Source organism: Manis pentadactyla, chromosome 13, assembly GCF_030020395.1.
Source record: "Manis pentadactyla isolate mManPen7 chromosome 13, mManPen7.hap1, whole genome shotgun sequence".
Taxonomy (NCBI): Eukaryota; Metazoa; Chordata; class Mammalia; order Pholidota; family Manidae; genus Manis; species Manis pentadactyla.
In genome coordinates, this window is record NC_080031.1 from 91,033,326 (window position 1) to 91,177,504 (window position 144,179).

Below are 144,179 nucleotides of genomic sequence, written 5' to 3' on the forward strand. Positions count from 1 at the left end.
AACATGTTAAACAGTATGAGATGCATAAATTTCCTCCCCTCACCCCAAGTTGTGGAGCTCAATACATACATATAATATCCAGAACATATAAAGGACTCTCTCAATAATAAGAACCCAACTAAAAGATGGGCAAAAAGCTTACACAGACAACTCACAAAAGAAATATGCAAATGATAAGTACAGGATAAGATGTTTAGCAACCCTTATCATTAGGGAAATGCAAGTTAAAACCACAAGATACTACTGTGTGTCTGTTAAAATGGCTTAAAAATGCTTAACACTATCAAATACCGGTGAGGATGCAGGGAAACAGAATTACTCATAGATCAGTGGGAATACAAAAATGGTAAGGCCTCTATGGAAACTGGTGAGCAGTTTTTAAAGAAGGTATACTCTTACCATATGACCAAACACTAACACTCTTAGGCATTTATATGAGAAAGATGAAAACAATTTATCACAAAAACCTCGACACTAATGTCATAGAAGCTTAACCTATAATCACCAGTAATGTGAAACGGCATAATGCCCTTGTGAATATGTGATACCCTGAACTGTTCTACATCACGAAATGGAATACTCAGCAATAAAAGTAATAGACTATTAATATATGCAATGACTTGGCTGGGTTTTAAGGGAATTATGTTTGAAATAAAAAATGTAAAAATCTCAAAAGTTTATATACTAAATGATACCATTTATATAAAGTTCTTGACATGAAAAGAAAGTAGAGAGAGATGGAGAGTGGTCACCAGGAGTTAGGGAAAGGAAGGATAGATGGGACTGACTAGCAAGAGCCACACGAGGGGTTTGCTTTCAGGAAACAGAACATCTCTGTACCTTGATTGCAGTGATGGGCATATAAATCTACACAAAGGAGAAAATGCCATAGAATTATACTTGAAAACATAAGAGACACCTGCTAACGTAGTGAAATCTGAGGAATGTCTGTAGTCTGGCTTATGGTATTGTTCCAATCAACTTCCTTGTTTGGATAATGCACTGTGATCATGTTGGGGGCGGCGCATGATGGGTAGATGGGACCAACCTAGACTGCTTTTGCAACCTCTTGTGAGTTTATATCAACATTTAAAAGAGTTTGCTTTTTTTTAAAGCTCAGAAAATCTTAATAATAGAAACTAAAAAAAGTAAAAACCCTACCCAGACCCATCATAATCAAACTGCTCATTATCGGAGGTAAGGAAAACAAATCTCAAAAACGAATGAGAAATTATTTTGAACCTCCATTTATGCCAGACAGTGTACTAGGTGCTTGAACCTGTGTCTGTTACCTTCACAATCCCTGTTATTTTAGGTAACACGCTCTCCTCTTTGAAGATGAGGGCACTGACCCAATGTGTGCAAAGCTGCTAAGAGTTGGTAAAGAATTTAAGCCTGGGTCTACTCTACTGAAGTCCAATTATTTTGTATACATATGTAAACCTTCTCAACACAGCTTCCTAATTAATCAAGAACATACTGTACATACTGAGTATAAGTATATGTCCCTTACTGCTTCAGTATAAACTCAGAGGATATTGTGTGCTACTCCTTCCTAGGCTATACCATTTCAGTGATTAAAAAGGAAGAAATTATGTTAAAGCTAATTTGCATATCCATTAAGATATGTTATATTACGAACAACAGTAAATGACTCAGGCTAACTGAGATGAAACAAAGATTTATTGAAGGGCTGGTAAGGATGCTTAGTTAGTTAAAGTAACGGCTGAAACAGCCAAGTCCTTCAAAAGAGAGGAGCTGAAAGTAAGTCCAGTAGTAGTGGCTCATGGACCTTAATTTGAGCTGCAGACAAAAGATAAGCTATTAGTGCAGATTGGCCCAACACAGATATGTATGTAGGGAAGGTGGTGGATACATTTAACCAAAGTGGGTATCATGGCTGCTAAGAGATGAAGGCCCTCAGTAGAGTCTAGACTACTTCCCTTCCACTTTCCTAGGGCCTGAAAGAGTCTATGTACTCGCAGGAGGATGTCTTCCTGCCGAAGTGTTCTTTGTTCTACCATCTAAAGGATCATGCATCGATTCTCCTCCTCCTCCTCCTCCTCCTTGTCGTCGTCGTTGTCGTCGTCGTCGTCATCGTCTTCCTCCTCGTCTTCCTCCTCTTCCTCATCTTTCCTTTCTTATTCTTGTTAATCAGCCATGAAAAGACATGATGGAAGACCCGGCAGCTGAAGCCCTCACGGACCGCACTGTCCACGTGGTCCTGCAGGACCTCCAAGCTGGGGAAAACGCGGCAGCAGGCCAGGCACCTGAAGCCGCTGTCCAGGGCCACCAGCCACTCAGGCGTCTCGGCCCTGGGGCTCTCCTCCTGGGCTGGAGGCTCCCCTGCACTGCCAGCCTGCTCCGTCTCCTCCTGGGCTGGAGGCTGCACCGCACTGCCAGCCTGCTCCCCCTCCTGTGGGGCTTCACTATCGTCGCTGACATCTACGAGTTCCCGTGTAGACAAGCCATTCCATATGTCTGAGGCCTGTTCAGCCTCTTCAGAAAAAGTAAATTGTCTTTTGCTCTTCTTTGAGGCGGGCTCCAAGACTTCCACCTCATCCCATGACACAGCCACACCTCTTTTCATCTGGACACGCCTGTAGTAAATCTTGATGCCTGCCATTCCCAGGTATGGTGAAAAGGGGTCTTCGGTAGACAGGAAGGGAGCTTCCCGTTCCTCCAAGACCTGGGGTTGAGTCACCTCATGAGGCTCAGTACGACGAATATCCTGATGCCACTGAGGGATTCCTCCTCCTCCTCCTCCTGGGAAAGGAAATTTCAGACATGAGAAAACTAGAATAAGTGTGTGAAGTCTGTAGGAGTTGAGATGGTCATGAGAATATTCCTATGTGGGCACATGGCCTGGAAGTACACACATATGTGAAATCACAGAATGCCATGTGACACAGTTTATCTGAGGTATGTGTGTGATGTGATTATGTGGGATTGAGGGTGTGGAGGTCTGTGTGTGTTCTGGGACATACCTGGTCAGTGTTTCTGACATGGGTAAGGGGGTGGTGAATGACGGTGTACATGTGTGTGTGGTGCGACAATACACGTGAACAGGGATGGTACGTATTCTCATTGTGAAACAGTTAAAGACAGAGCGTGTTGGAGGAAGTGTGCTAGAACTTCTCAGAAGTGCAGCTCTCTGAGGGGCTGAAGGCTTTGGGCTGAAGGTTTTGTGGGTGAGGGGTATGCGGAATAGAAAGCCTGTATATGAAAGTGTATTCATTTCAGGGCCTGTGAGTGTTTGAGTCCTTAGACTGGCTCTAATGGGGGAGCTGGAACAAGTTACCTGTGTGAGAGGGTGTACATTATTTACAGGTTAGTGTGTAGACAGCAGAGTCTGAGAATGATTGTGTGAGGAGGGAAGGTGGAAGTGTGTATCTGTGTAACGCTCATAGAGAATGGGAAGGACGCATCTGGAATGAAGGCATGTATGTATGAGAGAAAAAGTGAAAGGAATAGTGGGGCTCTATCTGGTATGAAGGAATATAGGGTGTGTGTGTGAGTGAGTTTGTGCTGATCTGAGGGAAGAGGTCATCGAATTCCCACACTTATCAGCACAGCCCACCATCTCACAGCTGTGCCAGTGTTCACATGGGGTACCGCCCTATCCTTGAAAGCACACCCCCAGTTTGTCCCTCTGCAGAGGCTTCAGTCTTAGTTCCTCTGCCCTGAAGCCCTTTCCTGTGTTTGAAGGGAAAGTGAAGTAAGTAGGCATTGGGCCGAGCCACGCCAGCTCTTCATCCTGTCCAGTCTTTGTGTCTCCCTTACCATCCTCAGCAGCAGCAGGAAGCTTTCCTAGGGCAGACGCTCGGGAGAAACACTCCGGGACAGGGGGCTGTTCTCCCGGTGTCTGATTGTTCTCTCCGACCACCACATGTGCCTCAGGCTCAGGAGGATCCCCTTGAGTCTTCTCAAATTCTGAGGAATGAATACAAGAAAAACCAATGTAGCATTTTCTGGGATCTGTATCCATTCAAAAAAGACATGTTCAGTGGATAATCACGTTAGGCACTGAAACCCCTTCCATGTAATTAAGCATTTGAAACTCACTTGCTCCAAAATATAAGGACACAGCAATTATGAAAATAGTGTGTAGTAGATGTCAGTGATACTGGGTATCTTGTATGTGATATTTCTAAAGATGTGTACAGAATATCAAAAACTAGTGACTAAAATTGGATACTAGCTCCCTTTTCCTCATGAGAAATTATGTAATTAGAGGACATGGGGTACAAGTTTTAAAAGACTTCTGCATGTCTGCCTGCCTGCCTGCCTGCCTGTCTAGATTGGTATCTGTATTGATGTATGGAAAGATAGGGATGTCAATATAAATATAGAGAGGGGTAGAGATACAGCATTTTCACAGAGAGTTCCTGGGCAGCAGCCATGGTGCTGGAGATGTGCTAATGAAGTCTTTACACACTCGCCCCAGACTCCTCTTCTGGGAATGGATTTCTGTATTTCTCCAAGACTCTCAGCCTCCCTATTCAGATCTTTTGAAAACCTCTTTCAAAGGAGGCAGACACACCCACATGATACATTTCTGCCTGGGGATTGGAAACGGACACCACGGGCAGTTCTTGGGCAAGGGGTCACTTATGGCCCTGCTGAGGGAAGGGCTCAGTTCTGAGCCTGGGCCATCGCGTTGCCCCGTCTCCCCGCCTGGCTCCTCCTTGGCCCCTTCTTGCTGTCAGCACACACCACCGTGACTCAGACTGTCTCCAGCAGAGGTGGGGCAGTGGAGTGTGTGCCAGGCTGGGGAGCATGAGCTGCCAGTGACTGCAAGGAAGAAAAGCCTTTCTCCCAACCTGCCCTCTTCCTGGACTTGTCTTGGTTTCACCGGTTCCAGAGGGGGCCGAGGCCCTGGGCCTGGAACGCCTTTCCTCCGGAGCTACAGTCGTTCTGACCATGTGAGTAAGTTTTCTGCAGTTGGAAATGAGTGGCAAGGACAAGTGCCCCAACGAGGCATAGGCATGAAGTCCTCCTCTGTGCCCCGCCGTGCTCTTCCCTTTTCCAGCTAACTGGGATGTTGATAACCTGGGGTCTATTTGAAAGCTGAGTGTTCATGATAAAAAGTTTCTATCAGCAGGTAGACTTGCCCTATTCCTTCACATACACTGATTGTTGCATAAGAAATAGATAGGTTCCTTCATGCATTAGTTACTCAGGCCTAATCTACTCCAACTAATGAATCTTGAGTTGAGTTTTGAGATGTAAATAATTGGACCTGGTACATACTAAGCAAGCCATTATATTAGAAACTACTCTGTGTCTTCCCTTGGCTTACTTACGCTGTATAAACCAGGGGAAGACACACAGTCACCTCACAGTCACTACAACTATTTCAGTTTCCCATTTTTCCAGAAAGAGCCAAACTTTCTCAATTCAGCTATCATGCTTAAATGGTATTTGTGTGTGTGTGTGTGTGTGTGTGTGTGTGTGTGTGTGTGTGTGTGTGTGTGTCCTGCTGGTTTTTCTCTTTCATTAAGGAGCCTCACATTTACATGTCTATACTCTAAGACAATGAAAGAAAGGTCTCAATGTCTGAGACAATCTAAGAAATCAAATAATTTCTGTATGACTTTACACTCATCCCTGCACCTCCAATTTTAGGCACTCAAACTTTTTTCCTAATTTTTCACTTACCTTTTCAAGCCACACTTTCATCATTAACTGGAAAAAGTATTATTGGAAAACTTGTAACATTGTAAAAAATGAAATAAAGGGAAATACATTATATAAGAAAAATCATATTAATCAATCACTATATCTGTGATACAGTAACCCAGAGCGGCATGATGTAGGGAACACAGGTCCTACGCCACAGAGACAAGGACCTAGTCACAGGAACCTCCTCTTGACCGTCAGATGATCTGATCCCTGAGAAAGTTCGGCGCACCCCCACCTTTTCCACCCTCCCGCCTTCCTGCCCTTTCTCTCCCATAGGTAGGAATCTTCCTTCCTTTTTTCTGTATAAGACAGTTTCTAGATCCCCAATGCTCAGAGATTATCACTGACACACACCTCCTGACATCCTGGCAGCTTTGGGAGAATGTGTGGTTTCAAGATGTTTCTTTTTTCGTTTGTGCTTCATGGCTCAGCACTTCAGAGAGTGACTTAAAATCAGATGCCTTCCTCCCTGGAACTCTGCTGCCAGAGGTTCAAGCGATGACAGCCAAGAATCAAGGCAACAATTCAAGAACAACAAGCGACTGAAGAGGCTCTCTCCTCACTCACTCACTCACTCACTCACTCACTCACTGGCCTGGCCGGTGCTTAAGTACAGCAGGAGGGCCATTATGATGTAAGTGAGACAGGGTTCCACAGCATTGTGACACGTGCATCAGAGCAGACCACTGAGGTGGGGGGATGGGGGGATCCCTTTTACCCAGCACAAACTACTCTACCATCAACTTGAATGTTTATCTTGCACTTCATGTCAAAACTTGAGAACCAATGATATGGATTAAACAAAAGACAATTACTGTATGTATCTTGAGTAACCACATTACTAAATCTCCCCAAGGGTGGGGATAAGGCATTACCTGAGAGAAACACTTCAACTAATGAATCTACTCCATTAGTGATATAATGAGTTTTGAGACGCAAATAATTGGACCTAGTACATATTAAGAAGCCATTATATTAGAATTACTCTGTGTCTTCCCCTTGGCTTACTTATGCTGTATATATGTGTACGTGTGAACTGGTGTGAATGTGGTTGGCATGTCCCATAGTTTACACTAAAAATCTCTGAACAGGCACTGTTTGTACTGAAGCTGAATTGCAGACAGACTCCCTTCCCAAGCCTCTCCCCAAGGCCCCACTGGGGTGTGCTGAAATCCAAATGCACGTTCTCTTCATGAGCCACCACTGGGACCCTCGATTTTGGTCCTGATCTGTCCCCTCCCGTTACTGAGCATTGGCTCTTCCTCATAGGACTTGCTTACTTTTTAAACATCACAGTCACCAGAAATTTTAGTTTCCCGTTTTTCCAGAAAGAGCCAAACTTTCTCAATTCAACCATTGCGGTTAAATGGCATTGTGTGTACTTGTGCGTGCATGCGCGTGTGTGTGTATCCTGCCGGTTTTTCCTTTACATTTCATCAAGGAGCCTCACATTTACACCTCTGTGCTCTGAGACAATGAACGAAAGGTCTTTATGTCAGAGACAGTCTAAGGAATCAATCCATTTTCTGTGTGACTTCACACTCTCATCCCTGCACCTCCAATTTTAGGTACTCAAACTTTTTCCTATTTTTTCACTTACCTCTTTGAGCCACACTTTCTTGATTAACTGGAAAAAAATATCATTGGAAAACTTATAACAATATCCATTTACTTAACAAATGGCCTCAGTTTTGTAAAAAAGAGAAATAAAGGGAAATACATTATATAAGAAAAGTCATACTTATCAATCACTACATCTGTGATACAGTAACCCAGAGCGGCATGATGTAGGGAACACAGGTCCTACGCCACAGAGACAAGGACCTGGTCACAGGAACCTCTTCTTGACCCTCAGATCATCTGATCCCTGAGAAAGACCGGTGCACCCCCACCTTTTCCTCCCTCCCGCCTTCCTGCCCTTTCTCTCCCATAGGTAGGAATCTTCATTCCTTTTTTCTGTATAAGACAGTTTCTAGGTCCCCCAATGCTCAGAGAATATCACTGACACACACCTCCTGACATCCTGGCAGCTTTGGGGGAACGTGTGGTTTCAAGATGTTTCCTTTTTCGTTTGTGCTTCATGGCTCAGCACTTCAGAGAGTGACTTAAAATCAGGTGCCTTCCTCCCTGGAACTCTGCTGCCAGAGGTTCAAGCGATGACAGCCAAGAAGCAAGTCAACAATTCAAGAACAGCAAGCGACTGAAGAGGCTCTCTCCTCACTCACTCACTCCCTCACTCCCTCACTCACTCACTCACTGGCCTGGCCGGTGCTTAAGTACAGCAGGAGGGCCATTATGATGCAAGTGAGACAGGGTTCCACAGCATTGTGACACGTGCATCAGAGCAGACCACTGAGGTGGGGGGATGGGGGGATCCCTTTTACCCAGCACAAACTCTACCATCAACTTGAATGTTTATCTTGCACCTCATGTCAAAACTTGAGAACCAATGATATGGATTAAACAAAAGACAATTACTGTATGTATCTTGAGTAACCACATTACTAAATCTCCCCAAGGGTGAGGATAAGGCATTACCTGAGAGAAACACTTCAACTAATGAATCTACTCCATTAGTGATATAATGAGTTTTGAGACGCAAATAATTGGACCTAGTACATATTAAGAAGCCATTATATTAGAATTACTCTGTGGCTTCCCCTTGGCTTATTTATGCTGTATATGTGTGTATGTGTGAACTGGTGTGAATGTGTTTGGCATGTCTTGTAGTTTACACTAAAAATCTCTGAACAGTCACTGTTTGTATTGAAGCTGAACTGAAGACAGACTCCCTTCCCTAGCTTCTCCCCAAGGCCCCACTGGGGTGTGCTGGAATCCAGATGTCACGTTCTCTTCATGAGCCACCACTGGGACCCTCGGTTTTGGTCCTGATCTGTCCCCTCCCGTTACTGAGCATTGGCTCTTCCTCATAGCACTTGTTTACTTTTTAAACATCACAGTCACCAGAAATTTTAGCTTCCCGTTTTTCCAGAAAGAGCCAAACTCTCTCAATTCAAACCATTGCGGTTAAATGGTATTGTGTGTACATGTGTGTGCATGCATGTGTGTGTGTGTGTGTGTGTGTGTGTGTGTGTGTGTGTATCCTGTTGGTTTTTCCCTTAAATTTCATCAAGGAGCCTCACATTTACACCTCTGTGCTCTGAGACAGTGAACGAAAGGTCTTTATGTCAGACACAATCTAAGAAATCAATCCATTTTCTGTGTGACTTCACACTCTCATCCCTGCACCTCCAATTTTAGGTACTCAAACTTTTTCCTATTTTTTCACTTACCTCTTTGAGCCACACTTTCTTGATTAACTGGAAAAAAATATCATTGGAAAACTTATAACAATATCCATTTACTTAACAAATGGCCTGTTTTGTAAAAAAGAGAAATAAAGGGAAATACATTATATAAGAAAAGTCAATATGTCAAAGAAATAATCAATCTTCCCATGTTTTCTTCCGCCTGCTACTTCTATAGCTTTTCTTCTTCCTTCCTAATTACAACCCTTAAATAGAATTCGTGCCTCGTATCAAATTTACCGAGTATCATAACTCCTCCAAGTGGTAAAGATACCTCAAGACAAATGCTGGGCATAGAAGCCACAGGGCATAAATATGCAAAGAAGTAAAAAGCTAACCTTTTCAAACAATAAGGCTTCCCTCTCACTTACCAACTTCACATTTCCCTGTATGGCCCCGGAAGAAGACTGGTTAGCCAGAGACGGGTAAGATTCCTCAAGGGAGGAACAACCTAAGACAGGCACAGTCGCAGGGGGGCCATCAGGTGAGAAATTGGGGATCAACAGAGGTGAGGCTTAGAACCTCACCCCCCCTGTTCTGAGAGAAATCTTCTGCATCCGTGGATGTTTTATTGCCCTGGTCTAGCTTGGATTAACACATAGTCTACAGGCACACACCTGATCATCTACATTTGCTCTCTTACAACACTAAACTATGTTTTCTACCTTTATCTTGTATCTACCTACCACTTCAGCATTTTATTAAAAATAATAATAATAGAGAGAGAAATGTGGTATCCACATATAAATCAAGTATAAAAACCAAATGAGTATTCATATTTGAACTGACTGTTTAGAGTTCATAATGCATGAGCAAAACCGAAGGTTTCTGTGATGACTGCCCTTGTACTGTTCACCATGTAACTTATTCACTATGTAAGAATTTGTTCTACATGTAAGAACTTGTTTGTTATGCCTCAGAAGATTGGAGACTGACGAAAATTAGGCTTGGGGTGGATTAATGATTGTGCATTGAGCATTGACTCCCCTATACAGAATTTTATTGTCGTTAACAACCATTTGATCAATAAATATGAGAGATGCCCTCACAAAAAAAAAAAAAAAAAAAAAAAAAAAGGACAGACTTCCAATGGTAAAATAAATAAGTAACCGGGATGTAATGTATAGCATAAGGAATATAGTCAAGATATTGTAACAGCTTGGTAGGGTGATAGCTGGAACCTAGAATTATGTATATAAATGTTCTACCACTGTGTTGTACACTTGAAACTAATGTAATGTAATACTGTGCGTCAACTACCCTTCAATAAAAAATAATTACTAAAAAAAAAAAAAAAAAAAAAAAAAGAAAAGTCATACTTATCAATCACTACATCTGTGATACAGTAACCCAGAGCGGCATGATGTAGGGAACACAGGTCCTACGCCACAGAGACAAGGACCTGGTCACAGGAACCTCTTCTTGACCCTCAGATCATCTGATCCCTGAGAAAGACCGGTGCACCCCCACCTTTTCCTCCCTCCCGCCTTCCTGCCCTTTCTCTCCCATAGGTAGGAATCTTCATTCCTTTTTTCTGTATAAGACAGTTTCTAGGTCCCCCAATGCTCAGAGAATATCACTGACACACACCTCCTGACATCCTGGCAGCTTTGGGGGAACGTGTGGTTTCAAGATGTTTCCTTTTTCGTTTGTGCTTCATGGCTCAGCACTTCAGAGAGTGACTTAAAATCAGGTGCCTTCCTCCCTGGAACTCTGCTGCCAGAGGTTCAAGCGATGACAGCCAGGAATCAAGGCAACAATTCAAGAACAGCAAGCAACTGAAGAGGCTCTCTCCTCACTCCCTCACTCCCTCACTCACTCACTCACTGGCCTGGCCGGTGCTTAAGTACAGCAGGAGGGCCATTATGATGTAAGTGAGACAGGGTTCCACAGCATTGTGACACGTGCATCAGAGCAGACCACTGAGGTGGGGGGATGGGGGGATCCCTTTTACCCAGCACAAACTCTACCATCAACTTGAATGTTTATCTTGCATTTCATATCAAAACTTCTTTCTTTCTCCTCCAATGATGTGGAGAGGGAGAGGGGGTGGAAGGGGGAGGGGATAGAGGGGGAGGGGGGAGGGAGGAGAAAGAAAGGAAGGAAAACGAAGAAGGAGGAGAAGAGGAGGAGGGAGTGCGAGGAGGAAAGAAACAGGGCGAGGGAAGGGAGAAAGGAAAAGGAAGCTAGAAAAATAAGGCAGTACCTTCAGGACAATAAGACTGACAAGTTAGTTCTTAAGAGATGTGGTGGAGGTCAGAGGCGACGTGATGGTATCACTAAAGTGTCAAAAGAAAATGATTGTCAACCCAGAAACCTATACCTAGTAAACATAGTCTTCAAAGATGAAGAAAAACCAGTAATTCCCAGACATACGGATCATGAGAGAATCTGTCACTAACAGACCTGCACAGAGAAATACTAAATGAAGTTTTCAGGCCAAGGGAAAATTATTTCAGAGAGACACATAGAAATGTATGTGATAACCTTCCTCCGATGCTCTCAACATGGAAACCAGCACCTCCCGAGTGTCCGGCCCACACTGACATCCTGACTCGCTCTGCAGGCCCCCGCGATGCTCTCCTGCAGCCTGCAGGGCTCCCACCATAGCCCTGCTTCCTCTGCACATCCGTGTCCCCAGGAGCTGGCCCCTCACCTGCATTCCAAAGGGTTGCTTCTTGCTCACCCAGTGACTAAAGACCAGTTCCAGCCTGGGAAAACCAGTGAACTTCTCTACCATCAAATGGACTGAACTACACCTTCTCCATGGAGGTCTGAACTCCTTCCATGAGTGTGCCTTCTTGGTACTCTGTCAGCTGTAGGATACTGTATGGGGTTTCATTAGACTCTATAGTCACTCTTATCAGGGTATAATCTTCATTAAGTCTTTTAACTTTATTAAACTTGTACTGTTTAACCCACTGATTGAACTCAGGCTACTACAGAGGACTATGTCAAACTGATAAAAGATCATTTCACCAGGGAGATACAATTCCAAATTTGAATTCAGTTAATAATACAGCTAATCATACAAAGCAAAAATGGACAGAACCAAAAAGAGAGGTGGACTTATCTGTAATCATAGTGGGAAACTTAATATACCTCTCAGTAACTGGTAGAGTAGGCACACAGAAATACCAACAAAGATACAGAAGATCCAAACAGCACAACTCACACACCTGACCTAACTGACAGGTATAGAATACTCTACCTAAAAACGACAGAATACACATTCTTTTTAAGGGCACATGGAACATTTACCAAAACTGGCTATATGATTGGTCATAAAAGACACCTCAACAAATGTTAAGGTATTGAAGTCATTTAGAGTATGTTCTCTGACCACAGTGGAATTAAGTTAGAAATAAGTCATGAAATGGTACTGAGAAAATCTCCAAATATTTTGAAAATCAGCAATACCTTTCCAAATTAGGTGTAACTTATGAGGTTTTGGACTTACTCTAAATAATGATGTCTTTGTTTAAAAAGTGTTGTTTAAAAACTTTTTCTTTATGTTATTTTGGATCAACCATACCAAAATCACAGGCTCATTTACCCATATTTTACAATGTCAAATATTATTCAACTTGATCTATGTCCCCCTGCCTATCCCTTAATCACAAAACTGACAATAGGTGACTTTTGCATAATTCCAAAAAACAAATAAAACACATTTAAAAGACAGTGGCTTGGTCAGATGAAGGACTTTTTTAGTGGCCCACCTTCCACCACTTGGCCTCTGAACACCACAGTGTTCTTACATATAAAACAAGAAGGTTTACATTGGAGGTCTCTAAGGGCTTTCTGAGTCTCTGCACTTTATGATTAGGTGAGCTCTGAATAAATACAAACATTCTATTTTAGGAAGTGTACATTATCAGATTACTAGTAAACACTGTCAGAGACTTTGATCAAACCAGAAGGAAATGTATTGTCTTCATTTACCTTGATTCTTGGTTGAGCAAAGCAATATGAAGAGTCCAAGTCAATATTTCTTCTGGAACAATGTTAATTCTTGAACTTCAGAGTGATCCTGAGATGAAAAAAAAAACAAATTCTACCTATACAGGTATCTGGGAGTTGTTATGGTATTATGAACATACTGATAACAGTGGTGATGAGATGGACAGAGCAGTTCCAGGTGGCACACCTGCACATCATATACAGGTATCTGGGAGTTGTTATGATAATATAAACATACAGATGACAATGTTCAAAATATTCCTGGAATGAATCCAGAACTTGCCTGTGTTTGCTGGCAAGGCAGTGTTAATGTGGGAGGCCTTTCTGGTCATCAGCTGTCAGATTTACCACCTGTCATCTCTCAGAAAATAATGAACATCAGATATATTTCATTACAGTTTTCTTTCTCTATGTTAACATTATTATTATTATTAGGCTAGATGGGTATATTTTTAGTAGGAGTGGGGAGAGCTCTCAATGACATACAGGATGGTAAAACTGGCTCCTTTGTGTGTTTCTTGGAGTTCTTAGTCTCAGTAACTAAAATTTGAATACAGCCTTTACAGTTTTCAAATAACTTTTTCATATTTATTTGATACTTGTGAGGACCATGGTGCATCAGAAAAAGCAGGGACATTTTTAAGCCAGAGAGACCTGACTTTAGATTCTAGTGTGGCTATTTACTTACTCTGGGTCCTTGGAGTAGTTCCTAATGCTTCAGTGGATGCTTTTGGCTATGGGTAGTTGAAATCCAGACCCAAAGTAGCTCAAAGGAAGAGGGAATTTGTAGGCTGTTAATTTAAAAAGTCTAGAGAGAGGGCAGCTGTGAGGGTCATTGCAGTCTGATGGCTCTCTTGCCATGTCCTGTGAAGGCTTTGGCTGTGCTCTCCGCTGTGCGTGAGCATCTTCCTCTCACTGGTGGTGAGATGGACGGAGCAGTTCCAGGTGGCACACCTGCACATCCTTCCACAGCCGTGCCGGTTACTAACATAGTTAATGTATTAACATACTTTGGTACCAGTTGATAAGTAGCCATTGCTCTGAGCCTGCCAAGCACCTCCCATATGCAGCGCCTAATGGGCTGTTTTGTGGCTCCACAGGGTCGCCAGACCCTGCTTCAGTATTATGTCTGCATTCATTCTGTAAGTATGTGTCAATTAAATATTATTTCTATCACACCACTGATACATATCAATGTTTGGAGGAGAAGAGACTATCTTTCCCTATGGCTTCACTTAAGAGCAAAAACCTTTCTTCCCAGAGTCCCCTGTTCTCTGTCCTCCAATTCCTTTTGCCCAAATGGATAATGTGCACATTTCCTGGCCAGTTTCAATGGTCAAGAGAATGTCATGCCTTTATTGGCTTAGAGTAAAGTTACAAAAGTGATCATCTGCAAAGGAAATAGGCTCACCCCTAAAGTTGGAGGAAGGAATGACTTCCTGCTAGGGGAGAGAGGACTGGGTATTGGAACAAAAGTCAGAGTGCAGTGGAGAAGGGGGAGTGGATTCTACAAAGCTAACCAACAATACCTGGTCTGTTCATCCTAGTATCATTATGTATAAAATGGTGTTCACGCCATCCACCCCACAACAGTGTGGTAAGGGTTAAATGCTTAGAACAGACTTAGGCTCATTGATTCCCATGAGGTGATCCATCAGTGATGGTTACCAACAAGAAGAACACTAATAGCAATATTGCTGTTGTTAGGAGCTGTGCAGGGTCAGAGATTCTATCTAATCATTGTCCATGTCCACACTGAAAACTGGGGCAGCTTTTGCTGGAATGTCTTAAATATGACACAGGTTAGTACAAATTCCAGTGTATACATGTGAAACCCAGAACTCTCATCTGTGACAAGATAATGTCTCCTTTCCTTAAGTTAAGTGGACATTTTTGGGCTTGGATGGATATGGTAAAAGGAGGACTAGAGCTGTCTGGAAAAAGACAGAAAGACAAAGAAGGTACAACAGGAGGAAGGCCGTAGCTCTGCAGTCTGATTATTTAACAAAAGACAAAGAGATGGAAGTTTTTCCTAACTGTGCAATAGCACCTGATCTCTGCTCAAAGGTTGTGGCTGAAACTAAAGTTTGTTTCATCAATTCCAGTGTGTAGGGTTCCAGTGGACTTTGGAATCAAACAGATGTTCCAGCCTCTGCTGCTTGCTGGCTGTGTGAGGCACGCACGTTTCACACTAAGAAACATAATTGTTCCTTAACTAGAAAATAGAGATAATAATAGCACCTGCCATATAGGGTCACATGAAGAGTCAATTCTGAAAAGTGCTTGGCATAGTACAACCTAGTACATTGTCAGTAAACGGTAGCTGTCATACTTGTTTAAAAACCTTAAGTGATGATAGTCTTAATGATTTTGGGGAAAACAAATATGTCCTATCCTTCATCCACAGTGCCTATAAACACTGCAGAGTCTTAAGGGAGAAATGGGAATCTTGTCATGTTAATGAAAGACTTTTAGACCCTCCCCTCTCTCTACCAGAGGTAGGGGCTGGAGGCTGAATCAGCCAGTGACCAATAATTTAGTTCATTATGACTATGCAGTGAAGCCCTCACAGTGAGAGGAGCTTATCACCCTGCTCTCTGGGATCCTGCTTCTCAGTTGGGGAGAGCTTCTATGCTTATTTTTTTTTAATTATTATTTTTTTTTTACCCATATTGCACAATAAACATTTTCTTTTCAAAATGAGATCTAAAGCCCTGGCAATCAACCAGTCAGAAAAAGCAGCTCTTCTATTTCCACTCCGGCATCCTTATTTATACTCAGGGCCTGGAGTTGTGCTGCTAATAAGAAGTGAATTTTCCCATTATTAGGAGATGGTCTTGGTTTGAGAGAAGGATAACGGAGGCATGTGAACTTTAAGGGCACAGAAACACATGAAAGAACTAAGTTGTCAAAGAACAATGGAAAGCAAACAGTCAGTAATGTGGCCAGGGAAGATTCAGGTTATCATACAGATAGATTCAGAGGTGGTGTTTATGTTTGTGAGAATGAAAACAGACCCTCAGATTCTAATTATGATCATCTACAATCCCTGTAATTTAGTATCTCTTGTACTTGAGAAGAGAAACATCATAAGCCTATGAAACTGGTAATAAATGGTCCCGCTTCCTCCATGTCAAACAGTGCACATGGAGGTGCCTGATGGGACGTGGCTTTCCCTTCTTCCCTATAGGACAGGCCTCAGGACAAATGGGGTATTGTGGCCTATTCCCAGCTGCCTTTTTCTACGAAATGAAGTATTTCTGTGACAGAGACTCTGTGTTCCTAAAGTAAGTTCCCGATTGATTATTCGAATCCATACATATCCCTGGAACAGGTTCACCAGCAGAAGTTTCCTTTGCTCTAGGATGGGGAGGTTTAAATCGTTTTGTGAGATTGAATACCCAGGTCATCTCATACTATTGAGAACATTGGAATGTAGCTGTGAATCAGGTTTCAAGCTGTTGTACCATTTCTTGGGAAAAAAAGAAAAAAGAAAAAACTTCTTTAGCTATTTCATCCCTCAAAGGTCTAATGAACTTAATTGCTCCTATTTTGAGCCTGGCATCACACACTACACCCAATTCATGTGGTTATATTTAAAGGAGGGGAAAAAAAACATCGAGTCAAAGAAGGAAACACTCAGAAACATAAAACTGAAAATGCTACTCTTTATTGAGTCAGCTTTTGAGAGAAGTGAGCAACGTGGAGGCCTGAGGGGTTAACACGGGCAAGGTGGCATGGAACAAATGACTTCCTTCGCCTGGAGGAGGTCAGAAGAGTCTTTGTGTTGGGCCTCTGAGCAAACAGCATCATGTCCCTACACCTTCCAAGGAGAGAAAAGCCTTCCCCCCACAGCCTTCCCAGATTCCATCACAGAGGGTGGTTGGTGCAAGATGCTAATCCCAAAGCTTTCCTGAGATATTTTTAATGAAACAGAACATGATTTGCCAATCATTTTCAATCCATGAAACAACTGTGACCTTCTACATGTACCCACTTTCTATTGCCCTTACTTAGGTAGATATAGCTGTCTGGCCTTCTGTCCATTTCTTCCCTCCCGCTCAGCCTTGTTATTTAAAGATCACTCTCCCAACCCTTTCCACCTGGTCACTTATGTCTGACTTCCTCTCCCTCCCTCTAAAACTTACCAAAGAAGGGAGAAGGGACCCACAAAGCTGTGAGTGAGTGTAGCTTCAAGATGCACCATGATTTCTCTGTCTGCTTGTGGGTTGCGATAACCAGATAATAACCAGCTGAGAATTTATGAGTGCTTATCCTGGGCCTGGCCTTGTTCTTATGCAGGCCTAAGTTTATTAGATCCATTTTATGAAGAAGTAAATCAAGGAGGAGAAAAGGTAAGTAGCTTGTCCAGCATCATAGTTTGCAAGGCGTGGAGCCGGGACTGGAACCCAGGTAGTATGGCTGAGAGTTCCTGCTGTTCGCTGCCATTCAAACAAGATTCACCAGTGGCGTACACTCAACCCCATTCTCTTGGCCAGATCTTAAGTGGCCACGTGACTTGAATAAAAGCCGGGAAGAAGACAACGCTGCTGCTGCCACTCAGAGTCAAGAGGCGTGGCCTGGCTCCCACCGGAGAACCCTGAGAAGCAGCTGACGATGTGTGAGTGCCATCTGATCTGGGATCCGGAAATTATTTCGCTGAGCAAGAACTGCCTCTAAGAAGAAGTTCCATTTCCTGCTAGAGTGTCAAGACCCCTGTCCCATGTGGTCACTCTCTTCTGTCCTGCCTCTGTGGCCTTGCACCTGCTCAGGTTCATCTCCCGAAGCAGATGCACCAGAACCCCAGCTCCAGCAGCCCTCTGGCTGGGCAGTAGTGCCCGGGGTGGAGGGGAGTTGGGGCAGACGGAGGGAGTTTCCTCAAGCGTCCAGATGTGGCGGGGGGAGGGGCTCCCCGAGAGAAGAGGGATGCTTCTGCGAGGGCCTGGTCTGTGTGGCTCTTGGACTCTCACACAGTGACACTCATGGTCGCCTTTCCTGCAGCCCACTCCCCGGGCACCTGCTGCCCCACCAGTTCCCTTCTTTATTCCATCCCAGGGTCAGATTCCAGGTGCAGAGGAGTGTGATAGACTCTGAGTTACAGCTGTTTCAATGACTTCATATACACATAAACTCCCAGAAATATCACTAATTCTTGCTGCTTTCCTTTCTCGTTTTCCTTTCCCATCTCTGCCTTTTTCTCTCCCACACAGTGGAAGCTCAGGCTGTCTTCTGCTATTTGCTTGTCTCCCCTGTACGGTGTGTTCGTAACAGTGCTTCCAATAATTTCTCAACCAAAACGATGCAAAGCTTGCTTATCTTTGACAAGCAGAAAGTCATTTTTTGCAAAACCAAACCAAACAAAAAAGGTCCATTTGTTTTAGTATGTTGGCATTAACATGGAAAAAATAGGTGACAAGAATACGCACCCCAGGTTGTAAACATTGGTAATCTCAGAAGGGTGGATGGTAACAGGGAGGTGGCGGAGGTGGAATCTATAGTATTAAAGTTTTCTTTTTGCATCTTTTTATTGTTTCATTCGTCGGGGTAAACATACACTATTTTGTATACCGATCAAAATGAGAACATTTTAAAAGTAAGAAGTGGACTTCCACTTCTAGGAAGATGGAGCTGACATACGTCCCTATTCTTCCTGCTAAGTACAATGAAAAACCCTAGATAGTACATATAAAACAAAAATAAAGACTCTGAAAGGTGTAGAGAGAAGGCTGACCTTCAGGGACAGCAGGAAACCATGGAGCAACTTGGCATTTTATTCCCTGGCTCCTATATCTACCTAAAATGTCTGCCTCCTATGCCCCAGCTGTGCCATCCAGGCTAGTTACAGGACCTCTCTGTGCCACAGATCCCTCATCTGTAAATTATGGGGAACAATAACAATCAAGGTATTTTGAGGATCAAATGAGTTAATACACATAAGGCATGTAGACCAGGAGTCACCAAGCTATGTCCTGTGGGTCACATCCAGCCTGCTGCCTGTTTCGGGAAATAAAGTTTTACTGAAACACAGCCACGCTTATTCCTGATGTATTATCTATGGCTGTTTCCTAAATACAACAGCAAAACCGAGCACTTACGACAGAGATCAGATGGCCCACAAAGTGCAAAACATTTACTAACTGGTCCTTTACGGAAAAAGCGTGCCAACACCTGGTGCGGGTGAGTGCTTGGCAAAAACTTAAGTGTTCAGTGTTGGTACAGCTGATACTTCACATGGCTTATCCTTCAATTATAATTCTCAAGTCTCTCACTTTGAAAGCCCATACAACTGGCTGTGTGTCATGAGGGCAGTAACCTAGCAGAACAGGTTTCTACCTTCAGAGAAAACCACAGAGTCACTTTAATTCATCAAATACAGCTGACCAGTCAAAACAATCTTGGCTTTTGGTATAGCTGCAACGTGGCTTTCCCAGGTCAGACAAAAAAATGCTTTTGGCAAGGAAAGCCTGAGACGACGGACTGATTTTCTCCCTATCCTAGGCCATTATGGTCATGTTTTCTGGGGGTAGAAAAAGTTAAAACCTGAAAGGCCCTGCTATTTCTGGGGGTCAAGACAAAAGCTGAGGAAGAATAAGGGGAGGGATCATAAACTAATCTGGATTAGCAAAAAATAAAAACAAAATGAAAATAATGACCCTTTCCCTGGCCGGGGTAGACCTCCTGCAGCAGTTGGGGGCAGCCCAAATAGGCTAAAATAGATCCATTCTTCACATGGCCTGCAGAGTGATCTTTGAAAACATAGCTCAGATTATGTTCCTCCCTTGACTGAAATCTTCCACCAACTTCTCATTTTAGCATAAAATCTGAATTCCACAATCCTGCTCTGCCTACTCCTCTGAGCTCAGTTGGCCGCCATGCGCCCTTGCACACATGGACCGGCCGCATGAGCCTTCGTCCTTCCCGGGGCTCCCCCAGCCGCTCCTGCCCTCCGTGTTTGCACCTGCTGTCCCCCCGCTTCTCTGCCTGGGACTCTGTTTCCCCACAACTTCACAGGCCTGGTTCCGGCCCTTGTGTCGGGTCTCAGCTTAAACGGCACATCCCCAACCAACTTTCACTAAAGATCACCGCTCACATTCTCCAGCTCTTTTCCCTACTTTGTATCATTCATCGCCCTCATCACTAGCCGAAATCATTTGATTCGTTTGCTTCCTTGATCACTGTCTGTCTTCTTCCACTAATGCACAAGCTCAGTGAGAGTCTGGAAGCCCTTCTACACGATAGGTAGTTAATGAGGAATTGTTCAGTGACAGAATGAAGCAGCAAGATTTTTTACCCCATAACTTAAAAAAAAAAAATCTGAGGCAGAAAATTAATTTAGGTCAAGGATCAGTAAGTAGTTGAAGTGCAATAAGGTGACAGAAAAACCATGCCACATAGAATTATTCAGAATGTGCTTTCAAAATGAATTCTTCTGGTACCTGCGTCTTGTCTCCTGCAATTTATAGGCAACTGACGAAGCTACAGCGATGTGTTAACTAGCAGTGACATTTCTCCTGTTCATCTTCACCAAACTTGTCTGTAAGATCAGCAAACAAATGCGACTCCCAAGCACTGCTTTCACCTAAATGCCTGCAGGTACTTTTCCCCTTCAGTCTCTGGGATCATGGTCAAAAGATCAATTTATCTGATCCTCAAAAGGCCCCTCTTTCAGAAGAGAACAACATCACTTATAAACACTCTTTGAACTTTTTGTGTATAGTTTCATTTCCATTTTTTCTAAAAACATATAAAACTCTACTAAAGAAAATAACTTGCCCCTGAGAGTACTTCTCAAATAATTTCACCAAAAGGTAAACTAGACTTGTCATATGGAAGAAGTGATGTCATTAGCCTTTGGGAAGACCTCTAATAGAGGTCTTTTTGTACTAGTACTAAAATTAGACAACAGTGCACATAGACTGAGCAATCTAAACAGCCCCTTCAATTCCCTACACTGGCAAAATGAGGCTTCCATGAAAGCAAGCATCAGGCCATTCAGGGTTCTCTGCGAGGACCATGTGCATCTAGTTCATTGTATTGAAATTATATATGTTATATTGAAAATGTAGACATTATATTGAAAATGTATTTAAATTTGCATACAACATAAATGTACAGTTCATACATGTGAAAGGTCCTAGACTAATTTTAGAAAGGAAAAAGAGAATTAAATATAATTAATTGAATTTAGGAAAAAACTCATTGCTTTTAGATAAAAGAAGCACCGCTGAAGTACAAACCTTAATTTCTAGCTCAGCCATTATTTTTTTGGTTTTGGTGGTAAAAACTTTGCTGGCTTGTTCATTCATTCATTCAACAAAGACTTATTACCTACCGATCATGTAGGTGCCAGGTGAAATCCCAGAACGTAAGTACTAGTAAAGGAAGACAGTAATAAGATAAGCAAATAAATTTAACTCCAGATTTAAGTCTGGAAATTCTGAATCTCCAGCAAAATATCTGAAGACTTAGTCTCGACCAATCTTTAATATTCTTCATTATGTGACATCAATCCAGACAGACCCAGGGGATATTAACTCTAGCAAGAATTCAAAATTTCACATAGGCACATGGATCAGAGGGAGGATTTCGAAGTGGGGCAGACGAGAAGCATGTCTTCCAGTAGGATTATATCCTTATTGAACTGAAAGAGGATTGAGCCCAGATTATATGGAAGCAAATTAAATATGGAACATTTGTTCTAATCTTGTAATAAAATGCATTTTCAAAATGGAGTTTGTAAGATAAAATAAGTGGTTAAATAGGTTAGCCTATTATGGAGTGACTTGCTTCTTTACTCTTTCCAGAGAGCACACCATGACGTGGATCAGGGCTGTGTTTACTGACTGCCTTGGTCTCCACAGTATTTCTGTATATGAGTAAACTAAAGTTGTTCTTTTCCATTTTTCCCCAGGGTGAACAGTGCTGCAGTTGGTATTCATGCATACGTTCCTGTGTGTGAGAGTTTTCTACGGTAGGTATCTATATGAGTGAACAGGTTTAAGAGATAAACCCTGAAATCTCAATAACTTAACATAATGACAGTTTATTTCTTACTTATGTAAAATTCAAGTAGGTGGGGATGAGGAAGAGGGGAGACAGTTCTGGTTCCACAGAACCATTCAGAGACCCAGGCTGAAGGTGGTTCTGCCTCCTTTCAAGGCCAGCCTGTTTGCCAACATCCAGGAGGAAGACGGAGAACAGGAAAGAGGGGAGAAGGTACACTAATTTCCTAACCTCTTTGCCCCAGAGAGTACACACATTACTTCCGCTCCAGTTCCGCTGGTGAGAACCAGTGCACCTAAATGCCAGCCAGCTAGAAACTATCGACCCACTGCCCCCTGAGAATTGTGTTTCAAATTAAGGATTAAAATCTAGACAAAGTAAACTTAGTTATTGTCGTTTGAAATGAAGGGAAAGGGAAGCAGGATATTACAAAGACTGCCCTCTATTTTTTCTGAGCTAATGCTTCTGTGGGTAAAATTGTAACATTTCCAGAATATCTGGCCTGGCTTTAGTACATCTGCATATCAATAGCTGTTGAGAGGTGGAAAGAAGGATGGCTTTAGCGCATTTGCATCATTCCTCAGGGGTAGAGAGAAGTTCATCTCCATATCAATGGGTAATTTCCTGGGCAAGGAGGGCTTCTCTAGAGCAGAGAGGTGAGGGGAGGGCTGATTTTGCTTCTGCTGGAGCAGGAAAAAGAGACAGCTGGGGACTGCAGCTTGTGAGCAATAACAGATTTTAAACTTTATTTCTCCCTTTGACTGATTTCGATTTTTAGAGGTATTCTGCCCCGGGATTTCCTCTCCCTGGACTTATAGCTTCTCACTCTGGTTTTGGCCCAGCACAGTGAGGACAGGACCCAGCCACCAAAAAACAGCTCTCCTCCTGAAAGTGATTCTCATTTGGGACCCACATACCATGTAGGATCAGGACAAGTAGCCTTGAACTTGGGCCATGGGCAGACAGAAATGGGGGAGCAGAATATCACCAGAAATGTGATCACAGAATGGTTTACTTTAGACACACACATCCTTGCAAAACAAACATGCTATTGCAAGAATGATTGGTTTGTGTCCCCTTTTGGGACCAGTTACTGTTTTCTCCCCAAAATATTTCTGTGTGTTCTGTTTGGGGCAGACTTCTCTGGACTGTGTAGGATCATTTTGCCAGACAGTGCATTTTGTCTGAAAATATTTCTGATCAGCCTGACCTACCTCTAGTACAGAGCTCTTTCTTTGCTGCCCTAACCTAATGGGCAGTGTACGAGAACCATGGGGGAGCAGAGCGGTGACAGCCTCTTTTAGTTATTCCAATACCCACCCCAATCCACACTTATTCACTCCCTGAGCCACCCTTGGGGAATAAAAAAGTCTAAATCAAAGATCACACTGTTGGCCAGTGGCCACAGTAACCTCCCACTCAAGAGGGAAACTAAACCAAATCAAGTGAGAGTTGCACCAGATGCATCTTAATGTGCTGAAAAGAAGAAAATTGCCAAAAACAGTTCTAATGATTTGTGATCCTCGTACATTACAGCTGTGACATCCATGGGACAAAAGTGGTCACTTATAGAGGGACAATTCCCAGAGATTTCCTGTGGATTTTGCCTAAAAATTTTTGGTTTTCTTACAATTTATTAATCAACCTTATGAAAAGGAAATTCGTGACATAGCTCAATGCTATGAGACCAGGGGAAAAAGCTAGGGCTGGAAATCATGACCTGGTTTCACTAGATATTGCAGGAAAATTACTGGTTTATAGGTCACTTTTTTTTTCCTACCAGAAGTGTCTGACTAAATTAGATTACAGCCTGCAAGGCCTTTACCTGTCTCTCACTTAAATAGAATTTCCCTAGTGCCCTCCTGCCCTCAGTTGGATGACTGACACAAAGACATTTTGGCCAGTATAATTACCTTGTTTGTTTCAGGAGAAACTCAGTTCCCTCAAATGACTGTGACATGAAAATTTGCTCAAAGCCAAAGGTGAGTGATAACAAAAAATTGTTTCTAAAAGGATCCTTCTATCGCTAAGATTCCAGAATTCCATGACAGTAGGATATGGAAGAGGAATGCTTGCGCTTTGCTGCACAAAAACAAGCAGATCTAGGATTAGGGTACGTCAGAACTTGAAGACGACCCAAAATTTATTTTTAGGCTTTATGAATCTTTCAAGACTCTTGATTTCAGAAACAAAACCCACTCTAGTTAGTTTAAGCAGAAAAAGAGTTTTAGGAAATATTTAAAGTAGTTCTCAGACTCTCATGAGGGCCTGAAAAGCCGCCGTGGGAGCTCGGAGGGCAGGAGCCACCCACGAGGCGTATAGCAGTAGGTGCCCGGGCCCCCCACTGCCCCCAGGCCCGGCAGCCCAGCTCTCTCTGCAGGGGCGCGCACGGGAGGCGATGTGGACACCTCTGGCACTGGCCTCGGGAAGATGCTGCCTCTCCTGTCACCTGCCACCCCTGAGGGGCCTCACTCACTTCCACATGGGTGTCTCAGCCAGGCAGGTCTCATTGGCAGAACCTGGACCCCAAATCCGCAAATCTAACACATCAAGAGAGTTTCTGACTTCCCTGGAGAGCAAACCCTTTGAAATTAGGACACCCTCCAAATATAACGGGGGCGCAGAGGAAATGGGTGGCCAACATCATGACCCACACCCACTTTGGGGAAGTACTGTTGTGACCTCAGCTTCCTCCTAGGTGCCTGGAGAGGACGCCACACCTTTCCAGGTGAATTAATGACGCATGGACAGACTCCTGACCAGCAGGAGATGGGGAATGGGAAAGAGCTGGCAACCTGTTCGCGTCCCTTACCTTCTCCTGTGCTGCCTTGAGATGCGGCCGTTTATTTGGTCTTAATGAACACTCCCCAGGCGGTGGAGCATCAGCTATCTGTGCTACCGCTGAGCAGGCCGGCTCCAGCCTCCCTCCCACCTGCCCCTGCTTCTCTCCATTCCCTTCCTCATGCCTCATGGGATCGCACCTCTCTAAAGAATGGCAGTTCATAAGCTTTTCCATAGGGCTCCAATCTCTAAGGAAACCCATGTTACAAGAGCATCTTATTGCAGATGAAACATTCTCACTGGCGTCTTTCCCTGGACTTGACTAGCTTCAGTTACTGTATCTAGAAAACTAGCAATAGGAGCTCATGCTGATTTGTAAGCCTACATTTGCTATAACTGTCACTCATGCTGAAAACTACTTTTCTACCACTTCCAACTTATCTTTGCCCTATGTGCAAAGAAAGAACTATTCACTGGGGGATTGGGCTGTGAGCAGGGATGGAGGAACTACCTTGCTGACTCTCTTGGATTCACTGTGAGCCCCTAGCTTCTAGGAGCTTCGTGCCTTCTTAGAGACATGATGACTTTGTTTAGGTCCCTAAGCAAGGCATGGGGCCTCCTGCTCTGTGCCCTCCCTGGGGTTATTTTCTCTTCAAAGGAACTGTTTGCCCTTCCCTTATCACTACAGATAAATGCTTCTTGTCCTTGGAAACTAATCTTGGGTGTCTCCTCCTTAAGGAAGCTCTCCTGAGGGACCCTGTCACCACTCTAATTTATGTGGAGCTGTGCATACCCATAATACCCTCTACATCTATTTTTGTAGGCTGCACTGGACTTTGGCTATTTGTCTATTGTTCTGTCTTACCTAAATGACGGTAAGCTTCTTGAGGCAAGGAGCACATTATTTGGCTTGGGGCCCTAGCATCCAGCAGTGTAACCGGCACATAATGAGTACTCAGTCTAAAGCTGTCAAATGAATGAATAATGTCTGTGGAAGTTCCTGTCAGGGTCCCTGTGCCACAGTGCAGCAGTACCTGGAAATTCACCTGTCCCTGCCTTCCTCTGGGTGGGAGAGCTGCTAGCTACCCGTGAGAAGTCACACTGCACTGCACTGTCCTGGTTGAAAAATCCCTGTAGTGTCCCTAGGAAGGAAGAAAACCCTATGAAGAGGTTTGGTGTCATGCCTGGTTGGTTCCTGAGGGAGTGAATGAGGATGATCAGAAACTAAATTTCAACTAAAAAAAACCCAAAAACAAGTAAACTGTAATTTCACCTAGATAACCAGACGTCACCTAGATGCCTCGTAGGTGGCTGGTGTTTTTGTCATCCACTTACCATTTCACCAATGGACAAAAATAGTTGTTAAGAAAGGACATTTAACTGTGCACATATTTGGTAACCCTCTGTCCCATGTGTCTACAGTTCATCCTAATGTCAAATACCCAAATGTTTCCTAATTTTTAGTTCAGAAAATACATATTCATTGATTCGTGAGTCAATTTAACAAATATTTATTGATGTCTACAGTGTTTCAGGCATAGACATGCAGCAATGAACAGAACAAAATTCATCCTTCATGGGGCATGCATTCCAGTAGGGGAGGTGTGCAAACATTGTGACCTATATTCAGTAATTCTTTCTTTCAACAAATATTTACCAAGCACTATTTATTAAGCACCACTATGGACTAGATGGCAGAGGTGCAGGAGTGCCCCTTGAAGGTTACTCAGTAGATCACATCATCACACAGACAGATAATAATAAATGGCTGTAAAACCATTATGAACGAAAAAACAGATCAGAAGAGAACGAAATCTAGATGGGCTGGAGGTGGCCGGGGAAGGCTTCCTGGGAAACTGACATTCAAACTGTCTGGAAGGACCATGACTAATAAGATACAGGAAGGGTTAGAGGGCTCATTCCAGACTGAGCCACTGACATATGCTAAGGGATACTGGCACGTTCAGGTACCTGAAAAAGTCCAGGGTAGCTGGAACAAGCAGAGGAAAGAGAGGCCAGCAGGAAAGGGGTTCAGAGCCAGATCGTGCAGGGTTTTGTAGGTCATTCAAGACATCCGGTCTCACGCATTAGAGAATAATAGATTGCAGAAGACTGAATGAGGTCGTTGGCAACAATTAATTCATGATATTCAAAGTTACTCGTTTCTAGTCTTTTGGTTACATTATGATATAAGAAATGGAGTTTTGTTTTTGTTTTTTTATCACTTGTTTATATCATAAAGAACTTGGTAGTATTGAAAACTATTCTAACAACTTCCACTAAAGAGTTTATACTAAACTATTAGATTTAGCATAAAATTTGGTCAGTCTTTTTAAGGGACTAAATGTCAATTGACTTATATTTGAGAACCTGCTCTAAGAGTAAATGTTTTTATTTATCTGCCTGGATTTCAAAGGTATGCATCATCCTGCCCCTGCTGCTGATATATCCTAACAAGAATATTCTAATGTTCATGTATCAAAGATAAAAATATTTTTCTTTTGCAAAGAATCAAGTATGTTTACTGTTTCTCGGGTGACATCTGGTGGTTAAAAACTGAAATGCAGTTTTATTACTTTAAGAAAGGTGAGGGTCTCAAATTCAATTGGTAGAAAATGATTGGAGAATTTTTGCTGAATTGGTTAAAGATTAATTTTGTTTATTTTCTGGTATTATATTATCCACAGCAAGTAGGCATTATGGTATGTGATGTGACAGAGAGGACACTTACTCTCCTGGATTTGGCAGGCTTTCAGTTCTGCTCAGACCTCTGACAGCAAATAGCCAATAATTTGATTTTGGCTCTGCTTTTCGAAGAGCTTCCAAATTAAAGAAACAGATTAGCTACAAATGGACAAAAATCAGGCTGATATTGGGCTTCTCAGTGGCAATAGTAGGTAAGAGAGATGACAGAACACTATCTCCATCATTCTGAGGGAAAATTTCTTTCTATCTAGAGTTTTCTACTGAGACAAACTCTTCTTCAGGTTTGAGCAAAATAAAAGCATTTTCAGACATGCATGAGCATGAAAGTTAACCTTCTGAGAGTCATCTGTGAAAGAGTTACTAATTTAAAATGTCTTTATCAAACATTTTGTTTCAGTTTATTTTTAGGTGTTTTCTTTTTTGCTATTGCAGTTGGGTCTTTATTGACATTATTTTTTTCTCTTTTTTTATTTGAGTATAATTTTCATAGCTATTGTGTTTTCTAACTGGTTCTTGCTTGTGTAGATGAAGTCAATTGATTTTTACACATTAATTTTGTACCCATCCATCTAAATTCCCATATCATTTATAATAGATGTATAATTGAATTTATTGGGTTTTCTAGGGAGACAATCATCTGTAAATAGTAATAAATGCACCTCTCTTCCAGTGTCTGTACCTCATATCTTTCTCTTGTCTAATTGCATTAGTTAAACCTCCAGAACTATGCTAATAATGGTGACAGTAGACATAATCATCTTGTTGATTTTAATAGGTTCTCATTAAACATAATGCTGGCTTTTAAGAAATATCTGTCCGTCCTATTTTATGAAGAGTTTTAAAAGTAATTAAGTATGGATGTTGAAATTTATCAAATGCCTTTCCAGCATATTTGGAGAAAATTATACAATATTTTTTTCTTTAAATCTATTTTGTCAGCCAGAGCTTGGTTGCAGAAAACAGACAGGGACTTAAAACAGGGAATCAGGGTGTTCTAAATGAGTGGAGAGCTGAATGAACAGGCTCTGGGACCACACTGCAGAGCTGGCGCACCAAGAGACCTGCTCCCTCTGCCACTGTCAGGAAGTGGAGCTCCCCTCCATTAGCTCCAGGAGCACACCGCCTACTATGCACTGGGAAGTGCAGGCTGCCACCAGACTCTTACCTCCAGATCACAGAACTGGTGCTGGGACTGTCAGCTCCAGAGTTTCACCGTGTCTGCTGCAACCTCCCCCAACAAAACGGAGGCCTCTATCACCAGCTCTTTCTCCATTGAATTGAGTTCTGAAGTCAAGTTTCACACAAGTGCATCTGGTTGGCTTTTGCTTAATTTACACTGAGGACCTAGCTGCAAGGGAGCCTAGGAAAGGACGATTCTGAGGTCTCCAGCCTCCGCAGTATAGGATGGCACGTTAAAAAGAGATTAGAGTAGATGCTGAGTGAGCCAACCAATTGGACCCAACAACTTCCTAACATAGTGAATAATGCTGAATCATTCTGACAAATGGGGAAAAGTTCCTTTTAATTCTTCCAAGGTACTGCTGGATTCAATTTGCTAAAACTTTCATGAACATTTTTTGCATAAGTGTTTTCATAACTGGTTTTTGCCAGTTTTCTGTTTTGTGTTCTTGTTGCCAGTCTGGGTAATAAACCTATGCTACTTTTACTGTTAGAATTTGGAAGCTTTCCTCTTTTGTCTCTGCTCTGGAACAATTTAAAAAGCAATAAGAGCCTATTTTTTCCATAAGATTTGGTATGATTAGCCTATAAAGTCCTCTGAGCCTGGTGTTCTTTGGGGTCCTACCATTTTGACAATTTTTTCCTTTTTTCTTAGTTTTAATAATGTTTGTATTTTTAATTATGAATATTAGTAAATTGTATTTTTTTAGAAAAATGATTCATTTTATCTGGATTTTCAAATTTATCTGCAGACACTTGAACAAATTAGTATTCTGTGATTCTTTTATTTTCCTTTGTATTTTTTATTATGAGTACTTGTGCTTTATTAATTTTAATTTTTGATCAGGTTAGCTAATGATTTATCTTAATTTGTTAAATTTATTCATTGGGATCATTATTTTCTTTTTTTGATTTCATTTTTTCTGCTTTCACGTATCTTAATTCATTTTTCTTTCTTTTATTTTTTGGTTGCTTTTCCCTTGTCTACTTGTACTAGGTGGTTAATTCATTTCTCTTTATTCTTCCTTATATAATGAAACTGCTATTTCTTTTGAGGATTGCTTTAGCTGTATTCCACAGATAATGGTGTGTAATATTACCTCTGTTTTCCAATTAAACTGCAATTTTAGTTTTGATATCCTCTTAGGCTCTAGAGTTTTAAGAGAGTTTTACATTGTCAGGTAATGGAGTCTTTTTGTTTAGCTTTGGTAATAGAGAATACTATCTCATTATTTCTGCCTTTTTGCATTCATTGAGGTTTCTGTGGCCTAAATATATGGGGTTGATTTTTGTGAATGTTTCATAGGTGTTTAAAAAAAAGAAGGTATAGTCCCTGTCCTCAGTGAATAGAGTTCAGTATACCCCAGTTATATCTACCTTGTGAAATACATCATTTAGTCCACTCTTTATTGAAAGCCCCCACTCAGTGTCCTTCTCCAAATGGCCTCCCCATGGCTTGGCAGCCTCAAATGAGAAAAGCACTTCTGTTATAGGTGTCTGACAGCTACAATCCCAAATTCTGCCTTGAAAGTGAACATCTCTGCCTCCCAAACTAAGACCAGTCCTGGCAGAAATGTTGATTAGGCAGAGGAAGCAACACAAGAGGCCGTCATCATCTCTCATTCATTTCCAATGACCAGCAGCTAGTCAAGCACACGCTTGGATTTACATTATTTAAACAAAGCTGAAACCTTTCCTTTTTAGTTTCTTTCTTTTCCTTTTGACTCCACCAAGGCTTCTACCAGGTTCTTCCTGCCCTGATCTGTAACCCTCTCGGGGAGCCTCTCAGTACTGCCTGCTTCCATGCCCCAGTCGGGATGAGTGTCCACTGCCTTGTATTTCCCCATACTCTGCACTCTGATTTGGTATCCACAGTCATTCCTTGATGATGGCCCTGACACTTGTTAATTTTCCTTCCACTATGAACAAGCCATAAAATTTTTCTGTTTTCCAAACTATGCCCATCACTAGATGTTGACTCTGTTATATTTTATAGGCACCAGTTAATGTTAAACTGACAGTATCATTTAGGGTAATCACAGCCTACATCTAAGAGGAATCCAAAAAGCAGTAGTTTTAACAATAGTTACTGTTTTTCTCACATAAAAAGAAGCTTAGAGGTAGCTAGTGTAGCTGCTAAAATTAATACATGACCATTGTAAAAAAATTTCCAACATTACGTAAGTCCCAAACATTAGTTGATGTTTTATAATTTTCTTGATGTAAAATTTCTTAATTTTCACATTAATGAATAGGGATCTGTTTTTGGTTTAAAATTCTCAAGCAAGAGTAAATATTTCACTGAAAAGTCACTTTGTTCTATGAGGTACAAGTTTCTGAAAATTTTCTTATAAATCCAAGGGAATATATCTAGATGATAGGTGAGTTTAATTTTCTATCTAACTGTAGAAGAATGATAGCATAAATTTTCTCGAAACGATTTTTTTTCTGAAATGACAGGTTCCTGTTCATCAACTGGTTTGGAATTATCAGGGAAAAGGGCTCTATCAGGATCAGTGGTGTGGTCATAGGCCTTTCAGCCACGTTGCAGATTTTTCACTTCCCCAAGGTTGACCCAAAAGGAATATAAACCTGGGACTACCTGCAAAAAAACAATCAACATCTATCCAAACACAATTGAGCATCTCTTTTATTTTCTACTGGCCTCCAGGAAAAGTAATTTTTCAAAAGAAGAATAATAGACTTGGAGGGTTTTATGGTTTTGGGAAAACATTAACTATAATGTCAGATCCAGGCTTGATGCTTCGCTCTGCCATATTCTAGCTATATTCTCTTTAAAAGTTTATTAGCTAAGGTTCTCCAACTTAATTTATTTATGCCAAAGGATAGTTGTGCATGTTAATAAGAGTGTTTGGCACACAACAGGCAAAAAGAAGGGGTTGTTAATTTACAAATAAATATTTGCACTTTCTTCCTTTCATCTAGAACTGCCCTCAAACTGCCTTAGTGGCTACACTTGAAGTAGAGGTTCAATATTGTTGTGTAGCTGCTGTTGTTATTGTTCAATAATAAACTTTTTGGCACGTCTCACAGAACTGACAGTTCATTAGAGAGTGTCTGGTTAAGGAACTCTGCCTTACCAAGGAACTGTAAAATAAATGCTGAAAGTCTAGGAAACTCTTTAACCACATTCTCATTTTAGTTTCCAGAAAAAGTTGCGTTTAAACAATTGGACATTATGTATGGAAATAGTCATTTTAAGATTGATAAAAGGAGTTCAACTGTTTTTATTTGAAAATGAAAATTGTGGAAGAAGTTATCACCCTATTTATCAGTAATACTGGTTAGCTCCTATTCTGATCTCAGAAGTCATTATGAAACAACTTTATTCCAGCACCATCAATTTGTAGATAACTGGTATAGAGCACCATACTATTATCCATTTGTTAGTGTATTTGAGAGTAATATAAATGTTTTATTAATAATTAAGCCTTATTTACACCCTACAGTATGGGAGAATATATTCATAAACAATTTATCCAATAAGGGGTTAACATCCAAAATATATAAAGAACTCATGCCTCAACACCCACAAAACAGATAACACAATTAAAAAATTGGCAGAGGATCAGAATAGACACTTCTCCAAAGAAGGAATATGGATAGCCAACAAGCACATGATAAGATGCTCCACATCCCTAGTTATCAGGGAAACACAAATTAAAACCACAGTGAGATATCACCTCAAACCAGTTAGGATGGCCAATATCCAAAAGACAAGATCAGATGCTGGCGAAGATGCAGTGAAATGGGAACCCTCTTACACTGTTGGTGGGAACGTCAATTGGTGCAACCATTGTGGAAAGCAGTGTGGAGTTTCCTCAAAAAAAAAACCTGAAAATAGAAATACCATTTGACCCAGGAATTCCACTCCTAGGAATTTACCCAAAGAAAACAAGATCTCTGATTTGAAAACACAAATACCAAATGATTTCACTCATTTGTGAAGTGTAAAAACAAAGCAAAACTGAAGGAATGAAATAGCAGACTCATAGACGCCGAGAAGGGACTAGTGGTTACCAAAGGGGAAGGTTTGGGGAAGGTGGTTGGGGAGGAAAAAGGGGATTAAGGGGCACTATAATTTGGAATCACAATAAAGGTAGGTCATGCAGAAGGCAGTACAGCAAGAAGACCATTAATGGCTCTATAACATCTTACTGCACTGATAGACAGTGACTGCGATAGAGGGGCTGAGGACTTGATAATATGGGTGACTGTTGAAACCACTGTGTTATTTATGTGAAACCATCATAAGATTGTATATCAATGAGACTTTAATTTAAAAAATAAAAAAATAATAAATTTAAGAGACTAAATTATTTAAGAGAATAAATCCAGTACCCAGCCATAGGAATACTTGATTTTGCTTAACTCCTTGGAACCATTCCACCCATTGTCAGCATATTTTTATCACAAAATTATATTACAATCACCTAATTGATAAAGAGCTCTTAAAAACTGGCTCTAAAGCTCAGTGTTTGGCCAGTGAGTACACAAGAGATTTCAGCTTGCTTATAGAGAAGTGTTATTTCTGTTCTGGGCCCATCTACCCCAGCCAAGGCATGATGTTTGTCTGCAGCAATTGCAAGGTGTGCAGATTCTGTAAATCCAAATATCATAAAACTTAACAAAGAAGCACAAGCATCACGAGGTCAAGTGCACTAAAGCATTCCGTAAAGCAGTTGGTAAAGAGCTTACAGTGGATAATTCATTTGAATTTGAAAAGCGTAGAAACAAACCTCTCAGATATCAGTGAGAGCTTGGAATAAAACTGTTGATGCAATGAAGAGAGTTGAAGAGATCAGACAGAAACACCAAGCTAAATTTATAATGAACAGATTGAAAAAAAATAAACAACTACAAAAAGTTCATGACATCAAAAAGTCAAGTAAAACATTCACCTCACCCAGGCTCATCCTGTAGGCAAAGGAAAGCAGATGGAAGAAAAAAATGGTATGGAAATTACAACAGGATGTGGACATGGAAGATATTTCTTAAAAATCTCACTTTCTGTAACCATTTATATAAGAGTATTATAATATCTCCTTTGGAGGCTTAGAACTTCTAAATTATAAACTTATGTTTTACATAAGGTCATTCAAATGAAAGATAGTTAGAAGTATTTATTAGAAAATAAAATAAACTGGAAAGAGAGAGACTGAATACCAACGGAGAAAAAATGGGAACAGAGTTCAAAGAATAAGAAAGCAGACGTCCTTCAACTTATGAAAAAAAGGCTGATTGACCTTCACTCATACTAAGAAAAAGGCATATTAAAATTACTGGGATATACCATTTTTTCATTCATTCAGATTGTGGAAAATATCCAAAACTTGGAGAAATATTGATGGCAAGTAATAAAAAAGTCACCCCTTACTCATTGCTAGTGGGACTGCAAAATGAATGGTTCAGCTCCTTGGGAGAGGAATGCAGCAATATCTAACTATGTAGTGTTTGTATTTATCCCTTGACTCAATAGTTCCACTGAAGATACACTTCCCCATATATGAAATACTAATGATTCATTACTTGTAACAGCAAAAGATTGGAAATAACCCAGACATCTATCAGTAATGGCTGGTGGAATTTAACAATGGATTATTATATAACAATTTTTTTAAATGAGGAAGATTTTTATTCATTCTGGCTTGTCTTTTCTGTTTATTTTTGTAAAAGTGAATGTGTGTGTAAATGTATATGCTACATGCTTTTGTAAGAAAGAAGGAAAAATAAGAGTATATATATATATAGGCATATATATATATATTTACACATATCATATATATAAGAATGCATTTGTATGTATGTGTATAAACATATATATATATATACACACATTCACTTTTACAAAAATAAACAGAAAAGACAAGCCAGAAATGAATAAAAATGATTACACATAGAGAATCAATTGAAATGGCATAGAGAGGATGTGTTAGGAGCAAGATTTCTTTAAATATACTTTGTCATATCATTTGATTTTACATATGTTAACACATTCCACATATTTTTTTAAAGAGTAAACCAAGAAAAGGAAACACTGCAGTTGAACACAAATGCCATCAAAAGAACCCAACTATATCCAAATTGATTCCATAACCACAGAGAGAAAAAGCAGATTTCAGAACTTTTGAACACAATACTCTGACTGGCTATCCTGTGCAGGACATATTCTAAGGACAAAAAGAACTGTAAAATGATCTTGAACATCACTGAGTTAGTTTACTGTTAGTGATACTATTAGGGAATTGTGATTTGAAAGCACATAAATGTCAAGGAAAAGCAAATAAGTAACATGTTGATATTCTAAGGAACCAAAATTTTCAGTGTAAGAGAAGAAGATATGCAAACGTAGTAGAAGTTAAGGAAAGACAAACCTCTGAAGTTAAATTGGAATTGGTAAGAAATGTAAGAAATGAAACTATATATAAAAACATATTCTGTTGCTCTGACCAGTAAAAGAGCCTAGAAGTAAGGACCCACACAGCTGCCTAATCCACACTTTGCAAATGCCTGCTCTGTGTTCTGTTTATGAGCTTCTTGATCCTTTTTGGAGTTTTCATCCTAATAAACCATTAGAAATCTGAAACATAGCGTGCAACTTACTTGTGCCTATATTCCTTTTTTAGTATCCAGTCCGGTGTTGCCACTTGCAGAGACCACTCAGTTCAAGTTGTTGACTGACTGCTTTTCCCTGAGGCGGCAGGATTATTCTAGAGCAACAGATACAGGAGCTCAGACAGTGCTGTAGCAACGGACCTCATCTGGGATGAAAGAAGTACATAAACTAGAGAGGTTTTGCCTTCTCAAAGCACCCCAAGTACCTACTCCCTCTGACTTCCTGAGGAAAGGTGAGCCGCCATCCTCTCTGCAAACCTACCGTCCACCTCGTGCTGCAGCCCCCCAGGCGGGAAGAGCCCATGCCCCCACCAGAGACAGAAGTTTCCCCTTGTGTCCTGAGACCCAGGGCTCGCCCTCCACTAGTCTTCACCTTGAAACAAAACAGCAAGAAAGAAAACATGTCTTCTTTTATCCACCACGTAATTTCTCTGATAACCTGCATCACAAAATCATCTCAATAATGGTCTGAAGGCGCCACTCTACTCCTCACCTTCATCATCTCATCAGGCCTCTCAGCCAGACTTTGGTACTCACCACCCCCACTGGCTCTGCCCTGGTCGGGGTGGCCCATGGGCCCTACTGACAAATCCAGCCACCGTTCTCTGTTTCATCTTGCTCAGCCTCTGGGAAGCAGACCACACAGTTGATCATTTTCTCCTTGAAACACTTTCTCCGGAACAGACTTCCGGTTTTCCTCCTGTAGGGAAAATATAAGTTTCCATGGCAAGGATCCTCACCTGATCCTGACCTACTCGCCCACTGTGTATGGGAGATGATGTAACACTTAGCATACCAAGCAGGCACATGCTTGCACACCCACCGGCGATAAGCCGTTATCCCCTGTGTTACTCCCACTGTGCTAAGAGCAGAGGCTGGAGGCCAGGGCAGAGCCTGGAGAGGAGGCAGCGCCTGAGAGGGACTTGCTGCCTGCACACTGCCGGGTGCAGACGGGATTCTAGCTCTTGACCTGCCACGGAAAGAATAAAAGCTTGGTCTAAGCCCCTTTTTAGCCCCAACATTCTGTTGTCATTTTTCGATCTCACCAAATCCAGAGTGAACTTTCCCACTGCTGAAACCCCCTTCTGCCTGGGGTACACCTCCCTTCTCATGGCATCTCCTGAGTCTCCCCCCTTCCGCTCCTGTCTGTGATCACGATGTTAAAGGGTCCTGGGACTCTGTCCTCAGACTTCAGTTGATACTCTCCCGAGGGAGCTCGCTCAGTCTTATTTTAAATATTTTCTACATGCAGATGAACACCAGATTTACATCTTCAGCTCCAGTCTCTCTCCTGGGCTCCACAAGTATTTACCCAGTTCAACATCTCTACCAGGATGGTCTCCGGGCCAGGCTGCCCAGGTTGGTATCCCAGCCCCTACCTGTGTGGCCTGGTGTCACTTTATCTGTGAAATAGGGATGATAATAGTGCCTACTTCAATAGTTATTTAGAACAGGGCTGGCGCAAAGTAAGTACATTTTTTTTACTTGTTTAAATTCCTTACTAACAGTTATGAGGGAAGGAACCTTGTGAGTGTATCTAACTCAACAGTGAACTCTAAAGGCTTAGAACAGTGCCTGGCATCCAGTAAGAACTCAATATTGATTGAATGAATTGGTTCCTTTAGAGGAGGAGAAGGCAGTGCACCTAGAAACCAGACGAATTGTCACTGGCTGCCTGTGCCTAAACTGGAGGAGTCATCTACGGCTTTGTTCCAGAATCCCAACACAGTATCTTTAGAATCTCTCTCCTCAGTGCCCAGGTCCTAGGACTGCAATGTGGCGTTCCTGCCCCTGGTGTCTGATAGTGCGGGGCGTGTCCTGTTAAACGTCTTTGAAAATGTGAACTGTAGTTTATTGTTCAAGACCATCAATAAATGCTTTTTCATTTATACTCAGTTTCACCAGCACTTAGTTCCATTATGTAAAATATGTCTATATCCCTAGATAGATGTAGATATAGATATATCTATATTTGTCATGAATAAAAAAGTATGACAATGAAAGACTATTCATTTTCTTGGCGAATAGGGGAAGAGCGGTAGGAGAGGCGGGTAGAAAGATTTTGCCCAGTGATAGTAGATAAGTGCACGGAAAAAGGTTACACAAACCTTTCGGTGACTCTCGGCAGAGTCGAGCCCAGGCCCGCTGCCCACCTCGCTCTCCCGCCCCGCCCACGGGCCTCGCCCAGCCTGACCTCCGCCCCTTGGCCCCGCCCCTCCGCCCTGCCTCGAGCCTAGGCCCCGCCCCACGCTCCGGCCCCGCCCCGCATCCCGGCCGTGCGCTGCATCCCCGCCGAGCTCAGCTGCTTCGGGAACCGTTCCCAGAGCTCCTGAGGCCCGAAATCCCAGGCCTGGGTGGCCGCTGCAGCCGGGCGGCTCGGAGGGGAAAGATGGCCGCCCTGACGACGGTCGTGGTGGCGGCGGCTGCCACCGCAGTAGCCGGGGCTGTGGCGGGGGCGGGCGCGGCCACCGGGACCAGCGTGGGAGCAGCGCCGGTGCTGCAACAGGTAAATAGAGGAGGCCCCGGAAGCCTCGCGGGTGGCGGGCATGGGCCCGAGGGAGCTGCAGGCTCTGGAGGCGGGACCGGGTTCCCGGGCCTCGCTGAACAGGTGTCCTCTGCCGTGCAGTCCCAGAGGCGGGAGACGCGGGGCTTGCCTCCCTGTGCTCCAGGCCTGGCAAACGCCGGGTGTTGAGCTTTGTTGGCCTGCACAGACGTTTAACTGCTTTTACAGAGCCAGCTCCATGTGGTTTCGGAGTCGAGAAGAGCGGGGTGGAAACCCTGGCTCTGCCGCCACCTAGCCGTGCGATAGGAACGTAGCCTCTTTGCGACTCGGTTTCTTCTCTAACAATTGGAACTGGTAACGTGCACCTTCTCCAGCGGTAGATTGTGTGTCTGGGAAGCCTCTGGCATAGTGCTTGGTTGGAGAGAGATTCGGTGCCCAGTAATTGGTGGCTGCTCTATTATTGTACCTACGCTGGGAACACAAAGAAAAATAAATATGGGGTGGTTCCGAGGCAGATGTGTTTCCAAAGATCCGCTTAGGACCCCGTTCTCTGCAGTGAGGACCGTAGGATTCTCAAGGAGAATTGTTGGTCCAGTTGCTTAAGCCAAAGACTCGGAGTCCTCCCGTTATCTCAAGCCTGCACCCAAAGCATGAAATTTGCTGTGTATTCTACTTGAGTAGCTTTGCAGTTGCTATTCCCTCTGCTCGGAATGCCCTTCTCTGATGGTCCCATGGCCAGCACTGTCACCTGCTTCAGGTAAATGTTCAAATGCCTTCAGCTCAGTGATCTTTCCGTAACCTCCCCAAACTGAATCCCCTTACCCAGCACACCGTGTCCCCTTTTCTGGTTTTATTTTTCTCCATAGCACTTAAAACCATCTGATGTATTACATATTTTCTATGTATTTTTTTAAATTGTCTTTCTCCACCCCCCACCGACACCCCCATGGGAATGTAAGCTCTAGGAGGGCAGAAACTTTTGGAAGTTTACTTCACCATTGTAATCCCAGCTGTAAGAACTGTACCTCTTTAGTTGTGGAACATAGTAGGGACTCACTAAATATTTGTAGATCAGTCCAAACCTGAAGGAAGGCTGTTTTGAGCTGAGGACAGGTTCCATCTTTTTATTCATTTAAGGAAATATAGTGGTCTTGTGTCCTTATTTGTATAAGTTCAGGAAATTTCACCTCAGGCAAATGTTCTCACATCCTCTATAATTCTCTTTATTATTCTAACTCTGGCCTACATGTCTCAGGAAAAATATATTAAAAAGTATTATGTATCAAGTATTTGTTTAATAATTTTAAAATATTTTAAATGTATGATCCATCTTGATGTATTAATGTATTACTACATTAATGATGTATCAGCCATCTTGCTGGCTTTCTCCATGAAACCTTTCTGGCTTACTCTAGTTCAAAGTGATTTCTTCTCTAAATTCTTGTAACTATGTTTTACCTCCTGACTTGCATTTTCACAGGTTGCCTAACACTCCACCAAAGTGATTCTCAGAAGTTTGCCTTTCCAGGGGTTGGATCAGAATCACCTGTGGAGCTCTTTCAACTATTTTCTAATGTTCCCAACATTTAGCATGTCTGGACACATTTTTGGTTGTCCTGACGCAGGGGAGGATTGTGTGCGCTACTAGCATCTAGTGGGTAGGGGCCAAAGGACAGCTCCCCCAACAAACGTTATCTGGTCCAAAATGTTAGTGGTTAGCGCTGATATTGAAACACCCCGCCGCATGCTTTCTCACCACTGCAGGGAAGGCGGTGCCTCACAGTTAATCACAGCAGTAATGGGGCTGAATTCCTCAAGGGTGTTTGGGTTTTAAAAGAATAATTGGAAAAGAGCTGTTCCATATTGTGAGGCTTCTGAGGCATTTAACTGTGTTATCTATCTCCTCTGTATTTTGGTCAGCATACCACTTAACGTGCCTATACACTCAAATTCTATGGCCTAACATTGAACTTGAGTATTTGTAGTAGGATTAAATGAATGAATGTTCCTACTGACTCTGACAGTGAAACTAATGTTTTCTTGAGAAGAAATAAATGATACGAAAGATGTCCACCAAAATATCTGAAATTCCTGTATTAGTCTGTTAGGGCTTCCATAACCAAATACCACAGATTGGGAGCTTAAACAACAGCAATCTATTTTTTCACAGTTCTGGAACTGGAAGGCCAAGATCAGTGCCATCAGGGTTGGTGTTTGCTGTGACCTCTCTTCCTAGCTTGTAGAAGCCACCTTCCTATGGGCTCTCATAGCCCTTTCTCTGCACACAGGCAGAGCGAGCGAGCGAGTGAGCAAGAACTCTGGTGTCTTTCTCTTCTGAGGATGGGTTCTATTGGATTAGAAACTCACCCTTATGACTTCTGACTTCATTGAACCTTAATTACCTCCTTAAAGGCCCAGTCACCAAAGGGAGCTAGAGCTTCAACATGTGAATTTTTGGAGGACATAATTTAGTCCATACAATTCCCTTAAGTTATTTTGGAGTTACTATCTTTGAAATTTTAGAGGCATTTTATATTGTTTTATTCTACAGTTCTCCTTAGAGCGTGGGATCCCACACATTTCTTAACCCATTATGAAAAGTAATAGTGTACCCCATCTGTTCTGTAATATTTGTATATTTGTTCATAAGCCCCCTCACCATTACCTTCTAAAACTGAAGTCCGCAAATCTCTTTATCTTCCTCTCAAATGCCATTTCCCTGTTGATCATTTTAATTGTTGAATTATGACTTTCTTGAAATATCTCTAACTAATGTCTGTCCCAGATTTGTACCAGGAATAGGGCTCTGTCACCTGTCTTGTGACCTAGTCTAGTGAGCCTCGCTCTGATGGCCTAAATTTTAAGGCCCTTGGCTGCCTGCAAGAGTCCTTTAGTAATAACTAAATTCTTTCGCTGACTCTAAATGATTTGTCAAAATGGATTTCCTCTAGATCATACACCTGCATCAGGTTGTAATTCTGTCCAGATGTGGTAGGTTGAATGATGGCCCCCAAGGATATTCACATTCTGATCCCCAGTACCTTTGACTATGTGACCTTACTTGGTATAAGGGACTTTGCAGGTGTGATTTAATTAAGCATCTTGAGATGGGGAGATTATCCTGGATTATCTGGGTGGGCCCACTGTATTCACAAAGGTCATTCTAAGAGGACGGCAGAAAGATCAGAGCCAACAGTAGGTAAGAGATGTGATGGTGGAAGCCAGGAGGATCGAGTGATGTGAGGAAAGGCCCATAAGCCAAGGAATGAAGGTGAGTGACTTCTAAAAACTTGAGAAAAGGAAGGAAGTAGATTCTCCCCTCAAGCCTCCAGAAGGAACACAAAACTGCATTCCTTCTCTGACTCTAAACGATTTCATTTAGAGTCAGAGAAGGAATGTAGTTACTACTGAAGGATACTTGCAGGCAGCCAAGGGCTTTAAAATTTAGGCCATCAGAGCAAGGCTCACTAGACTAGGTCACAAGACAGATGACAGAGCCCTATTCCTGGTACAAATCTGGGACAAATCAATACCTTAATTTTAGGGAAAAAACATAGAATAAATTTATGTCATTTAAGCCAGTGAAGTTGTGGTCGCCTTGTGATCCAGAAATTCCCCCACCAGGTGTACAAGGACAATTGAAAACACATATTCACACCAAAACTTGCACACAAATGCTCATACTAGCATTATTCATATTGGCCGATAGTGGAAATAAACCTATTGTCCATCAACTGATGATGGATAAACAAAATGTAGTATGTGAATTAGATATCCATTTGAAAAGTATTTCCTAAATTCACTATATTCTTGCTTGCTCCTAGAAATGCAAAGCCTCGTTTTCCTTTTCCCTCATCCCCGACATCAGTCTGTCAACAGTACCTCTTGGTTATACCTCCGAAGTGCAATTAGTCCCTTTACTTCTTTTAATCTGCACATTACCCCCGTAGTCCTAGACAGCATCATGCCTTGTCTGATGGCTGCACCAGCTACTTCATCAGTCCTTCTGCTTCCAGTCTTGCTTCGCCTCCTCCCACACCTCCCATCAATTTATTCTTCAAGAAATAGCATGGAAAAGTTTCTTTAACAATTTAATGTGTCACGGCATTCCCCTGCTCAAAAACATCTAGTAAAATCCCAACTCCCTAAGTGACTTAAAATGCCAGTATGATAGGCCTCTCTGCTTTTGTCTTCTACCAAGCGCCCCTCCTTTACTAACTTCATGTGACAGTTGTCTTTTCTCTGCTTGAACTACCAGGGTCTTCTCTGCTTTTGCACATTCTGGTTCCTCTGCCTGGGATGCTCTTCCCCACTGCTTTTGGCTTGGATGGCTGCGTTCTTCCTTGAATGTGGAGAAGAACTGTAGAGATGACTGAGAGATCTCTGAAATAAAAGGGTTTATTGAGACTTCTCAGGTGCAGCCAGAAAATGGACTGTGTCCTGGAACAGGAAGTTTCTGCTTCACCAGCAGCAAGGCCAGTTAACAGAAACAACTTGTCTGCCAGACTCAAGAAACGGGCACATTTATGAAGGGTCTCAAGGCTAGAAAGTTCTCTAAATTCACACTGCTTACAGATAAAGAAGGTGGGCTAGTGGGAAGCAGGGAAAGCCCGGGGATAGGTGGTCAGTCCATAAAAAAGGCCCCTGGATTGAGTGTTGATGATGGTCAGACACTGGTCACACACAAGGGGATGCCGTGTTCAGGGGACCTTCTAGATAATTGTTTAAATGACTTCATTAACTGTAGGAATGGCAGTTGCTGGTTACCTACAGCCTTTGGCTGTAGTGATTACTTTCCCTTGAGTCACTCATTCTCCAACCTTATGTCACTTAATTTTAGGACATTTCAGAACTTTTCCTGATCAATGTCATCCCCTCAAATAGAACTTCTGCAGCCCTTCTAAGAAACACAACCCTTTGCCCCATTATCTCCATCTCAGCATGTTTGCTTAATAGTGCTTATCGCAGTTGCGTTTTTGTTGTTACTTGTTTACTCTTTTTAAATCTCTTACCCTCCCTCCCTTGAAGGCCGGGACCATATTTTTTGTGGCTCATCATTGTTGAGAGGCTGACTGAGTGAATTAGATCTTTTTGTAAAAATCCTGGAGACTTAACATTTCTTGCTCAATAATTTAGCATTTCAAGATAGATATTCCTTGTTCCACATAAGGTATTTTTAAAAATTAGGTAAGGTTGGCCACAAAATCGTCTTCCAAGAAACTCCATTATTGACATTTTATCTCTGAAAACATTTCCACCTTTATCTCTTACAATACTTATTATCGATGGTAAATTAATTTTTGTTCTCTATGCAGAACAATGGCTGCTGTGGTGCTTCAGGGGGTATTCGTCCTTTTCACCTTCAAAACTGGAAGCAGAAAGCTAGTCAGACTAAGAAAGCAGAATTCATACGCACAGCAGAAAAATTAAAAAATCAGTAAGTATAAGAACATTATCTTCAAATAACATTATTAGTCATTTTATTATAGACAGTAGACGTCAATTCTACTCCACCCTACCCAGTCCCACATTAAGCTACAAAATTCTAGTTGTTAGTCTTTCAAATATAAAGAGAAGAAATGTGGGAGGTACGAAACTGACAAACAATAATAGACTTTAATATAAAGGTAATTTTAAGTAGAGTTATTTCAATTTATATTTATTTATTTTGGCCATTTTGAATCAGCATATTTCAAAGGAAATAAACAGTTGTCTCCTTAGGTCTCATGTATCAAGTAACAGATTGGATGTGTTTTCATTTATCAGGGTAAGCACTTGGTAAATAATTTTTGAGTGAGTGAATAGTTAGCGAAAAGTCTGTACCCTCAAGTTATTTTTTTTGAAATGGCTTTTAATTGGTCTCCCTCCTTTGGTCTTTGCCCCTTTCATATCCATCCTGCACATGATGGCTGAACTAATTGAGAAATTGCCATTTATTTTCATTTTTACTGTTTGTGTATTTTTTTTCTTTCAATAACCAGTGGTACTTTCTGAGTGTTCAGCATTGTCGGCAGCACCATGTGATAAATACAATGAAGAATGATAACAAGAATTAGAACTCATAGCACCCAACCCTATCCTGCAGTTGAGAGCTTTCTAACAACTGCGTTGGATCGCACAGTCTAGTTTGCTCTAGAATCCAAGAGAAAAGAAGCCTATTGTGAGGAACGGTCTCGACCAGAATCAGTGGCAGTTCTCTGTTTAGAAATCCTGCAATATTGAAAAGTTATACCATACTGTAGCTTTGGAGATTTATATAATACTTTTATTTATATAATAAATATATTTTATAATCACTGCATTTATATAATACTTATATTTTTAATACTCAGAATTTGAGAATTACAATTTTGCTTTCTTTGACTTCCAAAGTACATTACCTTAGATAGAATTGGAGTTTATGTTAGAGGCTCTGGTTTGTGTTTCTCTCTAGATAGGGTAATCTACCAAGTGGTCAGTGTCTCTATATATTTATCAAACCAGTCAGTTATGCCAGTATAGATGCTTTGTCGCCAAGGATGTGTTTACAGCTTTGGTTAGGCTTTCTGCACCTGTTACAAGGCTTTGAAAAAACTAATTGAAAGAGTATTAGAAAAATCCAGTGGAAGAATGTGTCTGTCCAACAATTTTCATTGACTACAAAGAACAAACACAATTTGTAGTATAATTCTGTTTTATTTCCAGAATAGGTAATATATTCACATGGTCAAAATCAATATATATCAAAGGGTACACAGTGAAAGGTCTCTGTTTCACCCCTGACTCCAGCCACTCGCTTCCTCTCCTCTAACACAACCACTATCTTTAGTTTCTTAAGTATCCTTCCACAGATATTTTATGTGCTTATAAGGAAGTAAAAATACATATTCAGATTTTTCCTTTTTATATAAATGATAGCATACTGTACACACCATTCTGCATCTTGTTTTAACTTAAGAATATATCGTAGATACCAAGAAATTGTTGATTTTGTCAGGCATGATACGGCATTATGGTTAAAGCCAAGTATCCATAATCTCTAGAGATGAAAAATTACATAATGTAGTGGATTTATGTCAGAATACTTAAGCAAAAAGAAAAAAAGAGAGGGAGGGAGGAAGGAAAGAGAGAGAGAGTAAGGAAGAATGAAAGAAAAAGGAAAGGAAAGAAGAGGGAAGGAAGGGAAGAAAGAAGGAAGGTTGGCTGGTCAATTTACTATTCTCTACTTTTGGTTGTATCTTAATACTTTCACATAAAATCTCTATTAGAAAAACAGTGTTCTTGGAGATCTTCCTATATCAGAAGAGAACACATACTGCTACATTGTATTTCAGGGTGTGAATGTGTCATAATTAACCTGCCCCATAGCTGTGGTTATATAGGTTATATTCAGTCTTTTGTTTGAACAAAGAATGCTGAAATTAATTGCAGTATCTATGTAAGTCCACATCACTTTGCATATGTGTAAGTTTGTCTTCAGGAAAAATTCCTACAGGGAGAAATGCTTGGTCTAAGGCATATCAATTTGCAGGTGTGATAAATATTGCTAAGTTGTCCTCCACAGGCAATTTGCAGTTCCACCAACAATGTATGAGACGACCTACTTCCCGACAGTTTCATCAACAGAATGTACTATGTAAACTTGTGACTTTCTGCCTATCTGATAGGTGTGTAAATGTTATTGTGGTATAGTGTTAGTGTGCATTTCTGCTGTTATGGTAATGTTGAGCATCTTTGTATAGGTTTGGTAATTTGTCTCCATTAGTACATTCTGGATGCTTTATAGGTTAATATTTCTAATCCAGGAATGGCAAAATAATTTACTGTCATAGAATATCCTTTCCATGGCAGACATTTCTATTTGAAGCCTATATGGGCTTCTGAGTCCTCAGCACAGGACTCCAGCCATCCTCAATCCATTAGAACTGACTTGTACACTGAAATCTATTTGACATCTCTTATTCCATCCATTGCTTCCTCTCCCAAACCCACCTACAAGGTTATGATCTCCTCAGCCTTTGGGGCAGCCAAGTAGGGCCTACGGCATTCTCATCTTTTTACCCCACTGCATCTTATAAATACTAAAGTGTTCCCTATGTGTGGCAAAGTAAAGAATATTGGAAAACTGTACCTTAGATAGTTACGCTTCAGGTTGTATGAAATTATGTCAATGGTCAGAGATTGTCCACCACTCATTTAATCCAGGATTAGTGGTGAAGAATCCATATTAATTTCTACCTTCTGGGAGAAAGAAAACAGATGTTGAGAAAATAAATTTCTTTTGTCTAACCTTAAAAGTTTCTTGATGGTATTTGTTTTCTTTGACCCCAGGGTTCAAACTAACATTAGAACTCGGTACTGGTATATGGACTAAATCCAAGAAGCAAAGATGAGAAAAAAAAAGGCTTTGAAGCAAATATACTAAAATCATCCCAGTCTCTGTAGATGGTGTTTGCCTCTTGAAGTTTTAGTTTTATTAATAATATTAATCACTTGCATTTCCATAGTACCGTTTTACTGTATAAAGAACTCTCACATACACTATTTCATGTAATGTTGATCACAGCCCTGTTAATATTCACATTTTGGTAATGAGGAAGGTCCTACCAGGGGAGCTTAAGTGTTGTAGCCCAGGTTACAATGTGAACAGTATCTCCTATTGAAACAGCCTAAGCAGTGGGGCCATTTTCAGGCTACAGGGAGACTGAGTTGGAGTTAATAGCCAAATGGCTATTGTGTTTTCAAAACAAGTCCAGGACTGCAGTTTCTAAAACTGGTGTGCTATGATTTAAATAACAATTCACATTTTTGTGATTTTAGTTGAATCTTTTCTATTTTGATTCATTCTCTTATTAATCCAAGTAATTGAATTTTGACCCCTTAAATGAATTCATCCAAATATAAATTACTAATTATAATGAATGACTTTATATTTTAAACCATTAAAAATATATTTAAATGATATTTACACAATTTGTTTCTTTTCCTAAAGAGTTACTAACATAGAAAAAGATAAACACAGTCACTTCTACAACCAAAAAAGTGACTTCAGAATGGAGCATAGTATGCTGGAAGAATTGGAAAATAAACTGATTAACAGCAGGAAAACAGAAAGTAAGTTGAGTTCATGACAAACTAAAAACTGTTGAGTAATATAAAATTGTGGTTTCACCTCGTGCTTTGTGTTTGTACATTGTGTTATATTCACTGTCAAAATACTTTCTAGTTGGTAATAAGTTTGTTTTTTAGGAATGTGTATTTTTTCAGGTCACTAGTCATTCTAACTAGATTGTTTTTTAAGTATATTTCTTTCAGTTTAATAGGAAAAAGAGGGGTTTATTTTTTGATTGACAAACCAGTTAATGTGATTAAAATTTCTTTAAAAAAATGGAAATTGATTCCTGGGCTCTCTGATCTTAGCTCATCCCAGACCTGGGATTGTTGGCTGAGCGGTGGACATAAATATCAACAGATTCAGAACCTGTACTTAGTAGTGGGATGAAGTGGCGAAGTCAAATAATTGTTTAACTTGTCTGTGATGTAAAACTTACCATTTCTGCCTCAGGAGAGTGGTCTGTGCAGCCAGTACAATAACATACAAGAAAATATATAAATTGTACTGCTGTTGCCAGCCAGCCCTACCTGGAGTGAAACCTCAAACTGGACGTGGAGATGGGACAGTGCAGTTCTTGCAAACAGGTCAGACAAGTGCAAGGAAGAAAGGAATTCATTAAAGCAAAAGTAGTAGCAAGTGTCAGAGTTGCGTAGTGCCAGGAAAAGAGGCTCTTTTATGTGTGCAGCCATGCAGGCAGTAGAGAGTAGAGAAGAACAGAGGAAGAAAAGGAAAGTTCATTGAACTCCTAAGTGTACGGTAAATCCCTTGCCGCCTCCTAAAGCCAGATCACCTGGCATTCAGTGTCCACTTGAACCTGTAGAGTGTGGGAACAATGTCCCTATCACCCCAGAATTTGGGGGAGCTGCAGAACATTGGATGGAGTGATTTTATGTTCTGAGAACTTCCCAAAACAAAGGAGAGAAGACTTCTGGGCAAGCTGCTAAGGAGTGTGGTCTAATGGCTGCAGGCTGCAGTCCATTGGGGTCACCCAGGCAGTGGGAATGTGCAAGGCCCCACCCTACTCCAAAGTTCCCTCAGCCCCTTTCTTACCTATCTGGAAGGAGAAAACAATTGCATTTAAGACTAGAAAGCCTAAAGAAATAGCAAAGTGACAGAAACACCACCAGTGGTGGATGCCAGTGAGATCTTGTGGCACCAATGGATGCCACATTCTTGTGTATGTTGCAAAAAATTTAGAGACAAAGCTCAGTGAATTTAAGCAGCAAAGTTTATTTAAATGAACAGTACACACTCAGGTGGGAATGTGGGCAGTCTCAGAGAGGAATTCTGCTTAAGGGTTTAGGGTTTAGTGTGTTATGAGACCCTTTAGGTAAGGGTCAGTATGAGGCATTATGTATACAGGTGACTAATAATTCCGTAGAAGCTTTGTCTTAAGAATAGGGTCATTTAGAGTGGGGAGAAAAAGATGGTGGAGTAGGAAGGCATGGCAGAAACCATAAAAGAAGAAAATACAGTAAATACAACTAAACCTGAAAACAACCTGAAGACAGCAGAACAGACCCCCTGCACCTGGGGAAGAAGAGAGCCCACAGAGAAAAGGATAAAGTGGCAGAGATGAGGTCAGGCAGGACCCAAGCCCTCTTCCCACCCCAGCCTACAGACCGGAGAAAGAGGAACAGAGCTGGGAGTGGGTAGAAGCCTAGGAGTGCTGCACACTTGGCCCTGGAGATCTGCTCTGGGAGCATAAGCCCACAGTACATTGGGTTGTGGTGATTAGCAAGGCTGGACTCCAGGGACAGGTAACACTCTGGGAGGCTGGGACTCCAGCCACTTGTGGAGGACAGACACACTCCACCAATCCTCAGACCCAAAGCAGAGGTAGCAGTTGGAAAGACCTTCCAGCAGTGGGAGGGTTGGACAGAACTCTCTCCTTAGGAGAAAGGGCAGGTGGAGGCTACCTCTCCAGCCCTTCCTCAGCCCAACAGATCAGGAACTCTCAGGAGCCCCAGACACTCCACCCCCCTTACTGGCAATCCAGCCCCAAGTCTCCTCCCTGTGCATGCTGCCGGGAGCCAACCCACTCAGCTCAGCAGAGCATCAGGTTTATTGCCTGGCAGGCAGAGGGAGACTCCCCAGCTTTCTTGCCCCATTACAGCCTAATGGGGGAGATGCCTGCAGGAGCCAGTCCCCAGAGCTCCTTCCTTCCTGCTGGTGTCCAAGACTGGTGTTGTACATCCTGCCCTGCCCCAGAGCCATACAATAGCCCCACCCACCCCATTACCCCTGCAGCCCCACCATCACTATAGGACAGGCAGTAGGCAGTGGGCAGACCCTCCCACAGCGATCTCAGCAGAGGCTTCTTTTCAGATCACAAAGGCAGGTTTGCCTCAGAAAGGATCACGAGAACTGTTTACAGTCCTTCATGACTCACAGCAAATTCTAAGACGCAGCACCTCTTGTTCTTTTCTCTTAGATTGGTTTTGGCTATAGATTAAGCTTAAGCAGGAACTAAGTTACAGCGAGGTTAACTGCTGGGGTATCTACAGGTAACCACAAAACTAAACCCTACAATAGATACACACACAAAAAAAAGATCAAAGAAAGAAAAATCCAATCAAAACACTAAAGAAATCCATCATATAACAAGAGAAGTATATAAGAGAGGGAAAAAGGAACAGAGAGGAGATATAAAAAGAACCAGAAAAAAATCAAATAATAAAATGGCAATAAGTACATATCTATCAATAATCACCTTAAATGTAAATGGCCTGAGCACCATAAAAAGACATAGAATGTCAGAATGGATAAATAAAAACAAGACCCATCTCTATGCTGTCTATAAGAGACTCACTTCAGACACAAAGACATACACAGACTAAAAGTGAAGGGATAAAAAAAGATATTTCATGCAAATTATAGGGAGAATAAAGCAGGAGTAGCAATACATATATCAAACAAAATAGACTTCAAAACAAAGAAATTAACAAAGAAGGACATTATGTAATGATACGGAGGTTAGTCCAACAAGACTATATAACCATTATAAATATCTATGCACCCAACATAGTAGCACCTAAATATGTAAAACAAATAGTAACAATTAAAGGGGGTAAATAAGCTGCAACTCATTCATTTTAGGAAACTTTAATACACCACTCATATCAATAGACAGATTAACCAGACAGAAAATAAGTAAGGAAACAGACACTGAGCAATACATTAGATCAGATGGATTTAACATCTACACAAGGATAGAGGCTTAAAGATGGTGGCATGAGAGGTGAGACAGAAACCTCCTCCCAAAACCACATATAATATGAAAATACAGTAAATACAACTAATTCTGAAAGAGCAACAAGAAAGAAGGCTGTGGCAGACTGCCTACACATGGGGAACACAGCAGACCTCATGGAAAAGGGTAAAGTACCAGAGCTGTGATCTGGAGGGACCCAAGCCCTTCCCCCAATCCAGCTCACCAATGGGAGGAAGAGAAATGGAGCAGAGAGGGGCTGAAGGCCTAGGACTGCTGAACACCCAGCCCTGGAGATCAGCTTTGAGAGCACGAACCTACATTACATGGTGCTCTGGAGATTAGTGGGGTTGGAAGGCTGAGACAGGCAGAATACTTGGAGAGACTGAGATTCCAGCCACTTGTGGAGAATAGGTACCCATAACCGGCCACTCCAGGACAAAAGAAAGGCGGGCAGTCTGAGAGACTTCCTAACAGCAAGAGGGCTCCTAAAGGGGCAAGGATTGCACAGAGCTTGCTGCTCAGGAGAAAGAATAGGTGGACAAAATTGTCCAGGCACACTCTGCCCAGCAGGTTGGGAACTTTCAGGAGCTTCAGGCGCTCCATCCCCCTGGCTGGCTACGCTTATCTGAGGCCCCCCACTATGATACGCAGCCTGCTGCTCCTTCCTCCCAGCTGGCACAGGCTTACAAACTGGCTGCCACTGCCATTGCTCCAGGCTGGCCAGAGGGCGGCCCCGCCTATGGCAGGTGAAAGTGCATAGTACAGAGGCTCCTCCCTGCATACTTGGTCTACAGGCCCTGGCAGTGGACACAGGCACTGCAGCTGGGAAGCAGGAAAGCTATTTCCTCCCAGAGGGCACCAGCGCTGCTCACCTGTGACACCTGCCTTCACTCAGAGGCTAAGCATATCCAGAGAGTAGAGCTTCTGGGCACTAGAGGGCACCGCCTACAAATATGAAATGTCAAAGACACCTGGTTCAAACCAAAATCCCACCAACACCAGAAATAGGGTCATGTGAAACTGAACTTACCAAACTTCCTGAAAGAGATTTCAATAAAAATCACAAACATGCTCACTGAGCTACAGAAAAATATTCAAGACCTCAGGGACGAATTCAAGAATGAGATACAAACTTTGAAAAATACAGTATCCAAAGTGAAACATACAATGGATAGATTTAAAAGCAGATTAGATGAAGTAGAGGAGACAGTAAACGAAAAAGAAATTAGAGAACAGGAATACAAAGAAGCTGAGGCACAAAGAGAAAAAAGGATCTCTAGAAATGAAAGAATATTGAGAGAACTGTGTGACCTATCCAAACAGAATAATGTTTGCATTATAGGAGTACCAAAAGAACAAGAGAGAGAAAAAGGGATAGAAAGTGTCTTTGAAGCAGTAATTGTTAAAAACTGCCCCAATCTGGGGACGGAGATAGCATCTCAGGCCATAGAGATGCACAGATCTGCCAACACAAGGGTCCCAAGGAAGACAACACCAAAACATATAATCATTAAAATGGCAAAGATCAAGGATAAGGACTGAATATTAAAAGCATCCAGAGATAGAAAGAAGATCACGTACAAAGGAAAACCCATCAGGCTATCATCAGACTTCTCAACAGAAACCTTACAGGCCAGAAGGGAGTGGCATGATATATTTAATGCAATGAAACAGAAGGGCCTCAAACCAAGAACACTCTGCCTGTCAAGATTATCATTTAAATTTGAAGGAGAGATTAAACAATTTCCAGATGAGTGAAACCTGAGAGAATTTACCTCCCACATACCATCTCTACAGTGTATTCTGGAGAGACTGCTATAGATGGTAATGCTCCTGAGGCTAGCTGTCACCAGAGGAAATAAAACCACATTAAAGAAAGTAGACCAATCTGATAAAGGGTTAACATCCAAAATATATAAAAAACTCATGCACCTCAACAAACAAAAAGCAAATAATCTAATTAAAAAATGGGCAGAGGATCTGAACAGACACTTCTCCAAAGAAGAAATTCAGGTGGCAAACAGACACATGAAAAAATGCTCCTCATTGCTAAGCATCAGAGAAATGCAAATTAAAACCACAATGAGATATCACCTCATACCAGTAAGGATGGCCACCATCCAAAAGACAAACAACAACAAATGTTGGTGAGGATGTGGAGAAAGGAGAAACCTCCTACACTGCTGGTGGGAATGTAAATTAGTTCAAGCATTGTGGAAAGCAGTATGGAGGTTCCTCAAAAAACTCAAAATAGAAATACCGTTTGACCCAGGAATTCCACTCCTAGGAATTTACCCTAAGAATGCAGCAGCCCAGTTTGAAAAAGACATATGCATCCCTATGTTTATCGCAGCACTATTTACAATAGCCAAGAAATGGAAGCAACCTAAGTGTCCATCAGTAGATGAATGGATAAAGAAAATGTGGTACATATACACAATGGATATTATTCAGCCATAAGAAGAAAACAAATCCTACCATTTGCAACCACATGGTTGGAGCTAGAGGGTATTAATGCTCAGTGAAATAAACCAGGCAGAGAAAGACAAGTATCAAATGATTTCACTCATCTGTGGAGTATAAGAACAAAGAAAAAACTGCAGGAACAAAACAGCAGCAGACTCACAGAACCTAAGAATGGACTAATGGTTACCAAAGGGAAAGGGACTGGGGAGGATGGGTGGGAAGGGAGGGATAAGGGGGAAAAGGGGCATTACTATTAGCAGACATAATGTAGGAAGGGGGCACAGGGAGGGCTGTACAACACAGAGAAGACAAGTAGTGATTCTACAGCATCTTTGTATATTTTGGATGTCAACCCGTTATCAGATCTGTCATTTATGTACATATTCTCCCATACTGTAGGATGCCTTTTTGTTCTAGTGATGGTGTCCTTTGCTGTACAGAAGCTTTTTAGATTGATATAATCCCACTTGTTCATTTTTGCTTTGTTTCCCTTGCCTGTGGAGATATGTTCATGAAGAAAAATTGCTCATGTTTATATTCAAGAGAGTTTTGCCTATGTTTTCTTCTAAGAGTTTTATGGTTTCATGATGTACATTCAGGTCTTTGATCCATTTTGAGTTTACTTTTGTGTATGGAGTAAGACAGTAATCCAGTTTCATTCTCTTACATGTAGCTGTTCAGTTTTGCCAACACCAGCTGTTGAAGAGGCTCTCATTTCCCCCATTGTATATCCACGGCTCCTTTATCATATATTAATTGACCATGTATGCTTGGGTTAATATCTAGACTCTCTATTCTGTTCCGCTAGTCTGTGGGTCTGTTCTTTTGCCAGTACCAAATTGTCTTGATTACTGTGGCTTTGTAGTAGAGCTTGAAGTTGGGAAGCAAGATTCCCCCATGCTTTATTCTTCCTTCTCAGGATTCCTTTAGCTATTCGGGGTCTTTTGTGGTTCCATATGAATTTTAGAACTATTTGTTCCAGTTCATTGAAGAATGCTATTGGTATTTTGATAGGGAATGCATTGAATCTGTAGATTGCTTTAGTCAGGATGGCCATTTTGCCAATATTAGTTCTTTCTACACAAGAGCATGGGATGAATTTCCACTTATTATATTCCATCCTCTTTAATTTCTCTTAAGAGTATCTTTAGTTTTCAGGGTATAGGTCTTTCACTTCCTTGGTTAGGTTTATTCCTAGGTATTTTATTCTTTTTGATGCAATTAGAGAAGTTTCTTGATGTCAAGTTCCAGTAGGGAATGATACCCTATAAAATACGCTGGATAGATTTCTGCCTTTATGGGACTCATGAATTTTAATAAAAAATAGAACAAACCAAAGTCACATAGCTATATTGGCATTGGTTCGAGGCCTTTAGGTCAACTTTTTTTTTTTTTTTTTAAGTAATTGCTTTTAAGGACTTCGGACAGAGCACTTTGGTGCTTTATGATCATTTGTGGAAAAGTTACAAAAAAGGAGGCTAAATAATGTTACTATTATTTGAATATATATGTATGAATGAGAACATAGGACTTTAACCTAATTAAAATTAACATTAAAGGAAGGTTATTACTTCAGAAAGGGTATGTGAAAGGAGAATGCAGCCTTTGTCCTGCTGATTGAGAACATCTGCACATGTCTTTGAGCGCCTCATCTGTGGCCCAGGCTCTGCCGTGGGCCTAGCATTCCACTTCAGGTGGTCCTTTGGCTGAGCTTGGTAGTTGGTAGCACACGTATCCCCAGCTGGCACCTGTGCACCCCCTCAAGGCTGTGGCAGTGACCCAGTGGGTATCCTGGCCCCTGTCTTAGAGGATTTGGTTAGATGAAATTAATTCTCTTTAGGAGGTTTTTCAGTATTCATGGAATTAATATTGGTTAGATAGTTTTGATATTCCAGTAATAGAGTTGAGATCAGATTCTATTTCTGTAAAGTATAATAAATTAAAAAGAAAAGGAAAAGACTTTAAAAGAACAAATCAGGACTAAACCCAAGCCACTGTTACATATATTTAAAACAGTATCCAGTAACTCGGTGTCCACAGAGTTAAAGAAAAAAAAAGACATTTCCTTGCCTAATAAGATTTAACCCATTGTGTTTTTAAATACTGGAGGAAATTAGAGATGCTTTATTTAAAGCAAGGATGCTTAAAGTTTGTGGGTTACTTACAAGTAAGCATAGTTCGTTCATTATTTAATTGCTCCTGTCTATCTTTTGCTACATGATTGTGATCAGTCTTGTGTTTAGAACAGTGAATTGTAATCGTGTTTTGTCAGTTATTTTAAAGTACATACTTTGTCCTTATAGGAGCAAAAATCCAACAACAATTGGCCAAAATACATAACAATGTAAAGAAACTTCAGCATCAGTTGAAAGATGTAAAGCCTACACCTGATTGTAAGTAAATTTAATTTTATATTCTTCTTTATAAATTAGTATTTTCCATTTTTCATTAAAAAAACTTATACTCTCCTAATAAGAAATTTTTCTGCTTGGCATTGATGGAGCTAAACCCTTCTTTATTGGTTAGGCATTAATAAAGATACACTGAAGAACTGTAATATTTGGTGTTTATGTAGTTGCTTAACTTTTTTTTGTTTGTTTTCATTAATCTACAATTACATGAAGAACATTATGTTTACTAGGCTCCCCCCTTCACCTAGTCCCCCCCACACCCCATTACAGTCACTGTCCATCAGCGTAATAAGATGCTGTAGAATCACTACTTGTCTTCTCTGTGTTGCACAGCCCTCCCCATGCCCTCCCCTACATTATACATGCTAATCGTAAGGCCCCCTTTCTTTTTTCCCGCCCTTATCCCAGGGCCCTTCACACCCCTCCTCCCCAGTCCCTTTCCCTTTGGTAACTGTTAGTCCATTCTTGGGTTCTGTGAGTCTGCTGCTGTTTTGGTCCTTCAGTTTTCCTTTGTTCTTATACTCCACATATGAGTGAAATCATTTGGTACTTATCTTTCTCCGCCTGGCTTATTTCACTGAGCATAATACCCTCTAGCTCCATCCATGTTGTTGCAAATGGTAGGATTTGTTTTCTTCTTAAGGCTGAGTAACATTCCACTGTGTATATGTACCACATTTTCTTTATCCATTTATCTACTGATGGACACTTCGGTTGCTTCTATTTCTTGGCATTTGTAAATAGTGCTGCGATAAACATAGGAGTGCATCTGTCTTTTTCAAACTGGGCTGCTGCTTTTAAAATGCTATCAAATCCTTACAAACTGTGAAGCAGGCCAAGCAGGTAATAGTGTCACTTACAAAGATGTGGAATCTGTGGTTTAGAGGGGTGCAGATTCAGCTAATGAAGAGGGAGAAAAATTGATTTCCTGATTCCTAGGCTGGTGTTTTTCCCTCATTTACTTTTCGGAATAATTGTCTTTCAGGGACAGGAAAAGGTAAAATAATATTGGGACAAATGCTAGTCATTTGGAAAAAGCAAAATTGTATCCTTCCCTCCCTGCTTACACCAACGTCCATTTCTGAAGGATCTAAGCAGTGTCATTAAGTGCTCAAGACACATGGACTGAAGACTCCGGAAGATGTTGGGTCAAATCTTTGGTCTTTAACTTATTGATTATGTGATTTTAGGTAAATTACTTGATGTCCCTGAGCTGTCGTTCCTGCAGCTGTAGGATGGAGAAAATCCAGGGACCTAACTCATGCATTGCTGAGGAGATGAAGTGAGGCACTGCACGTGAAGGACTTGTGCACTGCTGATAACATAGGAAGCACTCACAAATGGTTAATGTGAATACCGTAATTATTGTTCACCAAATTAATACGTGAAACCATAAAAGTGCTAGATGACAACATGGGTTAACATTTTTATAATGGTAGTTTATAAGGAAGATAAAGATTAGAAATCAAGACAAAAGTGGACATAACTGACTACTTAAAAAAAAACTTCAACCCATAAGCAAAGTTGAAAGACAAATTAGGAAATATTAGCTATATATATATAACTTAGAAAACTAATACCCATAATATATAAAGAGTGCTTATACTTTAGAGCAATAAAGGTAAATAACCTAATAGAAAAATAGGCAGGTAGAGATTATAAGGTGCATGATATGACAAAAGAAATACGAAACACATAGAAAAATGCTCAGGCTTATTAGTGATTATGAAGATGTCAATTAAATCATTGATGATAAATTTTTGCCTCTCATTTCAGAAATGGTTCAAAGTACATGGGAAGGGGTATTCTCAGGAACTGTTAAATTGGCAGAACCTCTTTGAAGGATAGTTGTTGTAGTATCTGGCATTTTGTAAAGTGGGAAGCATGCTTTTTTAGTTTGTTTTTCATATTTCAAGTTTTATCAGTCAGCCTCTAAAAATATGTACTTGAGCATGCAAAATATATATGCAAAGATACTACAGCATTACATCTCTTTAAAGGTTAATTAATTGGAGAATTAATTAGATGAATTAGGGTAGATTTAGACAATGAAATGCTGTATAGCCATAAAAAGAATGAGTTAGCTGTATGTATATTGAAATGGAAAGTTGATCACAATTTTTTAAACCACATTTTCTTAAATAAAAACTGCTCGTCACAAAACAGTATGTGTACTATGACATTTTTTTTTGAAAGACATAATAATATTTAATAGTATGTTTACATAGGAACATATCCATAATCAGAGAAAAATATATTCCTAAAAATTAACTTTATAAGAGCATAGATTTCTTATCCATTAGGTAGAAATGTCTTCAAATTAACATTCTACTTTTTCCTAATATTTTAATTCTTAGTTATGCTGAAATATGACAATATTTTTCCATGGTCTTTTTTTTTTTTTTTTTGCAGTTGTTGAAAAGCTCAGAGAAATGATGGAAGAAATTGAAAATGCAATTAACACTTTCAAGGAAGAGCAGAGGTTGATGTATGTTTTAAACTCATTTTAATATAGAATTATTGACCTTTATTTTTCAGTAATTCTCCAGTAGGTTGTTGTATACAAACCATTTTATTGTTATGTATTTAATATTAGTCTTACATAAAAGAAATATAATGCCTCTCTTGTTTTGTTTCAGGTTTAAGAGTGAATTGTCATTTATATTTGAACAATATAAAATCCCAAGTAGAACTTGGAAGATTGTGTTTTTCTCTTAGAAGACTCAAAATTTTAAGTCTTAGATTTATAAATGTTGATAATTTTAAGTGGAGAAGGTGACATGAAAAGAGTCAGGAGCAATTACATTTGAGGAAGAAATGAAGGGTTCATATGGATTGGTTTCTATCTTATTATTCAAACTTTTATTTAAAAATTTTTAGATATGAAGAGCTCATTAAAGAAGAGAAAACAACGACTCATGAGTTGAGTGCCATATCAAAAAAAATTGATTCATGGGCATTGGGTAATTCAGAAACAGAGAAAACTTTCAGAGCAAAGTCAAGCAAATTTCCTGCTGGCAAAGTAACATCAGGTTCTCTTCCCGAAGAAGTGGTAGATTTTGAAAAATTCCTTCAGCAAACAGGAGGGCGACAAGGGGGCTGGGATGATTATGATCACCAGAATTTTGTAAAAGTGAGGAACAAACATAAAGGGAAGCCAACATTTATGGGAGAAGTTCTAGAACACCTTCCTGGAAGGACACAGAATGAAGTTCAGCAGCATGCAAAGTGGTATCAAAAATTCCTGGCCCTAGAAGAAAAGAAAAAAGAGGTAATAATTGTTACAGTGGCTGTTACTTATGTATTTGTGTGTTCTAGGCACTGTGCTATACCCTTTAATGTGTGTCGTTAACTTGACAACCCCATGAGGTATGTTTATGGTCTTCCCCCCTTCTTACAAAGGGGAAAGTAAGGCATTGAGAAGGTGAGTAATTTTACGCCTAGTAAAACTACACTTGGACATCCTCAAGGCCAAACATTTTTACCCCAAGAAACAATACAGTGTGTGCCAGAAAACTTCTGATCGTGGGCAGAACCCTCTGTGTCCACCAGAAATGTGGGAAATCCAGATCTACTCAGGCTTTTGATAAAAGTTGTCTTACCAGCAAAGGCCACATTGTTTATAATAGAAAATAAAGAGGCAGTGGAAAAAATCTCTTTGACTCTTAAAAAGTTTCTGTGAGGCATGGAACTTCAGCCTCATTGCTTTGTTTAAAGGACTCAAAATCGTGGCCTCTCCTGAGAAGAGAAACTGTAGATTCTAAGCAAATACCTAAAAAACTCCATTTTCACAAAATATTATTCTAGCTTTGGTTTAGATCAGGGTTTCTCAGCCTTGGCACTGTTGACTGTTTGGGCTGGGAAATTATTTGCCATGGGGGCTGTCCTGCACCTTAGAGGCATTTAGCAGTATCCCTGGCTTCCACCCACTTAGATGCCAGTAACACCCTCATAATTGTGATTATAAAAAATGGCTTCAGCCATTGTCATGTGGCCCCTGGAGGGCAAAAAATTCCCCTGGTTGAGAACCATGGGTTTAGATTGGCTAAGTCGGAGTCATTTTTTTGTAGACTTCTAGAAAAAGATAGTTGGTTTTTAATTTTTAATAAGTAATAAAGTTTTAGAGGAAATAGCTGGGGTGCACTGTTGTTTCCCTCCAAAGTAAGTGAATGTAGGAAAATTGACATTTGAAACTTAAAAAGAACATTTGAAAATATATCTCATTTTTAAAAACTCAAAATAACAAACCACTAAGAATTATTTGAACTTTTTTTCCAGGACCGTGGGGTCCCTGGACCTGCAGAGTGGTCTGTGGACCAGCAAAGTCAGCATCACCTGGGAACCCGTTAGAATGTACAGGCCGCAACCCAGGCCTAATCCTAACGCCAGGGCCCACCAATCTGCATTTTAACAAACCCTCTAGGTTATTCTATCACTGGCTGCCATTTAGGGGCCACCTCTAGGGAAAGGGGACACACGGTACTGCTTCTTGTCAAGTGAACCGCTTAGCTTACAGCTCACTCTTGTCCCCCGCCACCCACTTTCCTGATACTTGACGTCTGGTTGGGTGTAGCGGGGAGGCTGGTGGGGTGTGAAAATGGAGGTGCCACCTAAGGAGAACATGTTGGAGGAGAAGAGGAATGTTTGGGGGGAAACATCAGAAGTCTAGTTTAACTCTACTGAGTTTAAGATGTTGAGGAGGAAATTTACCATTTTTATCTCAAATCCTGTAATATGTCCTGTTTTGCCTAAATGAAGATACTGCTTTTCAGACCTACCCTGAGCTTTCTGGCCTGAGTACCCTTGCTGGTCTTATTCTGACTTTCTGGAACCTCTATTCTTCCTTTCCCCCTCCACTGCCAGCCTGTCCGAACCAGCCCAGATCAGAGGCTGCTTCCTGCTCCCCTTTAGAATTTCAGGAGCACTTTGTGCCTCTCCGAGGAGGTGCTATGGCACGCTCTGTACTGTGGTCTTCAGGCACACATCTTACCTCACCTGGAACGGTGCTTAGACTTGGTCCCTGGGCTGGAGGGTAGTTTGCAGACTGTTGGTGGTCTCCAGGGAGATGAAGCAATCGCACCAGGATCAGCTGCCCAGCAAGCACACTGTGTAGTTCAGTGGACTTTTTTTCATAGAAAACTTGCTCCTTGAAGGAAGCAGTGTGCTGTGTACATTCTGGCAGGAATTCCTGGTATTGCTGTCAGGCTGGCTCTTTGAGCAGCCCTGTGCAAGTGGCATGTGGTGGTGGTGTTTGAATCATCTGTGGTTCCTAACACATTGCCTTGTATATAGTAACACTTACCATAAGGATTTATTTAACAAATGAATGATAATACTCTGAAGAGAGATGGAGAAACAGTTTTCTGACTTCAGAGGAAAGTAATTCAGTGGCTGTATTCTTTATGGCATAGAGAAGGCTGCTAGAATTTCAAATAATCTTGACATATCCATATATAAAGCAATGGAACTATTTTCCCTTTTTTAAGAACGCTTATGAAGCACTACGTGCCAACACTGACTCAGTTAGTCTTCACAACAGTCCTAGTCGAGAGGCGTTGCCTACCACTTTACAGATGAGCAAAAGGAGGACAGAGCAGTTCAGTGACTGATCCGAGGTCACGTCTACTAAATGGCAAAGCTAAAATTTGGTCTCAAATAGCATTGCTTCAGAGCCCATGCTCTCACCACCTCACTTTCAGTTCCTCTTCTGAATTTTGACCACAGAGGCTCTCTCGGAGGCATTCTAAACCTAAAAAGAGGATTTAGAAGAAGTGAGGTGATGGAGGAAGGGGCTATTTTCCAAAAACATAAATGAAGGAGGTAATGGGAAGAGGATACTTCATGAACTACCATCCTTGTGAACCTGGGGATTGAGGGAGGAAGAGGAAGGCCAAAAGAATAAGCCATTATTTGGTGTCTTTAAAAATACATTAATTTTTTTTAAAAACAGAAGTAAAAAAAAAGAAATTGCATTTGTTAAAAAAAAATCCCACTTTAAAACCTAAGCAGTCAGCATCCTGCAATCAATACTCTTTCTAGACAGATGGATTTAAGGTTGTACTTTAAAGTGCCTTTGGTTATATTAAAAACAGTTTTGTCTTACTGTCTTTTCAAATCATTTAGTCTATTCGGAATTGGAAAACCCAAAAACAGCAAAAAAAGGAGGAGATTTTCAAGTCAAAGGAAAAGGCTGAAAACACACCTACACTTTTTCATAATAAACAAGAAGATAATCAAAAGCAAAAGGAAGAACAAAGAAAGAAGCAGAAATTAGCAGTTGAAGCTTGGAAAAAACAGAGAAGTCTAGAAATGTCAATGAAATATGCTTCCCAGTTAAAAGAAGAAGAAGAGAAAGAGAAAAAACAGCAGAAAGAGCGCCAATGCCAGTTTAAACTAAAATTGCTGCTAGAAAGTTACACCCAGCAGAAGAAAGAACAGGAAGAATTTTTGAGACTTGAAAAGGAGGTCAAGGAAAAGGCAGAAAAGGCAGAAAAAAGGAAAACTGCTGCTGATGAAATTTCCAGGTTTCAAGCAAGAGTGAGTAAATATGCTGCCTGAATAATGTTCCAGTGCTACACGTGGAGATGTGGCTTCCAGAGCCAGTTCAGCAAAAATTGACTGCCTCTTGTATCGGGCTGTACCCAGTGTTAGTAATACCGGAGTGAGCAAGCCACACTGCCTAGTTTCTAGTAGGTTATAGTCTAGTGGCAGAGGTGGGGTGCGAGTGGGAGACTTCAGTACGGGAGTGTGGCAACCGAGGTGTGGACAGAGCTTTAGAAGTGGATATTCTTGGGTATGGAAGGAGGCTTACCAAAGCTATGTGTGTCAGACAGAAGGTGATCCTGGATTTGAGTCTTGAAGGAGAAGAAAGGAGGAAGAGGGAGATCTTCCTGGCAAGGGAACAGCATGAATGGAAGCTTGGAGGAGTGGAACAGTGTATTTGTGGGAGAAACTGTAAACACTTCCATATTCTTACGGCATCAAGTGGGAGATGGGAACCAGCAGGCAGCGAGGCTGGAAAGGTAGCCACAGGCCAGGCCATGCCTGTCTTGTCTTCTCTGTCGGAGTGGCTGGCCCTGCTTTCCTGTTCACGGTCTGTCTCCTCACTGTAATGTGAGCTCCAGGAGGGCAGAGATTTGTCCTTTTTGTTCACTCTGGTGCCCAAAGGTCGTACCTTGTAAATACTCAATATATATATGTAAGGGAATCAAGGCTACTGCTAGAAGGTAGAATTATAGGTGATTTTAAACATACATACAAGAAAAATGCTAATCAAAGACATTTCAGTCTTTTCAGACAGAGTGGAGTTCAATCCAAAATTAGTTATAAAGACAAGGGAACTTTAAATTGAGAAAGGGTGCAAATGAGATATAGCTGTTACGAATATAATTGTTATATGCATCAGAATTCATAGCAACATTCATAAAGCAAAAACTAAGCAAAGTACACAGAAAAATAAGAGATAGAAGCACACTGATGGAATTTCTCTTAGTCCACATGTAAAAATCCCCCTAAACAACAAAAGATCCTATGCCTCCCCACCTTGAAAAAAGGACAAGCAGGCCACATAATTAAAGACTTAGAAAAAAAAGAAACTTGTAAAGCAGAAAATATAAGAGATTTAAAACAGTCATATCTATGTTGGTAAGTGAAATGGACTTAGGTCAACCATTAAAAGAAAAGTTTAGACTGAGCCATAAAATTAAACAAGGAACACCCAAAAGAAAGTGATACAGAAAGGATTGCGTGTATGACATGTATTCAGAGAAATGAAACTCTTAGTCCTTGTTGGAAAAGGAGTTGAAGGAGTGTTGTTTGATACTTAAGGTAGTTTAATTTTATTTGTGAGCAACTAAACTTTGAAACAAGTGTTCTTTTTTGTTGTTGGCATATTTTCCTTAGGATTTACATAAACTTGAACTGAAAATTCTGGACAGACAGTCCAAGGAAGATGAAAAGGCAGAAAAACAAAGGAGACTGGCAAAATTAAAAGAAGAGGTACTCTGGACTGAGATTAATTAATTTTTTTTATTATTATTATCCTAAGTCCTTGATTGGTAAGGATACAAATATAAAATCCATTTTCGTTATGAAATCCAGCTCCATTTCTGTATCCTCTCCTTCCAATTTCATACTTAAACATATTTACATATTATGAAGCACAGCTTAGTAAAATTTAAGTAACTATCGTCTGATTCTACCATTTCACATTATGAGCATCTCGCTTTTTTATCCTAAATTAATTCTCCCTTCTTACTCTTCATTCTGTTCTTCGTGCTTTCTATGTGTGCCTTTATTTTAAAATTACGGCAGCTATAAGCAATGTTTACTGCTTCCTCTCACTGATAATACTCTTCAGAATGAAAGGTGTTGATGACTCTCATGGACAAAACAAGGGACTTACTGGTGGTAATCTACCCTAAATTTATTGTCTGACTATATCACTATCATACTTTGCAGCATTACATTTCCCTCATAATGGAAATAGAAAAAATAAAAAAATAAGAGAAATAGAATAAAATAAACTAAATTAATAGTTTATTCATAAATGATGTAGTCTAATTTTATTTTAGTTATAGGAGTATAATTAGAAATTTACTGAAAAGGTCATTAACAGTTATATTTCTGCTTAGCTGCTCTAGAACGTATGTTTCTTAAAACTGCTTTCTGTTAGTATCTTACTAGTACAAACTTATTAGTTCATTTAAATTAACTGGAATTTATTTCTGATTACAGGTTGAAAACAATGTTAGTAGAGATCCCTCTAGGCTTCACAAACCTACCAAAGGTTGGAAAGAACGAACCAAAAAGATAGGACCAACAGGTTCTGGGCCACTTCTGCATATCCCACATAGGTAAAAAGGACTTAGAATGGGCATCCACTTTATAATAATTTAGTAATAGCATGTTTTATATACTATGCCATTCCTGAATGTATATGATATTTTATGGTAAAAAATTGAAGCAAATCTACACACATTTTTAAAAGTGAACATTTAATCAGGATTTTTTTTTCTTTTACATTTTTCATTGATCTTCTCTTCTTCTTAGGGCTATTCCAACCTGGAGACAACAAGTTCAGAAAAGAATATGAGATCATGAAATTGGTATTCACCTGATGAGAATGTTGGCATATTCAGTTATACAAGGAGAGAGTGACTAACCATATTCTTTAAATATTATACTAGTGAGATTGGTTATTGTGTTGTATGTGAATTGACAGGTATTGATTTCCATGTGGCATTGGTACTAGTATTTCCTGTTTATACTAAGAGGGAATTTGATATGTATGTTGGCCTATTATTGATGTAAAAGTTTTTTAAATAAGTTTATGCTACACACATTATTTCATTTAAGTACCTGGAACACTTCAAAGATATCTTGCTTTTGTCATTGCATAGCAAAATAAATTGAAAAAAGCAGAGAGTAACATTTTTTAACCCAAAATTTTGTAACATTTATAACTTGGAAGTAATTAGCTTGAATAATAAAAAAGTTTTGGTTTTTTTTTGAGTTATGAAATGAGTTAGTACTTTTTCTAAGTTTAACAAGTTAGTGGTTTGTCAGTTATTACTTTTTTGTGTAATAAATATTTTGTATTTGTTTGAAGCATGCTTTGTTTTATAAAGAGAATATTTATTTTAAAAATATGCCTTTCACCTCATATATACCCTCTTATTTGTATTACCGATACCATCTTTTTGGTTTCCTTTAGCTGTGCCAACTTTGCCTTCAGCCTTTCTGGACTTCACAGATGTATAAAATCTTTGCGTCTTTCACACCTTCCTAGCTGATACGGTTCTCTTTTTTTTTTTTTTGCTTCTGTTTCCTCAAAATATTTGGTCAAAAGTGTTAATTTGAAAATGTCTACACTTTTGTACATGAAAACACAATTTAACTCAATTTTTGATATTATAGAATCTCAGTTCCTTACTTTAAGTAGTTCCCATGTTATAGGAAAGGTACCATATGAATAAGAAATATAGGAAACCTGTTTCTTATAACTTTCAGAGTATCTTTAATTGTAATTTGACACTTTAGTTCAGATGCCTCAGAAATGGATTATGACTAGTGGTCAAAATCTTTTCTTATTTCACAGTTAAAATTCAAAGTAGATAGCTTCCAAATTTTGGAAACTGGATTCTAGTCATGCAACTAATGGTGCAAAATGAGTTAATTAACATAAAACAGCCTAATCGGGAATGCCCATTTATTTGTAGTACTTGTTCTCCGTAACTTTTTAAAAATGACTGGAGGCAGTTTAGAAATAAGTATGAAACAGGATAAGGGAATTTAAAAACAGAACTGAACTGCTACAAGGTATAGAAAGTAAAGGTTTCTTAAGTGTTGCTTTCTACCTTGTTACTTTTTGTTGCACACAAACTCAGCTTTCTATTTCCTGCATCAAAGGTAAGAATAATGTGATTCTTAAGGCTTTGTTTATATTTTGTTTTGTTTTCTTAATAAAAGAAAGTATGGAACTTTCTTTGCGGAAAGCCAGCCCAACAGAGTCTAAAATAAATGAATTTATTATATGGATCCTTTATTTATAGGATGTAGAGTAAACTTATAGTGTCTTCAGTTACAGGCTCGTATAAGAGATGTCACATAAACATTTCTTATACTAGTTTCAAAAGCATATGACTAAGAAATTATGAAGAAACGCCAAAGGGAAAAATGTTATGAAGCACTCATATTCCCCAATCAGCGTAACTTTTTCCAAAAATAAGCCTATTTTAAAATAGCTATAGTTGTAGGGTACATTTTAGTAACTATATTAAATCACTTAGTACATTAGACATAAAGTGAGCATAGTTCATTTTAAGTTAAATGTGCATGATGTGACTTGACTTTGAACATCTCCAGACATTTCATGGTGCATATGTGTAAATATAAGAGAGATCTTACTTGTATAATGGAGTGAAAACTCCTCTAGACTGGGCATAGGTGAGGGGCAAGAACTATGGCCTGTGCATTTGTAAGGAAGCACCAAGGATACTGTCTGTCCATATCTGGATTTTTTTAACGCAGTGTTTGTCAAACATACAGGACTATATGTGAGTAAGTAATTACTAGTACAAAAAAACAGGTACTTGAACTGCTGAGTTAAGTGTAGGAAAACTGTCACCCACACAATACCCTTTTTAAGAAATACATTTTCTGAGAAAGCTAACAAAAGTATACTCAAAATACTGTTAGCTCAAAGAACCTAGTTCAGGCCTGATCCTTGAGTGGATTCCCCCCCAAACCCCCAAGACTGCCTCATGAACTTTTAAAGGGAATAGTATGTGGCTGAAGCAACTTGTTGAAAAAATAACCAGAAGCATGTTATTTCAGTTTTGAGCGTACGGGTAGTTGGAGAACATTTGAGTTTGCGGTTGCAAACATGCAAAATCGAAGCGGAATGCCACACTGACTCAAGCGGAGAGTAAAATCTTTTCAAGACTTGTGAAAGAAAATGATGCAAGTAGTCCCACATGAATACATGTGTATGTGTGTATATCGCGTTTATGTATATTTTAAAGTGATTCCAGAGAGGACTAGGAAAGTCTGAACTTGTGAAGTGTTAAAAATTGCTCAATAAACATTTTTTTAATCTCTAGTTTGATTTGTAGGTTTAGTTCCTGTGTGCATTCAGCCTAAAACTGTTGGCTTTCAAAATTGAGCCTGTTGGCAATTTCACTATTTTAGGATATGCCATCCTTACGGGCTGTGATTCTCTCAAAGGAACTCGTAGCTATTGACCTTGCATTTCCTCCCAAGTATCCAACGAGGATAAAAGTTCTGGAGGGACTTGTGCATCTGGGGGCTGAATTTTGCAGGGTTTGCGAGGTGCTTCTAGCCCTCTGGAGCTAAAGAGTAGAAAAGGCGGGTCCCACGCAGTCTAAGGGGAAACCGGAGGGACGCAGAACCGCGCAAGCCCCGCACTTAAGAGTGCGCTGCCGCTACCCGCTGGGTCCGCGGCGCGCGCACGTCCCTTCCCCCGCCGTCGCCCGCTCGCAGGTCCCGTGCGCCGCGCGCCAGTTGCTTCCGGGTCGTAGCTGACGTCGCTTCCGCAGCAGTATGGCGGCCACGGAGGACGAGGGGCCGGCTGGGAGCGGCGAGGGTGAGCGGCTGGATTTCCTACGGGACCGGCACGTACGGTTCTTCCAGCGCTGCCTCCACGTCTTGCCCGAGCGTTATTCTTCGCTGGAGACCAGCAGGTAACTCGTGGGCCCCGTCAGCGCTGCTGCACGGGCCCGGCCGCGGCGGAAGGGCACCGCGGAGCCGGCGGCTAATTGGGCGCCCGAAGGAGCTGCGCCACCGCCCACCCGGCTGTGCCCGGGGCCTCCCTCTCGGGCGGGCCTGCGGCCACCCGCATCCTCCCGAGCTCGGGCGGGACGCTTCGCGGGGGCTGTCAGTCGAGGGCTTTGGGACTTGACGGCCATTTTTCCTGCCAACTCCTAGCTTCCTTTACTTCTTCGAGCCTGTAAGTCACTTGGCCTCATTACTTCCGAGTATTAAAGGCAAAAAATCGTTTATCTTCGTATTTTAGATAAATAGTCTCTCCTATGCTGTCCATATACCGTTATTGTTAATTGAATGCCTGTGTGGTGTTTGCTGTGTAACAGCGGTACAGCGCCTATAAGGTTTGAGGAGAAACTAATTTACCAGCAATTACAAATCTAATGGTAGGAGATTGGCGAAAGAGGTGCAGTGTTGGTGAAGCAGCCTGCTAGAAAATGTATTAGCGGAAGCCTTGTAAGTTGTAATTGGCTGAGGAGTGTGATCTGGCAGAGACTAAGAAACTATGAATTAGTCATTCAGAGTAAAAGTCTGGGGATGAGAGAAGGAAAGGAGGAGGCGATCCTTGCACTGCTGTATTTTGAAGTGAGCCTCCAAGGCTGCATGTGACTGGATGGAAAGAGAGAGCACGTTGTTTTTACTCTGATCTCTCCACATTTTCTGAACTCGGAGTCGTTGGTCTATTTTGAGCACTGCATGACTGGCTCAGTATTGGAAATTTTGTATTTTGCTTTTGCCGAGATGGCCAAGAAATCCGTATTATACTTATTATGGTAGGTCCTGGAGCACAGGTGAACAAGACAAGCAAGCAGTTTCAATAAAGTTCTATGCTGTGTTAGTATAGGGTTCGTGGGAGCATATAGGAAGGGCAGGTACCTAATCCAGATTTCTTTAGGGAGGCTGTGATATAATGAGTCATAAGAAATACATGTTTGGTCACTCATATGACCAAATTCATATTTCCCAGGTACATATGGTCTTCATCTACAGTTCCGGAAAACAGTGCAGTCTTAGAGGTGAAATGAGTGTTTGTCATGTTAATGAAGACTTTTGGACCCACCCAAAGGCAGGGACTGGAGGTTGAATCAGCCAACGGCCAATAATTTAGTCAGTCATGACTGTGCAATGAAGCCCTCACAAAACCCCCTGAGAAGAGCTTATCACTGTCTTGGATTCTGCTTCTGCATCAGAGAGAGCTGCTATGATTGGGGGACCAGAACACCTCCATGTGCTACCGAGCGAGGCCCAAATTCCAAGATAGAAGCTCCTTTATTTGGGACCTTGTATCTCTTCATCTGGCTGTTAATGTGTATTCTTTATGGCATCTTTTATTAAACTGATAAACGTGTGTTTTCCTTGTTGTGCCCAAAGTCGCGAATCCCAGAAAACCATCCTGTGTGCTTGCTCATGGATAGGAAGAGTTAAGATTGTCAAAATGGCCATCCTGCCTAAAGCAATTTACAGATTCAATGCAATCCCTATCAAATTACCAACAGCATTCTTCAATGAACTAGAACAAATAGTTCTGAGATTCATATGGAACCACAAAAGACCCCAAATAGCCAAAGCAATCCTGAGAAAGAAGAACAAAGCTGGGGGGATTATGTTCCCTGACTTCAAGCTCTACTACAAAGCCACAGTTATCAAAACAATTTGATACTAGCAAAAGAACAGACCCATGGATCAATGGAAAAGAACAGAAAGCCCAGATATAAATTCATGCACATATGGTCAGTTAATATATGATAAAGGAGCTATGAATATACAATGGGAAAAAGACAGCCTCTTCAACAACTGGTATTGGAAAAACTGGACATCTACATGTAAGAGAATGAAACTGGATTATTGTCTAACTCCATACACAAAAGTAAACTCAAAATGGATCAAAGACCTAAATGTAAGTCATGAAACCATAAAACTCTTAGAAGAAGAAAACCCAGGCAAAAATCTCTTAAATGTAAGAATGAGCAACATTTTCCTGGATGCATTTCCTTTGGCTAAGAAAACAAAATAAAAATGAACAAGTGGGACTACATCAGCAGAACAAAAAGGCACCCTACAGATTGGTGTCTTTAATTTCCCTCATGAGTTTCTTATAGTTTTTAGGTCTTTCACTTCCTTGTTTAGGTTTATTCCTATGTATTTTATTCTTTTTGATGCAATTGTAAATTGAATTGTTTTCCTGATATCTCTTTCTGCTCATCCATTGTTAATATATAGGAATGCAACAAATCTCCCTGCATTAATTATTTTTCATGCAACTTTGCTGAATTCAGTTAGTAGTTCTGATAGTTTTTTGGTGGAATCTTTAGGGTTTTCTATGTATAATATCATGTTGTCTGCTAATAGTGACAGTGTAATTTCTTCTTTACTAATTGGGATGCCTTTATCTCTTTGTGTTGTCTGATTGCTGTGGCTAGAACCACCAGTACTATGTTGAGTAAAAGCGGTGAGAGTGGGTGTCCTTATCTTGTTCCCAATCTTAGAGGAAAAGCTTTCAGCTTTTTGTTTTTGAGTATGGTGTTGGCTGTGGGTTTGTCGTATATGGCCTTTATTATGTTGAGGTGCTTACCCTGTATACCCATTCCATTAAGAGTTTTTATCATGAATGGATATTGAATTTTGTGAAATGCTTTTTCATCATCTATTGAGACGATCATGTGATTTTTGTCTTTCTGTTTGTTAATGTGATATATGATGTTGATTGATTTATGAATATTGTATCACCCTTGCATACCTGGAATAAATCCCACCTGGTCATGATGGATGATCTTTTTGATGTATTTTTGAATTCAGTTTGCTAATGTGTTGAGGATTTTTGCATTGATGTTCATCAGGGATCTTAGTCTGTAATTTTCCTTTTTGTATTGTGTCTTTGTCTACTTTGGGTATTAGAGTGATGCTGGCTTCATAGAATGAGTTTGGAAGTATCTAAATGCCTGATAAAATTCAGCAGTGAATCCATCTTGCCTGGAGTTTTGTTCTTTGTAGTTTTGTTGCTGGTAATTGGTCTGTTTAGATTTTCTGCTACTTCCTGGGTCAGTCTTGGAAGGTTGTATTTTTCTAGAAAGTTGTCCATTTCTTCTGGGTTATCCAGTTTGTTAGCATATAGATTTTCATAGTATTCTCTAATAATTCTTTGTATTTCTGTGGTGTCTGTCGTGATTTTTCCTTTCTCATTTCTGATTCTGTTTATGTGTGTAGATTCTCTTTTTTTCTTAATAAGTCTGGATAGGGGTTTATCTATTTTGTATATTTTCTCAAAGAACCAGCTCTTGGTTTCATTAATTTTTTCTTCTCAATTTTTTTATACTTCTCAATTTTATTTATTCTTTCTCAATTTTTTAATTCTCAATTTATTCAATTGTTTTATTCTTCTCAATTTTATTTATTCTCTGATCTTTATTATATCCCTTCTTTTGCTGATTTTGGGCTTCATTTGTTCTTCTTTTTCCAGTTTCAATAATTGTGAATTTAGACTATTCATTTAGGATTGTTCTTTCTTTAAATAGGCTTGGATTGCTATATTCTTCCCTCTTAGAACTGCCTTTGCTGCGTCCCACAGAAGTTCGGACGTTGTGCTGTTGTTTTCATTTGTCTCCATATATTGCTTGATCTCTGTTTTTATTTGGTCATTGATCCATTGATTCTTTAGGAGCGTGTTGTTAAGCCTCCATGTGTTTGTGAGCCTTTTAATTTTCTTTGTGCAATTTATTTCTAGTTTTAAACCCTTGTGATCTGAGAGGTTGGTTGGTAGAATATCAATCTTTTTGAATTGACTAAGGCTCTTTTTGTGGCCTAGTATGTTGTCTATTCTGAAAAATGTTCTGTATGCACTTGAAAAGAATGTGTATCCTGCTGCTTTTGGGTGTAGAGTTCTGTTGATGTCTGTTAGGTCCATCTATTCGAATGTGTTGTTCAATGCCTCTGTCTCCTTACTTATTTTCTGTCTGATTAATCTGTCCTTTGGAGTGAGTGGATTGTTGAAGTCTCCTAGAATGAATGTATTACATTCTATTTCCCCTTTTAATTCTATTAGTATTTGTTTCACATATGCTGGTGCTCCTGTGTTGGGTGCATAGATATTTATAATGGTCATATCCCTTTGACCCCTTTATCATTATGTAATGTCCTTCTTTGTCTCTTGTGACTTTCTTTGGTTTGAAGCCTATTTTGTCTGATACAAGTACTGCAACAACTGCTTTTTTCTCCCTATCAGTTGCATGAAATATCTTTTTCCATGCCTTGACTTTAAGTCTGTGTATGTCTTTGGGTTTGAAGTAAGTCTCTTGTGGGCAGCTATAGTTGGGTCTTATTTTTTATCCATTCAGTGACTCTTAATCTTTTGGTTGGTGCATTCAGACCATTTACATTTAGGGTGATAATTGATATGTATGTTCTTATTGCCATTGCAGGCTTTAGATTCATGATTACCAAAGGTTGAAGGGTAACTTTCTTACTATCTAAGAGTCTAACTTAACTCACTTAGTATACTATTACAAACACAATCTAAAGGTTCTTTTTTTTTCCCTCCTTCCTCCTCCATTCTTTATATATTAGGTATCATATTCTGTACTCTTTGTCTATCCTTTTGTATTACCTCTGGTGACAGCTATTTAACCTTAGGAACACTTCTAACTATAGCAGTCCCTTCAAAATACACTGTTGAGATGGTTTGTGGGAGCTAAATTCTCTCAGCTTTTGCTTATCTGGAAATTGTTTAATCCCTCCTTCAATTTAAATGATAATCTTCCCAGATAAAGTATTCTTGGTTCGAGGCTCTTCTGCTTCCTTGCATCAAATACATCATGCCACCCCCTTCTAGCCTGTAAGGTAGCTGCTGAGAAGTCTGATGATAGCCTCATGGGTTTTCCTTTGTATGTGATCTTATTTTTCTCTCTGGCTGCTTTTAATAGTCTGTCCTTATCCTTGATCTTTGCCATTTTAATTACTATATGTCTTGGTGTTGTCTTCCTTGGGTCCATTGTGTTGGGAGATCTGTGTACCTCCGTGGCCTGAGAGACTATCTCCTTCCCCAGATTGAGGAAGTTTTCAGCAATTACTTCCTCAAAGACACTTTCTATCTCTTTTTCTCTCTTCTTCTTCTGGTACCCCTATAATACAACTATTGTTCCGTTTGAATTGGTCACATATTTCTCTCAGTATTCTTTCATTCATAGAGATCCTTTTTTCTCTCTGTGCCTCAGCTTCTTTGTATTCCTCTTCCCTAATTTCTATTTCATTTATCGTCTCCTCCACCGTATCTAATCTGCTTTTAATATTCTCCATTGTATTCTTCAACGACTGGATCTCCGTCCTAAATTCATTCCTCAGTTCTTGAATATTTTTTCTGTACTTCCATGAACATTTTAATGATTTTTATTTTGAAATCTCTTTCAGGAAGATTCATGAGGTCGATTTCATTTGAATCTTTCTTAGGTGTATTCATAATTTTGCTTTGAACCAGGTTCCTTTGATGTTTCATAATTTGTCTGTGATGCCCTCTAGTGCCCAGAAGCTCTACTCTCTGGAGCTGCTCAGCCCCTAGGGCAATGTCGGGTGTTGCAGGCCAGCGGTGTTGGTGCTTAGGGGGAGGAAAGAGCTGTTTCCTGCCTCCCGGCTGCTATCACTGTCTCTACTGCCAGAACCAGTGGGCTGAACACACAGGTGTAAGCCTCTATGCTTTGTGTTTGTAGCTGCCATAGGCGGGCTTCCCTCTCGCTGGCCTGACACCCACAGCAAGGGTTGCTGGTTTGCGAGCCTGAGCCAAATGCAGGCTAGTCGGGAGGAAGACACAGCAGGCTATGTACCACGGTGGTGAGCCTTGGAGCTGCATAGCCAGCCAGGAGGATGGAGCTCCTGAAGATTGTTTAAGCTCCCAATCTGCTGGGCAGAGTGCACCCACACAGTTTTGTCTACCTGTCCTTTCTCCTGAACAGTAAGCTCTCTGCAATCCTTGCCCCTTTAGCAGCCCTCTCGCTGTTAGGAAGTCTCTCAGACTGCCCACCCATATCAGCCGGATATGAATCCCTGTTTTCCACGAGCAGCTGGAATCTCTGTCTCTCCAGGTATTCCACCTGTCTTAGCTTTCCAGCCACACTAAATCACAAGAGCACCATGCAATGTAGGTTCGTGTTCCCAGAGCAGATCTCCAGGGCTAGGTATCCAGCAGTCCCAGGACTCTACTCCCTCCCCGCTGTGTTTCTCTTCCTCCCGCAGGCGAACTGGGGTGGGGGAAAGGTTTGGGCCCCGCTGGGTCACAGCTTTGGTACATTACCCTGTTCCATGAGGCCTGCTCTTTTCTCCAGATGTATGTAGTCTGGTGCAGCCTTCTTTCCTGATGCTCTTTCAGGATTAGTTGTATTAAATTATATTTTCATATTATATGTGGTTTTAGGAGGAGGTCTCTGTCTCACCTCTTACACCACCATCTTTAATCCGAAATCTAAGGCACTAGTTTTTATACAAAAGCACAAGGTTTTGATTTCTGATTAAGGCAGGGTCATGGTGAGGGAGGGTGTTGCTTACAATTTTTCATTCCAACAGAGAATCCTCTCTGGGAAAATGGAGTTGAAACATTTGTTCATTTTTTAAAGTGTTCCTTATTTGCCAAAATTTATTATGTTTTTTCCAAGGGGTCACATTATTTGTAAACAAATTTGAATAAAGGTGGATTTATTCTAATAATCCTTAAGCACCAGCTATAAGCATAATTGCTCTTGGCAAATTAGTAAAAACTGAAGTTTTCATATATTTTTCAGCCTTTTGGACTGGTACTAATTAGGTATAGGGAATTCTCTTTTTTTTAAATCTGCTTTAACCTTCGGTTTGCTGATAAACTGACTTCAGTGAATAGATTGGTTTTTTTTATCCCCTAAATGTCCCTTTTTAGAAATGAAACAAAAGGTTTGATTGATATTATTAAATTGTACAAATAAAGTGGGTTTGTTGGCTTTCGAAAGATGAGAGTATTGTTTAAACTATTGTAAAATTAGAATGACTTTGTTATTTTCCTGAACCAGAAAGACTTTAGTGGTTTGACAGTTAAGACAGAATTTAAATTTTTTTTTCTTCTAGGTTGACAATTGCATTTTTTGCACTCTCCGGACTGGATATGTTGGATTCCTTAGATGTGGTGAACAAGGATGATATAATAGAATGGATTTACTCCCTGCAGGTCCTTCCCACAGAAGACAGTGAGTGAGTTTTTAACATTTTATTTTTAATAAAATATTTTAATGGCTAGTACCTGGAATAACATATGTTGGATTAGCAAATCTTAGTATTTATTTGTAAACTATTAACATAGTTTATTCATCTATGTTTTCCTTATAATGCAACACTCCCATTCTGTCTCAGTGGAGTGTTTTTAAGTCTACTAATCTCTTGAGAGAATACTTTAGAATTGTCTGGAATTAAATAGAGGTTCACATGTTATTTGTAGGCATCTACATTGTTATTTAATTGTTATATTATCTACTGTGTTATTTGTAGGCATCTACATTGGTGACTGCTTATTAATTCTTGGTACTTGAAAGTTTTTTGTTTGATTAGTGGTATAGCATTTTTCATTCCCAACGTCTTTGTTGTCTCTTCAGTGGAAAATGCTTTGCCATCAGAAAGTTTTGTTTCATTCTGCTGATCCTTTTCCCTCTAATGTCTCACTAGCATTTCTCTCGTGTTTTCTTACAATTCTTAACTGACACTTCAGTCATTTTTATACTTCTTATACTTTATTTTGATCACTCAAGGAAATCCTCAAAATCCATAAATTACCTGATCAACTAAGTACACACAAGTTTTTCAGCTCTTTTGTGTACTCTACCAAGTGTAAAATACCTAACATGGATTTAACTTATAAATGTTAGAAGTTTAACTTTGACAGATAAGCAAATAATAAACACCCAGAAAAATCACTCCATTTTCATCATGGTCACTACTTACCTGTCTTTTAAGAGTTAGCATTTGTGAATTCCCTTTGTTTTTCATTGGTTGGAGTAAACGTGTAAATCTCATCCAGATGAACTTTGTGAAAATAATAAGGTAAAACCATTTAGAAGGAAGTGGTTTGATTTGTTAGCAGATGCTGTTGGATATAATTTGTGGCTTTTTACTTGTTCTTGAAATTCATAGTGTGTATTTTTACATAATTTAAAAAATTTGTGCCTGTTGACAAATTCTTATTAAAAAATGATTAAGCATTAATCACTTTTCTCTAGCTACATGAAAAAATAAATATGACATAGTAGTAGTTACGGATTGTAACGTGTTGGTGAGTAATACATATTAAATGTTCTGTGCTAAGCAGAGTGGAGGAGGGCTTTGATAAATTATAAGATAAGCTCCTCATTCTGTAGAAGCTTGTGGCTGAGGTAAGGTCACAATTCTAGTTACCTGCAAAATAGAAGTAATTGTGTTTTCTTCTACCAGGATTTTTTTAAGTGAGGATTTTTTTTTAAGTAGTATAATTACAGATTCTCATTTTTAGTTGTTTACTAAAAATATGTGTCCTGATCAAACTATACACTCAGTTTCTTAAGAAGGTAATCATCTCAAATAGTACAGGTTGGAAATTGTATACTGTGGTACATACAAAAGCTATCTGTATGTTTTTGCTTAGATATATTTTATTTTTCAGAAAAAGTTTACTGATGCTCATTCCCCTGAAATAAAATAGCCATTGTCTCTGAAAAGTATGGACCATAACGTGTTACTGAGAAAACTCATTCTATAGGTTACAGTTCACATACTGTGTTTCCTACTTTGTTTTTTCTTTTATTTTCCCCTATTTTTAAGCACTGTTTGCTGGCCCCATGATTGAGTTGTGTTTTATTCTGCTTTAATATGTGTTTACTTTCCCCTACCATTTTATTAGTGAAATGGGTTTTTACAACACCTTAATACCCATATTCTGATAAAGGCTGGTTGCTTTTCTCATTATTCAAACTTTTGTTGTGAGAGATTTGCTGTTACCTGAACTTTCACATTATCCATAGTAATTGTGTTTGATAAATACTCATTAGAATGGCTAAAATGAAAAGGTGGAAAATAATAGCTGACAAGAATATAGCACAACTGGAACTTTCATACAATGCTGAGGGAGTTTTACTACTTTGGAAGACTATTTGGCAGTGTTTACCAAAGCTGAACATATGTGCAGTCTATGATCCAACAGTTTTAGTCCCTCATACATACCCAACAGAAATGAAAATGTGTTCACCAAAAGATACATACTAGAATATTTATAGCACTGTATTTCACAAGAGCCCCAAAGCAGGAACTATACACTACCCATTATCAGTGTAACTACCAAATGATGTATTAGAATATCACACAGTGGAATACTATCCAGTAGTGGGAAAGAACAATCTACAACTACCAAGATTTGGGGTAAATGTCACAAACGTGTTTTGAAAGAGAAAACTACCTGGTGTATTATTCTATTTATACAAAGTACAAAAATAGGAAAAACTGATCTGAGCTTTTGGGAAGTGAATAGAAGGAAGAAGAAGGGGTTTCTGGGGTGCGGTCTTGTATTCTTTTTTTTTTAAAGTTTAAAACCCGTTTATTGCTCACAAACTGCAGTCCCAGGCCATCTTTCTTCTCTGCTCCAGCAGCAACCACCGGCCTGCAGTCTTTTATTCTTTCCTGAGCTGAATGCTGGTTATATGGGTGAGGTTATGTTGCAAAAGTTCATTTAGCTGTTTCATTAATGATTGATGTGCTATCTCATATTAATTGTACTTAGATGAAAATATAAAACTTTGTTGAATTAGGGTTGGTAGTCACCATCTGTTTTTGAGACCCATCAAAGTTGTCTTTCCCATTGTACTTGTCAACTCCATGGACTTCATTAGTTTGAAGCCCATTACTAGTTTTTCTTCTATTTTTTTTTTAGTCATTGCAACTTAATTGTTGTGTAAAATATTTTTGCTCACATACGATTTGTAAACTTCTGGAGGGCAGAGAATGTTTCTGTCTTAGTTTCCTTTTCCCTTTCATGCCTAAAGCATGTTTATGTATCCACAGTTGTTGGACTATTATATCACTCGTACCTTCTCCAGCTTTACTGTTACTGTTTCTTTTGTCTGTATTTTCACATTTAGCATAGAACATTACAATATTGTGACTTAAAAGAAATAATACATTTTGTCATTCATATATATGTTTGGTCTCGGTTCTCACTTCCTTTGGTCTCTTCTGTTGTATTAATGAGGTGACTTTTGAAAAGTGCTCAGGATGGTTGAAGTGGTTGACAGTGGAGCCAACGGTGTCATTCAAGGGTTGGAACTTTTCAGTCCCATCCCATGACCTCTGGTGAAGGGAGAGGGGCTAGGTTGAATCAGTCACTGATGGCCTGTGATTTAATCAAACTTGTACAGCAGTATTTTGTTTTAATAATCAAATATAAATGCATAGGGAAGATTCAAAAGGATACATAGAAAATCTATGGAGAGAATAGATGAAAATGGAGGTGGCAGATAGCAGGATAAGATACTTTAATTTTATCCTGTATATCTGCATTGTTTGAATGTTTACAATGTTACTGTATTTAAGAATTCAAGACAAAAAGCCTTCGCTTAACCACTCTTCAGAGCACAACAAAAATAAACAATTAAAAACTTTAAGTTACTGGTTATTCACAAATATTGATACTTTGCTAATGCAGAAATAATGTACATTTTAAAATATTTTGTAATTTTCAAAGTGCTGTCTTGGTTTGTTCTTCCCTCAATCTGCCTTTCCCTTAAGAGGAACATGAGAGGCAGAGCTGCTATTCAGAGACCTGCCCAGGCCACGCACACATTAAGTCGCAGAGTCAACTGAAATCCCCAGTGGCTGACTACAAGTCCCAGTGCGGCTTTACCATTGAAGTGTGAGTCCCTGGTGGAGACTGTCATGGGTGGCACTTACCTACATTGTGAATATTTAATCAGAATTATCCCTGGCCTTCCACTTACCTCCAGCATTGTGAAGACCCAAATGGGACCCTAGGAATAAGAGTGCTCAGACTGCTGGAGGGCTAAGGCCCTCCCCATCCACCTCAGGAAGTGTCTAGGAAACACAGGGATCGGGCTGGAAGTGGTGTATTCCCTTCTCTGGTCAAGGCCACGACCAGAGATTTTTGGAGCTAGAATAGAGCAAGGAATGTTATAGTCCATTATTTTATAAATGAGGATATTAAAGTCCAGAGAGATTAATAATTTTCCACAGTAATACAACCAGTTAATGCTAGAGGCAAAATTAGAATATTTTCTGTTTTCCAGTCCTTTGATATTTCCATTATTTCCAAATTCCAATAATAGAAATATCAGAGGACTAGAAATATCATTACTGAATATTTCCAATACTAAGTCAGTGCAGTAAGTGCTGTTTATCATGTAATGTTTTTTTCTGTGAGGTTTTTTTTTTTAGTAGATTTTTCGGTCACATTACTGTCTTTTTTTAATAACATGCTCAAAAATGTAAGTATAGTTTCATGTGGCTAAATTGATAGTGTTGCAAATTTTTTAAATTACAGAGCACCTGTTTTGGAAGTGTTGTAGATCAAGAATTTTTTGCAGAGATGGTTCTGCAGTAGTTGGCTTATGTCCCCAGCAGCCTGATGGTGTGTCTGGTAGGCCACACCACAGGTCTTTCCACAGTCCAACTGCAATTCTAAATTCTCAATTTACTATTTTGTTGGATGAAACACTATTAAATCTCTGGTTTCTAAGAAAGGAAGTCTCTCACCTGCCTTTTCTTTAATTGGTCTAGGTTCAGTTCTAAAGCTAATCTGTGAAATTTAGAGAATAGATATAAAAAGTTCTTTTTTAAGTTACAGAATTTTTTACTTGTCTGGGTCTCTTAACATCCTGAAATAAGAAACACAAGGTTTCTTGAGACCTTTAAGGAATTATCTTTACAGTCATAAAATATAAATGTTCATTTTTGCATAAAAAATCGCCACATTCTTCACTTGAATTGTTTGCTTGGGGCAAAAACCTAATTTTTAAAATGGGAATCAGAAAGTTGAGAACATGACCAAATCAGGTTTTGAATATCATTTAAGCATCATCACCACCATTAATAGTGTGGTGGTATTTTAGCCCACAAGTTGTCCTTTATTATGTAACTATAAATGGTAATATATTTTTATTTTATTTTAAAAGAGGGAGATGTGCTATTTTCATCTTTAATTGGTGGAAGCATATAGTTGGTGTTTATTATGAGCTTAATAGGTAAACCCTTAATTTAAAGTGAAATATGACCCAGTCATCAGGCAGGAGTTGGCTGTGTAGCTTAATAATTTCTCTTATGTGCAGGCACACAAATAGAGGGATTGATATAGCTAAACATATTCTCTGATAACATATCCCTCTACACGCTCAGATATAAACACACACACACATATCCCATGTATGTATACATTCCCATTTGTGCTGCTTCTCCATTTCTTCCAATTTACCCAATTTCATTTTTCTGAAGTAATCTTTATTTTTGTGATACATTGTTACCTAAATTACTTCCATGTAGCAATATAAACTAGTTGGACTTCATGGCTCTATGCTAGTGAAGGATGCATTCACCCAATCAGAGGTTCTCAAATCTGTGTATCACAGAAAAACTTCTTTTTTATATATGATTGTCTAGTTCCCCCTCAAGGTTTTGGTGTGGGCCTGGGTTTTAGGACCCAGGAGGCATCTATTTTTCAAACTGTACGTTATTCTGTTGAACAGCCAGGCCATACTTTTAGTTTGTTTTGCTAATACTGAAATGAAACAGTAGATGGTGCTATCTAAGAACATCCAGGCAAGTTTGAACTTTACCCTGAGTATGTATCCAGTTGTAATTTGGAATAAATTGCATGTTTATATATTTATTAGCATGAATAGGTTAGCTTACTAGAATTTTAAAAGAAAGTACAATAACGGACAAATCTTGACAGGAGCCAGAATAGATTGCCTAATGAATTTTTAAGATGACAGTATGTATTCTCCTTTTGAAAAGGCAGAAGAAAGGCATTTTTACTCTAAGGAAACTTTTCTTGATAAATTGCAACAGACGCTGTTCATTTCCTCCTGTTTCACTTTTGATAAAAATCTGATTAACTGATTCTCAACAGTTGCTGTTAATTGAGCTTTCGTTACTGTGCTGAGCACAATCTGAACATGTCCTTTAACCCTGACAAGAACCCTGCAAGATATTGCTTGTGATATAGTACTGTTCCTAGTTCAAAAATGGAGGGAACTAGCACGGAGAGGGTGTTAACTTACCTACAGATCACAGAGCTAGTAGCTAGTGTGAATAGGATCTTCAGTTTGATTCCAAATGTTCATGCCACAGTGGCCTAACCTTTTGGAGTATTTTTGAGCATCACTGTTTTTGCTGCTTTTTAGAAAAGTTACTGATTTAAGTAGCTAAAAACATAGAAATGAGCAAATAGAAATATTATTCATTCATTTACCTCTAAGAAATGATATTTCATTCAGAAACAAGTATTTATTAAACCCTGACTGTATGTCAGCCTCTGTGTAAAATACCCAGCAGAATTATCTAACTTATCAGGGGGCTCAAGATAGACTTCCTAAGTAAAGTATAAACTCAGACCTGAAACATGAAATCAGTTTTTCTTCCATCAAAAGTAGAAATGGGATCAGATTTTCATAGACAACCATCAGTAAGTCAGTAGCTTGAAAGGATAATCTTTAAAAAGGCAATCCTAAGGTGGGGGGTGGGAGAAGAAACTGATTTCAGAAATTTCAGTCATAATAGGAAAACAATTTTGGCATCAGATAAGATACAGTACCTAGGAAAATATATCTTTTGACACTGCTGCTTCCCCAATTCAGGAGGGACTAAAACACGTGACGAGAAAATGAGCAAGGCATCCATGTCTTGATAAGGAAAGGATAATCTGTGTTTAGATTTTAAAAGTATAACATTAAATCCAATGTGGAATATGGAAGCAATGTTAGGCAGAATTCACAGGTTCTCTGCCATCCCTCCAAGTTCTTGTTACTGGCTATTCACTGAAACACTAATCTAGGTTCTGTGGACTTTGCAGATGAAGTTATGGTTACTAATCAGCTGACCTTAAAATAATGGAGATTATCTATAGGTGTGATATGTACAAATGGGCCCAGTATAATCAGATGGGCTCTTAAAAGGAGGAGAAGGCAGAAGAGTCAGAGAAATGCAGTGAAGCAGCAAAAGAGGGACACTGCAGAAGGGGAAGTCAGAGATTCTAAGCACCAGAAGGATCAGAGCTTATAGGGCCTAGGGACAAGCAATGGCAAGAGTGGCCCCTGGCTGCTAAGGGGTCCCCAGCTGACAGCTAGCAAAGAACTGGAGACCGCAGTCCCACAACTGTAAGGAACTTGATTCTGCCAAACAACCTGAAGGAACTTGGAGGCAGATCGCTCCCCTGGGTCTTCAGTAATAAACATAGCCCTGCCAACACCATGATTTTAGCCTGGTGAGCCACACCTTTCACTTCAGACCGTACAGAACAGTGAGGTGAAACATGGGGTTGTTTTAGTCAATAAATTTGTGCTGATTTATTATGGCAACAGTGACTAATGCAGAGAACAAAATTCACTCTTCTATCATTCCACACAATATTATTTTGTTTCTTCCCTTCCAGGCTCTGTAGAAAATTACTCTTTGCTTAATTATAAGCATAGTAATGCACATATATGTTTGTATCTTTTTCTTTTAATTTGATCATTTTATGATGTTGCTACACAGTTTCCCCTAAATATTACTTTTAATAGCAGTATGGTGTGCCTTTAAGTAGATATAGTGTGTTATACTCAGCCTGTTGGACTTGTGTCACTTCTGAATTTTCACCATTATAATACTGCAGCAAGTGTTTCTGTGCATATGATTTTTGAAGTTATTGGAGTAAATTCTCAGATGTGTCATTATCAGGTCAAAGGTGTGAGCCTGTTTATGACTCATGTATATTGGTAAGTCTTTAATGGCTTCCCAATTTAAGAATCTTTAGCAAAGATGAGAGAACTATGCTCATCAATATCATTATCACCAATAGATAGTATCCCTTTTTAAAATAATTTTTGTTAACAGAGGGAAGATGCTTAAGGGGAAGTTTTAAATTTAGTGGGTATAGTTTCCTAAACTGTTCAAAGAATTAATAAATAAGCTACTATTCTAAGTATTTGGGGGATATAAAGCTGAGTAGAGTATAGTACCTGATTAGAAGAAATAGAAGAGTAAAAACCAGTAATTATGAGTTAGTCGTGTACCAGTCATAAGAGATATGAAGCTAACGCCACATACCAGAACCAGTTTTAAGTCACCTGGATTTTGTTATTAAAAATGCATGGATAGTGTTCTAATAGTCCATTTCTATCATCTACAGCTATCATGCTGATTTTCTGATCGCTCTCAATACCATAATTATTTTCTTATCGTGGGTATGACTATTTATATTTATAAATTTTTTCCAGTTTTATTGAGATATTATTGACAACATATGTAAGGTTAGAACATGATGACTTGATACGTATGTATGCTGCAAGATGATTACCACAAAAAGGTTAGTTAACACCTCCATAATTACTGTGTGTGTGGTGAGAATATTTAAGATTGTCGACCTTCAGTGTAAAACAGCCAGTTATTTTGCCTGTAAAATGGGGTTGTTCGGGCATAGCAGAGGAGTTGCAGTTAGGGGCTAGCAAACCAGAGGCAAGTCCAGGGATCAAAGGAGAGGAACAAGGAACGGTACTTTACAAAGGAAACGAGGAAGTTGGGAGAGGCTGCCTTGAATGAAAGTCCACAGGAGGAAAGTGAGAGTTCAGGGTGGTGACGGTGGTGTTTTTCTGTTGGCAGAGCTTATTGCCTAGCAAGGAGACGTTCTTCCTTCCTCCCGCTGGAGTAGTAGAGCAGCAGGCTTCTTTCTGTTGGGAATGCAGAGTGGGTCTCCTCTTTTTGAGGTCTGCAATTTAGAGTGGTACAGCATAGGAGCACCCCTTTCTGATTCCATTTTAAACAAGGTTTCCTTTATTCGGTTTCATAAGATCTCTCTTAACTACTTTCAAGTATATGATAAAGTATTGTTAATTGTAGTCACCATACTGTACATTAGATCCCCAGGACTTACTCATCTTATAGCTAGAAGTTTGTGCCCTTTGACCAACATTTCCCCATTTCACACACACACAAGCACACCCCACCCCTGGCAACCACGATTCTACTCTGTTTCTGTAAGTTCAGCATTTTTAGATTCCACCCGTAAGTGAGATACAGCATTTACCTTTCTGTGTATGATTTATTTCACATAGCATAATGCCTTCAGGTTCCATCCAGATGGTCACAAAATGCAGGACTTCCTTCTTTTTTTATGGCTGAGTAATATTTCTTTGTGTATGTGTACGTTGCTTTACTCATTTGTTGATTGATGGACACTTGAGTTGTCTCCAAGTCTTGTCTATTGTAAGTAATGCTGCAGTGAACATGGGAATGCAGATGTCTCTTCATGATAGTGATTATGTATCCTTTTGATATATATTCCCCGAAGTGGGATTGCTGGATCATGTGGTAGTTCTGTTTTTAGTTTACTGAGGAACCTCCGTAACTGTTTTCCATAATGGCTGCACCAGTCTACACTCCTACCAACAGTGCACAAGAGTTCCCTTTTCATGAGTGTGACTTAAGTTTCCAGTTTATTCTCTTTCTTAAGTTTGTAGTTTATGTTCCATTGATACCTTAAAAAGTGAAAATTTTAGATAGTGTGAATAAATATACTTCCAATAGACTAGATTGAGTGCTAATTTATATTGTTCTGTCTACTTGAAACCAAAGTGGGTTATTGGACTCAGAATAAAGGTCTGTCTAATAATAAAATACAAAGTACGTATATTTTGTGTGACTCTACAGCAGCTTATGCCTTTAGGTTGCTCACATGTAAAATGTAAAGAAGCAATGAGTTAAAGTAATAAGACACTAGATGGGAAGTGAGGGTTCTAGAGTCTGTTGTGTTGTGATTGTTACCCTGAGCATATCACTTAACATCTGAGCTCCAACTTCCTGTTCTGTAGTTTGGGGATTGAATATATTATCACATGAAAAATGGTCATACAAGAAAACTACAAAAATATTTGGTATGCAGTGAGCTGGGCTGTAAACTAAAGGTATATTGTAGGAAATCATTATTTTGTCTTTGACTGGCTTGGAAATTAAATGAAGAAGTTGCATAAAGCACCTAGAATAGATCTGGCACACAGTAAGCATTCAACATGAGCTACAATGAAAATGGAGCAGTGACAAAGCTTTGGTATTTTCAGATTTCAGATTTGGTATTTTCAGAAATACTCTATTTCTGAAAGACTGTAAAATTGAACTGCTTTAGAATATAGACAACAAAATAAGATATTCTTAAAATTACATAAGTATATATTTTTATTTTCTAGGATCAAATCTAAATCGCTGTGGTTTCCGAGGCTCTTCATACCTGGGTATCCCATTCAATCCATCAAAGGTTAGTTCTGTTTAGGTCAGGAGGAAGAAGGGAGGTGGGGAGAGTTTAGTGAGGAAAAAAACTAAGAAATTACACAGAAAGAACCAAAATTCCAGGTTTCAGTATAGCTCAATACTGTCTAATAATGTATATTATGAAGTGCAACTCCTGAGGGAAAGCTATACCACCTTACTTCCTGGATGAATGCACAGTACCTAGACAGAAATTCCTGTGTGTGTACTTATGTAAATTACTTGTGATTTTTCTGGAGAAAATGGAAATGAAGCACACAGGTGCTTGATCCTTGCTCTCTAGGAAGCCAGGGAACTTTGATGCCAGAGAGGGACTTTACATTTGGCTTACATTTCTTAGGAATAAAAGAAAAGGCTCTTTCCACGGCAGTGATTGAAGACCTGAGTGATGGATTAATAATAAGTAATTTGATGATCTTCATGGCAATAGGCAGACATTTAGGATTCTAGGCCTTGGTACCAGCACCTGCAGGTGTAGAAAGCAGAGAGTTTTCTCTGTCTTGTATGGTGAGAAACTTCTGTCTTCTTCAAGGAAGCAGACCCAAAACAAGCTTTGTAGGTATTTTCATGTTTGTACAAAATACTGATATTTTTTTATAGTAGAAGCAGAGAAAAGCTTTATCATTTTGTCCAAAGAGGCAACATAGAATAGAACTTTTCTCTTGATGGGGTCGTTCACTTACATAGTGGTTACAAGCCAGGATGTAGCTACACTGAATGCATCAATATTTATATCCAGTTGCATTCTGAAGGTAAATCATAGTGTGCTGCCAGTTTTTCCATAATTTTGGGGAGGAATAGCAATGATTTTGAAGATGGTGACATGATAGAGGCATTGCTTCAGCTTTCTTCTTCTGTCTTAAACTATAGACCAGCTTGCCTTTGTTCAATTATGTGTGCCCATTGCTTTTAGCAGGAAATCCAAAAACAAAGGATTCATGAAATGTGCCCCTTTTTACCCCATACATACTAAATTTTCCAGCTTATGTCAGTCCTGAATAAAAATAGCTCTCCACTTAGTCACAATGAACAGGCTATCTGGATGTCATGGTATTAGTAATGATAGCCATTCTGTAATGCCATACCATAGACAGATGTATGCCTACATTTGTTGGAGTTAAAACAGTGCTTTGGTAATATTACTTTTAAAAAACAATTCTGTCTTCATGCCCTCCCAAGATGTTTTTGAAATAACAAGAATAAAATAGAGAAAGAAACCTTTTTTAAAAATTGATTCACAAAGTCTCCTGAAGCCTCTTTTTGGCCCTTATTTAATGTAGACCCCTGGTACCTTCTGAGGAAGCTAGGTCCCACTCTGTGCTGCACTGCATTCTTCTGAATTTGGTGGGAAGAGGTAGAGACTACAGGTGGAATCATGCAGACCCACAAGGATTTGTCACTAAGACTTGTTGGCAAGAGTCCAAGAGACAGATGAAGTCAAGGGAATATGAGGAGGATTGTCCAATATAGTGTATAAATTGTGTCATTGATTTTTCTTCTGTCACCACTTCTGAGCCGTTGACTTACTGATAAATGCCCAGGGCCTTCAGTGGTCGTAGGTGACTTTTTGAGATCGTCCTGATGGATCCTCCCAAGCAACTTTCTCACCGTTTTCCTTCACAAATCCCAAGTTCTCTATTAAATTATGTATTCCCCTTATATATCCAATATACCCCAGAATTTTCCTTCTCTGCTTTGCTTTTACTTTTTCTTTTACTTCTAAAGCCTGCTCTGTACCTCTGCTTCGGTGGAAAAGAATGCTTTATTTAAATCCATGTATTACTATCTCCCTCATGACACTTCCTATGTTCTACTTTGTATTGTAATTGTTTGATTAGATCTCTTCTTCTACCCTTAAATTTAAGGTCCATGTTTGATTTTGTTTTAATTGAAGTATAGTTGATATATGATATTATAGGGATTTCAAGTATACAACAGTGATTTGACAGTTACCTACATTATTAAATGCTCATCCCAGTAAGTGTAGTTACTGTCTGTCAAGGTCCAAGTTTGATTTGTTTGGATTCCCCACAGTGCTTTTAACATAGCTAATGTTTAGTTTCAGTACCAAAAATGAAATATGCTTAGAAGTTCTAAGAAGGCTATTGTAAATGTGGAATAGAATAAATAGCCAGCAGTATTAGAGTTTGAGTTCTAGGAAGAACTCAGAAGCAAAGAGTTAATTAACAAGATGAAAATTTGTTTGGCATGTTTATGAGACCGTATAAAGAATTGTATATGTCAGGCTAGATGGGTGGGGCAGGTACTGATTATAGAGGGTATTGAACACCATGCAAACTTAACTCTGTGAGGAACCACAGAAGGTCATGAGCAGGAAAATAATGTAAGTAAGTCACTGGTGGTTCCAGGACCCTTGGACCATGACTCTAAAGTAGTGGCCCTCTTTATAGTCACCTTGCACTTAACATCATCATCAAGACAACTAGCAGTTTTAAAGACAGTAACTTTATTTAATCCCCACACTATCCCCATGAGGTGGGTACTAATATCTCCATTTTCCAAAATGAGGAAATGAAGCAAGCCAAATGAGTCATAGAGCCAGGACTTGATGCCCTTCTGAAGTTACAGAAGTTAACATTTGTTACAGAAAGTAGAGAAGTCTCCTTTACCAAAACCTTTGTACAAGTTTCATTTTAAATTTCTCATATTGTGAGCAGTTATTCTAACATTTCAAGTAATTATTGATGAACTCCAACTACAATAGAAGAGACACTTGGCAGAATGATGAATTAAAAATATGCTCTTATTCTATCAAAATTAAAATGTTCTTAAACTGAGAAATAATATGTGAAAATTTACATTTTTCAAGCGAAATGATCTTTTTAACATAACTGATTAATAGGATCGGCTGATTATTTGAAATTAATTATAAAAATCTATAAAAATTATATTTGTTTGTATTATACGCTTTGTATATTGTGGAATGTAGTTACTTGGCCTAATAAGCACATTTTCAATTCAAATTTTATCGATGCCCATGCCAATTCCTAGAGTCTTTACAAGATTTCCTATAAGGAGTCACATATTTTGTGGAGCTTGAAAGATCTTTGATAACTATTTGTAGTTACCTTTTGTTGAAACAAAACTCTTTGCAGGCAGTACCCCTTTTGGGCTCTAAATGTTAAAAGGTAAACTGTTGTGTTTCTAGAGAATTTTGCAATTGTAGCAATAGAGCTCTTTGCATTTGTAGTTTTTGTTTTTTGTTATTCTAAGTACTGATGTAGAGACTCAAACTGTGTCAGAGCAGAATCAAGTTTTCAACTGTATTGTAATAATTTTATATAGTGATTACTACTGTCATAATTAATTTGGATTTGTACAGTATAAGAATTTTTACTTTTAGAAATCTTTTTGTTGGAAAAGCTGTACACTTTTCTAACTTTATAAGACTTAAGTTAAAAGTGATATGGTTGATAAAGTATGGCGTTCAAATGATCTAGTTTATTTGAATATCTGAATTATTTCTATAAAGCTTGAGGTCTTAGGATAAATTATTAAATTATGTAGCCTGGAAAATATGCAATCATACTTATATTGAGGCATATATAAAATGGAGGTTTGTTTTTCTCAGATGTCTATACAAATCAGTATAAACAACTTTAAATTTTACTGGTTACTAAAACTTCTGTGTCAAATTACTTAATGAAATAAGTTTTCATTTCAGTTTACTAATTAAAATTAACATCATACTAATTTTGAATTTAGAATCCTGGAACAGCTCATCCTTATGATAGTGGCCACATAGCAATGACCTACACTGGCCTTTCATGCTTGGTTATTCTTGGAGATGACCTAAGCCGAGTAAATAAAGAAGCTTGCTTAGCAGGCTTGAGAGCCCTTCAGCTGGAAGATGGAAGGTATGAGTCAGTTTTTTTATTAAAGAAAAATTGTAACTAAAAAGTGGTTATAATACTAGAGCAGAACTTTAGAGTTTATCATAAACTCTTACTAGAACCACCTAAAAGTTCACTGTATACATATAGTTAAATGCCTAACCCAAAAAGTGATCCCAAGATGTTTAACATGAGTGAAGAGAAATTAAGAATCGCATAACTGCTCTCTTTCTCTTTTTTTAACTGAGACAATAAGTAGATTCACAAGTAAATGGTTGAATAGTTTCAGTATTTGGATGAACTTTAATTTACCCACCGGGTGAAAAAATGGATATTTTGAAGTAAACATACATTTAGTCTAAACTTTTATTCCTGAAGACATAATGATTAGGGTAGAAAGGGATGACCATTGAGTATTTTATTATAGTGTAGGTAGTTTCAATGACATTTTTAAAGGATAGCAAAAGAAGTTAGTGAGTTCCTTAGTATTTGATAGTTCCTGTGGTATGTCTAACTAAAGAAGAATCTTCTCACACTTTGAAGAGGAGACTTTTATTTTAATCTAAGAAGTGATAAAGCATTAGTGATGCTAAGGAGAGGCTTTGCAAACAAATCCTGCTATGTTGTTACATTGGGGCTCCATTTATTAAAATCTCTGTTTCTGTCAGTGTTTTAAAGATACTGAAAGAGAAGTTCATGTAGACATGTAAGATAAATTGACATTAATTAGAAATATACTATAAAACTAAATACCTCAGCCGGTAATTGTGACTGATATCTCAGTGTCTCAAGGTAGTCTTTGATTACTGCTATCCTATCCTTGCTCATAAATAAAGGAAAAGATAGGAGTCACAGACTATTATTACCTCTCTAAAACTAATTAGGTAAAATCTAATCTAAAACACAATATGATTAATTAATAGCTATCTCTATATGCATTTAGAAGAATTTTCATTTAGCAAAACTTGGGCTTGGGGATTTCTTACTACCCAGTAGGTCCCAAGAGGGACCTGTACTACCCAATAAGTTAACCTGCCACTTTTTCTGCCATTAATGCTCAGCCAGTGGGCCACATATGTCCCTAGCTGGGAGCAAATAAAACTGGTGGCATCCAGGGGAAGGAGTAACTAAACTACCCAGAAATCAGAGCTGAGTGACAACTTAGAGATAGTTTCATATTATTCAAGTTAATGGTCCTAATCTTTACTGAATAATACAAAGTAGTATATGGTTTTTAAATCTATATTCAGTGAGATATTTTTCTGTGAGTTAAGACATGAAAAAGGTGTTTCTAACCTCTCTACAAAAAAAATTATGGTCCACTGTTAATAGTGAATCATACTATTATTTCCAGTTTTTGTGCAGTACCTGAAGGCAGTGAAAATGACATGAGATTTGTGTACTGTGCCTCCTGTATTTGCTACATGCTCAACAACTGGTCTGGCATGGATATGAAAAAAGCCATCAACTATATTAGAAGAAGTATGGTGAGTTATGTTGACAAATAGACTTTTTATTTTCAGTTATTATTGCTGGTGTATGGGGACTTCAGGTTAACACAGTCCTCATCTCCAAGAATTTGAAAATGAGGGCAGTAAGATTGCTTTCTGGGTACATTGTATATCAGAACAGCCACATAGAAATAATCTTAAGGGTCACATCAATTCATTGACATTAGAATTTAAATGTTATCTGATTGTATCTACAGATGCACTGTCTTTATGAGAAAGAGATTGGTCATCCTTACAAGTGAAAAAAGAAGTAAAATCTCAAAGGCAAATGAAGAAGTAAAATCTCAAAGGCAGATGTTGATAGCCTGTCCTTCCAAGGGCAGTGGGGAGCCCTAGCCAAGCATAATGGGAAATTATGGTGTCCCTGGTGAGACTGTTCCCATACTGGCTGTAAGGAGGGAAGTGAGTTTGTTGGACCATGTTGACTAGCAAGACCCAAGTGCAACAAGATTTACTGGTCTAATGGTAGATTTTTGGATTACTTTTGTTAATAATGTTATGTGTATTTTTTTTAATTCAAGATTTACTTAAGAAGAGTATCAAGTAGAAATGTTATTCTTTCACACAATGCAATTTAATCTTTTTATCAGCAATAGTAAGGAAATCTCAGTCTCAGCTAGAATTATCCTTTGCTCTACTTTTTAATTGCTTCTGTGAAACTGGAGAGAGAGAAGTGCTGATTCACAGGTTTCATATTTCCCAAATGTGAATATTTTAGTTTTTATAGAGTATTTTAGGTTGTTAATTCAACTTATACTAGTCAGTATTTCAAAATAGAAATTAAATTCTTAGAGAAATAGAATTGTTTTTAACTGAATGTGTGAATGTGGATTGGATTTTTGTGGAATCTACAATAGCACAGCTTTTGAAAAGCCTGTGGAGGCAGAAAAGAACAGACTCTGAAAGGAATTTTAAGAGGAAAGATTTATGCTATGTAGAAGGGTAGGTGCTATGCATCTTGGCATGAATACTGCAGAAGTAATACTGTGTTCTCAGTGTCTTGTGTTTGGAAGGACAGCACGTTGATTTGCCTGGTTACTGGAGATAATAACTTCTGATCACTTGGCTAAGGTGGTATGTGCTGTATTTTCCTCTGTAAAGTTAGCTTTTTTTCCCCTTGTAGTATTCATAATCTTGTGGTGAGATATTTGGAGACTGTTTGTTACATATCCTGTCCCTCATCAAGCTCTTACCCACTGGTGTCAGTATGGAACTGATGATTCTCCAGCTTTATATTCCTTCTGTAATTATCATTTGAAATTATACTGTTAGAAAAAGCCTTCCCTTTGCCTCCTTTCATTTGTTTATGTCACTGTGGACTCTGGATTCTTGTTTTCTTTAGTCATTTATTTTGATGCTCAGATTGTCCCATATTCAGCCAGTGAGAACCCCTTTGGGTAGGCCCTTGTGCCCTTTTAACTTTCCCTCTTCATTCTTTGAGTACTTCTTTGCTTTCTGGCACAAGGTATTGCAGGTTGTTTTTTCACTTTCCTAGCCTCTTCCCTGGTATCAGTCATTTCTTCAAGGAGCTTTGGTTCTCCTTATTGGAGGGTAAGGTTTGGAAACCAGGCTTTAGGCACTGGCTGTACTCATTCGTATTGGGACATCATTGCTTCTAGCCCCTCTCCTCAGCAGGAAGAGCTAGGAAATATGTATGTGTATGCATGTCTCCCAGACACCCCACAACACGCTTGCACACGTCTGTGTCTGTTTCTGTATCTACCAAAAGCCATGGGTCCATAGTTATTTCAGTCCACCAGAGTTCACCTTAGCCTCCGTCCTTTCATCTGTAACTCCCTTCTCTGGCAGTGACAACTGACTCCCGTTATCCAGAATACCATGGTTCCTTTGTTTTAACCTAAGGGTATATAGTCAAAATGCTATACTTAGGAAATACTTGGGTTACCTCTTTTATCCGCCCCCCCCCCCCGCTTTAGTAAGGTTATGTTATTTATTTGAATAACAGTAATGTTTATGTGTTTCTCTTTGGATTCCATTTTAGGGTTTTCTCCTAGTTTTGTTGAAATTACATATATACTTGGTTAAATATTGATTTGGTTCTGAAAGTCAGAGCTATACAAGAAAGGTGTATCCAGAGATGTGTGATGCCCTCCTCCTGTCCCTTCTCTCTGCCACCCCCATATTTACCACCTTCTTCCCGTTTACTCTGTACATAACCAATCTCATTAGTTTTGGGTTGTCTTTTCCTGTATTTCTTCTTGATGAGCAGGTATGTATATTTTTATTTCTCCTTTCTTACTCAAAAGGTAGCACACTTTATAGGTACTTTGTTGGCAGTTTGCTTTTTTCATGTAACAATATAGCTTAAAAATCACTCCCTATCAGGTTGTAGATTTTCCTCATTCTTTTTTTTTATAGTTTCATAGTACTCCATTGTGTGCACATGCCCTAGTCATTTCACTTACTCTATGTGTAAAGTACCCATTTTCAAATGCAAACAATGTTGAAATCAACAACCTTCTGCATGTACATTTATATATTGGAGATACAGCTTCAGAGTAAGTTGCTAGTAGTAGGAATTTTGCTTGATCAAAAGTTAAATGCATATGTAATTCTATTAGATATTGCCTGTTTTCTCAAAAGATCATATAATTCCCAAAAATATAAGTACCTGTTTCCACACAATCTTGCCAGAGGAATGGATTGTCATCCTTTTAATTTTTACCAATGTGGTAGGTAAAATATGGTATCTCAATGTATGCTTAATTTGCATTTCTTTTATTTTGAGTGAGATTGGCCATTTTCTTAACTCCAGAACTATACAAAACCAGGCCACGGGCCAGATTTAACTTTCAATCCATAGTTTGCTGACCCCTAGTTGTCTCTCATTTTGCTTTTTTCTTGAGGTATTCCAATTTTGTGTTCGTTCTTTGGTTGTCTTTCAACTACTTTCTCTCTGACCTTTTTTTTTTTTTACTTTAACTCATTTTTATTCTCTTGACTGTTTCCTGCCTTTCTTCAATGTTCTTTATTGTTTTCTCATTCAAGACTGTTTTTCCTGAGGTATCCAGAGATTTAGTCTTCATTTCTCAGTTTATTTTGTCTTTTTCTTCCATTTCTTTCCTGAAGTAATTTGGTTCTGTTTCTTCCTACTGTTCAGCCTTTTCTGTTTTTAATGTTTTTAATTTTTAGTTTCGTTTCATATGCCCATGCTTATTTGAAGACATGTAACTGAATTTGAGGTGCTGTATTACATGCAGTTCTCTTCTGCTTTATGGCTTTTGGGGGCGGTAGGGCAGATTTTCATATACTGAGATGTTTACATTCCGTTTGCTGTTTTTGCCTGAGTTGCTTTGTATAGATTTGTCTCTTTGTTTAGTCACTTTGAGCATATACTTTTTTCTTACAAGAATTCCTGTTAAGGGTGCCCTCTTTTTAATGCAGCAAAGTATGTTTTCTTTAAGGTGTTTGCCTTTTATGTCTTTTTAGTGATAGCGAGCTGTGTTCTATGGTAATTCTGGTAGGAGAGAGGTTCTCTTGTCTGGTCTCTAAGTGTTGCTCTTTGAGTTTCCTTTATTACGTGATCTTCAAAGGGCCCTTCTCCCTTCCTTTTAAACTTGAGTGCCCTTTGAACACTGCCACTTGGACGTGTACACTCCTTTCAGGCTCTTTTCTATGTCAGTGCTGTGTTGTGGCAGAGCTGCGCCTGTCTGGGCGGGCCTTGCTCTGCAGGTGGGCTGGGCGGGCCTTGCTCTGCCTGGTAGGGCCTGGCCCACCTGCAGTGATGGCGGCGCAGGCAGAAGTGTTGTGGAGTGATCGGAATCATCCGTGGGGAAAATTACCATTGTCCTGTGACCTTCACAGCTTTCTGTCAAAACGTTAAAAACTTGTGCTCGCAGTTATAAATGTACATAGAATGTTTTAAATGGTAAAACCAGTATTTATTTAATACACTGTAATTTTAAAAATTAGCAATATTGAGAATTAAAGTGCTTTCTTTGTAGTAAAGAAAAAAACTATCAAGAGTAGTTTGAACAGTGTTTTGCCTTCTTCTTGTTATGTAATTTTTATGATAGATCTGGAGCAAGCACTGTTTAGTCTGATAAATGATCTCCTTTTTTAAGTTGGTGTCAGCTTCCAAGTTTTATCATTTGTGTTTTCATTGTGAAATATCTCCAGGAGTTCCTTATATGTGAAGTTTTTGCCAGCATCACTTTTCTAACGCCTTGATCCTTTTCCCCACGACCATTGTCGTCACTCATGCAGATACCCCTCCTACACCTAGTTCCTCTGGCCGCAAGCCTGGTCTCAGCAGTGCTGTCAGCGTTGCTGGGAGTAGCTCTTCCTTCCATGATCTGTGTTTGATCTCAGTTTCACGTCCAGTGGTGTTGCTTTCATTTCTTTACTGCACGCCATCTTTGGTGGCCAATCTCCTCTTTCAGTTATGCCTTTTTTGTAAAACATGAGTTTTTCATTAAGACCCAGAGACAGCGTCATCACAGGCTTTGCTCTCTGCATGATCCAAGTAACATGTGCAGCGTCCACTTACAGACTTTGACAAAGGTGATGTGATTGGTCACTGATCATGATACATATCTGTTATGTATGTAGTGATTTGTGGACTGAGAGGGTAGAAGAAAATATGTACTTTGAGCAGTTGCTCACAGTTACTGAAATTTGAACCATGTTGTGTTACTAAGTAAGTTATGGTAGGAATTTGAGCATGCTGGGACTGTGTCAAGCAACAATGCCCGACACACTTAAGGTGGACTTTCTCTTTTAAAGGCAGTGATTTTAGGTCAATTTCAGACCTGCCATTAGCTCTCCTCCCTTCTCTTCCACATAATTTTCCACAAATTGTCCTTGGTCTCTGCAAAAGTGTGTCAGGAGCATAATAGACAGCTTGCTGGGATTTGAAGTTCCCATGGCTATGGACAGGTAATTTGAAGCTTGAACATGTCTCTCAACTTTGCAAAGTTTTCAGTTTATATAGTTGTATTGTTCTTTTTCTGTCTTGATTTTGTAGGACATGTGAGGAGATCAAATTTAGACAGCCATTGTTATCCTCAGCTACCCAAAAGCCTCAAAATAGATTTGATTTGTATTTATGATGTTTTTATGAGTATAAAATCCTTGTATTTTCCTTAAATTCGTATGTTCTTGCAAGGAGGAAAGGAATAAGGATTGGGGCTTTTTGCTGGGAAAAAGCTGAATATGTAGGTGCCATCTCTGAACAGTTTGTTCTCACAGTATGCCTAGTGATTTGGCTCAGAGAATGAGACAAGATCAGGTACTTGGAAATGCCTAAACCTACTGTGGGAAAGAGTGTATATTTTAGAAGATATAGGGAGAAATAAAATTAGATCAAGAGACAAAAATTAGCATAACAACTAATTTATTTATTATTATTTCCCTGTTAAACTGAGCACTATTTTTCTTTTTCAGTCCTATGACAATGGACTGGCACAGGGAGCTGGACTTGAATCTCATGGTAAGACATCTTAAATGAACGTATAGTTTCTTTTGCTCCTTTAAGTAACATATCTTCAACTTGGAGGACCTCAGAAGTTTGTCTCAACCCTTGATGTAGCCTGATTATCTTCTTCCCTACGTCTCTCTTTGGACAGTGTTGTGCCAGATGGAACCTCTTCTAGGTCTGTAATCATTCAGAGATTATTCAGACTGGAGTGTTCATTTAATATTTTCCAGTAATCTACTCAAGTGTCAGCTGCATAAAGATATCTTGGGATGATTTATTCAGATATGTTAGAAAACAGCAAGTTTTCTTCTTGAACATAACACTAAAAGGCTAGATGTAGAGTATTGAACATGAATCAGTGAATTCTGAAGAAGTGAAATGTGTTATTTACTTTGCTCACTAAAATTATCGTGAGTCATAGTCATAGGTCATTTTGCTGCATGGCATATGTTCAGTACATACATGAATACAATCTCCTTTCACTTGCTTCCCCACTTTGGCAGAACCAGAATAGTGAGGTGAGAATTTGTGAGCACATCAATAGCCTGAAGTCTTTCGAATTGAATATTTCCATGTAGAAGTAAATAAACGTCCACACTCCTGTTTTAAAAAGAAAGAGCCCGTATCAAGGAGGTTCTCTGAGCAAGCTCCTTCGGTCCTGCCCCTTGTGCCCCTCCCTCCGCCAGCATAAGAGGGTGGAAGGAACAGGTCAGTATTCAGGTCTCGGCCCTGGTATTAGTTGTGCGGCATTTCCTTATCAACAGAGTGGAAGTATCCATATTTTTTTTAAGGTTGTTGTTAGGATCATAAAAGATACAGGGAAAAGTGGTTTGTAAACTATAAAATATATATAAAAAGATATTTTTAACATACATTCCTTGGTGCCCTGTCCTTGTCCTTCCCCTGGGTCCTTGTCTACCCTCCCCCTCGCACATCTACTCCTTGCTGTAGATATTTATAGAGTAGGTGTCCCTTGGGTATGGAGAAGCTGTCTTGGATTTTTCCCTGTAGCCACACTGTAAGTAAGTAGGACGCCGTGCTCCTTGTGTGTGCCTCAGTCTCTCTGAGATGGGGCTTGCGGCCGGCTGGCAGTGGCGGTTATGGCACCACGCATCCCCACTTGGTGAGGAGGGATGTGCTTGTAGTTGCATGAAGGATCTGGTGTCTGTAAGAATTTCTGAGAAGACAGCGTCTGGTGCTCACTATTGGAGAGAGTGTTGATGGTGCTTGGCTGAGGAGACGCCTTCCCAGTGCAGGAGGCGTGTAGGACAGGCGCTGTTGCTCCCAAGAAATTGGGATATGTTCTCTGGGATATGAAACAGAGAGGGCTGCTCACCCATGATATGCTCTTGTGGATCCTGTCAGGAAAAACTTCTGCTGACGCCCACGGGTGGTGATTTTGAATCAGTGTGACTTGAGGAGGATTGCACCCCTCAAGATCATTAGTGATGGACTGCGGTTCATGCCAAAGAGGTGCATCTTACTTCTATCTATCCAGTAGGGGCGGTAGGTTTGAGACCTAAAGTCCTAGAGGAAAGCATCCTAATCAGAGTGCCACAGTGTGGTGCAGCGCATTCGGGCCTTAGGTGTGCCGAGACATTGCTCCTGCAGCCTTTGGGGCAGCTGAGCAGGACCTGGGGGTCTGGAGCCCCTGGTGAGGTGGCCTCTGGTCAGGAGCACCCTCCTCAGAGTGCCACTGTGTGGCCTGCAAACAGCAGACACTCCCTTGTTCTCTGTGCACTTACGTCAGACAGGTTAAGAAGCCTCCTTTGGGGGACGTGCTAGAGCTTTCCTCCCACTCTCACCGCTGTGCCCACTGGCCCGTGTACTTCTTCCCATGAAGGAGTCCTGCAGTTTGGCCTCCCTGTGAAGTCATTGTGTTCTTCCTTTTTCTGCTTTCTGTTGTTAATTTTCTTAGGGGAGTGGTCCAAATACACTATTCACCCTTTTATACAAATAGCTTGTTCTTCAATTTTCTATGTAAGCCTTCAGCAACTTAGGAATTTTCTTCTTTAAAGTCATGAGTGATCTACTTTTCAAATCCAAAGTCACCTTCTCATTCCTCATCTTCTGTTCTTTTAAGCATTTGAAGCTGTTCCTCTCTCCCCTTTCCTTCTGGAAGCATCACATTCCTCGTCTTACTTCCTGAGTTCAACTCCTGGCTCCTTTACAATTTTTGTTTCTTCCTTTCATCTCTTTACCTCAGCCCAATACTTTTCTTTCCTTTGGATCTTTCTAAATATTTTCTTTTTTCTTTCTAAATCTCAGGGCTTTTGTGTTTGTTCTTTGTATGTGGAATCCTCCACCCCTAACCCAATCAAACAACTGGCTTTATTTCACATCCTTCAGGTCTTGGCTCAAATGCTTATTTTTAATAGGCCCCCTATTTAAAATTGTGAACTACCCACATTACACACCCGCGTTTAGAATCAAAGACTAACCACATACACACCTGTTCTCTGTCCCCCTTGTGCCTTTATTTTCTCTGTATCACTTAACACCTTATTCGTTTGTTTATTGTCTGTCTCTCCCCATGTACTGTAGAACAGTGTCTACAGAACAGAGATGTTTGCCTGTTTTATTTATTGTTGTGTCCCCTGCACCTGTAACATGTGGTACATATTATCAGTGACCCCTGAGCTGGTGGCACCCAGAACTGTTTCAACATCTATAGTTGCTTCTCATCTGCAGAGCCCCCTTCCTATATGCCCACCAGGCAGATCTGCCTTCATGTCACTGCAGCATCTTAAGTTGCACGTTTTTTTAAATTAAAGTATCATTGTTACACAATCTTATACAAGATTTCACTTGAACAACGTTGTGGTTTCAACAGTCACCCATATTATTAAGTCCTCACCCCCCATTGCAGTCCCTGCCGAAAGATGCTATGGAGTTATTATGTTTTCTCTGTGCTGTACTTCAAGCTGAAAATTTTTAAAGTTATCATTCTCCTCTTTCCTTCTTCCCAAGCCTATTTTTGCTTTTCAGGAATGTGGAACAATTGCTAGCAGACCTACTGATTTTTTTTAAGGGAAACCAGAAATCCAGAATTTGGAATGCTTAATCTTCTTCTGTTTTTTGTTGTTGGTGGTGATAAGGATGATTTTGGTGGGATTTTTTTGGGGGGGGTAAAAGTTTTTGCCAGTCACACCAATTGTCTCCTTTATGTCACTAGTTTTTAACCCTTGATCTGCAGACTAAAAGGAAAAGTATTTGATAAGTGCTGCTCTGCCAGCTACCACTTAATCTCAGTGCTCACACCAGCCCTCTGCAAAAAGGCATCTTTGTCTTAGTTTCAGTCAGAGAAACAAAACCACTATGAATATTAAAGAATAAGAATTTATTTTAGGAATAAGACTTTACACAGTTGTGGAAGCATATGGTGAAGTAAGGGCCTCAAAGGGGTAAGTTGGTAGTTGGGGAAAACTCACTGGCGAGGCTGCAAGCAAGGGCACAGCTGGACACATGAGGCCTCTCAGGGAACCTGGAGAGCCCATCCGGCTGCCAGAGTGGCGCAGTGCACCTGCATCCGTCTGGGTGCGGTGGTGCCACCGGGGCAAGAAGCGAAAGGAGCCTGGCTCCTGACTGTGTGGGATACGCTAAGGGCAGGCTGCAGTGCACCAGCATGTGGCCTTGGCCTCTTACCTCCGCCATCCACAGCCGGGGTGATCGCTGCTGCTTCCCTCCCACCTTTCTGATCCCACACAGGTTCCTCTAACTTCAGACCACGTAGGGAAGGAGGTTCTGGAAAACAATTCTAGCTTATCCACATTACCAGAGTACAAAACCACCACAGTAATTATTATCATCTACTCAGAGAAGGATCAGGTAAGTGCCATAGCCTGCTTGAAACCCTGTGCCTGCTCAGCACTTCCGTTCTGCCACACTGACTCCCTTCGTTCAGTTCTCTGTGCCTGAGATCTGGCTTAGCTTGGGAGACACACATGCGAGTGAGGCCCCCCATGTACACTAGGCTGTCAAGAAAATGTGTTCTCCACATGCTCTTCCATGCATGCCTTTTCACCTGTGGGCTTCCCTTTCACTAACCTTCAAAGTTTGACCCAGCACTCCTCTGCCTGGTTCCATTCTCTGTAAGCCTGTTCATCGGCTCTTGTTCCTCAAGCCTTTTCCTGTTCCTAAGCAGTTTCTCCCTTTTCAATATTTCCCTAAGATTGGGTCATACCATTGTCCTGCTGCCTGCCTCTGTTTACCTGCTGTGCTAGGTTGTAAGCTGATATGTCTTATTCATGTCTTACTACTTCTGCCCTTATACGCTGTGTTGTTCAGTAAGTACCTGATGCATTGGTCGTCCTGTATCCCACTGTGCATCCCAGAACCTGGAAGACAGAATTTGGAATGTGTGCTTCTGTTGCGTCTGTCTTCCTCTGAGTCGGTGGTAAATGTTACTTAACACACTTCTGGTTCTTTTTAATTCATCTGCTTTTCTCCAACTACTGCTTAGCCTGGAGTCCATTTGTCATGAAAAATAAACAGGCACATTATACTCCTCCTCCAGGCCATGAGCTTCTAATGGGATTATTACTTTTATCCTAGCGATTCTCTTAATGATAATATAGTTTAGGATAAAATGTTCATGTGTTTTGGAAGAATTGGATTTTCCTATTTGGTTTAAAACTATTTCCTTTCAGAATTCATAGTTATAATATTTCAGACAAATTAATTTGATTCTATGAATCTTTTAAAAATCTCTATTCCTTAATTCAGAAAAGAAATATTAAACGGTCTATGGCCTAATTTCATCTAAGCATTCAGCTCCTTTGAATTTACCTCACTGTACCTTTTCCATGTAGTGTTTAAGTGTTAAATTGTGTACTTATTTATGTACGAACTTAAATAGCTCTCCTTCATCTCTAGCTATGATTATTAACCATCTTCAATTATGTACTTCCATGCACATGGATTCTTTTTGATAATTTGTTATATACAAATAAGTACTAAGAGAATGCTTAAAATTGAGCTGTAGAATCTTTTGGGAGCAGTAAGTTAACCTGCAGCCATTTTACTGTTAAAAATATGCACACAGTACCAGAGGTGGGAATGCCTCCGCTACCCTGCACTGCAAGGGCCACGGTAGGTTATTACCAGAGAACCTCTGGTCCCTTCCAGACATGACGTCCTATGACTGATGTATTCTGCGTACATTAATTATCCCTGTGACTGATGTGTATCACTTGAGGCAGTAATCTTTTAGTTGTATGAGCCTTAATATTCTCTCACTGTTACAAGCCTCTGATAAAGAAGAGTTATTTTTATACTTACTTAAACCAAAGTATAATGAACACAACATAACCTTTTCTTGATGAATTCAGAGCATTATTATTAGAAGCAATTCTTATACTTAATATACTAATGTAATATTCTTGAAGGTTTTTAAAGCTTGTAGGAATCATTGACCTAACCCTGTTTAGCCCCGAAAGGATATTCTATTTGCGTTCTTGAGCCTGCTTTTTTTTTGTATTTCTTTTTTATTAAGGTGTCATTGATACACAATCTTATGAAGGTACAACACTCACCGAGCTTGCTTTTTTATAGAATTTATTTACTTAGGGTCAAAGTGTTATACCTTTCTTCTCTTGCTGTGTTTATATCTGCCTGTAACACTCTTCTCACATAATACAGTTGACCCTTGAACAATGCAGAGGTTAAGGGTGCCAACCCCTGTGCATTTGAAAATAGCATTTAACTACTAACTCCCCAAAAACTTTACCAAGAGCCTACTGTTTTCCCAAAGCCTTACCAATAACCTAAACAGCCAGTTCACACATATCTTGTATATGTTTTTTAAGTACTGTATTCTACAGTAAAGCTAGAGAAGAGAAAATGTTTTTCCAACTTGTTTCAAATCTCCAAAAAATTTTCCAGTATATTCATTGAAAAAAATATGCCTAAAAGTAAACCCATGCAGTTCAAGTCCATGTTCTTAAGGGCCAGCTGTGCTTTTCATCCAAGTTTTTAGAACTCATTTTTTAGAAATTTGTGTAAAACAGTAATCTCTCAGGGTTTAATGTTGGTAAATGAATTTTAACTTAATGCACTGGCTCTATAATAACTGTTTTTGGCTTTGCAGAGCCCAAACTTACTTCAAAAGGTACAATTTTAAGAATCTGGTGATTTGGGCATAGTAAAGAGTATTTTCACTTTGATTTACACCAGTTTGCTTTTAAAGAATCCTAACAAGTGGCAAAACTGGACAGCTACATGCGAGAGAATGAAACTGGATTATTGTTTAACCCCATACACAAAAGTAAACTCGAAATAGATTAAAGACTTGAATGTAAGTCATGAAATCATAAAACTCTTAGAAGACAACATAGGCAAACATCTCCTGAATATAAGCATGAGCAACTTCTTCCTGAACCCATCTCCTCGAGAAAGGGAAACAAAAGCAAAAATGAACTCATGGGACTACGTCAAACTAAAAAGTTTTTGTAGGGCAAAGGACATCATCAACAAAACAAAAAGGCATCCTACAGTATGGGAGAATATATTTGTAAATGACATATCCAACAAGGGGTTAACATCCAAAGTATACAAAGAACTTACACACCTCAACACCCGATTAACAAATAACCGATTAACAATGGGCAGAGGATGTGAAGAGATGGTTCTCCAAAGAAGAAATCCAGATGGCCAACAGACACATGAAAAGATGCTCCACATCACTAATCATGAGGGAAATGCAAATTAAAACCACAATAAGATATCATCTCACACCAGTAAGGATGGCCAGCATCGAAAAGACTAAGAACAACAAATGTTGGCGAGGATGCAGAGAAAGGGGAACCCCCCTACACTGTTGGTGGAATGTAAGCTAGTTCAACCATTATGGAAAGCAATATAGAGGTTCCTCAAAAAACTAAAAATAGAAATACCATTTGACCCTGGAGTCCCACACCTTGGAATATACCCAAAGAATACAACTTCTCAGATTCAAAAAGACATATGCACCCCTATGTTCATCGCAGCACTTTTTACAATAGCCAAGATATGGAAGCAACCTAAGTGTCCATCTGTAGATGAATGGATAAAGAAGATGTGGTACATATACACAATGGAATACTGTTCAGCCATAAGAAAGAAACAAATCCTACCATTTGCAACAACGTGGATGGAGCTGGAGAACATTATGCTCAGTGAAATAAGCCAGGCAGAGAAAGACAAATGCAAAATGATTTCCCTCATTTGTGGAGTATAACAATGAAGCAAAAGTGAAGGAAGAAAATGGCAGCAGACTCAGACTCCAAGAAGGAACTAGTGGTTACCAAAGGGGAGGGCGGGTGGGGAGGGAGAGAGAAGGGTACTGAGGGGTATTATGTTTAGTACACATGGTGTGGGGGATCATGGGGAGAACAGTGTATCACAGAGAAGGGACATAGTAGATCTCTGGCAACTTGCTGCACTGGTGGACAGTGACTGCATTGGTGTATGGGTGGGGACTTGATAGTGTGGGTAAATGTAGTAACCATGTTGTTTTTTCATGTGAAACCTTCATAAGAGTGTATATCAATCATACCTTAATAAAAAATTAAAAAAAAAAGAATCCTAACAAGTAATTTTAGAGAACAACAATTAGATACTTATTTTTACTTTTTGAGTTTTAAAGATTACATACTACTGTCTATCAGAGGCTCTATGTTTAATGATGTAATAGTATCTGGAGTCACGGCGAGGTTATCATGAAAGAGAAATTGAAGCTAGTGCGTCACTGAAAAGGAAATAAGATTACTAGCGGCTTCATCGACATTATTCTAAAAGGTTATGATAAATTTTTACTTTTCTATTTTAATTTACTCATGACTAAGATCTCCCAACTAATTAGGAAAAAATCTGATTAGATAGTTCTTACAACAGTAGCCCTTTTAATGTAATAGCTGCCTTGAGTTTTCTAGAGGGAATGCTCACTTTTCCTTTGCCAAAGAACGCATCCAAAATTTGTAACTCCAAAAGGAAAGCTATGGGATAAGGCATTTTAGGAACAATCCATTTAAATAACTGATTTAAATAAAAATTCACTAAGTGAAATAATAAATTGGAAATGCAAGTATGTTCAGGTTGTTTGGAATTGACAGCAGATAGTCTCCATGGAAAGTGTTCATCTTTTTCCTTTATGGAAAAATGCTGACTTTTTATTTCCTAAGGAAACTGATCACTTTGTGAGTATATTGGTTTCCTAATGCTGCAGTGACATTTTGCTGCAAGTTTAGGGCTTTAAAACAGCACAGATTTATTCTGATACAGTTCTGGAAGACAGTCCGAACTGCATTTTACAGACCTAAAGACAAAGCGTCAACAGGGCTGGTTTCTTCTGGAGGCCCTAAGGGGGAAATCTGTCCCTTTGCTTCTGCCAGCTTCTGGTGGGTGCCAGCATTACTTGACCTGTTGCCCTGGAATCTCTGCTGCCAGAGTCCCATTGCTTCCTCTTTCTGTCTTTTACTTTCTCTCTGGTCCCTTCTTTTAGGACATTGGTTACATTTAGGGCTCACCCAGGTAAACCAGGACAATCTCCCCATCTCAAGATCCTTAGCATAGTCACATGTGCAGTGTCCCTCTGGCCAGAGAAGGTAGCATTCACATGTTCTAGGGGTTGGGACCTGGATATCTCTGCAGGGACAATACTCGGACTCCCACAGCGAGTTTTTGCACCTCTTCCTCTACATCTACTTCCAGATACCGTTTTCCTCTTTCCCCACCCCACATTCTCCCTTACCCCTTGCTCAGACTTCTCTTCCTTGTATTTCTGATGCTGAGTCAGTATCATATCTGCATATCAGTTTCCAGCTTGTTGATGTTATATGTGAAAATTAGTCTGTAGCCTCGGGCAGGTGGAACCTCAGTTCATAAGCAATATGCTGTCTTTAAGGATTAAAATCAGACTCAGGTGGTAGAGTCCTGGACAGGGAGGAGTGGTAGTTCTAGATTTTCATTTCAGCTCTGCCATTAAACTGTAATTTTGAACAAGTTCCTTAATCTCCCTGGTTTACTTTTTTTTCATAATTAAAAATTTTTTAATAACTTTAAATTAAATGATTTTGTTTCATCAAATTAATATTGATGACTTCAGTGCTTAGTGGTTATTTTTAAATTATAATTGTCTTTTTAATTTAAGTGACTTTTATTTCACCGTTTTCTAGAATTATATAACCCTTTTTTCCTCCAATCATTTTATACTATTTTCCTAGGCATCTAATTTGAAGTTTAAGTATTGTGTGGTTTTGATTAACAGGAGGATCAACTTTTTGTGGCATTGCCTCACTGTGTCTAATGGGTAAACTAGAAGAAGTGTTTTCAGAGAAAGAATTGAACAGGATAAAGAGGTGGTGTATAATGAGACAACAGAATGGTTATCATGGAAGACCGAATAAGCCTGTAGACACCTGTTACTCTTTCTGGGTGGGAGCAACTCTGAAGGTAAGAAAAAAATAAAAATGAGAAACCTATGCTCTGTTAATATAAACTGTGATTAAAGGGTTTGCTTCAAAGGTCTTTGTATTATCATTAAATACTGTTAGAGTTAGGCTATTAAGTTGTTTCTGTTGCTCTGGCAGAGCTAGTCTTTGTTGTTTTTCCGTAGAATTCAGTTATCTGTTGTGCTACTTGAAAATATCCATTCTTATAAAACTTAAGTGACCCAGAACCTAGGTAAGAAAGTAGGTATAGGTTGTAAAAAACTTGTTACCAAAACTGATCGGTAGTCTATCTAGAACAGCGGTCTGTCTTAACGTGATACCAGTGAAGGTTCTGTGGGAAGATACTGATCTTAAAAAGATAAGCCATGGGTTGTTCCTTTAAAACCCATGTAAGGTTTTCTATTTTTTATTAATTTATTTGTCTTCAACTTCTGTAACTTACTGATATGTTCACACATTTTTTCCCCATCTCTTACCTTTTTATGTACCTAATCCCTTAAAGTTGTTAGCCGCTAAATATCCATTAGGTTTCTCTATGTTAAAATTATCTTTTCACTTTTAAAGAGTATCAACTACTTTTTGATACTCTGGAATCTAGCAAAAGTCTATGTTTTCTACATAATATCCTAATTTTTTCCTTTTAAACAAATTTATACATGTGGTTAAAATAAATTCTGAAAACAGAATAACTTAAAATGAAGGCAGTAGCCTATCTCTGTCTCCTCACTTCTAATGCCATTCCTCAAGTATACCAGTTGTCTTTTTTTTAATTATGGAAAATTTCAAACATATTCTAAAGTAAAGAGAATAGTGTAATGAACTCCTATATGTTCATCAACTGATCTCAACAGCGTTCATCCCAAAGCCAGCCTTTATCCATATGCACTCACTTCCCTCCCTCACACTGTATTATTTTAAAGCAAATCCCAGATACCAATATTTATAGTATTTGGAAATTCTTCAGTATAATCACTAAATGAAAATAACTTTCTAAAAAACAGAACTGTAGTATTGTTACCACATTTTTTTTAAAGCCATAATTCCTTGTTATCACTAAACATCCAGTCATTGATGATGTGTATTTCCTATGAATCGCATTAGGAGGCACATCAAAGGACTTCAGAGTTGTCATGCCTGGTTTATCCACGTAAGCTTCCCCATCAGCTTTTTTTTTTAGTGGTGGTAAAATAAACGTAATATTATGTTTATCCTAATACTGTAAGTGCCACGATTCAGTGGCATTGATCACATTCATGGTGTTCTGTGACTCACCATGGTCTACACCCAAAACCTTTTCATGACCTTCAACATGAAGTCTGTACTGATTAAACAGTTAGCTCCTCATTCTCCCCTCCCTCCTGGTTACCTCTACTCTACTCTCTTTCTCTATGAATTTGCCTATTCTTGGTGCAGCATATAAGTGGAATCATATGATATGTGTCCTTCTGTGTCTGGCTTATTTCACTAAAAAGCAGTGTTCTGAAGGTCCATCCATGTTGTAGTGTATATCAGACTTTCATTTGTTTTTATAGCTGAGTAATATTCTGCTGTATGTACATACCACATTGTGTTTGTGAACACTTAGGTAGTTTCCACCTTTTGGTTGTGAATAAGGTGACTGAACATTGTGTCTGTTTGAGTCCCTGCTTTCATTTCTTTTGCATATTTACTTGGAGTAGAACTGCTGGTCATATGGTAGTTCCATGTCTAACTTTTTGAAGAACCACCACTGTTTTCCACAGTGAATATCATTTTACCACCCCACCAGCAATGTCTGAGGGTTCCAGTTTCTCTACATCTTCACCAACACTTGTTTTTTCCTGTTTTTGTTTGTTTGTTTGTTTGAGCCATCCTAATGTATGTGAAGTGGTATCTCATTGTGGTTTTAATTTACATTTCCCTAATAATTAGTGATATTGAGCATCTTTTGATATGCTTATTGGCCATCTGCACATCTTCTTTGGAGAAACATTCAAGTCCTTTGCCCATTTTTTAAATCATGTTAGGTTTTTTGTTGTTTGCTTGCGGGAGTTCTTGATGTATTTGGATGTTAATCTCCATCCAGATACATGATTTGCAAGTTATATTCCATAGTTGCCTTTTCAGTCTGTTGGTGGTATCCTTTGACGAACAAAAGTTTTTAATTTTGATGAAGTCCAATTTTTTTTTTTTTTTACTTCCTAAGTGGTTTAGTATGTTTCTTAAAAGCCAGAATATCCTCTTACAGGCTGCAGTGTAATGGTCAAATCAGGAAATTAACATTATACAATATTGTTATCTGATCTATAAAGATTATTCAGATTTCATGCCTCAGTTTCTTTATAGCAAATGAAAAAACTGTCGTCCAGGATACACAGTGTCACATGTGGCCTTTTTACTCTCCTTTATTGGTGGGGTTGTGGTGGGGGAATAGTTTCTTTCTTTCTCTTTTTTTTTTTTGGTATCATTAATCTACAATTATATGAAGAACATTATGTTTACTAGGCTCCCCCCTTCACCAAGTCCCCCCCACATACCCTTTCACAGTCACTGTCCATCAGCATAGTAAGATGCTGTAAAATCACTACTTGTCTTCTCTGTGTTGCACAGCCCTCCCCGTGCCCCCCACGCACTATACATTCTAATCATAATGCCCCCTTTCTTTTTCCCCGCCCTTATCCCTCCCTTCCCACCCATCCTCCCCAGTCCCTTTCCCTTTGGTAACGGTTAGTCCATTCTTGGGTTCTGTGATTCTGCTGCTGTTTTGTTCCTTCAGTTTTCTTTTGTTCTTATACTCCACATATGAGTGAAATCATTTGGTACTTGTCTTTCTCTGCCTGACTAATTTCACTGAGCATAATATCCTCTAGCTCCATCCATGTTGTTGCAAATGGTAGAATCTGTTTTTTTCTTATGGCTGAGTAATATTCCATTGTGTATATTACCACATTGGTGAAGTCCAATTTATCTATTTTTCTTTTGTTACCTGTGCTTTTTGGTTGTCATATCCATGAAATCATTGCCAAACCCAGTGTCATAAAGATTTTCCCCAGTAATTTCTTTGAACAGTTGTACATCTTTAGTTATTTAGTTTAGGTCTTTAATCCATGTAACGGTCTTAACTTCATTCTTTTGCATGTGGATATCTAGCTTGCCCAGTACTATTTATTGAAGAGACTGTCCTTACCCCTTGTCAGAAATCAGCTGGCCACAGATGTGTGGGTTTATTTGGGGTCTCTCTGTTTTATTCCATTTGTCCATATGTCTGTCCCTATGCCACTTCAATACTGTTTTAGTTACTGAAGATTTGTAGTAAATTTTGAAGTTAGCAAGAAGAATGAGTCCTTCAACTTGATTCTTTTTCAAGATTGCATTGGCTATTTGGGGCTCCTTGCAATTTCATAAGAGTTTGAAGATTGACATTCCCATTTCTTACCAAAAAGGCTTTGAAATTGAGAGAGATTGTGTTGAACCTGTGATCTCTTTGGGAAATATTGACTTCTTAACAGTGTCAAGTTTTCCTATTTGTGAGCATGGGATGTCTTTCCATTTATTTAGAGCTTTAATTTCTTTCAGCAGTGTTTTAGTCTTCAGGATACAATGTTTCATCTCCTTGGTTAGATTTATTGCTGAATATTTAATTCTTTTAGATACCACTGTAAATGAAATTGCTTTCTTAATTTCCTTTGGGATTTGTTTGTTGCTGGTACATAAAAACCTCACCAACTTGTTATGAATGGTTTAGCAGCCACTGAAGATCATTGCTTAAATCCATTATGTCATTAAGGGTTGGAAAATGGTGATATTCTATCATTCCTTTTAAATTTATTAACTAGTTCTTTTTTTTTTTGGTATCATTAATCTACAATTACATGAAGAACATTATGTTTACTAGGCTCCCCCCTTCACCAAGTTCCCCTCACAAACCCCATTACAGTCACTGTCCATCAGCGTAGTAAGATGCTGTAGACTCACTACTTGTCTTCTCTGTGTTGTACGGCACCCCCCCGTCCCCACCACACACACATTATACATGCTAATCTATTAACTAGTTCTTTTGTAAAGAAGAATTTTACTTTACCCTGAGGTATAGTTGGTACAAAGAAAGCAAACAAATAAACTTAATTCTTTCTCTTAAAAATGTTCATTCGGTATAGTGAGTTGGTTCCCAGCATCCCCTAAAGTTTTCCAATAAAATGATTGGGTTTTAGGGTTTTATTTCCCTTTGAGTATCATTGTGAACTCATAGAATTTAATATATTTTTATGTTTTAATCCATTACATTGTTCTTTATAAAGTGCAAATTATCTGATCTTTACCTAGTAGGAGCCCCTTCAGGTTGGTTCTTGGTATTACTTCGGTAGTGTTTGACAGCTTTCTAAAGGCAACCATTTTCAACATTAAAAAAAATTTTTTTTCCTATGGATATCACCATAACTTTAAATAACATGCTGATTTTTTTACCTTTCACCTTTCAACATCATCTTTGATTCCCGGCTATGAAAAATGAAGATTTGGCCTCCCAGCAAATTGTTACTGGTTGTGTATTTTTTAGTTTTGAACCTTTCTCCTCCTCTTCTACCTTCTAATTCTGTCAGATTAGTTTTTATAATAACAGGTTGGGTAATATTCATATTTTGTTAAGTAACAATAATCAAGTATTTTATGTTTTGCCTGTAGGTTGATTCTAAAATTTGAAAACCAGTAATCAGCACTTACTATGATCATGTAAATATTGTTTATTGCTGAACCAAGTACAGTGTTAAAATTATAGTTTCTTTTTATGTAATGACTCAAGTGCCACTTGATGGAAAATGTGTCTAGCATTCAGGATTCTAAAGAGTCTCTTTCCTTATACTGTATTAATTAATCAAAATGAATTCATGAAAAAGTTTATTTGTACCATAACATTCTTACAGGTTGTTTTTCGTTTTGAGAAGTAATGCTTTATCAGTCACTAGTATCTTCTATGGCTCTCTGATTAATTAACAATTTTAGCTACTTTATGTCTTACAGAAATCTCTAAAACTATCTTGTCTACTGCTAAAGCCCCCCAACCCCCTGATCTCTTCACAGTTTGATTCATCCTTTATTTTTTTCTATTTTTCAGTGGAATCTTGAGAGAGAAGACAGATACATGTCCTAAATCTTTAAGCTACATAATACCCTTAATGCTTGAATCATATTTGTCTCACCTTTTATATTTCCTAATTGAAGAGCTATAATTTTTTTGCTGTTCTCAAACAAAATTCTCTAGCATCTAGTTAATTTTTGTTTCTCCTTTTAAAAATATTTTTGGTTCTAGTTACTACCAGTTTGTAACTAAAAGCTCAAAAGCTTATCATAAGGGTTAAAATATGGGTAGATAAAATTGCACTTTTTAAAAAGTTGAGCAAATTGGGGGAGTTGTTTTGAACCTGCTAATTGCGACATTGAGAGGCTAGTTGAGCATGATTCTGAAGAAAAAAAGTGGGAGTGGATTCAGAGAAGGAAAGCAGATATGATAAGATGGTAAAGCATGTAATAATGTGGTTGACTACTTTTAAGTGCTTCAAGTCCCCAGAGGCCTGCCGTGAGAGCAAGAGCTAGAGGAAAGCATGTTTAAACAGTATATATCTGAAAATTGAGCCAAATGGCAATATGAAAGTTTTATGTTAGTAAATTTATATTTGTCATGTCATTGCAGCTTCTGAAAATTTTCCAATACACTAACTTTGAGAAAAATAGAAATTACATCTTATCAACTCAAGATCGCCTCGTAGGGGGATTTGCCAAGTGGCCAGATAGTCATCCAGGTAATTTATTTTTTGTGTGAATCCCATACAGCTTTACTTTTGTTTATTTCATGAGAAGGTCTTCAAGCATCTTTGTCAGAAAGGGCATATGATAAAAAATTGAGCCACAATTATAAATGTAAAGTAGATAATGTTTTTAAAAAGGTGAATTATTTAGCCGAGGGGAGATTTAGGATGTTGGTGGAGGAGTGAGGGAAGAGTATAAAGGCCTTAAGGATTGAAGTATCAAGATGTTGGTATTGTTTGCATTTTTTTCCCCGAGTATTTCACTTAGCAATTTCTTATTTCATTTGACGCAGTAACGCAATGGTCTGAATGGGTCCTGTCCCCATTCAAAATAGAGAATCACTTAGTCACTTCAAAATCTATAGAGTCCTCTTGATTCAGTAATCATCAGCTATCTGTTGAGCTAAGTAGAGTAAATTACTGAATGCAACAGGTAATCAGGTTTTACTCTTCAGAAGCCATTAAATGAGAAATCTCAAGTCTTGAATATAGGTGTCCCTCACTGTACATACTCTGTTCTCTGAATTCAGCAGATTCAGTTTATTTTTTAGGTGAATACTTTGCTATCTCAACCCTTACCATTTACTGGCTGAAACTCAAGAGCCAAACATGTTTATACAACATGATATTCCATGTTTTCCAAACTCAGGCATGGCATAGATCCCTGTGAAGAGCGAAGTGTTCTTGTATTTCATAAGTACTTTCAAATGGGTTCTTTAGAAATAATGAAAAATCTATATTAATGATGACATATCTCCAAAATATATGAATAATTCTGCTGTTTCCCAAACCTAGACAGAACTCACTTCCAGCTGCCTATTCTAATATAAAACTGCCTGCTCAGCATCTGCAGGTGCCTTCTGCAGGCCCCCAGACCTAGCATGCCAGCCAAACTCATCACATCCTTGCCCCACCCTTCCCTCACACTTCCATTGGCACTAGGCCCAAGTTTAGGACTAGCATTCTGCAACAGTCTTATCTTTAGTCTTCCGGCTTCTGGTCTAGTCCTCCCCCTCGCCCACATTGACACTTCAATAAGAGAAGAACCAAAGCTACTTTCAGGCTCTAGGGGGATCTCTGATGCAAAAATGATTGAGAACCTCTAATCTAAATTCTACATTAAAGTCATGCAAAGACTTCGTCAGCACTCAGTTCTTTGGCAAAGCAGGTAAGGCCCTCCCGGGGTTTGGCTCCTCTCCTGTTTCTATTGTCCCCCAGGCTACCTGCCTCTCCGCCTATGTTTTCACCTCCAGCAAAATGAACCTATTTACAGCTTCCCAAAATGTTGGTTTAAGAGTTTGATAAAAATAATTCAAAACACTGAGATTTTTTATAAATAGGTTGACAAAATGTTAGCTGTAAATATATGACACTAGATGCAAAGGATGATTGCTTTTGCAGCACTGCAGTAGAATCATGGTTTTTATTATTAGTCTAGGACCTCTAAATATTCTTATCATACAGTTGCTATGAGTATGTACTTGAATCAAAATATAAACAAGGGGCTCATGAAATCATATTTTTGTACCTGAAGGAGCAGGAATACTTCCTCATATCCATACTTAATTATATTTTCAAGCAAAATGTTTCTTTAGAAAAAATGTACAATGCTTTTAATTTCTAAAGCGAAATTATGTATTTTTTTCCCAGTTTCATTGAGAAAAGGTTGACATACATCACTGCAAGTTTAAGGTGATTAGCATGATGGCTTGATTTACAATATATTGTGAAGTGATTACCATAATAGTTTCAGCTAACATCCATCTCCCCATGTAGATAGAAAAAGAAAATAGAGAAGAAAAGAATAAGGGGAAAAAATGTTCTTCTTGTGATGAGAAATCTTAGATTTACTCTTAACAACTTCCCTGTGTATCCTAGAGCCCTGTGAGGCAGAGTTGTCACGCCGTGCATTACATCCCTAGGACTTAATTATCTGACATTTGGAAGTTTGTACCTTTTGACCACTGTCCTCCAACTCCACCTCCTTCTGCCGCTCGTAGCCCCAAGTCTGATCTCTTTTTCTATACATTTGGGTTTTTTGTTTCTGTTTTTGTTTTTTAAGATCCACAATAAGTGATATCATACAGTCTTTGTCTTTCTCTGGACTTACTTCACTTAGCTTGATGCCTTCAGGGTCCACCCATGTCATAAATGGCAGAATTTCCTCATGCTTTTTGGCTGAATAATATCCACTATATATTTTTACTGCAGCTTCTTTATCCATTCATCCATCAGTGTACACACTTAGCTTGTTTCCATGTATTAGCTGTTGTAAATAATGCTGCAGTGAATGGGGTGCAGATATCTTTTCAAGTTAGTGTTTTCATTACCTTTGGATATGTTCCCAGAAGTGGAATTGCTGCATCATATGGTATTTCTATTTTTAATTTTTGGAGGATCCTCCATACAGTTTTCCATCGTGGCTGCACCAATTTTCAATCCCACCAGCCATGCACAAGGGTTCCCCTTTCTCCACATCCATGCCAGCATCTGTTATCTCTCATCTTTTTCATAGTGGCCATTCTTACAGGCATGAGATGGTATCTCATTGTGCTTTTTATCTGCATTTCCCTGATGACTAGTGCTGTGGAGCATCTTTTTATATACCTGTTGGCTTTTCATATATTTTCTTTGGAGAAATGTCTATTCGTTTTGCCCATTTTTAAAATTGGGTTATTTAGGCTGTTTGCTGTTGAACTGTATGAAGTCTTTATATGTTTTATATATCTTAATTTCTAAAGCAAAATAATATTTCTATATTTTGGTATCTATAACCATAGCTGTAAATATGTTAGAAAAGTGTCTTAAGAAAATTGAGAATTACTTTGGTCTTGATGCTACTGTTTTCAGTCTGTGCATGTACTGTTTTAATAAATAATGGGCATAGAGAAATGACAAGCTCTTGGAAAACATTTCTTGTATAAACATACTTGAAGTACATTTTGAGAATTTACAGTGTATTTTTAAAAGAAAATTCTTGAAGCTTTTTTCTGGAGAAATCAGTTGCTAACTTTACATTTGTGTAACTACTTGGATGTAGTACTTCTTACGGATATGTTACAATGTCTTCTTCATTGCATATATACAACAAAACATAGAACGTCTTTGTATGATAAATTGAATTTATGTGGAAAGACCTATTCACAGAGCCTTTAGAATAATTGTTTTAACATGATTCTTTGAAATTAGCTTATTCTTCTATAAATCTAATAGCAGGTTTGACACAGATATTTTATATACATTTACAGCAGAAACTTAGGAAAAGAATGACATTTTATTACGAAGAAAAAGTACATATTATAATATCTAAAGTGCTTGAATGCATCACCACAAGAAAAGGGTTTGCTTTGATTTGGTTTTAACTATTTGAGGTTTGAAACAATTATGTTCTGCTTCATTGGCTTTTAAAAAAACACTTTTGAGAAAAAAATGTTTTATTTTTACGTTGCCAGAAAGTATAAGATCCTATTTTATGTTATTCAATTCATTTGTGCTCCATTTTTTTCCTAGAAAGTTTCCTCATTTCTAGACAATAAACTTTAATGTTGTTTTGTGCCTTTTGTAATTTTAGAATAACTACTAGGAAAATAGGGCAGGGAAAATCAAAGTTAGTTTTTGTGGTCCGAAAATTAGAGGAAAGTGCACCAGAGGAAACCTAAGCATTCTCAGAAAAGACATCAAAGGGGATTAACATGGGCCTCTATTAGTGAAGTGACTTTTTCACAAACAACATTAAGCACATTAAGTAAATGATAGTCATGTAAGTAAAACTTTTTATTTAATTCTTCTGACAAAATTTGACTAGGTAAGATGTTTTGAACTTTAATAGCTCTTGAAGCCAGAAATAATGGCTATATAAAAATAGAAAAAATTCTTGACCGCTACGATATTTTTTGTAATGTTCCCATCACTGCCGAGCTCTTGAGCTGTTCACAAGGCCATAAAAGGCTCTCAGAAAGGCAATAGCCATGCGATTTCAGTGGCTGCCTTCATGAAAGAGGGTCACTAACCCCCAGGAAGATGGGGAACTAGTGAAGCCAGTGTAGGATTGTCATGGTGCGAACTCACATCATCTTAACCAAATAGCATGTGACTTTGTTTTCCTTGTAAGGTCAGATGTTTTTTGAATGACTGACATTGCCCTAAAAAGGAAAGTAAAATATGGTGCAGCATTCCAGAATGAATTATTTTCATTGTTCTTTCACTGAACACAGTATTGGGATAGTATGTGGTTTAGGAATTGTCAGAGGTAAAATTTGGTGGGGCAGGTATTATTGCTGCTTAGATTCAGAGGCTTATTTAATTTTTAGGAAAACTATTTTCCTTTTAATCCTATAGAGTGAAACCCCCTTGTTTCCGTATTCTGTAGTAAGCAAAGGGGAAAGCCCACTAAGGGAAAAGTCTGTTACTGCTACTCTTCCTCTTTGTCCTTTAATCACTCAGGATGTTGGGAATTTCACTTCTTCATTTGTGCTATTGTTTGCCTTTGCTAATGATATTTTTTTAAATAAAACATCTTATTTTGACCATCTCATTTTTTTGAAAATTAGTGATTGACTTTGAGAAAGCAAATTTCAAAAACTATATTTAGCACTTTTTAAAATTTATTTTTATGTGATGATGGGCTTAATAGGTATTTAGCTAAAATATTGTGTAGCATGTACAAATAAGAATGCCTTTTGTGATAAGAATGCCTCATTTTCAGATGCTTTGCATGCATACTTTGGGATCTGTGGCCTGTCACTAATGGAGGAAAGTGGAATTTGTAAAGTTCATCCTGCCCTGAATATAAGCACACGGACTTCTGAACGCCTTCGAGATCTCCATCAGAGATGGAAGACCAAGGACTCTAAACAGTACTCAGAGAATGTACAGATTTCCACATGACTGACTTTGTTCAGACTGGGAGGGTGGGGAGATTTGTAGCAAAACTGTAGCTCAAGGTTGAAAGCCATGTATAACCAAGTGTGCTCTTTTTTTTAAGAGATAGAGTCTACAATCAAATATCGTGCTGATGGCACTTTGGGATATGGTCTTGAGCCAGTAACCTTTGTACTGGGTTTCAAGAAAATCTTGGTTGATGTTTGAACCACAATGGACTCTGTTGTGGCTCTTCAGTGTTTATACTGTATTTCTAAGAAGTTCTTTGAGGCAAATTAACTGTATGTATGTAGGTTATCTTTTTTAAAAGCTCTTCATTTCAAATTGTATCATGTTATAAAATGGAACAAATCTTCCGAACAAGTTTATGATTCACATAGCATTGATAATCTTCAGATGAGCACTTAGTTATCATTTTAAATGCTTGACTGCTAATGGTAGAAAATTGCTTTAATGAATTAAGTATATGGGGTTAGTCTTTGAAAACAGATGATTCCATAATTTTTAAAAAAGAATGACTTATTTTGTCTTATTCTTAAGTGTGCCAGTTAAACTTGTATGGCCTATAGAAGTGAAATTAACTTCAGAGCAAGAATAAGTAGGCTTAACTAATACAATAATTTTCTAAAGAATGTTTTAAGACAATATTATATAACAGGGAAAAGTAAATTAACTGTATTTGATAGTGAATGGGTAAGTTTTGGCTGTGTGAGTCATTTATTTGGATGTTGCTGGGGTGAATTAACAGTCATGTTTGATTTTAATCTCAAATCATTAGTTGGTTTTTCCCCTGGGAAAAAACAGTCTCATCTAGAAGGAAAGACATTTAGTGGTTTTGTTTATTTTTCTGAGATATGTGATATTGTAAATTATACATGTACTTTTATAACTGAGTTATTTTTAGCCATTTGGATTTTTTAGTTTGTTGCCCCTAGTATGTTAGTGACTCTAATTTCAAACTGGTAATCTTGTAATTTTTTCAAATTAAATAAGTAAAAATTGAAGTGAAAAAACAGACCCACTAAAGTAAATTTAATGGTATAGCTCCATACATGGTCTTTATATTTTTGTATGTTCAGATAAATGGTAGGAAAACGTACTTTTTAGGTCTCAAAGGACTGGGGTTTCATTCTTTTTTGTTTTGTTTTTTTCATTCTATGAACTAGCAAATAGTAAAAGAAATAGTGTAAAAACTCATCATCATTAGTAATCAGTTTATCAGTAAATTGTTCAATGATGTTGAAGATACAAGACTAGTACTAAAATGGAGAGGGAAATCTCTTCATAAAGGAGCTGGATATAAGTTAGTCTTGGTGATAATAGATGTTGAATTATTCTACAAGTATCAGTATAAAAATTAAATCACTAGTATCACTGTTTAGGAATAATGGTCCTTCCCAAGGAAAACCTAGTATATACTTGGAGAATGATTCATTTATTATTGGCATCCTCAGTTTGCCAAAGTCAACTTTGTTATTTTTTTAATTATAAATAAAGTTATTTTTCTGATGTTGGGGAAAAAATAAACTTGACAACAGATGTTACCCTTCCATGAGTTATTCTAGTTGCTTCTGTTTAAATCCTGGCAAGTCAGAATATCCCCATCTCAAAGTAGTTACCTCTTAGACCTCAGGAGTTAAAATAGCTTATTGTAATAGTTTTAGAACTATGTAAAAAACCCAGATTGTTTTTACTGAATCACCGTTAGTGGTTTGAAGGTAAGAAAGTAATAGAAACTATACTATATTCATCAATAAAAGAGAATTCCAAGGTTAAAAGTATTTCATGAAACTTTGAAGAAATATTTTCTGACTCCTTGTGTAATTGAATGGCATAAGATTGTAAACTACAGTGTGGCTCCAACTGGTATACTTAGGAGAGGCCTTTAAGGACCGGTGAATGCTCATATTCCACAGCACCGTATCCATCAAAAATGCCAGGCCAGTGTGAATTGTGGAGAAACTACTACTAACTTTCTAAATAGTTATTTACAAGAAAAGTATTTATTAATAAAGTATAAACAGTATTTCACATATATACTTTGTTCTTTAGCAGTGGTATTGTAATGAGAAGGGAAATACGAAGACTGAAATCTCAACTATTCCCTGTGCTCTAACCCCAGCTCCAGGATGGTGTATTTTAGAAGACAGAGGGAGAAGCTTTGTTTTGAGCATCTGCTTGAAAACAAGGTTTATCAGGTCCTACAACACAGTTCAACCCATTTATCATCTACAGTGTGTTCAGCTTTGACCTATAATACACATTCATTTTTATTTGATCTTTAAATAGTTATTTATAAACATTGAATTTAAATTCAAATGGAAGTTCTGCTAACAGTGGTGTGTAGTTTGGGTCCTGTTGGACTTGATGCTGTCTGAGAGTCAGCTGGATAAGGTGGTGCCTTGAGTCAGAAGACTTGTGTTTAAATCCCAGATCTGCCAGTTCAGTTGTGTGGTCTTGGACCCTAACTTCACCATGGATAAAATAAGGGGATGATCTTAACTCCGGAGGTTGTTTGAGATTAAATGAGATAATACATGTAAAGCCCTTAGTATAGTCGTGAAATACAGTAAATTCCTAATTATAATTTCTGTCATGACATTGTGAAAATGCTTTGTTAAAACCTCTCTTCTGTAATGGAGATCTCATCTAGTTTAAACTCAAAGATAATGGCAGCAGTGGAGTGTCTGAGTCTCCCCCATAAGAATACAGAATAACTAGGATAGCCGCAGACCCTATTCTACAAAACAAGATGACAAATTGTCCCCAAGAACCTCACAAATAAGTGAGGATGACATGGTTTTAGCATCTGTGTGGAAAGAAGTGGACAGCAGGCAGCTGGTTTCTGGCAGCCTTGAGGAGAACTCTAACATTAGCCTCAGTATCTCACTAGAAAGTGGGGGGGGGCCAATCTGAAACAGGCTGAAACTGGGAGGGCTTCTACAGGTTTCCGTTTGCAGGGGAGTTCTGGCACGGTAGTAAGGCCTGGTGGCTGTGCTAGAGAGCAGGCTGTGCCCTGTCTTATATACATCTGACACCTAAAACAAAGCCTAGCCCTGAGGAGAACCTGCTAGAAATAGGATCCAAATTGGAAAGGGCAGGTTCAGTAGGACAAGAGAGGAGAAATTCCAGATAAATGTTTGGAAGGCCAATAGACCCACATCATCTTTTAAGTCACATTATAAAAAAAGAAAAGGGAGCTTGTGGACCATGGAGCTAAAAAAAAGTCATCCTAGAGCGGCCCCCTCCTTCCTAAAAGTACAGGAAAACTCCTTTCATCAAAAAGAAAACTCTCCTGAGGAGGATAACAGTCAAATCCCAATCATAACAGAAGTAAGCAGATAAGCAGGGCAACATCCCTGCAGACGGTCAGAGCACACCAGGCAGACCCCGCACGGACGGGGAGGGGTGCCCGCAGTTAGAGCGCGGTTATGGCAGGGAATGTACAGTGCTTAGAGCTCTAACAATAAAGATGTTAACAGCTAAAAATTAACCAACCAAGTCTTAAAAACTGGAGGAAAAAGCAAACCAAAAGGAAGGATGGAATTAGTAAGAAGGAGGAATGGGCAGAGAGATACCCAAACCACCACTGAAAAAAAAAGACAAAACTTCAAATGATGGGGGAAATACCCATAAAACAAAGTTTTCAAAATGATAAGACTACTTCAAATAATTTTGTATAAAAGAAAAATAACTGTTTTAGAAAATATAAGTTGCCAAAATTTGCCCTAGTAAATACAGAAATTCAAAACAAACCAACTACCATAGAAGAAACAAATAGTTAAAGGACTCCTTACTAAAAATGCGTCAGGCCCTGGTAGTTTTTAAGGGGGTTTCTACCCAACCTTTAAGATTTAAATAGTCCCAGTATTAAAACAATTCCAGAAGGTTGTCATCCTAGAGCACCCTTCCCTCCTAAAATAAGCTAGAAAAAGAACCTTGAACCTCAAAGTGCAAAAAAAAAAAACCTTCCAAAAAGTGAGTAATATAGTGTCCTGACAAAGATGGTACCAAAGAGGAAATTATATACCGCTCTAACATCAATGCCAAAATTTTAGCAATATGTTAGCAAGCCATCCCAACAGCACTTTGAAAAAGTAATAAATCGACTTAGGTTGGGTTTATTATGGGAATGCAAGGATAATTCAATATTAGACAATCCATTAATATTATGAAGAGTTAAGGAGAAAAATCATCTCCACCTTTGCAGAAAAGGCATTTGACAGAATTGAGCACTCATTCATGTTAAATATACTCAACAGGTAGAAATTGATTAATGCATAAACATTTTACCTCTGCCCCAAAGCCAGCATCTTAATGCCACATCAAAAGACTTTCCAGCTCAAGTCAGAAACAAGAGAGACATAATGCCCAACTATCTCCACTGCTACTTAACATTGTGTTGGGGGTTTTAGCCAATAAAAGTCTGACAAAAGAATACAAAGATAGGTGAATTGGAAAGAAGCTGTAAAACTATTTGTGGATAGGATTTTATATCTGGGAAACCCAAAGGAATTTGTTGAAAGACTACAAGAGAACCTTAGCAAAATAGTAATTACTGTATATAATTAATTTGCATGTATCATTAATATTCACCAGACATGAAAGACTGCATACTCTGATTCATTTACATGAAGTTCAAAACAGGCAAAACTTAACCTGTGGTGTCAGAAATCAATACCCCCTTTTTATCCACTACAGCCATCCCCAAAGGTAAGCGCTATCACGACTCAAATCACCATTGACTAGTTTTGTCTGTTTTTGAACTTTATGTAAGTGGAACCGTATGTTATTTTTTTCAACTGGCTTCTTGAGCTCAACAAAGCCTGGAAGCTACAGGTGGCGTCTGTAGTGCTGGTAAGGTGTTTGCTGATCTAGGTGCTGGTTACATAGGTGCATTCGCTTTATGAGGATTTGTCAAGCTGTACTCATGATTTGTGCCCCTCTCTGTATGTACAAGTACAGTTCAATAAAATTGTTTAAAAAGAGAATAGAAGACTATATAAAATTAGTTAGAAAATATACTTAAAGAACACTTTTGATTGCAAAAAGAGAACATAAAAAGAAACGTGTAAACTTAAGACATGTCTAAAATCTGTGTGAGGTAAATTTTTAAAAATAAAACTATTGATAGACAAAAAAATAGACTTGCACAAATGAAAAAAGATATATTCTTAGGTAAGACTCAACATCAAAACATGTTTTTTCCTTAGTTTAATTTTTAAATTTTATTCCCAATAAGAGTGATTTATGTTTGCTCTTGAGAGGACACACAAGAACAACTATGAAAACTGAAAAGGAAGAATACGAGAGAACTAGCCCTGCCAGACATTAAAACACACTTTTAACTCCATGTTGAAAGTTTGGTATTGACACATGAAGAGGCAGGCAGGCCAGTGGAAGAGAAGAGAAACTCCAGTGATGGACCCAACAACAGAGTATAATAAAGGCAGCACATCTCAACTCAGAACTTTTATAATAAATCGTATAGTAATGACTAGTGCTTTATAATTCAGATAGACACTTTTTTTTAAGAACTAGAGCCACTTTGAACCTTTTTATTTTGCATAGTGGACATTATTCTTGTAATTTCAAAAATAGAAAGAACAGTGATAGTCATCTCCCCAGCCCTGCCCCCAGCCTGTGCTCCTAGAGATCACCACCGCCATATAAATCCTTCTGTCCCTTAATCTTTCCATATACTTAACAGATACGTACTTAAGCACTAGTCATCACAATACCACATATATACAAGCATACGTTGTTTTACTGAGCAGCCCTGGGTCGAGAAAGTCTATTGGAGCTATTTTTCCAACAGCACTTGCTCACTTTTGTGTCTGTGTGTCACATTTTAGTAATTCTCACAGTATTTCAAACTTCATTATATTTGAATTGCTGCATCCTTGACAGATGAAAAGTTATTTCTTATCGATGAGAAGAGAGTGGTTTCTTGAGATGGAATCTACTAGTGAAAATGCTCTTAAGACTTGAATGACAGCTGTAGAATATTGCATACACTTAGTTGATAAAGCAGCAGCACAGTTTGAGAGGATTGACTCCAATTTTGAAAGAACTTCTGTGTAAAGTACTATCAGCATCGCATGCTCCAGGGAAGTCATTTGTGATAGGAGGAATCTATCGATGCTGCAAACGTCATTGTTTCATTTTAAGAAATTGCCTTGGCTATCCGACCTTTCAGCAACCACCACCCTGATCAGTTAGCAGCCATCAACATCGAGGCAAGACCCTCCCCCAGCAAAAAGATGATGACTTGCTGAAAGTTCAGACGTTAGCATTTTTTGCCGTAAAGTATTTTTTAAGGTATGTACATTGTTTTTTTGACATAATGCTATTGCACATCTAATTGACCAGTGTAAACATGAACATCTTTAAATATCCATGAATAATATCACGTTGCATAAATGTATCATATATCAGTATCTTATTTCTTACAAAATACTGCTGTAAGATCCTTGAAAATGTATCATTTACTACTTGGGTTGACTTTATAGATGTGGAATACTGGGGAAAAAGTGCACATTTAAAATTCCTAGAGCTTTTGTCACACTGCTTTCTAAAAAAGATTGTACTGGTACACACGTCTGCCTTGACACTGAGATTTTAAATATGATCAGAAAATAGTCTTCTGATAATAAAATACCAGCTCCGTGTAACTCAGAATCATGGCATTGGGAAAGACCTTACTGGCTTGGCCTCTTACCCTCATTTTACAAATTATAAATCTGAGGCCCAAAGATGAAGTAACTTGCAAGATCCTGACTCACTTTATGAGTTACAGGGGTCATCTTTTCAGGCACTAACACTTCTTATGTTAAGGTATTCATCCACTTACCCATTTCCATGTTTCTCTGGATGTTTAGTTCTAATTACTGTTCATTGAACTCTTAAAGCTTTAAGTTAAGGGTTGCCATTAAAAGTGTTAAGTGGGATTTCCTGATCTGACTGGTACTGTACTACAGTCAGGTCATCATCGAAGAAGCTAGGCAGTGGTACACGGGACCTCTCCCATGGGTTGTTCACTTACTGTGAGTCTTTAAATATTCCAGAATAAAAACGTTTTTTAAGGGTGTGTGGGAACAGGAAAGGCATGTAAAATTCACTGGAGAAACTACGAGCTTAGGCTCAAAGCCAATTTCCCTCTCAATCCTAGATGAGCAAGTCAGGGAATTTGGTAGAGCTTTATGATGTCTGTAAAGACTGAAAGAAAATAATCACTAAGATAATCAATTTGATAAAGTGTACGTAAGTAGCTTTGCTAGAATGTTAATGGATTTTCATCTTGCATTTAAATTTCAGGAGCTGAGTGCCACACTAGAATACCCACAGAATATGGCTCTAAAGAATACCCTTGTTTGTGCTACAGAACATACTGTAGAAAATAATTCAGTGGTTAAATTACAGAAATACACATAAAAGAATCATTGTTCAGGCAAGACCTTTTTAATAATAACTTGATGCTTATTTTAATATTTCTTACATTAAGGGACACTTAGGTTATTTCTAACTCACAAATGTTGCTGTAAACATTGCGTACATTTTCCTGTGGGGTTCCTAGCAGGAAGTACTCCATTAAATGATGTATACTTTAAAAATATTGGTAGTTCCTTCCTAATTACAACCCTCTAGTAGAATTAGTGCCTCATATCAAATTTACCGAGTATCATAATTCTTCCAAGTGGTAAAGATACCTCAAGACAAATGCTGGGCATAGAAGCTACAGGGCATAAATATGCAAAGAAATAAAAAGCTAACCATTTCAAACAATAAGGCTTCTCTCTCACTTACCAACTTTACATTTCCCTGTATGGCCCCGGAAGATGACTGGTTAGCCAGAGATGGGTAAGATTCCTCAAGGGAGGAACAACCTAAGACAGGCACAGTCGCAGGGGGGCCATCAGGTGAGAAATTGGGGATCAACAGAGGTGAGGCTTAGAACCTCACCCCCCCATTCTGAGAGAAATCTTCTGCATACGTGGATGTTTTATTGCCCTTGTCTAGCTTGGATTAACACATAGTCTACAGGCACACACCTGATCATCTACATGTGCTCTCTTACAACACTAAACTATGTTTTCTACCTTTATCTTGTATCTACCTACCACTTCAGCATTTTATTAAAAATAATAATAATAAAGAGAGAAATGTGGTATCCACATATAAATCAAGTATAAAAACCAAATGAGTATTCATATTTGAACTGACTGTTTATAGTTCATAATGCATGAGCAAAACCGAAAGTTTCTGTGATGACTGCCCTTGTACTGTTCACTATGTAACTTATTCATTATGTAAGAATTTGTTCTCCATGTAAGAACTTGTTTGTTATGCCTCAGAAGATTGGAGACTGACAAAAATTAGGCTTGGGGTGCAATAATGATTGTGCATTGAGCATTGACTCCCCTATACAGAATTTTATTGTTGTTAACAACCATTTGATCAATAAAATGAGAGATGCCCTCACAAAAAAAAAAAAAAAAAGGACAGACTTCCAATGGTAAAATAAATAAGTAACCGGGATGTAATGTATAGCATAAGGAATATAGTCAAGATATTGTAACAGCTTGGTAGGGTGATAGCTGGAACCTAGAATTATGTATATAAATGTTTTATCACTGTGTTGTACACTTGAAACTAATGTAATGTAATACTGTGCGTCAACTACCCTTCAATAAAAAATAATTATCTAAAAAAAAAAAAGAGAAATCACAAAAAAAAAAAAATTTGAAATATATTTGCAGATAGCACTGTGCAAACTTAAGGTGTACAACATGCTAATTTGATTCACCTATATATGATGGCCATTGTAGCAATAATTAGCATCTTTATCATGTCCATAATGATCCTTTCTTTTTAGTGGTTGGAATCATTAAGTTCTATTCTCTTAAGCAAGTTTAATGATTATAATACAATATTGTTGTCTGTTGAGCTATTTTGAATAGTGCTGCTATAAACAAAACAAAACAAAACAAAATATTGGTAGTTAACTGTCAAATTGCCATTCAAAACAGTGTGACCATTCATAAGCTCACCAACAGAATGTTAGAATACTGTTTCTTATATCCTCTGTGGATATTATTGGTCTTAAAGTTCTTCCATTCTGGATGGAGAAAAATACACTATTCCCTTGCCCTGCTAAGTCTGGGAGGAGGTCATTCTCTGTGCTGTAATGAATTGATGCTAATTTTTCTTTTTTGCTTTGTGAGTGAAATCAGAATAATGGGTCTCCACTAAGGTAGAGTTTGTAATACTTTTCTAAGTGTGGTGTGCAGACAGTAGCTTTGACATCACCTGGGAACTCTTAGAAATGCAGTTCTCTGGCCCCACCTTATAGCTGAACCAGAAATGGAGGGGTGGGTGGGTGCAACTAGCCATCTCTGTTTTAACAAGCTCTTCGCAAGGCTCTTGTGTATGCTCAAGATTTAGAAATCAGCAAGCTAGCTGCTGATTTAGAAAAAAACAACTTGGGTAAGAGAAGCAAGAAAGAGCCCCATAATTATTTGCAAATTTAAATGTTAAAAAGAGAGGGGTTTTAGTCAACAGTAAGCTCAGTATTATCTTTATTCCCACCCCAGAAAAGCTGCAATCTAAGCCTATAGTAGTGTAGTTGAAAATGTAATTAATATTCAGATATGTAAAGAAAATACAACATTTGTTTTCTCAAATGGATCCAGTCTTCATTTGCCTGTGTTTGGCTACCCAGGGATAGGAGAAGCTAGGGAATGAGGTCACTTAAGTTTATGGGCTGACAGTCTCTTCTGCAGTCAGGGTTTCTTCCTGCTCCTTGCTGTCTGGGTGTGCGTGTCTCCTGGTGGTTGGTGGGCCTCTGCTGCAGGTTGCCGCTCTGGTCTGGTCCCTGGTCTCGTGCCTACTGAGGTGTCTCCTGCTCAGTCCAGGGTGACCTCTCGAGGTGAGAGGTCCATTTGGCTCTGGTTGCACAGCTGCAGCAGGATGGCCTCTGTTCTAGTGCCAGGACTCTTCCAATCTGCCTCCTTTTCATGACTCCATATCTGCCCATCACATGCTCACTCACACACTCAGTCTACTCTGGCATATGCAGAAACTGCTAGATCTTTGAGCCTAAAGTGCTGTCTGCATTTTTCATGTGTCCAGCTCCCTCCCCTCCCATTTCAACTCTACCAGGCCCCCCTGGAAGTAGAGCTAAGCTAAATCTGTCTCTCCTGAGACTGTGGCCTCTCCTCGGCTATGCCCGGAGGAGCAGGTCGGAAGGCCAGCTCATATATCTAAATATTTAAGAGTGAGAATCAAACTAGAAAACTGTGTTCTATCCTTCTAGGTTAACAAATGTATGAAAGATTTGGAAAAAGAGCAGGTCATACCAAATAATTGTGACTAGCACAAATCCATAAATAACTTGATTTTCCATCCCAGGTCGTGACTTGGCCATGGCTGCTGCTGGGCTAGAGCAGAGTAAACAAGGGGACAAGATTTCTCCCTTGCTTACTGGCTGGCCAGCCCCACTCCGCTGGGGATCCCACAGGAGAAACCTCACTCACTCTCCTTGGATGGAGTGCCAGGCCCAGTTCTTTCGCCGCCACTTGGTTTCCTCTCTTTGCCCACCTGCATCCACTCTTTCTGAGACTCCGCACGGTCCCAGGCAGAGAGTCTTTGCTCGCAACGTTTGCCAGCCTCCTGCCCCACCAACATCACCCTTTCAAATACCTCCAAGGAACCCGAGGCTCACGTTTAGAGATCTTGGCCTCATCAAACTTCCCAGTTCATGCCAGCCCTCTTCTTGCCACTGCCACACCTTGAGGAGCTCCCTCATGCTTACACTGAGCTCCGTATCACCACCCCACCTTACTGCCCCCAGCAGCCACCCCCGCACCTTGGACCTAAGGGTATAAGCCCTGGTGGGACAGTCCGAACGGACCCAGGCAGGGAGCCCAGGCAGGCACTGGAAGCGGGTTCTGGATGGAATACCAAGATCTCCAGTGCCTGGGGCCTGGTCTAGAAAGGGGCTCCAGTTATCTCTCATGGGGATCACCAGAATGGGGTCCTCTAAAGGAGGGGCCTGGGTGTAAGGGAAGTAGAGGCAGGCCACCAGCACCCATGCTTAGTTCGCTTCATGCCTGTCTGGACGGGGCTGCCAGGTACTCCACACGCTTCTCCCCTGCCCAAGTTCCCTCTCAGCTGTGAATGGCCAAATCTCCCGCCGCTCATCTGTGGCCAGGACTTGCGTTTCCTCCCATCCTGAGTTCCCTCTACCACCCACTTGACGTACTAATGGGAGCTGAAGCAATGTAGAAAACCCTTTCCCAAGCGTCAAAGCCTGCTTTACAGTTCTTGTGTGCTGCAAACCCCAAAGCTGTCTGCGTCCTCCCTTTCCCTTGCTGAAATATTCTAAACCTCTTGAGGTAGATGAGAGGCGCTGTAGGACTAGGGAGTGCAAAGGCAAATAGCGTACCAGTGTGCAAAGTCAGCCTCCCCTGGGGCTGAAGTGGGGTCGCAATGGCACCGCACCACACTGTCAGGACCACAATCAGGCGCACATTTTAAAGGACAGAGGTAAGAAAATAAGGCTCGGGGGGACGGGGAGCAAGGATAAATGGCCTATTTGACATATTCAGATTCAGTGGCAACTCCAGTTTTGGGGGGCAGCCATGAGTAAGACGGTGAGTCCCGCAGGTGATTTGCCAGTGCTCATTAATTACTTCACGTGCATTTACATGAGGGGTATTAGAGCAGGTGCAGATCACAAGTTAGTCTTCATGGTCTGCACCTCCCTCCTGAGCCACACCCCGGCTTCACCAGTAACCGGGCTGCGCTGACCGTGTAACATGCACAACAATACTGTTTGTTGAATAATGGGCTAATAAACTGTGGACTTTGCAGCATGTAGTACCCCCTGAGGCTGGAATGGGCAGCCCCAGCGAGTTGCCAGGTGCTGAAGAGGGAGAGGAACAGCTGCAGTGGAGCAGAGGCTGCAGGCTGGCAGGTGCGGCCACACCACCTTCAACTGGCATTCTGTTTAGATGGGGCAGTGTTACACACACACACACACATGCGTGCACTTAATGTATTAACCCTGTTCTCTAAAAAGTAAATGTTTGTATTGCCGCTTCAGAACAAACTGCATTTTCAGAGTAAACAAATCATCCTAGCTGATGAAGGGACGTTCTCCTTTTCAGAAAAATTCTTAGTTCAAAAACACAGAATAATGAGGGAAAGGGGTAGAAAAGGACTATTTTGCAAATGGTAGTAGACTCCAGGCAACAGTCATCAATACTGAAACCATTCGGAGAAATGTTGATGGAGAAGAGCTTTAAAGTGGAAGGCTCTGGCTGCCACCACCTGAATCCAAGAATCAATCCTCCAGTTTCTAAAGGGGGAGCAGGCAGACATCCCAGGCCTCTTGATACAGTGCTCTGCAAGGTACACCTGTAAAATCTCCTAACCAAAAGATTTGAAACTTAGTCTAATCAATCTGCTGGATCTGACTTCTAGGACAAGTGAAATGGGAATGTGTAAAATGGCACCACAAAGACACAGTCAGCCTGGAGCCAGAAGGTAGGACGTCCTAAAGACAAATCTGGTTTCTGCACAAGTTTAATGGCATAAAAAGCAGTGAGGGGGGAGGGATAAGGAGAGTGCATTAGATTAAAAGAAATGTAAGGCACAGAACAACCAGGTGCAACATGTGAACTCAGGGTCCCCATTGGAACAAACTACCTTTTCAAAGACATTATTGAGATGACAAGGGAAGTCTGATTATAAACTAGGTATATAGGATATTAAAGAATTATTTTTTTTTGTTGTGATAATGGTTTGTGTTATATAAATTATTTTCTCATATTTTAGAGATGTATTCAGAATTTGGATTGACAAATTCAGAGCTTTGCTTTAAAAAAACTACAATAGGACTAACTTTCAAAGCTTTCTATTCAGAAGACTGAATCTTTTTTTTTAAACATCACAGGTAATTCTGATGAGAAGCTGTGTTTAGGAATCACTGTGTTAAATAGCTCAAGGTCCTTTCTAACATGGACAGTAAACGGTCTTAAGGTGACTTCAGGCTGATAAATGTACTATGTCTCATAAATAGTGTCTTCAGGAGGCTGTTTATAGCAAAAGTATCCTTTTCCTGGGAGGGTCATCATTCGCCTGAAGGTTAACAAAAAAAAGTAGGGATCCCGGAGGCTCAGGGTGAGCTGGACGAGGCCGCGTCCAACACTGGAGAAGGAAGATGTTTTTACTGAAACATTTAAGTGGGGACTGGCTCAATGTTAGTTACCAACAGAAAAGATTTCTGTTTTATCTCTACATGCCTCATAAATGAAACGTGAAAAAGTAGAAGGAATTTCTAAATATAAGAACTATTAATACATAAGTAGACAAATGAACTTAAGGAAGCACTGCTTTTAAGTTTTTTCAAACAAGATTGTACTATATGGGTACTGGGAGGAGAGGAAATATTTCAGAGCACCAGCGTTCCAAGCTACACTTTCAGCAATCTTTTCTATAGCAGGAATGTACTAACACTGCTTCAGTGTTGAAAAGCACTCTTAAAGCTCCCTCCAGTTTACTAAAATGAGATTTTACTCGAGTCATAGGAGGTGGCAAACTAGATTATAGCTGTGTTTAATACTCATAGTTTTTATGGAAGATATATAATGCCTCTTCTCTGCTTTATATATATATATAAATATATAATATATAAATATATAATACCATAATGCAAGTTTTCCATTAACTGTTAATAGGAGAGCATATATCTGAAATGTGCTTCTCCCCAGAGTTCTGTGATGGCATACTTGGGGGGGAGAGAAGCTGGTACGAGGCCATCATGAAGATGCTTCCCTGTGTTAAAAACAACTGTCTTTCCCTCCACTTCCTTATAATATTACATCTCATTTCAGTTACGTTTCACTCTTGTTGAAGACATTGTCAACTTGAGGACACAACTGAAAAGAACTGACTTGCGGGGAATTTTTTATATCAAAGATTTATTTCTTTACGAACAGACTCTCAGTAATAGTGCAACCTGGATTTAAACACTGGAGACCTAATGACTTTCATCTTTGCCCCTTAAACACACAGCACAGGAAGACTTCCCAGATGCTCAGGAGGAGAGTGACTGTTACCACCCAAAGCAACAGAACTAAAGCATCAGGCAACACCATATTCTTCAGCCACTGAGAAAACTCTCTCCTCTATTGTTTTGTTAAAAAAGGTAAGTGATCATCTCAGAAAAAATTTGAACAGGACAAGAAGTTCTCCCTCCCACTCTGACCCCCTATTCCCCAGGCTTCTGCAGAGGCAGCAAGTGTGACCGGTTTCTTTTCTAGAAATGGACCTGCAGATACAACCACATATGTGTGCATATGTTTAGACTCAAACACTTAACAATGGTGACCCAAAGACCAGTGGACTCAGCAGAAATCCAAATTTACATTCATCTGACATAGCCGGACACCTTCCTATTTCAGATATCTACTACAGATTACTAAGGAAAAAGGCCAGCTTGATAATGAGAAAGGGCAATGTACTGAAATAACATAGAAACTCATCAAAATAATAAACAGTAACAACCGGAAAGTCATAGAACAAGGCTCTTCTTTCTAAATTCCACCCTCCTTGCTGGTACGGCATCACAGAACCTTTTCGCTTTGAGCCTGCTGCAGAACCCACCGCAGGCCGAGATGAACTGTGTCCTGCTGCAGAGGTCAGCTGCAGCGGAGACTGCAATCTCTGAACACATCATGCTTGAGGAGGGCAGGCTGTGGGCCACGCCGACAGCCACTGTCAGCTGCTTTGAGTAGTGAGACTGTTGCAACACTGTGGTTTCTTAGTGGAAAGCCAGACTGGTTCTTACGTATCACAGACCTAGTTGTTTGAACTGACTTTGTTCCCCCACCTCCTTTCTATCATAGAATGCATAGAAAATATTTGTACGGCACCTGCAGTAAATCTAAGAGGTAACTTATGGGCAGAACCCAGCACCCTTTCTTTCAAAGGGCTGAAGATGTTATATGTTAGCACACAAGTAATCCATTCCACATACTGGAATTTGTCATTATTTGCTGCCCACATGAGGCCTGCAGACCACTTTATTGCCACAGCACCGTCATGTGGGCTTTAGAAAAGCTGCCACTCAGGCCCATCAAATCAGCACCCACATTTGAACAAGCTTCCCAAGTGAGTCTGGTGAACGTCAAAGTTGAGAATATTAGTCTACAGGGTAATGTCTGCCTCCTTAGCAGGCAGTAGTAGGCGTGTGGAGAGCTAAGCCCTGCCTGCCTTTCTCTGGTCTTTCCCTTTCCCCAGCACTGTAGTGAAGCATCTGTAATACCTGAACATCTAACAGCCCCTCTCTCTCCTTTCCTTTGCACAGGCCAGCTCTCCCTTTACTGCCCTGTCAGTTGAGAAGTCATCATTCACCAGCCCCAGCTGCACTAGGCAGAACGAGACCCTGTTCCATTATAAAGTCTTCCATCCATCCTATCGCTCCCTACTTCCAATTAAGTGCCTCTATTAGAGTACGTATCCCACTGGACAGTGTTTATCTGTTCTCTGTTGTCTCAGGCAGACTGTGAGCTCTTGGAGTCAGCAGCTTGGTTAACTCATCTTTGAATTTCCAGGAGGTAACCCGGCATGTGGAAGGTACGATTCCTACTTATTGGATACATCAATCAAGGAATCTTGCTGACCATTTCTTCCAGAAAACTATTTCCTCTCAAAACAATAGTGTATATGACATTTCTACGTCATGTCAGAATAATTGTGTTTGTATGCCTCTGATTTGTGGCCAATTTCACAAAATGTAAGATAGCATGTAAACCCATTTTTTATCCCACTGGCCAGATGTAAAAGTATGGTCTGTCTTTTCAAGATATCAGATATTTTAACTATAATAAAGTTATTCTGAGGAGAAATTAAACCGTATCAAAATATGGTATAAAAGAAAAACATCTTCTGATAGGACCACTGTCGACTAAGCTCAGTGCTTCTTTTTCAAAACCATAAGCCTAAATATCAGTCACTCACTGTTTCTTTCCTTAAAGATACTGAGAAATCATCCTTATTCTGCTTGGTCTGCATTCACTTTATAAATCACATGCTCATACTGTAGCCTTTTTCTTCCCAGTAATTGTAAACTTGCCTCCACACTCATCCTCGGCTGGCCTTCCCCACACACTTTTTAAATCCTCATCTGGATGCTAACTAGGGCTATTCTGTGGTAGTAGGCAGGTCCATAAAAGGAAGGTGTTATAAAAGACCTATTTCCCCAATGGCTGAACAATTACAGATGTAATTTACCAAAGAATTTCAGCTAGTGAGGCCACACCAGGTGCTGAATAAAGCCCAGCAGATAGGGTTTCTTTCCTCTTCTAAGTTTAGCTAAGAGGGTATGAAGAATGTTAACTCTCTCAGGCAATGATGTGGGCATTTGTCTTTGAGAGCAGGAACTTAGGACATGAGGGGGTGGGCACCGGGGAGGACAGCAAAGACGCCATGCATCCAGCTGCTGCCATCCCACAGAAAACAAGAAAAGGGAGCCAAATAATTTCATGGAATTTGATGAATATATAAAATACATGGAATAAAACTTAGCATGGATCACTGATTTGAAGACCCCATGTAGGGAATTGCTTCTCTAAGGCAGAGACTTAGTATTAAAAAGAAAGAAAAGGTCTCTCACATTTGCAAAACGGGCTTTGTACAGTGCCTTGAAAGGAGGCCTAAGGGCCCAAAAAGAGCCAACCTCATTCCTCAATCCCTCCCTGGCAGGGAAAGGTGCCTGGGAGTGCCTCCCACTTCTTGTTTGCTACCCAAAGAAGAAGTGCCTGTGTTTTGTCATCCAAGGGCAAAAGGTAATAGCATTACTCTCCCTCTCCCAACTAGCTAATGAGTCACTAAAAGCAGAAAAAATTCAGGGCTGCCACACTCTCCTAGGAGTACCAACATGTTTTGCAGCCCAGAAATTCTCGCACAGACCTCCCTTATCCATTCATACCTCAGAGACTCGGGAGTGAGCCCCAAGTGCCTGGGCCCTGATTGTGCTATTGGTGTGCATCAAAGGCCTTCCGTGCTGGGGCCACTGCAGGTAAGACTTAGGCCATCAGAAAGCAGACTTTAGGGCAGTCCCACTCCTGTCACCAAGTGAACCCTTCAGAAGAGCCTGTGGGGCTGTTAGAAATCAGGTGCAGCAGAGCCCCTGTAGAACCCAGGGACGCATTTTTCTCTCACCAGGATTCATCTGCACTTCAGGCTGAGGTTTCTCCCTGGGGCTAAATTGCCACGTCCTGCCACTAGCTCCCTCCTCACATCTGCCATGGCATGTGGTTTCTTGTGTTGAAATTACCTAGTGATATATTTTTCTCTCCCCAATTGCCCCACACGGCCCTTGGACAGGGAACTGAATTTTATTCAGTCTCAGATTTCCGGTGCTTACAACACATAATGGATGCCAGTTACATTTTGTTGAATTGAATAGCACTGAATTCCTCTATGCCGGTTTCCCTGCCCAGTCCGCGCTGGCACCGGGAAAGGTAAACAGGGCTCCCCACCCAGCTGCCACCATTCCCTTGACCTTGAGCAGGCCATTCCCTGTGCCAGATCTCATTACTGTGTAACACAGGAATCATAAAATGTGCCACCTGGATCAGTAGAAACACTGAAAACAGTTGTGTGCCTACCTGTAAAGTGCCCAGAGCTCTTCAGAGAAGGGGAGAGAAGGCAGTGTTTGGATCGGGGTTTCAATAAATGAGAGGACGGCATATATCAGCCAGCCTGGGAGAATCTTACAAATACAATAGGACTTCACTGCATTCCCCATGTTTTTGTTTTGTTTTGTTTTTTAAATAAACTTTTCATTTTAAAAGTTTTAGATTTACAGAAAAATTGCAAAGATAGTACAGAGACATAGACCCCACTCCCAGGGTCCTCTGAGATTGACATCTTACTCAGTATGGTACATTTGCTACAACTAATGAACCAGTATTAATGCATTGTTCTTATTAACTGTATTCATGTCCTTAGGTCCTACCTGGTGTCCTTTTTCTGCTCCAGAATCCCATCCAGGATACCATATTACTGAGTTCTCATGTCTCCTGTCGGCTTTCCTTGGCTTCTGCAGACTCTGAGACTTTCCTTTATTGATGACTATGCCAGTCATTTTGAGGAGTACTGATTGGCTGTTTTATAGAATGTCCCTCAGTTGGGATTTGCTAGTGTTTTTCTCAATATTAGGTAGATTATGGGTTTGGGAGGAAGATCACAGAAGTAAGTGAATTTTTGTACCTTTTTATGTCTTTTTAAAGACACTGTCAATTCCCTCCATCTCCCCTCCCACTCACCCTTGCCCCAGGAAGCTGTTACAATACTGAGAGTGCCTGTTAGGATCAAGGAAATGAGGCTTTTTCTAGATGCATTACAGGAAGTCATTGTTACCCAGTTGGATATCAATTGCAGGAATGGCTCCTCAGCGAAAATTTCCCTGGAGGAGTGTGGCCTTAGAGCCACAGAACAGCGGCCCTCGTGGGGACCTCTTCCCATAGTGAGCTGAGATGGAGGGCCAACCAAAAGCAGCCAGCCTCCAGCATAACAAACAGAACAGTCCTAGTAGTGGACCTGGTGCAAGACACTGCCTGAGGGCTTTTCCAATGCTTTGTGAGTTATGAAAGACTGGAATGTGGAATAACAAGTGATACAAATATGGCCAGAATCAAAGCACCTGGGCAAAGAAAGGCCCACGCCCTCTGCAGTGGTTGAGGCTCCGAGTAAAGGCAGGCGAGAGCTTATAGGATATGCCAGAGATCCGCTGATGACGCAGAGTGTGGGCTCTCCTGGCCCTGCCTCTGCTGCTCTGGTGACTTTGTGCCAAGTCCCCCCACTGTTTGTGCCTCCGGATGCCTGGCTCTGAAGGGTGGGGATAATAGTACCTGCCTTTCAGACGTGGGCGGGGACCCAGTGGGCTGATGTGAGGAATCACTTGGAATAGTGCCTGATCCATAGTGAGTGTTCAGTACGTATAGCTATTATCATCACTATTGTATTGACATTGGAGTGGACCTAATCTGGGAGGCATCCTAGAGTTTTAAAACCCTTCTAAATAAACTACCTGGAAAAATAATTTCAGATTTCTGCAAGAAATTCAGAAAACCTTTGTCTTAGAACTAAAGCACCTTCGTGAAACCCACATGCACCTGCTGCCAGTGGAGACAGCAGAGTTTCTGGGAAGCATGTCTGAGTTATTCTCCCTCAGGTCTCCCACACAATTTAGACTTGGAATCATGCTCAGAGGGCAATTATCCAGGGCCCAGGGCCCTGTCTAGGGCCAGGAAATGGAGCCCAGCCAACTGGCCCTTATGGAACCATAAACTTGGACACCGGCCACTGAGTCAGCAAGCTGATGACCTGCCAATACAAACAAGCATATCGCCCTCACCTCAACGCTCCAGTGAGGCAGAGGAACCCAGGTATCTGAAAGCACTTTGTAACCTGTAGAGTGCTTTGAACTGAGACGTATCTTCAGTGTTCTGTTAAGTTCTTTGCCCATGTGTCTGTCTCTGAAGAACACGGCATGAAACAAACACAGTGATTTATCCTCTTCATATACATTTATATTCCAGGTACCATTCTGGTACAAGTGAACAATAACAGAGGACTCAGTGAGCCCTCTGTCTGTGCTGGTCACAATTCTAAGCTCTTTCCATGTGTTAACTCCTTTCATCCCTGTAACAACTCTCTGAGCCAGTACTATCATGAGGTACCCATTCTTACAGATGAGCAAACTGAGGTACAGAGAAATTAAGTGCATTGTCAAAGTCAAATAGCTCTGATGCAGCTTTACCAGTTGGACTAGGTCTGTTTGCATGTCAGAGAAACTCAAATAGCATGGCTTCAATGAGTTAGAGTTTAATCTTCTCTTAAGTAATCAAAGAAATGGGAGATAGGCAGCCAAGGCTGGAATGGCAGCCCGACCGTTCTCAGACTCGTGCTCATCTCAGTCATTTCGTGCGTGACTTCTATCCTCAGGTTCGACTCAGCAGGCATGATGAGGATGACATGCTGGGCATCAGAACTGTTTCAGAGAAGGAGAGGGCTGTGGGCTTTCCCAGAAGCCGCAGCTGACAACTTCCATTGACATCCCCTCAGCCACCCCTAGCTGCAAAGAAGCCTGGGCAATGTTTTACTTATTTATTTTTTTTAAGTTGGGCACATTTCTCAAGGTCCTTGAGGAGGAGGAGAACATAACTTAGGGGCCTATCCACCATAAAATACGGTGTCTCAGACTAAAACTGTGGTGTTCATTGGCAGATGAGGACAAGGCTGAATTACTGTTCATTTCCTGCTTGTAGGAGTCGTTCAGAAAATACAGACCTGGTTTTGAGTATATAAAAAGAAAAAAGAAGTCAGAACTTTACTGATTTCCACTTTTCCCTTATTCACAATTTAGTTCTGAGATTCTGTCACTGCATAGTACTTAAATGTTATTTTAGATTACAGTTAAGAGTGAGAGCAGGTGGTATTTAGATGAAATAATTTTCTTCTTTATTTTGATTCTAAAATTTTAATCTGATGGGTTTTTTTCCATAAGACGTTACTCTCAGATTTCCCTTTCAAAGAGAAAATGTCCAGTATTAAAGCCTTCATTTGTCTTTAAGGAAAGAAAGAAAAAGAATATTTGACTTAGATGTTAACAGAATTGGAGCTAAGATGGTGGATGCTTTATATGTGATAGTAATTTTTATCCTTTTGTTAACAAAATAACGAGTACCATGTCACAAATTATTTAAAGTCTGTTGCACAATACTTTTAAGATTTAATAAAAGCATTTCTTTTCTTACAGGTAAATCATATTTGCTACAGTGAAGAAAATGTAAACCTTTTGGAATCATGCAGTATTTCAAGTACACGTTACACATAGCAAAACATTATGAATCTTTTTACATGTAAGGACCCTGGAAAATAAATAATACTGATTTTCTTTTTAAGAGTAAACAACATACTTTGAAATGCCTTTGTGAAATACAGTGCTCTCCCCTAGCAAGCTGCTATAACTATAAAATAGACATATTTGCAGGAAATATTCTTCTCATTTATATTAATGTAGCCTTATTGCTTTTCTAAGGAAATATTTATAAATATTGCAACTTTGTTCCAGAAAATGTTAGGAAGAAAATCACAGTAGAAGAACCCTCTTCCATGGAAAATATTATAAAAATGTTTCCCTTGATAGTATTCACAATTGTGCATGTCACAGAAAATGAAGAGATATGAGTTCAGAGGAAGGGCCTAGGGCTCTAGCTGGGGCATTATGATTTACTGTGGTTTATGATTTGTGACGAATTCTCACTACCTCCTGGCGCTGGAGTGCTTCGCCTTTTGTTCGCAGGAGTATACACCGCAGGGGCTGTGGGTGGCGCCTCGGTGCCTCCGGCTCTGGTCCCCAGTTGCAGACCTGTCTAAACGTGGGCTCACTGGGGAAAAGGGCCACAAGAGTGATTTGAGTTCTTAAAATAGAGTATATTTCCTTTAAATTACAGAAGACACAGAACCCTCCATTTAAATTGTGGATTCAAGTAAGGAAGTCAGTGAGGAGAAGAGAGGCAGCAGGCACAGGGAGGCTCCGGATGGGTCTGGAGAAGAAGTGAGGACAACAGTCACAGAGCAGCTAATGGGGTGATAAACAATTCTCAGCATGCCATCCCTGCTGTGCCCTTGCTCATGTTCAGAAAAAGGTGATTTTTATATTAAACATACAAAATAGCTCCTCTCTTTGTGTTGGCAGCCAGTTTGTAGTCTGGGGAAGGTGAAAATATATCTGCCTCTTGGCCAAAAGCTTGTTATTCATGATCCTCAAAGTGTTATTTTTATAGGATGATGCTTATGGAATCCCTTTTTTCCTACTCTGCATATTTCTTCCCAAATATTGTCCTCCTCTATAACAGAACAGTACACAGCCCTAGCGAACAGGTTAATCAATAAATTAGTAGCCTATATTGGTGGTATTAACATTACTAATTTCAAGTTAATGGTCATATGAGCACTGCTCTTTGTGGAGGGAACCTGGCACAATAAGAAGGAGATTTAAAAAATATGTCTTGGTGGCAAAATAGATGCACTTTATCATATTTGCCAGAGTCAACCACCTCCTTGTTTGATAATCAGACAGCAGCCAGTCCTATACTAACAACCGTTTCCTCACTCACTTCACGGAAAACAATCCCAGATCTGAATCTGAAATCCTGTAGAATGGTCCTCCTCCTGCTTCCTCATATCCTTCCTCCCATAATACTCACAAAACAAAGAACCTTCCATAATAAATAAGGAACAACAGGAAGATGGCTCTTGGAGCCAGCCCATTGGCCTTGCTAGCAGCACTCATGAGTAACCTCCTTTCTCTCCGGCTCGTGATGACGTCTCAAAGCAGCAGTACACCTGGGGTCCTTCAGGATGCTAACAGCACAGAGGCTTAGCTGAGAGGCAGGAGGAATACCACCACCAAGGGGACCTCTGCCCCAGGAAGATGAACGAGGTGCTGCGGGGAGCTTCTTCAGCCTTGCAAAGGCTGTGGCAGTAACACAACCCATCATGATGACAGAAGCAGATCAGAAAACTAAAAATGGAGTATGTGCTTAAATTATTTATGACGATGCCGCAGCTGTACTACTCAGAGGTGGTTTTATTTCTTAACTTCCCTGTTGTCATCCCCCAGACTTATGCCCCATGTGAAAAGGGGGTAGGGCCTGGGGGGGTGTTACTGGTCAGGACCTCAGTTAAGAGAAACTGGGTTATCCAGTATAGTTCTACCATATCTAATGACAGACAAACCGATGATCTCTTTGCATATCTCATTTCCTAGGAAAGAGATGCGGTATCATTTCACAGTGTACCCTGCAGGAGAAAAAGGTCTGCCTTCCCTACCAAGATCGTATTACCCCAGCATCAAAAAGCCTAATACAAAATTGAAGCTTGGCATGGTATTCAAAGGACATTTGTATTTTAATATCCTGTTTATCTTGTTCACCGCTGCATCAGCACTGCCAGGACACCGCCAGGCACCCAGGAGGTGGTCAGTCCTAGGGAGTGAGTGGATGAATGTTTCTGGTATATTGGGAGTCAGACCCTGAAGGCTGTGTGCTCAGCAGCATGTCTTAGGGGCTGCTGGCTCCTCTGACGGCCTGGGTTGGCCATCCTCGGCTTCCTCCCAGGCAAAGCCTTGCCTCTTGACATCTCAAATCAAGGATGAATTTAAGACACATGCACACAGTTCCAACTTTGCCATTTAGGAAACTCTAAGGCAAGGATTGATCCTTTGTCCTTAAACAATCCCAAGATAGTTTGCTACCCTCTTTGGGCCAAAGATTATGAATGATAAACTTCTGAAGAAAAGAAAATACCACCTCAACTGAGGCTTAGAACCTCACCCCCGCCCCTGTTTTGAGAGAAATCTTCTGCATCCATCGATGTTTTGTTGCCCTTGTCTAGCTTGGATTAATACTTAGTCTATAGGCACACACCTGATCATCTACATTTGCCCTCTTACAGCACTAAATTATGTTTTCTACCTTTATCTTGCATCTACCTACCACTTCAGCATTTTATTAAAAAAAAAAATAATAATAATAATAAGGGAGAAATGTGGGATTCACATATAAATCAAGTATAAAAATCAAACAAATAATCATAATTGACCTGATTGTTTATAGTTCATGATGCGTGATCAAAACTGAAAGTTTCTGTGATGACTGCCCTTGCACTGTTCACCATGTAAGAACTTATTCACTATGTAAGAACTTGCTCACCATGTAAAAACTTGTTCATTATGCTTCAGAAGATTGGAGACTGTTGAGAATTAGGCATGGGGTTAATTAATGATTGTGCATTGAGTCCCCTATACAGAATTTTATTGTTGTTAACAACCATATGATCAATAAATATGAGAGATGCTCTCTCAAAAAAAAAAAGAAAAGAAAATACCACCTCAAGGGAACAAAGATGTAAAAAGAAAACTCTTCTTAATGCTACTGAGGTAACCAGCACTTCATCTGGAAAAAAGTAATACTGATGTACAGGACAAATAAATATTGGTAGCTGCCCAAGCTGGTTTATTCCAAGGAAAAATACTAAGAATTTGTCCCAAATGGGTGTTGAAAAGCCATCTTGGAAAGGCATTTTGTGACATACCTCCGTTACAGACAACTTGGCTAACATACTACCTGTCACTCTAATGGTCAACATTTTATGAAATGTAATTATAAAGCACATTATTGAAAGAGAAGGAAAAGTTAGGTAGATGCACCTTGTTTTCTGGTGATATTTAAACTAATCAGTACTAGAAAGAATCCGGTTCCAGCAAAGGCCTAAAAATGACATTGATCTTAGATTTTGGACCAGATGGAACAGATCCCGTGCAAAGGCCTCTGCCCATCCCGTCCCAAATTCTTAGAAATCACAGATGATATTATTATGTTTTATTCATAGCAGTACTAGAAAACAGAAATTGATATATACTAGGTGGACCAGAAATAATTATAAGGGAGCCCTAAAATATACAAGGCATATGGAATAATATTAACATAGAAAAGCTACGACCTAAAAAGAAGGATGATTTCAAATGAGCTGCTGACTCAAAGACAGGTGCCAGAAACAAGAAGAGTCCTAGGCCTTCAGAAAGTGGTCAGGTGGGACATAAGTGGACATTAAAGCAAAACTGAACATGTTAGTACCTCAGATTCAGAAGTATATCAAGGAATTATATATCATAACCAAGCAGGATTAATGCCAAGAGAGGTTTAACACTGAAAAGAAATGAATGTAATTCACTCCATTACCAGATTAAAAATGGAAGCTCTACAGTCATGTAAATAGACGTCCAAGAAAGATGCATGGTAGAATTCAACACATATACCTAGTAAAACGGTGCTTTTTTTTTTTTAAAGCATAATAGGAATAAAAAGAATCTTCTTAATCCAATAAGGGGTATTAACCCCAAATCCTTAATCCAAAACATCCTTAACTACAAAGGACTATTTCCATTCAAAGTGAAAAATAAGGCAAGAAGGGCTATTAATCACCTCTGTTGTCAAATATTATACTAAACGTTCTAACAAGGAAAGAAAAAGGAACTCTAAATATTGGCAAGGAATAGGAAAATATGGCCTATATATTCAGATAGTATAATTGTCTTTTTTAAAAATTGCAGCAGAATCAACTAACTACTAGAAATAAGAGAACCCAAAAGATAACCAAAAACCAGACAACAGACAAATCCATAGCTTTCCAACATACTAGCAATACCCATGTAAAGGATATTGTTAGGGGCTGAATGTTTATCCCCTCAAAAATTCATGTATTGGAATCCTAACCCCCAATGTGATGATATTAGGAGGCGGGGCTGCGAGGTGATCAGGTCGTAAGAGTGGAGCCCTCATGAATAAGATTGGTGCCTTCTGAAAGGGGCTCCAGGAGCTCCCCAGTCCCCCCGACATGTGAGAACACAGTGAGAAGACATTGTAGTCTGCTTGGGCTACATGTGACCTCTGCGTTTATCTTTCTTGGGTTTTTTTGAATACTTGGATCTGTAGATTGTTTTCCATCAAATTTGGAAAGTTTTTAGCCTTTTCTCCAAATATATATTTTCTTCTATTTCTCCACTCACACACACACACACATTTAATTTATTTATTACAGTTGGTCCTTGAGCAATACAAGAGTTAGGAGCACTGACCCTTTGTGCAGTTGAAAAATCCACATATAACTTTTTTTTGGTATCATTAATGTACAATTACATGAGTGACATTATGGTTACTAGACTCCCCCCATTATTAAGTCCCCACCATATACCCCATTACAGTCACTGTCCATCAGCGTAGTAAGATGCTATAGAATCACTACTTGTCTTCTCTGTGTTGCACTGCCCTCCCCGTGCCACCCCCCTGCCTACACCATCCACATACAACTTTTGACTCCCAGAAACTTAACTACTGATAGCCTACTGTTGACTGGAAGTCTTACTGATAACATAACCAGTCAATTACATGTACTTTGTATGTTATATGTAACATATACTGTATTCTTACAATAAAGTAAGCTAGAGAAAAGAAAATGTGTTTCAAATTGTTGCAAATCTCCAAAAAATTTTCCAATATATTTATTGAAAAAATCTGCACATAAGTGGACCCTGCAGTTCAAACCCATGTTGTTCAAGGGTCAACTGTATATACAAATAGATATAAGGTGTTGGGAAAGAAAGGAGAAACAGAGGAAGGTAGAGAAAATATTTGGAGAAGTCTCTCTCTCTCTCTCTCTCTCTCTCTCTCTGTGTGTATATATATGTATATACACACACACACACACACACACACACACACAAACATATATAAGTTTCTTTGCTATATGAGTCCAGAGTATGGATATAGCATAAATTATTCAAGCATTCCTTTATTGGTGAAAATTAAATTGCTTCCAGCTCTTTACCGCTATAAACAATGTTGCAGTTGACATATATGTGCATGCCTCCTTGAAAGGTGCTTCTCTGAACAGATACAAACAAATGGAATTGCTGGGTCATTTAACCTTTTAAGCACTGTTGCCAGATTGCCCACCAAAAGAGCTGTTTCAATACTCAAAACCAAAAAATTCTTAAAAGTACACATTTCCTTACCCTACTAGAAACCCTTATACTACTAGTTCCTTTACATTTCTGGTCACCTGATGAATGAACAATGATGTCTCATTGTTTCCACTTCTCTTTTCCTTGTTACTGTTACGATTGTGCATCTTTTCTTATTTATTGGTCTTGTGTTTCCTTCGTTTGTCCATATCCCTTACTCATTTTCCTATTGGGTAATGTGGTTTTTCTTATTGATTTACAGGAGGTTATTTATGTACACTTAAGTGTATCCTTTGTCTGTTATATAAGCTGCAGATATTTTGTCCCAGTCTTTCTCATTTTTTTAACTTCGTATCTTTCTATTACAGATGTTTCTCATCACCATCTGATTGATCCATCCTTTAACCACTGATTTGAAATGTCACCTTTATTATTAAATAAATAAATATGTACTATGTAAATTGTAATAATGAATTTTCATCTATATTTTCTATTTTGTTTTATCGATCTATTTGTCTAGTCTTCTACCAATTGTTCTAATTATTATGGCTTCAATTTTAAATTTGCCAGAGCATTGTTCTTTTATAAATTCTGTTGGGTATTCTTAGGCATTTCTCTTTTGAATCAGTTTTAGAATTAACAAGTTCCTGGACAATCTTTGAGACTTTATTGCAATTGTTTTGGATTTACAGATTAATTAAAAGATTGAGGAAGTTCATTGCTATCTGGTTGTCTTACAAGATGCTATAACGGAGGTCTTCAGAATGGAAGGAAATGACTACAGACAGCAAGAAATAACAAGCAGAAGAAATGATAAATTTGTGGGTAAATAAATTGTATACATACATTTTTTTCTCTTCATTTATTTAAAAACACAGTTTTTACTAAACTATGTTTTCTACCTTTATCTTGTATCTACCTACCACTTCAGCATTTTTTAAAAAATAATAATAATGAGAGAAATGTGGGATCCACATATAAATCAAGTATAAAAATCAAATGAGTATTCATATTTGAACTGACTGTTTATAGTTCATAATGCATGAGCAAAACCGAAAGTTTCTGTGATGACTGCCCTTGTACTGTTCACCAAGTAAGAACTTATTCACTATGTAAGAATTTGTTCACCATGTCAGAACTTGTTCGTTATGCTTCAGAAGATTGGAGACTGACGAAAATTAGGCTTGGGGTGGATTAATGATTGTACATTGAGCATTGACTCCCCTATACAGAATTTTATTGTTGTTAACAACCATTTGATCAATAAATATGAGAGATGCCCTCACAAAAAAAAAAAAAAAAGTACACACTTCCAATTGTAAAGTAAATAAGTAACCGGGATGTAATGTATAGCATAAGGAATATAGTCAAAATACTGTAACAACTTGGTATGGTGATAGCTGGTACCTAGAATTATCATGTATATAAATGTTGAATCACTGTGTTGTACACCTGAAACTAATATAATACTGTGTGTGAACTACCCTTCAATAAAAAATAATTATCTACAAAAAAAAAACACAGTTTTTTTGTCAAGAAATAAGTGTTGATAAGGATGTGGAGAAATGGGAACCCTCCTACACAGTTGGTGGGAATGTAAGCTGGTGAAGCCTCTGTGGAAAGCAGTACGGAGGTTCTTCAATAAAGCAAAAATAGAAATACCATTGAACCCAGTAATTCCACCTCTAGGAATTTACCTGAGAAAACAAAATCCCTGATTCGAGAAGACATATGTATGTTTATTGCCACATTATTTACAATAGCCAAAAGATGGAAGCAATGAAACTGTCCATCAATAGATGAATGGGTAAAGAAGACGTGGTACATATACACAATGGACTATTATTATTCAGCCATAAAAAAAAAATCCTGCCATTTGCAACAACATGGATGGATCTAGGGGGTACTGTGCTCAGGGAAATAAGCCAGGTAGAGAAAGACAAATACCATATGATT

General features: G+C 39.4%; 3 protein-coding genes and 1 pseudogene across 7 annotated transcripts; 3 read left to right on the plus strand and 1 right to left on the minus strand.

The window, feature by feature from the left end:
- Positions 1–2,024: 2,024 nt before the first annotated feature.
- LOC130680281 (protein FAM170A-like) lies at positions 2,025–2,938 on the minus strand. Its single transcript, XM_057490525.1, has 2 exons — positions 2,171–2,938; positions 2,025–2,126 (listed from the first exon to the last, which is right to left on the minus strand). Exons 1-2 carry the CDS (start codon positions 2,624–2,626, stop codon positions 2,025–2,027), a joined length of 558 nt encoding a protein of 185 aa, XP_057346508.1. The 5' UTR covers positions 2,627–2,938.
- Positions 2,939–30,999: 28,061 nt separating this feature from the next.
- LOC130680282 (probable ribosome biogenesis protein RLP24) lies at positions 31,000–33,644 on the plus strand (annotated as a pseudogene).
- A 3,869-nt stretch (positions 33,645–37,513) lies between these two features.
- Positions 37,514–64,730, plus strand: LOC118935869 (coiled-coil domain-containing protein 112). 3 transcript variants are annotated; one of them, XM_036932525.2, is made up of 10 exons: positions 37,514–37,767; positions 43,080–43,201; positions 46,736–46,857; positions 54,842–54,931; positions 57,362–57,437; positions 57,830–58,220; positions 61,073–61,486; positions 62,852–62,947; positions 63,686–63,804; positions 64,001–64,730. In XM_036932525.2, the coding sequence occupies exons 1-10, from the start codon at positions 37,651–37,653 to the stop codon at positions 64,041–64,043; spliced, it is 1,590 nt and encodes a 529-aa protein (XP_036788420.2). In that variant the 5' UTR covers positions 37,514–37,650; the 3' UTR covers positions 64,044–64,730. The 3 variants fall into 3 exon arrangements, with proteins under 3 accessions (XP_036788420.2, XP_036788421.2, XP_057346743.1); XM_036932526.2 differs by lacking the exon at positions 61,073–61,486; XM_057490760.1 differs by lacking the exon at positions 43,080–43,201 and having other exon boundaries at positions 37,645–37,767.
- Positions 64,731–66,992: 2,262 nt separating this feature from the next.
- PGGT1B (protein geranylgeranyltransferase type I subunit beta) lies at positions 66,993–117,649 on the plus strand. 3 transcript variants are annotated; one of them, XM_036932524.2, is made up of 10 exons: positions 66,993–67,152; positions 74,312–74,430; positions 84,649–84,716; positions 88,454–88,605; positions 89,936–90,068; positions 95,499–95,544; positions 104,777–104,961; positions 110,626–110,734; positions 112,391–112,432; positions 115,446–115,583. In XM_036932524.2, exons 1-9 carry the CDS (start codon positions 67,013–67,015, stop codon positions 112,408–112,410), a joined length of 972 nt encoding a protein of 323 aa, XP_036788419.2. In that variant the 5' UTR covers positions 66,993–67,012; the 3' UTR covers positions 112,411–112,432; positions 115,446–115,583. The 3 variants fall into 3 exon arrangements, with proteins under 3 accessions (XP_036788419.2, XP_036788418.2, XP_057346744.1); XM_036932523.2 differs by lacking the exon at positions 112,391–112,432 and having other exon boundaries at positions 115,446–117,649; XM_057490761.1 differs by lacking the exons at positions 110,626–110,734; positions 112,391–112,432 and having other exon boundaries at positions 115,446–117,649.
- The last annotated feature ends 26,530 nt before the right edge of the window (positions 117,650–144,179 follow it).

Coding starts and splice junctions, on each gene's coding strand:
- LOC130680281 (XM_057490525.1), bottom strand. CDS start 2,626: ATGGCAGGCATCAAGATTTACTACAGGCGTGTCCAGATGAAAAGAGGT. Junction 2,127..2,170: donor GCTGCCGGGTCTTCCATCAT/GTCTTTTCATGG, acceptor AGGAAAGATGAG/GAAGAGGAGGAAGACGAGGA.
- LOC118935869 (XM_036932525.2), top strand. CDS start 37,651: ATGGCCGCCCTGACGACGGTCGTGGTGGCGGCGGCTGCCACCGCAGTA. Junction 46,858..54,841: donor TAACAGCAGGAAAACAGAAA/GTAAGTTGAGTT, acceptor TTGTCCTTATAG/GAGCAAAAATCCAACAACAA. Junction 63,805..64,000: donor CTTCTGCATATCCCACATAG/GTAAAAAGGACT, acceptor TCTTCTTCTTAG/GGCTATTCCAACCTGGAGAC.
- PGGT1B (XM_036932523.2), top strand. CDS start 67,013: ATGGCGGCCACGGAGGACGAGGGGCCGGCTGGGAGCGGCGAGGGTGAG. Junction 84,717..88,453: donor TCCCATTCAATCCATCAAAG/GTTAGTTCTGTT, acceptor TTTTGAATTTAG/AATCCTGGAACAGCTCATCC. Junction 104,962..110,625: donor GGGTGGGAGCAACTCTGAAG/GTAAGAAAAAAA, acceptor ATGTCATTGCAG/CTTCTGAAAATTTTCCAATA.